General features: G+C 48.6%; 4 protein-coding genes and 1 long non-coding RNA gene across 9 annotated transcripts; 3 read left to right on the top strand and 2 right to left on the bottom strand.

Annotated features, from left to right (window-relative positions):
• Positions 1–35,459: 35,459 nt before the first annotated feature.
• Positions 35,460–65,303, top strand: Sp2 (Sp2 transcription factor). Of its 2 annotated transcripts, XM_042670982.1 has the most exons (8): positions 35,460–35,527; positions 37,517–37,692; positions 50,524–50,597; positions 51,487–52,464; positions 60,034–60,346; positions 62,149–62,323; positions 62,576–62,769; positions 64,075–65,303. In XM_042670982.1, the coding sequence occupies exons 2-8, from the start codon at positions 37,659–37,661 to the stop codon at positions 64,173–64,175; spliced, it is 1,869 nt and encodes a 622-aa protein (XP_042526916.1). In that variant the 5' UTR covers positions 35,460–35,527; positions 37,517–37,658; the 3' UTR covers positions 64,176–65,303. The 2 variants fall into 2 exon arrangements, with proteins under 2 accessions (XP_042526916.1, XP_042526926.1); XM_042670992.1 differs by lacking the exon at positions 37,517–37,692 and having other exon boundaries at positions 35,464–35,527.
• LOC122100691 lies at positions 48,908–70,282 on the bottom strand. 2 transcript variants are annotated; one of them, XR_006146232.1, is made up of 5 exons: positions 70,219–70,282; positions 62,095–62,302; positions 58,982–59,085; positions 54,351–54,443; positions 48,908–49,190 (listed from the first exon to the last, which is right to left on the bottom strand). It is a non-coding gene; the product is annotated as an uncharacterized LOC122100691 (long non-coding RNA). The 2 variants fall into 2 exon arrangements; XR_006146229.1 differs by lacking the exon at positions 58,982–59,085.
• A 177-nt stretch (positions 70,283–70,459) lies between these two features.
• On the top strand, positions 70,460–77,387 carry Pnpo (pyridoxamine 5'-phosphate oxidase). The gene is made up of 7 exons (XM_042671006.1): positions 70,460–70,694; positions 72,178–72,302; positions 74,524–74,623; positions 75,456–75,509; positions 75,766–75,894; positions 76,680–76,750; positions 76,922–77,387. Exons 1-7 carry the CDS (start codon positions 70,557–70,559, stop codon positions 77,088–77,090), a joined length of 786 nt encoding a protein of 261 aa, XP_042526940.1. The 5' UTR covers positions 70,460–70,556; the 3' UTR covers positions 77,091–77,387.
• A 3,945-nt stretch (positions 77,388–81,332) lies between these two features.
• On the bottom strand, positions 81,333–90,421 carry Prr15l (proline rich 15 like). Of its 3 annotated transcripts, none has more exons than XM_042671028.1 (2): positions 90,187–90,421; positions 81,333–82,509 (listed from the first exon to the last, which is right to left on the bottom strand). In XM_042671028.1, exon 2 carries the CDS (start codon positions 82,479–82,481, stop codon positions 82,179–82,181), a length of 303 nt encoding a protein of 100 aa, XP_042526962.1. In that variant the 5' UTR covers positions 82,482–82,509; positions 90,187–90,421; the 3' UTR covers positions 81,333–82,178. The 3 variants fall into 3 exon arrangements, with proteins under 3 accessions (XP_042526962.1, XP_042526952.1, XP_042526971.1); XM_042671018.1 differs by having other exon boundaries at positions 81,333–82,512; XM_042671037.1 differs by lacking the exon at positions 90,187–90,421 and adding an exon at positions 89,575–89,646 and having other exon boundaries at positions 81,333–82,512.
• A 15,322-nt stretch (positions 90,422–105,743) lies between these two features.
• On the top strand, positions 105,744–119,253 carry Cdk5rap3 (CDK5 regulatory subunit associated protein 3). The gene is made up of 14 exons (XM_042673954.1): positions 105,744–105,845; positions 106,043–106,088; positions 108,628–108,759; positions 109,035–109,135; positions 110,231–110,279; positions 110,778–110,956; positions 111,648–111,784; positions 112,476–112,620; positions 113,896–113,997; positions 114,386–114,464; positions 115,013–115,101; positions 118,097–118,302; positions 118,638–118,809; positions 118,920–119,253. The coding sequence occupies exons 1-14, from the start codon at positions 105,840–105,842 to the stop codon at positions 118,983–118,985; spliced, it is 1,509 nt and encodes a 502-aa protein (XP_042529888.1). The 5' UTR covers positions 105,744–105,839; the 3' UTR covers positions 118,986–119,253.
• Positions 119,254–120,623: the final 1,370 nt, after the last annotated feature.

The following is a 120,623-nucleotide window of genomic DNA, read 5'->3' on the forward strand; positions in this document are numbered from 1 at the left end:
GTGGTACAGCACTAACCTTGAGCTGAAGGCTGAGGGACAGTACCCAGGCCAAGTTCAGGCTCCACAAGCAACCAACCAACCAACCAACAAATAAATAAAAATAAAGAATCTCATAGACTTTCCTGCCGGGGCTTTGAACCGTGATCCTCAGATCTCAGCCTTTTGAGTAGCTAGGATTATGGATGCCTGGCTGAGACATATTTCTTCTTCTTACTTTAACTCCATCATCTCCCCCTGGGGATTGCTCAGGGCCACTGCTCACTTCTAGTCCTGGTTCCTGGACTAGAGACTGTAGGAAATACAATTTTCCTGTCTCCGGTGAGATTCTGATCGGGTTAGGGGGAAGCAGACTCCATCCTTGGGAACACCTGGCTTGACTAAGCACAAGACCCAAGTTACATGAGGAGAGACCCGGCAGGCTGTGAGAACCACTGGGGAAACGGGCAGAAAGATGTGGGGAGGTGTTTGCAGCGGAACAGTTCTTGGATATAATGGAGAAGATGAACCTCTTCATCCTCAGCATGGGTATGCCTAGGAAGAGGCTGGTAGCCAGGATCGGAAAGTCAAATCCCTGCCAGACACAAGGGAGAGAACTGGGAAAGTCAAATACAAACAGCCTTTGAGTGATGTGGAAACCCAGCTTCGAGCCAGGGTGAATGGAGAAATGTTGAAGACAAGCTGCTGGACCAGAGCAGCTAGCTATGTGCCATGAATGCAGGCTCAGGGTTGGCATCCGAGGGTGAGTGGCAGACGGGAGAAGTCACCTTTCCCACCTCTGAGTTCTTAGCACACTGTCCTGTTTCCCACCAATCCACTGAACAGCCCTCTGCAAAGTGGGTAGCCATTGGCGGTTTGGCAAGATGAAGGTAGAAGAGGCTGGAAGCAGTCACCACACTGAAAGTGGCTGGGAGGGAGGCAGGGAGGAGGAGGTAAGCAGAGGGCAGGGCCGAGAGAGGATCTGTCCGGGCGAAGACGCCTGTTCATCGGACACGCCACGCTGGGAATCAGAATCTGCGGTGGGAATGGGCCGGGCTGGCAGGAACAAAGGATGAAAGGGAGGTGTGTGGCCGCCTGGGCCACACCCACCCACCACTGACGTACTTCAGTGGCCTGTGACCTCAGTAGGGTCGTCAGACCCTGCCTCACTGCACTGTTCCAGTGGGGTCCCTAGGCACCCCGCCCCCAAACAGAGCCTGGCTTGTCAGGCAGTACCTAGGGAATGGCCTTTCCCAGAGATGGACAGGATCAACAGAGCCCCCTTGGGAGGAAAACATGATATCAGTGAACCCCAATCTGAGAGCTTTGAGTCCCCATGGTCCACTATGTACATCTGTCTAAGGATCTGACACTGGAGGAGGCAGGTTTCAATGGGAGTCTGAGGGGGGGAGGCCAGGGCCACCCCTCCCCATGCTGCTATATACCTAAGTGGCAGTCTAGCCTTGCATGGGAGGCATGATTCCGGACTTTCTGGACTGGTTGAGGGGTCTTTCACTCAGCCCACTAATAGTCCTGCTTCCCCCAAAGCAAAGTTCTTTGGGAGGTTAGAAATGATGGCTCACAGTGTAATCCCAGCACTCAGGAGGCTGAGCTGGGAGGATCCTGCGTTCATGGCCAGGCCTTGAACTACACAGTGAGCCTTAGGAGAACTTGTGTGAGTTACCTAGTAAAAATAAAACCCTGTCACAAAAATGCATAAATAAAAGGAGAAGGAGAAGGAGACAGAGACGGAGGAGGAGAAGGAGAAGGAGGAGGAGGGAAGAGGAAGAAGAAGAAGGAGGAGGGGGCTGGAAAGGTGGCTCAGTGGTAGAGCACTTGCCTTGCATGCATGAGGCCCTGGGTTCGATTCCTCAGCACCACATAAGCAAAAAGAAAAAAGCCGGAAGTGGCGCTGTGGCTCAAATGGTAGAGTGCTAGCCTTGAGCTGAAGAGCTGAGGGACAGCGCCCAGGCCCCTAGTTCAGGCCCCACAACTGGACCCCCCCAAAAAAAAAGAAGGCGGAGAAAGAGAGGAGGGAAGGAGGAGGAGGAGGAGAGGGAGGAGGAGCGGGGAAGAAAGAGGAAAGGGGGGAAAGAGGGAAGAAGAAGAAAGAGGAGGAGGAGGAGAGGAAGAGGGAAGAAGAAAAGGAGGTGAGGAGGAAGAGGAGGAGGGGGAAAGGGAAGAAAAGAAGGAGGAGGAGGAGAGGAGAGGAGGAGGAAGAAGGGGAGGAGGAGGAGGGAAGGAAGAGGAAGAGGGGGGAAGAGGGAGAAGAAGAAGAGGAGGAGGAGGAGGAGGAGGAGGAGGAGGAGGAGGAGGAGGAGGAGGAGGAGAAGAAGAAGAAGAAGAAGAAGAAGAAGAAGAAGAAGAAGAAGAAGAAGAAGAAGAAGAAGAAGAAGAAGAAGAAGAAAGAGAGGAAGAGGGAAGAAGAAGAAAAGAAGGAGGAGGAAGAAGAAAAGAAGGAGTTGGGGAGGAAGAGGAGGAGGAGGAAGGAGGAGAAAAGAAGGAGGAGGGGGGCGGGGAGAAGGAAGAAGCCACGGTAAAGGACTCTCTTTGTGTGTCCTCATTCTGTGTGCTCCAGGCTGAGCTTAGTCCTGCCTCCTCTCTTGTCAGATCCTGGCACAGATGAGATAGTTGACCCGGGGACTGTACATACCTTGTTTCCTTGGACCAGGAGAGGCGTGGATGACAGTGAGAGTAGGGCACAGCTACTTCCTACTTGCCCCACTTTGGGGAGCAGATGAGCTCTCTCAGCATTTTCTCTCCTAGCCTTGGAGCAAGGAGCATGGGAGGAAGAATTCCATCTGAGAACTCTACTTCCACACATCTTCCCACTACTAGAAACAAAGTCAGGGCCACAGACACAACCCCACTTGCCTGTATCTCAGGCATAGTCACTCACACTCCCAGACATCGATGACAGATGAAGCTCCTCCAGTTGAGCGTGGAACACATCTCACGTATGTAGATTCTCTGCATGCATACACCCTTCACCCAGCACACATGCTCAAGGGTCAGCACCCAAAGAGAGGCTCATCCAGACCCCAATGCCCACAGATTTTGTGATCATTCTTGGTTCCTCACATCCCCTAAAGTAATCACTAGAGTCCAGGCATACCCCTTCATTGGGCCATTTTAATAAACTCTCATGTTAGGCTAGGTGCTATTGGCATATACCTACTAGCTACTCAGGGGGCTGAGATCCAAGCCAGCCTGGGCATGAAAGTCTGTGAGACTCTTATCTACAATTAACCACTGAAAAGTCTGAAGTGGAGCTGTGGCTCAAGTGGTGGAGTTCCAGCCTTGAGTAAAGAAGCGAAGGGACAGCATCTAAGCCCTGAGTTCCAGCCAGGTGACAGTGGCTCAGGCCTGTAATCCTAGCTACTCAGGAGGCTAAGATCTGAGGATCACGATTCAAAGCCATCCTAGGCAGGAAAGTCTGTGAGACTCTTACCTTCAATTAACCACCAGAAAACTGGAAGTGGCACTAGCTCAAGTGGTAGAGTTCTAGCCTTGAGCTGAAGAGCTGAGGGACAGTGCCCAGGCCCAGAGTTCAAGCCCCACAACCAAAAAAAAAAAAGATGCTATTGATACTGCACCTGAGTATATCCAGGCACACACACACATATTGCCAAAGCCCCCTTCACTCATGGACCCTTGTCACACACCCTCCACTCCCACAGGGCAGTTGGTGTACTGAACTACAGTGTTCTGAACGCTGGCTGAAATTCAAGTACAAAGATAGGTGAACAAGGCACCCCTAGGAGATGTTGGCAAGATGATGGGAGACTGAAGCCCATGAGTAGATGGTTAGAAAGTAGCATATTAAACGGGGGACTGGTGGCTCACACCTGTTATCCTAGCTACTCAGAAGGCTGAGAACTGAGGATTGCGGTTCAAAGCCAGCCCAGGCAGGAAAGACTGTGAAACTCTTATCTCCAATAAACCACCAGAAAACCAGAATTGGCCTGTGGATCAAGTGCTAGAGCGCTAACCTTGAGCTGAAGAGCTCAAGGACAGTGCCTAGGTCTGGAGTTCAAGCCCTATGACTAGCACCACCAACAACAAAAAGAAAATAGTATGTTAAGAACTGGGACATCATTAAGGATCTAATGCTAAGGAGTCTGACCCAAGTGGGGATCCTGGATCTTCCCACATCCATCCATGAGTAGCCAGCTCCAGCTGCCTGAATCAAGGCCACTATATGTGGCCTCAATCATCAACTTGACTTCCACATTTGAGAGGTCCTTACCTGCTCATTGGTGCATTATCTTAGCTGTTCTATTGATGCTATCTTGACCCTCCAGCCCTGACCCTCATGCCCACTATCTAGCCTAGCCCACTGCTTTCTCATCATCATCATCATCATCATCATCATCATCTTCTTCTTCTTCTTCTTCTTCTCTCCCAAAAGACAAGGGAGACTGCTATCAGAGTTTTGGAACAAGTAGAGGAAGGGTTTCTGAGGCAGGGGGCTTGGGAGCTGGGCTAGGGGAAGGGGGGGGCTGGCTCCAGTGCCCTCTCCTCCGCTCTGCAGGTGTAATTAGCCCTGGCAGATGAAAGGGCGTCTTTGAAAGCAGGTGAGATCCTTGTCTGTCAGCAGGGCGCTCTGGGTGGCATAGGCAGCTTATCCTGAAACCACACACAAGGCACCAGAGCCGTGCTGTCTGGGTGCTGCCCGGGAGGTGGGGAGGCAGACCCCAGGGGTGCAAGCCCTTGACTTCCCACTCCCCCAATAGCTCAGCCCAGGGCTTCCTGCTCTTTGGACAGGAGCTTCTAAGAACCCAGAGTCCTCCAGAGCTTGGCAATGCTACTCCCAATTAGCTGATGTCCCATGCCTAGAGCCTAAAGGGACAGGGTGCTCCTTCCCCTCCTCCGCAAAGCTGGACAGGAGGCCAAGGACAATGGCCCTAGGCAGTCCTTTCATCCTGAGATCTCAAAGCAGCCATCTAATTAACCCCGCCCAGGTCGGGGACTCCCTCTGGAGTCCCTTTGGAGGGGTGTGGTCTGGGACCAGCAGTTCTCAGATTCCAACTTGGATAGGAGCCCCAGGAGCACAAGGTGTCCCAATGTTCATCCTGTTTGGGATCTTGGGTGTCTAGAGGGCCAGCAACATGGAGGGAGGGGAGAGGGGTGCTGACACCAAACTCTGCAAGGGGCCTCTGAGGAAAGCAGGCGTTTGAGATCTTAGGGTGTTATTCCCTGATGTTCCCACGCATCCAGTCACAGGCCAGGGTCAAACTCACGGAAAGAGTGAACCTCACAGACCTGCAGAGTGCAGAAGGCCAGAGAGGAGTGAACACGGTGCATGATTCCAGTTATAGAAAGATCAAAAGTAGGGGGAAAACCAGACCCTAATCTATAACTCTTTGAAGTCAGAATAGGGATTCCTTCTCCTTGGGGAGTTAGCAAGCAGAGGGGCCACCAAGGGTGCTGGAGGGCAGTGGTAATGCTGGGTTTTGTGAGTTGAGTGGTACTTAGCATCTGGGTGTGTCTATTTTGTGAAAATTCATCTAGAGTTTCCTTTTTTTTGGGAGGGGGGTGGCTGGGATGGAATCTAGGGCCTTGCTCATGCTAAACACATGCTCTACCATTGAACCATATACCTGTCCTAAAGTTTTATAATTAAGGATTTACTTATATCATAGACTTATGACACTTTTCCATATGCATACCCTAGGTCAATATATAGATGTTAAAATATTTTTACAGGTCAAACCAAGATTTTGTTTGATGATTCTTATTTATTTAGTTATTTTTGTGCCACTCCTGGGGCTTGAACTCAGGGCCTGGACACTGTCCTTGAGCTCCTTTTGCATAAGATTAGCACTCTACCACTTGAGTCACAGTTCTTTTTCCAGTTTTCTGGTGGTCAATTGTAGAAGAGTCTCACAGCCTTTCCTGCCTAGGCTGGCTTTGAACCTCCATCCTCAGCTCTCAGCCTCCTGAGTAGCTAGGATTAAAGGCATCAGCTACCGGCACCCAGCCTGCCTGCCTGCCTGCCTGCCTTCCTTCCTTCCTTCCTTCCTTCCTTCCTTCCTTCCTTTCTTCCTTCTTCCCTCCCTCCCCTCCCTTCCTCCCTCCCTCCCCTCCCTTCCTTCTTCCCTCCCCTCCCTCCCTCCCTCCTCCTTTCTCTCTTTCTCTTTCTTTCTTTTTTCCCTTTCTTTCTTTTCCAATCCTGGGACTTGAATCAGGGTCTGAGCACTGTCCCTGAGCTGTTTTTGCTCAAGGCTAGCACTCTACCACTTGAGCCACCACTTCAGGCTTTTTCTGCTCATGTAGTGCTGAGGAATCAAACCCAGAGTTTCATGCTTGCTGGGCAAGCACTCTACCACTAAGCCACATTCCTAGCCATGGGATTTTCTTTTTTGTGGTTTTTTCCCCTATATAGTGCTTGGGCTCAAACCCAGGGCCTTACACATCCTAAGCATGTGCTTTTCCATTGAGTTACATTCCAGCTTGAGAACTTCTTGACTATATAGGGGTAGGAGTAAGAACAGAGGGAATGAAATTGTACAGTCAATATAGGTACAAGAACCTGCATCTCATTTCCCACCTTCACCCCAGCATTCACACACTTACCTATCCTACTCTGCTGAATGCCAATGATGCTTTGACACCAAGGGAACCAATGAGATCACCAGGATTCCTGCTCCCATTGTCCTTCAAATCAGGGTCCCACCCTCTCTTTCTCCCTCTCCTCTGCTCTGTCCCTTTCATCTCCTTCCCCAGTGCCTGACTTAAAAGACACAGGTGAAGAGTAGGGGTGTTTGTGTAGGAGCCACCTTCTCTAATGACATCCTGCTTCTTTGTCCTTCCTCCACCCAAGAAGAGGAGCCAGGGCAGTGCTTGCCTCTGCTATACTAAGGAAGGTGGCTTTGAGATGATAGATAACAGGGGTGGTAAGAAGCCCTTAGGGAGACCGAGAAAAGAAAAGCCAAGGCTGAGCTGGGAAGGTGGCTCAGTGGTAGAGTGCCTGCCTAGCATGCATGAAGCCCTGGGCTTGATTTCTCAGTACCACATAAATAGAAAAAGCTGGAAGTGGTGCTGTGGCTCAAATGGAGGAAGGAAGGAAGGAAGGAAAGAAGGAAAGGCAGGCAAACTAAGATGCTGTGAAGACTAATGTGTCTGGAGACAGAGGGGGTCCTAAATGTGCTGGATTCACGTGACAAAGAATCCATCACCCAGCTGGGCATTGGTGGCTCACACCTGTAATCCTAGCTACTCAGGAGGCTGAGATCTGAGGATCATGGTTCAAAGCCAGCCCAGGCAAGAAAGTCTGTGAGAGCCTTATCTCCAATTAAGTACCAGAAAACCAGAAGTAGTGCTATGGCTCAAGTGGTAGAGCACTAGCCTTGAGCTGAAGAATTTAAAACAAAAATAAAGAACCCATCACCCAAATATAAATGCCCTGGAGGTATTTGTATACAGTTTGCTTCAGTATGGAGGTATTTGTATGCTTCAGACTCTGCATATCTTAAATATCTGTTTTTTTCTAGCTGGCATGCCAGAACTCATGATCATACCACGTTGAGTACTCTACCTGCTCTGTGTGACCTCAGAAAGGATCCCTTACCTCCCACTCCGACTTTAGCACAGGATCCTCAGGAGACTTGATCTCTACTAATTTGATAGGCTCCATAACCTGGAGTATAGAGCTTAATTTTCTGGCCAATTCCAGTCCCCCCAGAACTCATCCTGCCCTAGTAGCCCCCCCTAAACACACTGAGAAGAGGGATTTGTTCTCAGTGACTTTACTCTAGCAGGAGGAGTCCATAAACCTCACAAGTATACAAGTGTTCCAGAAGCCTTTGGTTCTTTTTTTTTTTTTTGTCAGTCCTGGGGCTTGAACTCTGGGCCTGGGCACTGTCCCTCAGCTCTTCAGCTCAAGGCTAGCACTCTACCACTTGAGCCACAGTGCCACTTCAGGTTTTCTGAATGGTTTATTGGAGGTAAGAGGCTCATAGACTTTTGTGCCTGGACTGGCTTTGAACCGTGATCCTCAGATCTCAGCCTCCTGAGTAGGATTACAGGCATGAGCCACTGGCACCCGGCTTGGTTCTTGTTCTTTAATTTTATAGTAAGCCAGAAGAGTGTCTGGCACATAGTAGGCACTCTATAAATGCTTTGTGGGTGAACAAATGGTTTCTTTGCTTGGAAAGATTCCTCCCACCACCACCTGCTTTCCAGAAGTCGATCCTACATCTGTATCACTGTCTTAAGTTTTCAATTGTTTTGGTCATCAGCTCCCAATCACCCATCACTTATTGAGTACCCACTGCATACAAACCATTGCAAAATTTTTCTTGTTCAGTCATGGGGCTTGAACTCTGGGCCTGGGCGAGTCCCTTAGCTCTTTGGATCAAGGCGAGTGCTATACCACTTGAGCTACAGTGCCACTTCCGGTATTCTGGTGGTTTATTGGCGATAGGAGTCTCACTGTCTTTCCTGCCCGGGCTGGTTTTGCCCTGCAATCCTCAAGATCTCAGCCTCCTGAGTAGCTAGGATTACAGGCATGAGCCACCAGCACCTAGCGTGATTTTTTTTTTTTTACCCTCACCATAATGTAAGAATCTTGGCTCATTCTAGTCCCTCTTGCTGTCCCCTCCCTCCTCCAATGTTCAGCTTTCATTCAGCTTCAATGCTCCCTTCTCCAAGAGGTATCCAGGAGTTGATAAAATGAGACAAGGACAAGAGCTTTGCTTTCTTTGGTTAGGACTCAAATCTGCTTTTGTGTCTGTTTCAACTTGAGAGAACTGATGGACGGGGAGAGGGGAGTCATGTTTCAGGTGGTAGAGTGACATTTTGAGTTCGAACCTCAGTGCACAGAGATAGATGAGTTAAAGTGAATTGGAGTGAAAAAATCTACTTCTCTCTCCATTTGTTTTTGTGCCTCTGTCTCTCCAGGTAGCCTGTGTCCTGTCTCTCTCTCTCTCTCTCTCTGTCTCCTCCTACCGCCGCCCCCCCCCCCCCCCCGCCCCGCCCCAGGGCTGGTCCTGGGGCTTGAACTCAGGGCCTGGACTAACACTCTACCACTAGAGCCAGTTCTATTTCTGGCATTTTGGCAGCTAATTAGATGTAAGAGTCTCACAGACTTTCCTGCCTGGGCTGGTTTCCAATTATGATCCTCAGATCTCAGCTTCCCGAATAGCTAGGATTACAGGTGTGTGAGCCACCAGCACCCAGCTTCCATGTCTTTTTCTCTCCTCTCTCTGCTTCCCCCACACACCTCTCTGCTAGTCCTAGGGCTTGAAGGCTTGAATTCAGGACCTGGGTACTGTCCCTGAACTTCACCATTGCTGGCTTTTTGATAGTATAACTGGAGATAAGAGTCTTACAGATTTTCCTTCCCATAGTTGGCTTTGAACCAAGATCCTTAGATCTTAGCCTCCTGAGTAGCTAGGTTTACTAACCCATGCGTTTTTCTCCCCTGAAGAAGTCTCTGTTTCTTTCTTTCCATTTCCTTCCTTCTTTCTCTTTCCTGGGTTGTCGATGTGTCTCAGCAACAATAGCATTCTCTGTTTTCTCCCTTCTCATTTCTTTCCCTCCCTGCTAACAGGTAAACAGGTGGTTGAGAAAAAGAAGCAAACAAAACAAAGAAACAAAAAGGGGAAGGGAAATAGAGTGGGATATATTCTCTCAAGTATCAGGGTCGCAGGTAGGCCCAACCCCAACTGGGAACAAGTCGAGACAGGTGCAACTGCTGTCCAGATGTTGTGCAATGGCCAGGCGCGTGTCCAGAACTCAATCTCCATCCCCACCCGGGCCCAGGACCGTGTGTGTGTGTGTGTGTGTGTGTGTAAACCCTGCTTCAGGCCCCTCTCCCCGAATCAGAGCAAGCTGGAGAGTGTGTGTTTGCCGGGAGAAGACAGCTGGGCTGGGCCGGGCCGGGCCGGGGAGGGAGCTCCTTGCGTCTGGGCCGAGGGGGAGCTGCCGGCCGGGCGGGGTGAGTAAGGCCCAGCGGACGCAGGAGGCTCAGTGGCGGCGGCGGCGGCCACGGGGAGGAGGGTAATTACGCAGGGAGGCTCTCGCCACAGCACGTCCCCACAAATGAGAGGCCCCGGGCCCCAGACACCACACAACAAAGCAGGAGGCAATTATTTGGCTCCAGTGGGAGGGGACAGCCCTTCGCCGGCCCACTGCAGCCGAACACCCCAGCCTGGCTGAGGGCGCAGAGGGTGGGGTGCAGGGTCCACTCTCACCACCCCCACCCCCACCCCCACGTCCTTCAGGGCAGGGGCAGGGCCCTGGGGGACTCCGTTGGGCTGTCCTTGGGGGGGGGGAGTTGAAGCTTGGGAAAGGCCGAGCCGTAGGAGGCCTAGGGGTGATTAGCCCCCAGCCAGCCTGGAGCCTCCCACAAGGCCTCGGGTGGCCTTCTCAGCTCCCCCGCAGGAGAGTGAGGAGGGCCGCTGACTCGGGCTGGAGAGGGCGGAAGGAGCTTTGTTGGGTCCTGGGGAAGCCCAGTGCCCAACTTTGGAACCCCCTTGGCCATCTGTGGCCACAGAAATGGTCATCTAGAGAGGCTCTCGAGGTAGGCAAGAAAGCCATTGTGGAGGAAGCTGGAGCCAGGGAGATTCCAGAGCTCTTGGCCTGGAATTCTCACAACTGATATGCAAATTACACATACATTTGTCCCTTAAAAAAAAAATTCCTACTCCCTCCCCCCCCCCCCCCATATCAGGCTTAATTGATGGAAGCCCAAGCCTGACCTGCGGGAAGACCCACCAGCCTTTGCTTTTTTCCTTCCCATGGACTTGACCATTCACTGATCCTTACAGGAAAACCAAGCAAATCCTGCCAACAACCGTGGACTCACTTGAGCTCTTCCTGGAAAGAACTTTCCCTTCTGTAGATGAAAGAGCCCAAAGTACAGATGGGGAAAAAGAGGCCTAGAAGAGATTAAGGTACTTTCCCCTACTCTAACAGCCCACCTGGAGGATGATAGGCTCCTGAAACCTTCTGACAACAGCCCTAGGTTATCAAAGCATGCCAGACCAGGGAGGGGTTAGAGCAGAACTTCCTGACTTCCTCTCCTTTCTGGTCTCAACTTTGCCTTTAACCTGCTAGGTGAGCTTGGGCAAGTCCCTTTTTTTTCTCTAAGCCTCAGTTTCACTGGGCATCTGGGTGTAGGGGGGGGAGGGGGAAGAATCTTCCAAATGTGAAGTCCTCTCTTTGAGTAAGGGCTACCTAGCATTGCTTGTTGTTGTTGTTAAATTTCATGGCCCCTCTCAGCCCCTCCCTGCACCAAAGATGAGCCCCCTCATCTGGTCTGTTTTCAAAATCTCACTCAAAATTCACCCCAGGAAGCCACCCAGCCTCACCTTGCTGACTGATTGCGCTTTTATGTTAGGGTCCTCTCCATGGAAGAAAGGCTTACTCCTCTTCTCTGCTTGCCCTTGCTGATCTTCTTCCTGGAACAGCTCCCAGGAAACTTTGAAAATGTGTACAACATCCATTGTGTCCCCACCTGCACCCATACCAGGGGCAAACTGGTCTTTTCCATTAGACTCAAGGTCTCCTGAGATGTGTCTTCTTCATTTTTTTTTTAAGTTATTGGATTCTTTGAGAGCAAAGAGTTCCCATCAACGTGGGAATGTCTCCATCATCAGATGAGGACTTTAGGACTTTCCTATGGCCTTAAAGACAGTGCCTTCTCCACCTGCCTCACCCTTGGATGTTCCAGGAGTCATTCTACAGAGGGACAGCTACCAGGTTTTCATTGACCCCTTTTTCAGCATCCTTCTCAACCCTTTTGCTGGGTCTCAACCACTGCTAGAGGAGGGAGTTTTTGCCACCTCTTTCTTCTGCCTCTTCCTTCCTTTGGAAACTCTGGTCTGATACCTGTCTTGTCCTCTTCCCAATCCTGCCTCTCTCATCCGCTCAGGCCTCAAGGTAAGCATTTGCAATCTACTAAGATGGTACACTCTTGGAGTTGGCTCCCAGGCTCCCTGATACCTGATGAGGCCTGAGAATCTTGTTCATCTTCCTACACCACCCCCAGAATACCTGGGTCCTTTGCTTCTCAGCCCCCGCCCTAGGCCTCCTGGGATCTGCATTGCTGTCTAACCTAAAGTCTTTGCTGCATTTCTTCTCTCTGGAGCCTGGAGGCATGTTCCAGCTATAGGGCTTCCCTAAGTGTTTCCCTCCTCCTCCTCCTCCTCCTCCTCCTCCTCCTCCTCCTCCTCCTCTTCCTCCTCCTCCTCCTCCTCCTTCTGCTGCTGCTGCTGCTCACCTCCTCAGTCTTTGCCTGAGGGAAAAATCCCTACCTTTAACCTGAGCAGCATTCATTTGCATGCTACTTTTGCTGGTCCAACCCAAGCAAATTAGTGCAAATGTAATGCAAACAGATGCAAAAAGAAGCAACACAGGAAGGTCTTCGTGCTGAACTCTACACCTGAAGAAACCTTTTTTCCCCCCTTCTCCAGAGATGTACAGGGAAACTAAAGCTTAGAGAGAGAGAAAAAAAAATGACCTACTTGTGCATTCCTGGCTGAAATGCCTGGTTCTTTGTAACATTTCAGAGGCCACTGACCCGAGTTGCGCAACAGCAATGCTGTCTCCTTGCCCTTTGGCCCTGTCCAACTCTGAATCTTCTTTCACACAGTTTCAATATCTTTTTCCTTCATGAAGATAGCCCCCTTCCCTGGCTCCTGTCACTGCTTGCCCTCCACACAGACCTGCACCCACCAACACTCCCTGAGGATGAGTCGAGGTAGTTCTTCCTGGAATCTAAGCAGAGCTGAGGAGCCCTGCTGGTCTCACTGAAGCTCCCCATTAGTTTGCCCTAGGACCCCAAGTTTCTGTGATTAGAGGGTCTCTGTGAGTTCCACATTCTGTTTGGAGACATGTGACCCTGGGGGGTGGGAGGGATAGTTGACACATTGTGTTATTAACATGCTAGCAGAAAATAAGAACTTGGAATCTTCTAGATTTGGGGTTGTTGGAGAGGGCACAGAGGAAGGCCCGAGGTAAGAGGAGAATGGACCCTGTGGAAAGTGCACTTCATTGCACTTTGCACTCAGGAGATCAAGAAAGGAGGATTTTAAGTTTGAGCCAACCTGGACCATTTAGTGAGACCCCATTAAAAAGAAAAAGAAAGCTGGGCACCAATGGCTCACGCCTGTAATCGTAACTACTGAGGAGGCTGAGCTCTGAGGATCTGGTTCAAAGCTAGCGTAGGCAGGAAAAAGTCATGAGACTCTTATATGCAAGTAACCACCAGAAAACAAGAAGTGGCACTGTGGCTCAAAGTGGTAAAAGGCTAGCCTCAAGTGTAAAAGCTCAGAGACAGCAGCCCCAGGCCCTGAGTTCAAGCCCCATGACCGAGAAAAAGAAAAAGAAAATATATATAAAGAAGGAAAAAGAAAAGGAAGGAAGGAAAGAAGGCATTTGATCAATGACAATTACTGAACACTGACTTGCTGTATATGTTTCTGACACTGCGCAGGACCAGATGGAGAACAAGAGTGTCTGCCCTCACTTAGCACAACTGGCCTTTCTCAAACTTGAGTGAGTCCAGTTGTCCCTGGGATGCTCTTTAAAACTCAAGTTCGTGCTGGGAATGTGGCTTATTGGTGGAGTTCTTGCCTAGCATGCACGAGGCCCTGGGTTTGATTCCTCAGCACCACATAAACAGAAAAGGCCAGAAGTGGAGCTGTGGCTCATTTGGTAGAACACTAACCTTGAGCTGAAGAGCTGAGGGACAGTGCCCAGGCCCAGAGTTCAGGCCTAGAGTTTCAGACCTAGAGAAGCAGAAAACTCAGTCCTGGAAGAGTCAGTGGGGATGAAGGGCTGGAGGTGGTATGCATACTTTTCTCCAGAGCCAGTCTTGTGCTGTCCTTCACCAGGAATGACCCTGGTCATTCCTGCTCTTCATCTCCCTCAGGAGGTCCCAGAGTACTTTCTCCTGAGTCCAGAAGTGAGAAGAGATGAAAGAGACCCCCCTCCAAGACCCTACAATCCTCCTGAGCCTCCTGTTCTGAGGGCCAGAAGCCTCCTGGAGCCAGTGTCTCCTCTACTAAGAGAAAGGCAGAGAGGAAAGGATTTGGGGAGGGGGAGCAGAAATGGAGGTGAAGCAATGGGAGGGAGGCTGGCCCTCCTCCCCTCCAGAGCCTGGCTTTTGATGCCTGGGCTGCTGAGACATCTCTCCCGGAAACTCAAGGCCAGACAGATAAACACAGATGGAGGGAGACTCGGCTGTTTTATTTATGGGCCCGGTGACAGGCCCTCTCCTGTCTCAGAGTCACTAATCTACCAGGCGGAAGAGACATCCCACCCCCTCGCCACCCTGTTCCCTCCTGACTAAAACTGGGGCTCAGCCAGACTCCTGGCCTTCCCCTCTAGGCCTTCAGAGCCAGCTCTTGTGGCTGGGGGAGTCTAGGGGCTGAGGAGACTCTTCCCGTCCTTTACACCGCTGCAGAGGAGGGAGCCAGGTCTACTCTTTGTTGCCTGGAGCTGCCAGGAAGCTCACTCCCTATGCATGTACCTGGAGACAGGAAGATGGCTTGGGTGCTACTTTGGGCTCCTTCAGACAGCAAAGTCAAATGATTCAGCTACCTTGCCTTGCCTTGAGATGGCCCTGAGAAGACCCTCTGGGCCACCTGGCTTGGGCTAGTCCCGAGTTAGAAGTTGACGAATCTGTCTGATGTCCCTGAAAGGTGGGACCCAGAGCTGAATATCCTGTCCCTGTGTGCAAATGTCTTACTTATACTCTTCTTAATACCCAATAAACTGCGTTTCTGGGGACCCATGTTAATTCTCTTTCTCTCTACCTCCACCTTCTCCCCCACCCATCCTTGGCAAATCTAAAGGACTGATTTCACAGTGGCTGTGGGAGGGGCCCCCGGTGGGGGCCCCAACTTCCCAGGGTCTTCCAGTCCCTTCTGCCCTGCCCTGTACCTGTCCACACAGGCCTTTTATTCTGTCACCTTTATCCAAGTTTTTCCTAAATCTTTGAGAGTGTGAAGGGGTCGGGGGAGAGGAGAAATAACTTAGCCTTAAGGAGAAAATGAGTCTGTCAGCCCCCAGGGTCAGAGGTGAGAAGATAGCAAAAGGGCCGGGAGGGGAGGAGGTCAAAGAAGGGGCAGATCTGTACCTGTCAGTGGCTTTGAGGCTGGACACTTGGAGCCTTCAAGAGATTGCCCAGAGATTCAGGGATTTGGCTCATGGGATCAGACTGCCGGGCTCCCTGACTCACTGTGGCCAGACCCAGACAGGGACCTGCTCAACTTGCCTCTGTCTCTTTTTTCCATTTAAGTGACTTTGGGTCATCTATGGGCCAGGGAGGAACTTCACCAATATGACACGCTTCCCCTCCCTGCTGTACCATCCCTCCCTTCCCTTATTATTGGCACCTTGTCCTAGCACAGGCAGCCCCAAGCCTGGGGAGGAGAGAGATTTAGAAGCCCGGCTTTGAAGTCTCAGGCTGTTGCTTCTTTGGGTCATAGACATAGTTTGGGGATCCGCGGTATTCAGGAGCCTCTCCCCTCAGAATCTATTTTGTATTCTCTAGGAAGCTCTTCCCCCAACAAACTCCTTAGCCCTCTGCCCCAGATTCTCTTTCCACTCCGCTGGCACTGTTCACGCATTCCATTCATCTGCTGTCTGGTCTCCACTTTCTGGTCTCCACTGATGAATCAGAGATGTGCTGTCCTCCCCCTCAGACTGAGAAACCTCTGTGGTCAAGAGCCACGCCTCCCCTAGGCTGCTAGCCTGCTTCCAGCAAGGGTCCTCACGCTGAGTGCAGGAATCTGTGTGCTGGCCTGGAAGTCAGCAGCAGGGAGAATGAGAAAGGAACAAACATTTCACCACTCAGGTGAGGGTTGTTTTTTTGTTTTTGTTTTTGTTTTTTTGGGGGGTGTTGTGTGCCAGTTCTTGGGCTTGAATTCAGGGCCTGGGTGCTGTCCCTTGCACCTTTTTGTGCTCAAGGCTAGTACTCTTAACATTTGAGCCACAGCTCCACTTCTGGCTTTTGGGGTGCTTAATTGGAGATAATAATATAATAGACTTTGCTACCAAGGCTGGCTTTTTGAACTGTGATCCTCCTCAGATCTCAGCCTCCTGAGTAGCTAGGATTACAGGGATGAGCTACCCTTGCCTGGGTCAGGTGAGATTTTTTTTTATTATAAAGATACTGTACAGAGGGATTACAGTAACATGAGTAAGGTAATGAGTACATTTCCTATCAAAGATTGTTACCCCCTCCTTTGTTTTTCCCCTACACTCCCTTCCCACCCCACATCCCAACTCCTCCCTTCTCCATCCCAAAGTTGTAAAGTTCATTTTCAACATAGTATCTTCTACATCTCATTGTTACAATGGGTCTCAGATGAGATTTTTTGGAGCACTGGGAGAGCTTTACAATCCTTCATTCCCTCCCTTCTTTCCTAATTCCCTCCCCCCTTCCCCTTGCTCCTTTTTTCTTTCTTAGATGACTTCTTCTTCTTCTTCTTCTCCTTATTATTATTATTTGCATCAGTACTGTGACTTGAACTCAGGGCCTCTTCCTCTTGCTTGGCTTAGTTGCTCAAGCCTGGCACTGTACCACTTGAGCCACACCTCCACTTCTGTCTTTCTGCTAGATAACTGCACATAAAAGTCTCACTAACTTTTCTGTCTGGGCTGGTTTTGAACTGCAATCCTCAGGTCCTCAACCTTCTGAGTACCTAGGACTGCAGTAAATTTCTTTCTTTCTTTTTTTAAATCAGTTGTGGGGCTTGAACTCTGGGCCTGGGCACTGTCCCTGAGCTCTTCAGCTCAAAGCTAGCACTCTACCATTTGAGCCACAGCATCACTTCTGGTTTTTCTGTTGGTTAATTGGAGATAAGAGTCTCAAAGGACTTTCCTGCCTAGGCTGGCTTTGAACTGCCAGCCTCAGACCTTAGCCTTCTGAGTTGCTAGGATTATATGCATGAGTCACTGGCACCCAGCTGCAGTGAATTTTTTTTTTTTTTTTTGCCAGTTCTGGGGCTTGAACTCAGGGCCTAAGCACTGAGCTCAGTCCCTGAGCTTCTTTTGCACAAGGCTAATGCTCTACCACTTGAGCCACTGCATTACTTCTGGCTTTTTCTGTTTATGTGGTACTGAGGAATTGAATTTAGGGCTTCATGCATGCTAGGCAAGCACTCTACCACTAAGCCACGTTCCAAGCCCAGTAAATTTCTTTGACAATTAAAATTTAGCCTGGTGCTAGTGGCTCACACCTATAATCCTAGCTACTGAAGAGGCTGAGATCTGATGATTACAGTTCCAAGCTAGCCCAGAAAAGTCCCCTTGAAACTCTTATCTCCAATTAACCACTCAGAAACTAGAAGTGGAGCTGTGGCTAAAAATAGTAGAGTCAGGGACAGCACCTAGGCCCTGAGTTCAAGCCCCAGGACTAGAAAAATAAGTATATGTAGCCATCAGTGCAGGAGGAGAAAGTAGTATAAGATTTTCCTGACAGCTTAGAGTTCTGCCTCCTGCTCCACCGTTCAATTCCCACTTGCTTCTTTCTTGGAGGCTCAAGATGATGATGGGGAGCCATCTGTCCCATGTGTGGGGTTTTTTTGGGGGGCTGGTCCTAGAGTTTGAACTCAGGACCTGGATGCAATCCATGAGGCTGTTTGTGCTCAAGGCTAGCACTCTACCACTTGAGCCACAGCACCACTTCCAGCTAAGTAGTTTATTGGAAATAAGAGTCTCCTGGACTTTTCTCCCCTGGCTGGCTTTGAACCATGATCTTCAGATCTCAGCCTCTTGACAGGCTTGAGCCACTGAAGCCTGTCCTGTCCCATCTTTTAAAGGAATGCATAGCTTCTGCCTCCTCCTCTCAATTGCCTCCTCTGCCTGCCTGAGAGGGCTGGCTCCATGCCCGCTGTCAACCTGCTCAGCTCCACCCAGGTCCTTACTCAGGGCTTATACCGGCTGGGCAGGCAGTGCCTCTTCTTCCTTACAGCAGTCACCCATCTTCCCTTAGCCACCTCTTCCCCTCCCAGAGGAGAGCCACTGGTAGTCAAAGCAATTTGTGGACCACTGTGAACCAGGGACAAGTCTCTACCTGTGATGTGGAAAGTGGGTGTGTTTCCTGCCTTGGGTGTGTTTTCACCTCCCTCTGTCCTCTCTTCTCCTTCAGGTGATTTTGGAATCCACAGTCTGGGAGAAGTCATGGCATTCACCTGCTTGCCTCTGTCCCAGCCCCCAACAAGCTGGATGAACATCGCTGTTGCTTTTGAGACCACCACCAGCCCCTCCTGCAAGAGGAAGCCTCCTGGGTGTACAGAAGCAATCATGCTATTCAATATACATTATGTGGAAAATGAACTATATGACTTGTGGGCAGCAACAGGAGGGGGAAAGGAAAGGAAAGGTCATGATTGTCCAAAAAAGAAATGTACTAGCTGGGCACTGATGGCTCATACCTATAATCCTAGCTACTCAGGAGGCTGAGATCTGAGGATCACAGTCCAGCCCGAGCAGCAAAGTCCATGAGCTTCTTTTGTTGTGGTGGTGGTGATGGTGGTCATGGGCTTGAACTCTGGGCCTGAGCGCTGTCCCTTAGCTCTTCAGCTGAAGGTGAGTGCTCTACCACTGAGCCACAGTGCCACTTCTGGTTTTCTGTTTTTTGGGAGATAAGAGTCTCACACTTTCTTGCCTGGGCTGGCTTTGAGCCCTGATCCTCAGCTCTCAGCCTCCTGAGTAGCTAGAATTACAAACGTGGGCCACTAGCACCTGGCTTTTTTTTTTTTTTTTTTTTTTTTGGTCACTCGTGGGGCTTGAACTCTGGGCCCAGGTGCTGTCTCCAAGTAATTCAGCTCAAGGCAAGTGCTCTACCACTTAAGCTACAGTCCCACTTCCAGTTTTCTTTTCTGGTGGTTAATTCTTAATTGGAGATAAGAGTCTCACAGACTTTCCTGTTGGGGCTGGCTTTGAACAGCGATCCTCAGATCTCAGCCTCTGAGTAGCTAGGATTGCAGGCATGAGCCACTGGCACCCAGCTCCATGAGACTCTTATCTCCAATTAACTACCAGAAAACTGGAAGTGGCTCTGTGGCTCAAAGTGGTAGAGCACTAGCCTTGTGTTGAAGAACTTAAGTGCCCAGGCCCTGAGTTCAAGCCCTACAACCAATGATAATAATAATAAAAGGATCCCTCTCTCCCCTCCCTACTAGCAGTACACAGTACTATACTTCCTGTGCCCCACTTTGCCTCTTCATTGGAGCTGAGTGAGGGTGTCTAGGTTGTTCACAGCTCTCTTTGTCATCTCCTGCAGATAATGGACTTGACCTATCCACAGTGCTGTCAGCCAGAGACCTGCAGAGAGCTGTCAGGCTGGCTTGTGCCTCTCCCACTCTGAAAGCAGCCCTTCTAAGCTGGGGCTGCTGCTGAGGGACAGAGAGTTGCTGCTCAGGTGGTCTACTTTCTGTTGCTAACTCCCCTGAAAGCTAGTAAGAGCTCACTGACTGAGCCCTTCCTGTGGACCAAACATATACACTTTCATGTACAATTTCATACTCGGTCTTCAGACTGGAGGTGGGGAGCTCCTATCACTGCATTTTACAGTGGGGGGATGGAAGCACCAACAAATGAGGGGTGCATTTCTTAACTTCCAAACCAGCATTCATAGACTGCAGGAATGAGCCATTGCATTATGGACAAAGCTCTGCCCTGTGTATCTAAAGGGGGAGCAAGGAACAAGAGAGAGATAGTCCTCTCTAGGGAAACTATCTTCCCAATGAGCTTTCAGTCTAATGGAAGAAGACAAGATCACCTTCCTATTGGATAGGTGACAAATGCCTATAATCCCAGCACTTGGGAGGTAGAGGCAGGAGAATCTCCAGTTTGAGGGAAAACTAGGCTATAGAATAATGAGTTCAATGGGCTAGAAATGTGGCTTGGTGCTAGAGTGCTTGCCTAGCATGTATGAAGCACTGGGTTCAATTCCTCAGTACACGTAAACAGAAAAAGCCAGAAGTGGCACTGTTCTCCAAGTGGTAGATTGCTAGCTTTGAGCAAAAGAAGCTCAGGGACAATGTCCAGGCCCTGAGTTCAAGCCCCAGGACTGGCAAAATAAAATAAAATTAATGAGTTCAAGACTAGCATGAGCTAAATAATGAGGTCTCTTCAGAAAACCAAGGGTGGGTGATGTAGTTCAATGGTTGTTTCCTAGAATGCTCAAGACCCCGGGGTTCCATTCCCAGCACTGAGGAAGAGCCAGCAGGGAGCTCTTTTGGGAGTCACTTAGTCTAAGAGAGGACTCAAATTACACTTGAAAATGAATTTCCTAATTCCCATGCCAGGATCTCAGTAGTAACAGAGACTTTCATGGCCCTATGAGCCTCACTACCACCAGTCCTGGGGTGGGAATGGACAGATGGTACAGCTTCCTGAGTTGCTACAGCAATGGGCTCTTGTTATATAAAGCAGATGCAGGATGGGGTGCTCTTGAAGGGAAGTTCTCTATGGATACAAGCATCTGGACTGCCCAGCCCCGAAACAGAGAAGTGGCTGGGGCATCCTCAGAAAGCATCTTGGAATTCCATCCTATTCCATTTCCTCTTGTCCGTCCCAGCCAAGCTCTGAGGATTATGACAGCGTGGGCAATAAAAAGTGCCTAATTGGTTGTTGTCCAGCCGAAGCTGCTCCCGTTTCCCTGGGCGGGGGTGGGAAACCGGCTGAGTCAGTTTCACTTTTGCTATTGCTCAGTTTCCCCCGTGGCTCCTGGGGGTTCCTGGCCACTAGCGGAAGCCCAGAGCCCTACAGGAGGCAGGCATTGGCCTCCATCCAACTCTGGGGGAGGGGGACTGTGCCATAGGGCAGAGAGCCCCAAGAATGCCAGGATATTAGGCCAAGCTGCTCCTGGCGATGAAAGAGAGCTGGCATGCTGCCAGGGCCACCAAAAGGCCAGGGCCACCCCCATTCAGAGAATCCATTTCCTGAGCTTGGGACCCAGGTGGTGCACCCTTTTGCTTCTGCAGTGGAGGCAGAAGTGATGAACACAGGCTCAGGATCCCAGCTGGCCACCGGTGGAAGAGCAAGAGATGACTTCTGGCTCTCTCAGAGACCCTAGGACACACAGTGTCCTTTCAAAATCCCTGCAAGGTCAGGCACTGGTAGCTCCCACCTGTAATCCTAGCTACTCAAGAGGCTGAGATCTCAAGATCCCAATTTGAAGCCAGCCTGGCCAGAAAAATCCCTGAGACTCTTACCTCAAAAGAAGCAGCAAAAAGTCAAAAATGGAGGTGTCACTCAAGCTTTGGGTGAAAAGTCTAAGCAAGAGCATAAGGCCCTGAGTTCAAGCCCCAGTACACACATGCACATACACACATATATGCATGCACACACAGAGGGAAAAAAAACCCCTATAAGCCAGGAAGGTCCATGAAACCCATGAGAGGGAGTTCTCTGCTCTGGGTGTTATGTCTCCCACTCAAGGCCCTTACTGTGGAACCCGCCTTCCATCACCTACCTAACCTCTCCCAGCCTTCAGCATGAAGGTCATCCTGTCCTCCTACTTCTGGTACCAGAAAGGGCAGAGCCAGACACTAGCTTCTTACCTTCCTCCTTCCTCCTCCCTCCCTCACCTAGGCTGCATCTTCTCCCCAGGAAGAACCTCTGGACAGACTGTTCTTTCTGTAGGAGACACCCTCCTTCAGCAGCCCTACCTTCCCCCCTCCCACCAAGACACTCAAGTGCATTCCCATCCCTCCCTTGCCTATCCCTTGCCTGCACCAGCCCTGAGACCCATCCCAACTCCTGCCATCTGATCTCCTCTCAATTGGTGCCTACATCCCAGATGAGAGTCCTGCCTCCCACATCGGACTGGGAAGTTAGGACCCGTGTTTCACCATCAAATCCATTGGACTGCAGGAGTCACTTGTGACCATCCAGGTCTCAGCCACTGCTACTCATATTTATACTCCTTGGGTTTCCCATCTGGATCTGGGGAAGTGGCACAGTCCCAGGGCTGCCTGCCACTTCCACTGCCCCTGGGAGCTTGGCAGACAGAAAGCCACCTGTCTTGGGTGGATGCTAGCAGGGAGAACCACCAGAAGCTCATCCAGCCCAGCCCTAAAAGCTGGAAACAGACCATTCAGAGTTCAAACCCAGTGAGGCAGTGCAATCTGCCAAAGGAACTGGGCATAGGGGACCTTAGGGAGCAAGTGACCCCATTGCTGCCCTTTCTCAGAGGTCTTTGGCCTCTTTTCTCTGCCAGTGTTCTACAGGTTCTTGGGAGAGATGCTTGAAGGTGGGAGGTGGAATGGGAGGAACTCTGCTTGGGCCCGGAGGGGGGCAGCACAGATTTATGGGACTGGATTTTTACAGGCTGTGGAGCTTGACAAAGGAGCAAATGCATAAAACCTCCCCAACATGAAAGTGGTAGCAGCAGCAGCACCCCCCACCCCCACCCCGCTCCCAGCCTGTGGAGAATGAGAGATTTACAGCTCTTGCACAAGGCCTGGAGGGGCCAGAACAGCTCCCCACCAAAGCCTTTACCTTTCTCCTCTAGGAAAAAAAAAATTACTCACTGATAGAACAGGTTGGAGCTGCCAGAATGATGGCTATCTCAGCTGGGACCCCGCCCCATCTGGAGACTAGGTGGCTCCCAACTTCCTCTCCTCTCTGAACTTTCCTCTCTGCCCCAGGTTAGGGAAAAGTGCCTAGGGCAAGGTGGGGAGTGGGGGCGGGGGAGGAAAGGAGGGAGAGTCAGCTTGGGAGGAGGGGTGTTCCTGCATCCAAATGGATGAGACACCTGTTTCCCTGCTCCAGCTTCTGTCATGTCTTAGTCCCTCACAAACCCCAAGTTGGGGGGCAGTGGAACAAAAGGGCTATAGAGGATCTTGGCCAATCCTGGAAGATTCATCTCAATACTTAGGAGATACTTTCAGAGTGTTTTTGTCAGGTAGGAGTCATACCAGAAGGGAGACAAGTCAGAAATGGCAAAATAAGAACATAGAAACAGAAGATTCCTTGCTTGGTGTCCATCTTTTTTCTTTTTTTGGTAAGGGGTGCCAATAATGGTCCTTGAACTGAAGGCCAAATGTACTCCTTTGCATTGTCTCTTAGCTTTCAGCTCAAGGCTGGCACTCTACTAATGAGTCATATTTCCATTTGTGGCTTTTTGCTGGTTAATTGGAGATAAGAATCTCTCAGACTTTCCTGCCTGGGCTGGCTTTGAACCTATATCCTCAGATCTCAGCCTTCTGAGTAGCTAGGATTACAGGTATGAACCACCACTGCTGGGCTTGGTGACCATCTCTTGTTTCAGCCAATGAGATGAAAGGCTGAGATGGGACTCTCCTGAATGGAAGGTGCCTGGCCTGGACTTTTTACCCTTAACGGCTAGATTTCTTTTGGTCCCAACCCCTTGGCCCTACCTGTAGAGAAGCAAGTAGCTGGTGTCTGCAGGGGACAGGACTCAATGCTTGAAGGGTGTGTTTTTGTTTCTCTCAGACTTTGGACTTCATCCCCCTGATCCTCACCTGCAGGAAATAGACGTGGTCCTCAGCTAGTTGGGGGGTGAGGGGTGGGCTGCATTGCTAACCACTTCAAAAGACTAGGTGAGCATCCAGGGATCAGAGCCTTTGAACCTGATAGGGTGGGGCCATTGCCAGAAGATGATGGAAATCCTAGAACAGGACCTACGGCTCCACACTGCACCACTGAGGAAAAGAGCACATAAAAGGAAAGGATTCTCTTTCTAGCCTTCCCTGCTCAGAGTCCAGTCTCTCAATGTTGTCCTGTTGGCATCGACATGGCCAACTGAGTAATGTCTTAGATGTCCAATCAGGTAGGCACAGACTTGCCTATTGCCAAGCCCCACCTTGAGAGGTCAGTAGCCACTCCCAAGGAATAGGCTAGAGAAAGTGGGAAGAGGACAGAGGCCCATCTGTAACTCAGCAGGGCAGATGGGAGTAAATCCAGACCTGGGAGTGGGACTCAAGGCAGCTATGTAACCCTTTCTCCTGCTGAAGGGCAGGGTGGGAAGGGAAGTAGGACCAAGGAAGTTTCTACTCTGGGATGGGGGAGGAAGTCAGAGCAAATATGGCTTTGCTTGCTTGAGTCTCACCCCCCCCCCCCCCCCCCAGCTCTGGCTACAGGCTCCCAGTGGGCTGGGCTGGTCAGGACCTGCCTCCAGCCTGCCTTCCTCCCCAGCAGGTTGGGGAAAATTACTCTCCTGCTACTGCTTTTTATTTTTTGAAGCTAGATCAAAGGTGGGACCCAGCTGGGAGCCCTAGTAAAATCTCAGCAATGTGGAGCCTTAGAGTTTCAGAGGTGAAACCAGGAGGCAGGGGAGGGCCTGTCCTAGGCCCAGGCTGCAAGCAGGGGTCAGAGGCCAGAGGGAGAATGGAAAGCAAGAGGCAGAGGTGGGGCTGGGGAGTGGGGGCCAGGTCATCAGCAGTGGCTTGAAGGTTCCAGGAAGTCTCTGGCCATTTTGGCAATTGCTGTTCTCTTAGCACAGGGACCCCCACCCCCATGAAGTTCTCCCTCAAGCCCAGGGCCCAAGCCAACTGGAAATGTGTGTTTCCAGATCAGTGTTTATATTAACCAAGTATCCCCCCCCCCCCCCGACTTTACCTCACTGCCCATTTCATCATCTGCTCTAATGTGTGATTTTATACAGCAGCAAGTTTTAGGTCCCCTATGCTGCAAGCCAATAATAGCATATTCCTGCTTCCCAGGCCTAGGCTCAGACTTTGAAAAAAAAAAAAAAAAATGCTTCCCTTCGTTTTTTTTACAGGGTCTCACCACATAGCCCAGGGTAGCCTCCAACCTAAATCCTCCTGCTTCAGCCTCCCCAGTGTTGAGATTACAAGTGTGCACTACTTTATAAAATAGATTTTAAACTTTCCTGATGAAGACTTGAAGCCAAAGTCAGGTCTGTATTCTATCCTGGCCTCCTGCCTTTTGGTCCCTTATTATGTCCTTGTGTAGGCCAGAAGATGGCTAATGTGTCCAAGAGACCTTCTTCTTGCCTCTACTGTCCCTTCTTCCTAGGGCTACAGTATTTCTTTTTTTTTTTTTTCTTTTAGCTAGCTGGTACTGGGGTTTAAACTAAAATCCTTCTGCTTGCCCAATCAGTAGGCACTACCACTTGAGGCATAACTCAAGCCCTGTCAGTCCTGGGGCTTGAACTCAGGGCCTGGGCACTGTCCCCGAGCTTCTTTTGCTCAAGGCTAGCACTCTACCACTTGAGCTACAGCACCACTTCTAGCTCTTCTGTTTATGTGGTACTGAGGAATCGAACCCAGGGCTTCATGCATGCTAGGCAAACACTCTACCACTAAACCACATGCCCAACCTGAGCCCTGCTTTTTGATGATTAATTGAAAGTGGAGTCTTTTTTGCCCAGGCTGGCTTCTAATCTCAATGCTCCATATTTCAGCCTTCTGAGTAGCTAGGGTTGCAGGTGTAAGACACTGGCATGAGCCATGTCTATTCTCATACTAGGAACTGCTTTTCCATGTCCAGTATTGTGGCCTGGAAGAACTTAATGGGGTTTACTGGGTGAAGAAGTTGGTGCTATTAAGGGTATATTCTTTTTTTTTGTCAGTCGTGGGGCTTGAACTCTGGGCCTGGGCGCTGTCCCTCAGCTCTTCAGCTGAAGGCGAGCGCTCTACCACTTGAGCTACAGCGCCACTTCTGGTTTTCTGGTGGTTTATTGGAGATAGGAGTCTCATGGTCTTTCCTGCCCAGGCTGGCTTTGAACCGCGATCCTCAGATCTCAGACTCCTGAGTAGCTAGGATTACAGGCGTGAGCCACCAGCGCCTGGCTTAAGGGTATATTCTTATCCCAAAGTAGGAGCATGCCTTGTGGGTCGTGAGACCCCATGTTTCTTTCCTCAGGAGTCCTGAAGTCTGGAGAGATTCCATCTTGACTGGGAGCTGGCCTGATATGAGGTCATTTCCATCAGAACTGAGAAAATCCACGAAGACTTTGGTTTCAACCAAGATCCTGAGTTGGTCTCAAAGATAACTGGGGCTTCTTTCCTCCATACTGCAAGGCATCAATCCTTTGTCCCAGTTCCAGATCCTCCTAGATAAGGTCCTGCAAGGCAAAGCCTGAATGGGATGCTGACTACGTGTGTGCATGTAGTAGTATGAGTATGTGAGTATGTGTGTGTGTATAGCCATATGAATATGTATGTATGCCACTGTACAGGTCTAAACATGGAGGAAAGGAGGGAGACAGTATTGCTCTGCAGAGTCTACTGTCACTAACACACTGTGTGACCTTAGTCAACTCCAGCACCCTCTCAGGGCCTCGGTTTCCCCTGGCCATAAAATATAGGGTAATTGTCCCTCCTAGGGAAGCTCAGAGAGTTAATTGGGCAAGGGCTCTGAAGAGAAGGAGATCTATAAATACAAGGGATCATTAGAGGGTATTTCACAGCCATTTTGTGGGCCCCAATGTTATTATTAATATGATTATTGTTATAGTTATCATCACCATCGCCCACTTCCTGAGTCTCTGCCAGCTGGGTCCTGCTTCCAGGTGAAGACTTCTACTTCTGAGCCACCATCTGAGCCTCTAGGACCCTCTAGTCTTGGGGGCCCCATCAGGCTAGTGAGAGGATTGAGGTATTGGAAGAAACAGGTCAGGATGCTGGGAAGGGAAAAGAAGAGAGGGAGATGGTCATGCCTTCCTGGAGACATCTCTAGTCTAGCAGGGGTAGCCTGGACAGCTACATGAGGCTGTGATCTGGGTCAGGAGAGGGCTTTGAGGGTTTGAGTGCAGCAGGACAGAGGTAGAAAGAGGATGATGCTCCTAGGGGTTCAAAGAAGGGCTGGTAGGTGGGAATCAGCTTTCTTAGGAGGAAAACCCACTCTTCTCAAGGAGTCTCCTATGCAAGAGACCAGAAGCAGAGCCCTGGCTTTTCCCGCAGGTTGAGTTAAACCCCAGCAGCAGCTTCTGGCAATGCCTCGGGTGCCCCCTGGTGTTGACTCTCGAGGTCTGCAGAAGATCTGCTTTAAAAGGTCTCCTCCCTTTCCTTCCAGAGGCTCTGCAGACCTCACCCCCAGGGAGCTTGGAGTAGGAAGAACCAGGCAGGGAAGGAGGAAGTTTGAGGGAGGGATGAGTGGAATGTCCTTGCTGGAGGATTCTGTGGCAGTTGGAGAGCAGCCATTGGCCTGGATAGGGGAGCCGAGGGCAGAGGGAGTTGGGAAGAGATGGGGAAGAAGGGTCAGGAAGCCGCGTCCTTGGAAGGACTGGAGGAAAGGTGGCTTTGATGTGTGTGCAATATGGTCTAGAGTAGGAGTAGGGGACAACTGCCAGAAGCTAAAGGGAGAGCAGCTCATTTCATTCCCATAGAAGACTGAGGTTACCTGGATACTGAAGTCAAGGATGGACCCAGGAGTTAAAAAAAAAAAAAGAGCCATGCTCATTTAAAGCAGGTGTTCCTCCCAGGGAATCAACTCCAGAGCCTGCACATATGAGTATCAGAGATTGTTTGCAAAGTCTTCCCTCATAGGTAGGGAAAGATGAAAATACAGAAAAACAGAGGCTACTAGAAAAAAAAAGCCTTTCAGCAAAACTTCCTTCTTCCTTTCTTTCTTTTCTTTTTCTTTTTTGTCAGTCGTGGGCCTTGAACTCTGGGCCTGAGCACTGTCCCTCAGCTCTTCAGCTCAAGGCAAGCGCTCTACCACTTGAGCTACAGTGCCACTTCCGGTTTTCTGGTGGTTTATTGGAGATAAGAGTTTCACGGACTTTCCTGCCCAGGCTGGCTTTGAACCGTGATCCTCAGATCTCAGCCTCCTGAGTAGCTAGGATTACAGGCGTGAGCCACTGGCGCCCGGCTTTCCTTCTTCCTTTCTTTCCTTCTTATTTGTGCTGGTGCTGGGGCTTGAACTCAGGATCTGGGCACTGTCCCTGAGCTTTCTGGCTCAAGGCTAGCATTCTACCACTTGAGCCATAGCTCCATTTCTGGCTTTTTGGCTGTTAATTGGAGATAAGAGTCTTACAGACTTTCCTACCTCTTGGGTTACAGGCATGGGACACCAGTGACTGGCTATTTTTGTGCCAGTACTGGGGCTTGAACTCAGGATCTAGGGTGCTGTCCCTGAGCTATTTTGCTCAAGGCTACCACTGTACTTGAGCCACAGCTCAATTTCTGGCTTTATTTTACACCCCTCCCCCCTTTTTTTGGGTCCAAGACCTGGAATTTCACTCATAGGCTGGAGCTCTTTCTGCCTGGCCTGGCTTTGTACCATGATCCTTAGATCTCAGCCTTTTAAGTAGAACACAGGTGTAAGCCACTAGAGCTCAGCTAAAATTAGCAATCTTTAGGCTACATGACTATAACTATTAGAAGACAAATAGCACGTAAGGCTTGAGCCATAGCTGTGAGTGCCGACCAACCCAGAGTGAAAGCACTATCCCAGGTGCTTCTAGTTTCTAGACTGACAGCACCTGCTGAGCCATGAAGTTCCCTGCATAGGAAGCTCCAGGATCTGCAGTTTCTGGAGAGTAGTCTGGGGTTCTGTATGAAACTCCAGCTTAATCAGGGATAGCCACAAGCAGAAGAGAAAGGCAAGGAGTGTCAAGAAGCAGGGAAAATGCAGGAAAACAAAGAGATAAGGGGATTAAGAGATAGAGAAGTGGAGTGGATGTAATTAGACTGTGCAAAGGATTCAGCCATTCATCCAGTCAGCAGTCATTCACTGTGCTGCCATCAAACTCGGAATGGGAGGTGCAGTGGTGGACAAATGCATGGCTGTTAGGGGTGAATGAGTGGCAAGTAGCTTAGCCCACGAGTGACAACCTGCAGTAGGAAATGGCTACCGTAGTGAGAGGTGAGGGAACACCTACTTCCAGGCACAACAGGAGAAGATGGAGCCCTTGCTCGATGTGAGAAGATACAGCAGAACCATCCAAAAGCCTTGGCTCTACTGACATCACATCAGGTAGGGTGGGGAAGAAGGAGGTATTCAGAAGGGGAAGAACAAGAGTGGGAGGGTAGGAATGGAGGTCTAGATGTTCCTGGTGATTGACTGGGGTGCCCCAGTGGAGGCTATTTGGGTGAGGGAGGGCTTCTGGTTGTTAGCTGCCAATTGGAATTATCTAAGACTCTTCCTCATATTGACACGTGGATTTTATCCCTTAGGGACTGACTTCCTAGGATGGGACTTAGATTTCAGAATCAGTGAAAATCTCTCTGAGCCTAAAGTGTGGCCAGGGAGACAGAAAGTACTTATAGGCCAGCTGCTTGGCCTTCTCCCTCTCTATTGAGCCCTGGAACCCATCTTGAAAAGAGACCCATGAGAAAGAGAATTTGTACAGTGATCTGAGGGGTTGTGATAAAGAACCAAGACTCTGGTATAGGGACTAGTGATGTGGTTCCGTTGGGAAATGCTTGTCTGTCACGTGTGAGGCCTTGGGTTCCATCCTGGGGGGAAAATGCCTAATTCCTTGACTAGGTCTCCTAGAAAAGGAGTAAGAAAATACCTGAGGGGTGCCATTGGGTCAAAACCTGTAATCCTAGCTACTCAGAAAGCTGAGATCTGAAGATCACAGTTCAAAGCCAGTCTAGGTAGGAAAAGTTTAAGAGACTTATCTCCAATTAACCAGCAAAAAAAAAAAAAAAAAAGTGAAGGTGTAGCTCAAGTGGTAGAGAACCAGCTTTGAGTAAAAAAGCCAAGAGATGGAACCCAGTCCCTGAGTTCAAGCCCCAGTACCTGCACACACCTGCACACACATACACACACAATACCTTAAAAATAAAAGGAACAAAGAAACAAGAAATGGCAACCTGTGCCATTTAGAATTTAAAATTACTGGTGAATTCTAAGTTTTCACACTGTCCCCCATCCACATGCACTATTTTTTCACTCCTGCTGTCTTTATGATAGAGCCTCTGGGTAGAAGCATAGCTACCTCTAGCTTTTATCCCAAAAGAGATTTGGCAGTGGTCCAACAGGATTGTCAACCGTACTTCCCCACCAAAACCCCTGAACTCCAATATAGCTGAGTCACCAAACCTGGGTGGAGTCCTCATCTTGACAGTGAAGCAATCTGAACTTGAAACTGGCCTGGGAACAGAATGATGTATATAAACAAGCCCTCATGTAGATCTAATTGCACACAAATATTCATTCTTTAACTGAGTATACATTTTCTGGCCACCCTGTGTACTGGCCTCAATCTACTGCAGTGCATGGTTTCTCAGGAGAGTCAGAAATACAAAAAGGGACTGAAGGTGTAGCTCAGTGGTAGGCCACATGCCAATCATGCCTGAGGTGCTAGGTTCAATCCCCAGCACTACCAAACACAAAGAAAAAAGAAAAGAAAAGAAAAGAAAATTTGAGCTGAGCCAGGAGCCAGTGGTTCACTCCTGTAGTCCTAGCTACTCAGGAGACTGAGATCTGAGGATCGCGGTTCAAAGCCAACCTGGGCAGGAAAGTCCTTGAGACTCTTTTTTTTTTTTTGTCGGTCATGGGGCCTGAACTCTGGGCCTGAGCACTATACCTCAGCTCTTCAGCTCAAGGCTAGCACCCTACCACTTGAGCCAAAGCGCCACTTCCAGCTTTTTCTGCTTATGTGGTGCTGAGGAATCGAACCCAGGGCCTCATGCATGCAAGGCAAGCACTCTACCACTGAGCCACCTTCCCAGCTCCTCTGTGAGACTCTTATCTCCAATAAACCACTAGAAAAACCAGAAGTGGCTCTGTGGCTCAAGCGGTAGAGTGCTTGCCTTGAGCTGAAGAGCTCAGAGACAGCACCCAAGCCTAGAGTTCAAGCCCCACAATCAACCAAAAAAAGAAAGAAAGAAAATTTGAGCTGAGCACTGGTGGCTTATGCCTGTAATACTAGCTACTCAGGAGGCTGAGATCTGAGGATCGCCATTCAGACAGCCTGGGCAGAAAAGTCTGTGAGACTCTTATCTCTAATTAACCACCAGAAAACTGGAAGTGGCGCTGTAGCTCAAGTGGTAGAGCGCTCACCTTGAGCCGAAGAGCTCAGGGACAGTGCCCAGGCCTAAGAATTCAAGCCTCATGACCAACAACAACAACAAAAATTGAAAAAGTACAGCATGTCAAAGGGAAGCCCCTTGCATGTGATAAGAACAGTCCAGGTTAACACATAGATCAGAACAAAGCTTGGTTGGATAGAAGTGAAGTGTGCAGACTTTGAGCAGGGTCTTCAAGGATGCACAGAAGTTCACCAGGAGAAAGGAAGAGTGAGGATGGAACTAGTAGAAAGATGCCAAAGTAGGGACTGAGTATTTAGACTTGGGAATTTTTGAGGAAAAAGGCCATGAAGGATCCCTAAGAGTGTGGAGGGTGATGTGTGGTAGCACATAACCGTAATCTCAGCACTTGCTCAGGAGGCAGTGTCAGGAGGATTTATGTTTGAGGCCAGCCTGGCCTATACAATGGGACATTGTCTGAATTAAATAACAATTTTTTTTTTTGGGGGGGGGGTCCAGTCGTGGGGCCTGAACTCTGGGCCTGGGCACTGTCCCTCAGCTCTTCAGCTCAAGGCTAGTGCTCTACCACTTGAGCCACAGCGCCATTTCTGGCTTTTTTCTTTTTGCTTATGTGGTGCTGAGGAATCGAACCCAGGGCCTCATGCATGCAAGGCAAGTGCTCTACCACTGAACCACCTTCCCAGCCCACAAATTTTTTTTTTTTTCGTCAGTTGTGGGACTTGAACTCTGGGCCTGGGTGCTGTCTCACAGCTCTTCAGCTCAAGGCTAGTGCTCTACCACTTGAGCCACAGCTCCACTTCTGGCTTTTCTGCTTATGTGGTGCTGAGGAATTGAACCCAAGGTCTCATGCATGCAAGGCAAGCACTCTACCACTAAGCCACTTTCCCAGCCCCTAAATAACAGTTTTGTTTTGTTTTTAAAGACTTTATTAGCCTAGAAAAGAGTTTGAGCTATATGAAGAAAGGCTTAGGGAAGGATTTTGTGTGTGTGTGTGTGTGGGTGGCAGTCCTGGGGCTTGAACTCAGGGCCTAGGCACTATCCTGAGCCTTTCTGTGCTCAAGGCTAATACTCTTATCACTTGAGTCACAGCCCCACTTCTCTTTATGTGGTACTGAGGAATTGAACCCAGGGCTTCATGCATGTTAGCCAAGCACTCTACCACTAAGCAACATTCTGAGTGATATAATCTAATGTCATTTTGCAAAAACTAACACTGAGAAAGGTAGACTGCTAATTAACAAGTACTGTGTAATAAACATTTTGCTCTATATTTCATATAATGTTAGCACATCAACTCTTCCTGGCAGTGTTTTTCAAACTGCCAGTCCTGATCAAGAAGAAAGAAAAGGGCAGGGGGCTGGGAAGGTGGCTCAGTGGTACAGCACTTGCTTTGCATGCTTGAGGCCCTGGGTTCGATTCCTCAGCACCACATAAGCAAAAAGAAAAAAGCCAAAAGTGGTGCTGTGGCTCAAGTGGTAGAGCACTAGCCTTGAGCTGAAGAGCTGAGGGACAGCGCCCAAGCCCAGAGTTCAGGCCCCATGACTGGACCTCCCCCAAATAAAAGAAAGAAAAGGGCTGGGAAGATAGCTCAGTAACAGAGTGCTTGCCTCGCATGCATGAGGCCCTGGGTTCGATTCCTCAGGACCACATAAACAGAAAAGGCCAGAAGTGGTGCTGTGCCTCAAGTAGTAGAGCGCTAGCCTTGAGCTGAAGAGCTGAGGGACAGCGCCCAGTCCCAGAGTTCAAGCCCTATGACCGACAAAAAGAAGGAGGAGGAGGAGAAGGAGAAGGAAGAGGAGGAGGAGGAGGAGGAGGAGGAGGAGGAGGAGGAGGAGGAAGAGGAGGAGGAGGAGGAGAAAAAGACAATTGGAGGTATGGCTTAGTGGTACAGCACCTGCCTACCATGTACAAAGCCTTGGGGGTACATCCCTAGCAGCACACAATCATATGAAAGTAAAATAATTTGCCCAAGTGCCAGTGGCTCACGCTTGTAATCCTAACTACTCAGGAGACTGGGATCTGACAATCAGGGTTGGAAGTCAGCCTAGGCAGGAAAGTCTATGAGACTCTTAACTGAAATTAATCACAGAAAAAGCCAGAAGTGGTGCTGTGGCTCAAGTGGTAGAGTGTTAGACTTGATAGTGCCCAGGCCCTGAGTTCAAGCCCCACGACTGGCAAAAAAATAAATAAAAAATAGGCTGGGAATGTGGCCTAGTGGTAGAGTGCTTGTCTTGAATGCATGAAGCCCTGGGTTCGATTCCTCAGTACCACATAAACAAAAAAGCCAGAAGTGGTGCAATGGCTCAAGTGGTAGAGTGCTATCATTGAGCAAAAGAAGCTCAGGAACAGTGCCCAGGCTTTGAATTCAAGCCCCAGGACTGGCAAAAAATAAAAAATAAAACAGCTGGGTGCCATATAATTTACACCTGTAATACTAGCTACTCAGGAGGCTGAGCTCTGAGAATCAAAAGTTTGAAGCCAGTCCAGGCAGTAAAGTCTGTGACACTCTTTTTTTTTTGGGGGGGGGGGGGGGTAAGGTGTAGTTGTGGGGCCTGAATTCTGGACCTGGGCGCTGTCCCTCAGCTCTAGGCTAGTAGCGCTCTACCACTTGAGCTACAGTGCCACTTCTGGCTTTTTTCTTTTTGCTTATGTGGTGCTGAGGAATCAAACCCAGGGCCTCATGCATGCAAAGCAAGCACCCTACCACTGAGCCACCTTCCCAGCCCTCTGTGACACTCTTGAGTTAACCAGCAAAAAAAAAAAAAAAAAAAAAAAGGAAGTGAAGTTGTGGTTCAAGTTGTAGAGTGCCAAGCCTTGGGAAAAAAAAAAAAAAAGGCTAAGGACAGACATGTAATGTCTGATTTCAAGCTCCAGTACCAGCACAAAATAACTAAAATAAAATGAAAATGGGGTTAGGAATGTAGCTTAGTACTGGAATGTTTGCCTGGCAGGCATGAAGTCCTGGGTTTGATTCCTCAGTACCACATAAAGAGAAAAAGCCAGTGCAAGCCTTAAGCAAAAAGAAGCTCAGGAAGAGTGCCCAGGTCCTGAGTTCAAGCCCCAGAACCGGCCAAAAATACAGAGTCCTAAATCCATCCCATTCCAGGTGGCAGGAATCAATGTATCTATAACCAGTGCATATCAAGTCCTAAAGGGAAGTATTTTATTTTTTTTAAGAAAACCTTTGTTATACATTCACGTAGTTTGAGCTTACTGGGTAAAGGTGAAAAACTTATTTCTCACTGTGGGTTATGGTTTTAAAAAGTGTGTGTGTGTGTGTGTGTGCTGGTTGTGAACTCACAGCCTGGGTGCCGTCCCAGAGCTTTTTGGCTTGAGGCTAGCACTCTATTATTTAAGCTACAGCCCCACTTCTGGCTTTTGGGGGGGGGGAGGGGAGCTGTTAATTGGAGATAAGAATCTCACAGACTTTCCAGCCAAGACTGGCTTTGAACCAGGATCCTCAGATCTCAGCCTCCTGAGTAGTCAGGATTCCAGGCATGAGCCAGCCCAAAGTGAATGTTTTGAAGTGTAGGTGTGAACAGCCCTGCTTTATAACCGAGAGCAGAGGGCACAGAGTTTCGGTGCCTAAGGTCCCAGCGGCAAGGTGCAGCCTGGAGGTTTCCAGCCCCGGCTGGTGTGAAGCCAAAGCGGATTGCCTGGCACGAGTGCCAAGGCAGCCTTCCTAGATTAGGCGTCTGTAGAAGCCAGGTTTACGTACGAGAAAGATAAGCCTACCTAGGGGTTGCCTACCGAGGGTTCTCGAACCCCATCCGGCCCACTCAAGGCGCTGATTCTAGGCACGCCCCAAAGAATCAATCTGATTAGGGGAGGCGCCCCGAGAATCTGCTCGTGTAGAGCTCCGGTTTGGGGGCTGTGGGCTTACGGGGGTCTCCGCAATAATGTGGGGGGGGGATGAAGAGGGGCCCAGACTGATAAAAACTAAACAAGTGTCACGTAACCCCCAACTCCCGTTACGGTGTGGGGCGCTAGTGTCTCACGGTAGAGAGTCACCTCTTCCAAGGCGATGTCGGGCGAGGAGCCGGGTATAAGCCCAAATTGGTGGCTTTCCACTCACCGGGGATGAGTGGAAGCTGACAGCGGCAGCACAGAAGAGGGAGTACCCGGACTCACCTGTGCCAACACTAAGCGTCAGGCGCAAGGTATATGCATTTTATAGGCCTCACCCTAAAGACTTCTGATTGGCTTGAGGGCAGATCTATCACCCATCTTCTGGGTTAGAGGTGGGTGGAAGGTCAACCACGACCAATACAGAAACACTCCTCAGTTGAGCCCACCCTATCTAGCTTCCTGTTGCTGTCTATCAACTACCTGGTGGGCGGGACTTTACCTCCAACCAATTGGCCGGCGAATACGTCGCTCATTTCTCAATATATTTCCGGTTGGTGGTCTCTACCGTCCATCAGTGACGCCTCACCGCCCTATTGGCCTAACCAATGTCGCTCTAGATGCCTCTCGTTGATTAGTTAGTAGTGCTGTCGGTCCCCAGTGTCCCGAACGCTTATTGGTAAACGCTGCCGTCGCTCGGGCAGTGGCGGGCTCCGGGATTGGCGGGTGCTAGGCGGGCGGTGTCAGGCTCTCGGTGGCGGCGGAGGCGTCGGAGGCCAGGGAGGAAGATGTCGTAATGAGCGGTGGGTCCCGGCCTCTGCCGGCGGGGTCTTCCTGGACCTCAAGGGTCGGGAAGACGGGCAGAGGCCGCGGGGAGGGGAGGCCGGGGCCGAGGGTTCCCCCCTGGGGCTGGGCCTGGCACCGGGGCCCGGCTACGGGAGGGGCGGGGGAGGGAGGATTCCCGCCTGGAGGAGGAGCGCGGCTGGTGAGCCGGGCGGAGGCACCCGGAAGGGGGCGTTCGACTCCCCGCCCCCTCGGAGCCCGCTGGGCGGGAGTGAGGCGCTTCCGGGGGCCGGCGTGAGGAGCGGGCACCGGGGCGAGCCTGGCACCCCTCAGGAGAGGTTGTCAGCCGGGTTGAGCGCCGCCCGGCCCGCGGACCTGTACCTGGGTCGGCCCTGAGGAATGGCGGACGCTCCTCAGGCTTCCCCTCTGGGGCGCCCGGACGCCTCACCTCTAGGTGCCCTCAGGCGTTCAGGCCTTCTGGCGTCTGAGAGGAGGGAGGGGATACCTGAAACCCGGACGGTGTCTGCCAGATGGGCCTAGACTTCAACGTGCTCCGCGATTTATCCCAATCCGGAGATGGTGTCTGGAGGCGAGGGAACTTTCTGGGCCTTAGACCTGGGGGTGGGGGGGGGGGGGAGTGGGCCCAAGCCGCTTTTTAATGCTTGCACTGGGGTCCCTAAGTCTCCAACGAGACAGCGACCGGCTCTTGGAATTTTGAGAAGTCTGAGAACTTGTAGAGGAGCTCCCGAGCTTGTTATCTGATGTCCCTGCGGGGGAGACCTCTGAAATCCCGCAGCCCAGGGGCAGGCCTGGCAGATCGCCTGATAAATAAAACCAAATAGGCACTTGGTCCCTTCCTCCATCCACCCCATAGCCATCCCCTCTGCTGATTTCATGGTTTTCAGCTGCCTATCCTTGCTTCCGTTTCTTCTCAGTGGCTTTCTGATCTTCGTTCGGAAGGAAATGTGCCTTCTATTTTGGGCAATGAGAAACCTGTCCTTACTACGTTCTTTGATTTTTATTCAAAAAATCCTGTCAGGTTCCATTGCTGCTGCTGCGTGTGTGTGTGTGTGTCTGTGTGTGTGCTGGGGCCTGAACTTAAGACTTGGGCATTGTCCCTTAGGTTTTTTGTTTTTTTTTTAATATAATTTTATTGTGGTGTAGTACAAAGGGGTTACCATTTCATAAGTCAGGTAATGAATACGTTGTTTTTGGTTTTTTTTGGACAATGTCAACCCTTCCTTTGTTTTCCCCTGGTTTCCCCAGCTCATCTCTGCCCACAAAAATTGCATAGGTTATTTTCCACATGTGTATACTGAATATCATGATTGCTTTTCTTCACCGGTCCTCCCTCCTGTCCCTTAGGTTTTTTTTTTTGCTCAAGGCTAGTACTCTGTCTCTTGAGCCACAGCCTCTCTTCTGGCCCTTTCCAGCTTTTTTTTGTTGATAATTGGAGATAAGAGTCTCAGTGACTTTTCTACACTGGCTAGGTTGGAACAATAATCCTCAGATTTCAGCCTCCTGAGTATCCAGGATTACAGTGTTTACCACAGCTTTGAGTGGTATTTTTTAGGTAAAATATTTAGGGTTAGAAAGTTTTGAGTGTTGGCTAGCAAAGGGAATGATTCAGGCAGAGCAGGACCACAGCAGTAATTTCAATTACTAACACAAATCTGTAGTAGTGAAAATATAACCGCAATAAGTGCACTGTCTTGTTCGGTTTTAAATTCCTGTGATGAAGGGGCGAATCTGTCAGAAAATAATATTAACAGGCAATAATACCTGTTGGAAATGGTTTCTCATCGGCTGGGCAGGGGTGAAGGGGAAGTTTCCTTATTGTAGTTCTTCTACTTGGTTGTACAGAGGCTTAACTTCTCTGGTTAAAAACAACAACAAAAAGCTATCATGACATAATTAGGAGCCCTGAGCTGAGCTGCTAAGGATACAGACTCTGCCAAAAAGACTCAACTAGAGTTGCTCATAATTGGATCCCTCTGATTGCCCTGCAGGGAGACTTGGATCCAGGAGGAAGAGTTTGGCATTCCTGTGGACAGCAAATAGACTAGCCACTACCCCTTTCCCCCAGATTCTAGTCAAAGTTAGGGCCTCTGGAGGCCCTTCAAAGAGGAGAGAGCTGTAAAATTTTGGAAGATGTCTGGGTCAGAACCTCATGGCATTCCAGCAGGTAGGGTAGTTCATTTTGATATCTTGGTCTTGAATTACTACTTTTTTTTTTTTGTACTATGGTTTGAACTCAGGGCTTCAGTATTGCTTGGCTCTGCTCTGCTGGCACTGTATCACTTGAGCCATGCCTCTGGCCTCATTCTTTTAACTTATAAGTTCTAGTAGTTAATAGCAGACTTTTGGAGAACTTGAAAAGTTTCTTGTATCAGAAAATGAACAGTCCTTTGCAATAGGTATGTGGCAATTCCTAATCTTACTTTAAGCAAGTATTGCACAAACAGCCCTTATGACTTATTTATTTATTTGTTGGTTGGTTGTGGGTCTTGAACTCTGGGCCAGGGTGCTATCCCTAAGCTCTTCAGCTCAAGGCTAGCACTCTACCACTGAGCCACAGCACCACTTCTGGTTTTCTGAGTGGCTTATTGGAGATAAAAGTCTAACAGACTTTCTTGCCCAGGCTGGCATTGAACCGTGATTGTCAGATCAGAGCCTCCTGAGTAGGTAGGATTACAGGCATGAGCCACCAGCGCCTGGCTTGTAACAGAACTTTTAGAGATGTAATGGTAGGAACAGAGCTCAGTTTTTAGGATAATTGGTTCATCTTGTAAAACTGGAGAATACATTTTCTCTCAAGTTGGTCTTTTGGGGGGTGAAGGAGGCAGTTTGATCAGGGCCTCTTGATCTTCCTTGGCTTTTTCACTCAAGACTGGCACTTGAGCCACACATCTACTTTTGTTTTTTTGCTAATTAATTGGAAATAAGAGGCTCATGGATTTTTCTGCCTGGGCCAGTTTTGAACTGTGATCCTCAGATCTCAGCCTTCTGGGTAGCTAGGATCACAGGCAGGAGCCACCAGTACTAGACCTTTTTTTTTTTTTTGTAATAAGTTCATTGGGTAGTATGTCTGAAGTGTTCCTTTGGGCAGCTTAATGGGTTTATGAATTTCTTCCCAGTATATTCTAAACCAGGAACACAGACAGGCATGGTGGTGAATGATATGGGAGAATATAGAGATTGAGATCTGCTTGGGCTACATAGTAGAACCCTGTCTCAAAAACAAACTAGGGGGGGCTGGGAAGGTGGCTCAGTGGTAGAGTGCTTGCCTTGCATGCCTGAGGCCCTGGGTTCGATTCCTCAGCACCACATAAGCAAAAAAGAAAAAAGCCGGAAGTGGCGCTGTGGCTCAAGTGGTAGAGCGCTAGCCCTGAGCTGAAGAGCTGAGGGACAGTGCCCAGGCCCAGAGTTCAGGCCCCATGACTGGACCCAAAAAAAAAAAAAAAAAAAAAACAACAAACTAGGAACATTACCTCTAGACTGGACCACAAAAGTATATTTCTGGGTTTGAGAAATGTATGTCATAGAGTGGATTTACTGTTTTTGTTTTGCTTTTGTTTTGAATACTCAGCAAATATTTGTGTGATTTTTTTTCCCCCTAAATTTGTTATAAGGGGAGGAATCTCTCTCTTCCCCCCGCCCCTCCTCCTCCCCCTTTCTCCCTCTCCCTCTCCCTCTTTTTCTCCCTCCCTTTTTTTTCCCTTCCTTCTCTTTTCATTAAAATGTTACTTCTCTTGTTACTGGTATATCTTTTGACCAACATCTTTCCTGTAGGACTTTAAGGTAGGGAGTCTCATTTTTCTGTTGGTAATCTTTGTAGCTGAGTGGAAAGATGAAAGAAGAAGGTAAAACTGGGACATTTCTAACCCAAGGGCATTGTCAGACTAGGAATGGAATTGGAGATTGCCCTTGAGGAGATGCTTCCAGGTGGTATGGGTGGATTTGTTCTAGTTAACAGATTGTGAAATGGAAAACTTTTTCTAGTCTTCATATGACACTGGAAAAGAGCCCCCAGGAGTAGGCTCAGGGCCAGCATTAGCAACATGGGTGAAGCTGGGCTTTCACTCCACCTAGGATGTGTTCTTGTTCGGTGCTTTGTGGCTACAACTGGCACAGGGATCACCATGCCTCTCATCAGAGTAGGCTTCAGGCTGGCACGCATTAGGTAGATAAACTTTGCCAAAAGCAAGAGGCTATAAATGGGCAGAACACTCCATCTTAGTGTATCTCAGTGTGTTGAAATGTCAAGACTGCTTACATCACAGGACAGGCATGCTTACAGGCCCAGCCATTGGAATCTTTTGTTGGGCATGTCATTCCCTTAGTTGCATGTTGTTTCAACATCAGAAATGTCTGCTGTGCCTACTGGAAGCTACCACATTACAATGCAGAAGTTTCGTTCTGGTGATTGATGCTAAGTGCTTTAGGATGCCATTTTACCCCTATGTGATGATTTAAGCTATTAACTGGCCTTTCATCTTGACTACAAGTTGAAAGTGGCTCAGAAGGAGCTAGCAGTCACTAGCTTTCACATCTCCAAATGTTGTCTTTCTTGAGCCTCTTCTCTGGGGTTGTCACCATTCTTGTGGGATTTGGTAAAGTCATAATGTGGCCTCTAAGATAGTGTGAATAAGGAACAAGAGACAGTAAGAAGGGCCAGGGAACTGGAAGTGAGCCATTTCTTCCCATAGTCAATATTTAGTTTTCTTAGACTTAATTTCAGATTAGTCTAAAAAAAATAGATCAGAGGGCTGGGAATGTGGCTTAGTGGTAGAATGCTTGCCTAGCAAGCATGGGTTCAATTCCTCAGTACCATATAAGCAGAAAAAAGCCAGAAGGGGCACTGTTGCTTAAGTGGTAGAGTGCTAGCCTTGAGCAAAAAGAAGCAAAGAAGCTCATGGACAGTGCCCAGGACCCGAGTTCAAGCCCCACGACTGGCAAAAATAAATAAAAAAAAAACAATATTTCCTTGTCTTCACAGAGAGTCAGTAATAAGCCAGCCCCCCCCCCCCCTTTTTTTTTTCCAGGGGAGATGAAGTCACTAATCATTTCAGTAGCTGGTCCCTAGGCTAGGGCAAATGAAAAAGCATCACATTTTAGGGAGAGGAACTCAGACTGGAGACAGACCAGGGGCGGGGGGTTTATATTCAGATAACTGACCTTATCCCATGCATGTTAATTGAAAGAAGATTTACAGCGTGTGTGTGTGTATGGATGAGGCATAGATATTGAAGTGTTTGTCTAGAAACAGCATTGGTCTGTGGTGGCCTGAGCTCAGGTCTAAGAAAATGGTTGGGTTTAGCGTTCCATCTGTTATGGGAACAGCTGTGCTAACCTGTGGAGTCACTCTACATCCAGTGCCAGAATACACAAATCTGCAGGCCTTTTCCTTGGGTTCTCCCCCTCTGCCTTCCTCTAGAATTGTTCATTCTTGCATGTCTTCAACATGTATATTAACCACCTGCCATGGCCAGGTCGTAGACGATACATCAGTAAGACAGAAGTCCTTTCCTTTAGGAAACTCACATTTTTAGTGAGGCAGTACATAAATAACCCTAGGTACTTACTAGAAAGAGAGCAGTACTAAGGATAAAAATAGAAGAGTAGGAAAAATGTGAGGGAGAGGGCAGATTGCATAGAACGATCTCAGTGAGAAGGCAACAAGCCTGAAAGACGAGGAGACTGAGCCATGTTCAATTTGGAAAGTGTGTGTAAGAACTCAAGCAGACAAAAGAGCAAGTAAAAAAGGTCCTGACAAGGATCCACACCTGATACATTCTAGAATAGCAGGGAAACCAGAAAGGCTAGGGCAGTAAGGGAGAATGACAGGTAAGCAGGTCAAAGGGGTGACGGAGCCAGCTCACCTAGAATCCTGCATCATGTTAGGGGCTATGACTGAATGGAATATGAAATGTTATTAGGGGACTCTGAGCAGAGGAGTAATATGATTTTATTCGAGCTTGGTACATATTGAGAATAGACTAATAGGGCCATGGTCAAATGCCCAGCCAGGCTGCTTTCTTATTTATCCATGTGAGAGATGATGGAGACATGAACCTGGATGATGAGAGGAGGTAGTGAAAGCAGTCATATTTGATATATATTTGGAATACAGGTGTTTAGTGTTAGACGTAGAGTATAAACAGAAGTCAAGGATAAGTCCTAAGGTTTTAGGGCTGAGTAGCTAGGATGGAATTAGCATCTGCTACAGGGAAAGAATGTTGAAAGAGACACAAAATTGGAGATACTAGGAGCACTGTTTAGGGCTTAAGTCAGTAATCCTAGCTATTTGGGAGGTTGAGATCAGGAGGATAACAGTTCTAGGTCAGCCCAAGCAGAAAAGACTACAAGACTCCTTCTCAAGAAAAATAAGCTAGCTGGGAAGGTGGCTCAGTGGTAGAGCGCTTGCCTTGCAAGTATGAGGCCCTGAGTTGGAGTCCTCAGCACCACATAAGCAAAAAGAAAAAAGAAGTCAGAAGTGGTGCTGTGGCTAAAGGGGTAGAGCGCTAGCCTTGAGCTGAAGAGCTGAGGGACAGCACCCAGGCCCAGAGTTCAGGCCCCACGACCGCACCCCTACCCCCACCCCCCCACCCCCCCCAAAAAAAAGCTAGAGCCGAGCGCTGGTGGTTCATACCTGTAATCCTAGCTAATCAGGAGGCTAAGATCTGAGCATTGCAGTTCAAAGCCAGCCAGGGCTGGAAAGTCAATGAGACTCTTATCTCTAATTAACCACCAGAAAACTGGAAGTGGCACTGTGGCTCAAGTGGTAGAGTACCAGCCTTGAGCTGAAGAGCTGAGGGCCAGGGCCCAGGCCCAGAGTTCAAGCCCACGAGTGACAAAAAAATAAATAAAATGTTGAACTATTATGAGACAAAAACTGCCTGTAAGATAGTAGAGTCATATCTGAAAAGGAGAAAAGTAACGGAGGGAATTTTAACTTGATGAAATAATGGACATGGGCTGAGTTACAGGGTCAGAATACAAGGGGGTGAGAATATGGGGTGGGGGGGGGGGGTAGTGGACAGAGATAGATCTTGGTTCCTACCTCTGGTCCTCAGCTCTACCAGACCTGAGCTTCTCCCTGCCCTAGAGTTCCAGCCATACAGCTGGCCTCTCCCTCTCTCCGCCCAGACCCACCTTGTAGGCACTTAGCTCACTTCTGCCCTCACTTCCTCCCTCCGACCTTCCTGCCACCTGGATAGGGGCAAATGCCATGTGTTCCCTCTCCTGGGGATATATGGCCCCTCTAATAAACCTTGTAGTAACCTTTCTCCTGTGCCTGCCTGCCGCCTGCCTCTGCATGGTCACCTGGGATGGTTGTGAGGGATTCTTCCAGGTCCTTTCCTATTCACTTTCCTCTTCCCACTTTGGCCTGTGGCAATGAAAGTTACTAAACTTATTTCCTGGGCCTTGTTTATAATAGCTACTGTGATTGTGGAGATTAGCTTTTCTAAAATGTTCAGCAGGGGGCTGGGAATGTGGCTCAGTGGTAGAGTGCTTGCCTTGTATACATGAGGCCCTGGGTTTGATTACTCAACACCACATAAGCAAAAAAAAAAAAAGCTGGAAGTGGCGCTGTGGCTCAAGCTGTAGACCACTAGCTTTGAGCTGAAGAGCTGAGGGACAGTACCCCGTTCCAGAGTTCAAGCCCCACAATGGAATAAAAAAAAAAATCTGTAGTTTAGTATGGTTTGGAGTTTTTCTCCACCCAGGTTGCAGCTCCCTCCTTGATCCAAGCTGATTCTCAGCCTCAAGGTCCATCTTTGTTCTCTAAAACCAGCTGTGGCTTCTTTCCTCTCAGAAGCCCTGAGTGCTTCCAGGCTAGGCAACTGGGAATGTCTGGGCTTAGAAACTGCTTTGTTGGCTTCTGGCCCAGCTGAGCTGACCAAAATAGCCAACAGAAGGCCTATTTGGAAAGAGTGAAATTCCTCCAGGGGAAATACCATAGCAGAGGGCCAAAGAAGCCTTAGCCAAGATAGTAGGAATGCAGGAGGCAAAACAAGCTGAGTACTCAAAGCTTGAGTGTGGAATTTGAGCCATGAGTAGAAAGCAGAAAGATTTCTCTTGAGGAGGTAAAATTATCATGATTGGTTTATCTCACATTAAGATCCTGCTCAGTTTTCTCTTGAAGATACCAGAAGAGAGACTACCTTTAATAAGATACTTGTAAGGCCTTTGGAGGGGTCCTGTGCTGGGAACTGAGTCTCTTTTCAGTAGTTCAGTACAGACATAGTCCAACTTGGGAAGCAGGCCCATTCACTCACATTAGGCCCATGATTATTGTAATGAGTAGTATTTTTTTTTTTTTTTTTGGGTCCGGTCGTGGGGCCTGAACTCTGGGTCTGGGCGCTGTCCTTCAGCTCAAGGCTAGTGCTCTACCACAGCACCACTTTCGGCTTTTTTCTTTTTGCTTATGTGGTACTGAGGAATCGAACCCAGGGCCTCGAGCATGCAAGGCAAGCGCTCTACCACTGAGCCACCTTCCCAGCCCATGAGTAGTATTTTACCAAAGGACTTCACCTCATCTCAAGATAGGACATCTCTATAACATCACTTAATAATTTTACTGGGGGAGGGCTGGGAAGGTGGCTCAGTGGTAGAGCGCTTGCCTTGCATGCCTGAGGCCCTGGGTTCGATTCCTCAGTACCACATATGCAAAAAGAAAAAAATCTGGAAGTGGCGCTGTGGCTCAAGTGGTAGAGCGCTAGCCTTGAGCTGAAGAGCTGAGGGACAGTGCCCGGGCCCAGAGTTCAGGCCCCACAACCGGACCCCCCCCCAAAAAAAAATAATTTTACTGGGGGGAAAAACACACTCACAAAACAGCCTGAAAGCTGGGCGGCAGTGGCTCATGCCTGTAACCCTAGCTACTCAGGAGGCTGAGATCTGAGGATCACAGTTCAAAGCCAGTACAGGTAAAAAAGTTTACGAGACTCTTATCTCCAATTAACCACCAGAAAACTAGAAGTAGCACTGTGGCTCAAGTGGTAGAGCACTAGCCTTGAGCTGAAGAGCTGAGGGACAGACCCCATGCCCAGAGTTCAAGCCCCACGACTAACAAAAAAAAAAAAAACAAACCTGAAAGATTGAAGGAAGACAAAATGTTCTAACAAGAGAAGGGCAGCAGCAGAGATAAGGGCTCCTTTAGGGTCTGGAAGGAGGCCTCAAGCTAGGGATGAGAAACTCTAGGAGGAAATGTTCAGGGTTGGGAGTGTCTGTGGCCAGTCCAAATAGAGTCCCACGGGGCTGGGTGTACTAGACTAGTATGCACTGGAGAGGCCTTAGAGCTTTCAGCCTATAGCAGGAACCTGATGCCATGGGAGTGGTGCCTACACTGACTGTGAGTGGATTGTTGGGTGAAGGGGAAAAAAAACACGCCACATTTTTAGGGGTGGCAAGGAAAAGAATCCATAGCCAGGTGCTGATGGCTTATGCCTGTAATCCTAGCTACTCAGGAGGCTGAGATTTGAGGAATTGCTGTTCAAAGTTGGCCCAGGCAGGAAAGTCTCACAGACTCTAATTAGCCACACACACAAAAAAACTGGAAATGGCACTGTGGCTTAAAGTCATAGAGTGCTAGCCTTGAGCAAAAGAGCTCGACGACAGTGCCCAGGTCCTGAGTTCAAGTTCCACAGCTGACAGAAAAAAAGGAGTCCACAAAGGGAAGAGGTGGGAGAAAATCCATAGGCGTTTCGGGGAGGAGACAACAATAGAGATCTGGTGTAGCAGTAAGGAGGTTGATGGGACCTGAGCAGGAGCAGCCAACAGAGTGTAGGGCAGAAGTAGGGAGGAGACTGTAGAGTCCATTTGGTAGCAATTTCACCACACCAAGTTTGGCCTAGGAGAGAGGGAAGAGGGGGGCTGTGCTAGAGAATAGGTGGTGGAGGTGGAGGATAAGAGCCAGGAGACTAGATGCTTTTCTGTCAGTCTTGAGGTTCAGTTGGTTTCCAATATGGGGGGAGGAAATTCCTAGTAAATGTCCCCACCCTGGTATCCTGACTACAACCATTGCTGCTTTCTTCTAAATCAGCAACAGTTAAAAATCCCCCTTTGGAAATGTCCCTTAAAACACACACAACCTGACTCTCCAGACATGGCCTGATATGCATAATACACTGGGACTATGATTTCTCTTGTTCTATGATTAAGTTTTTAGAAATACAGTCCCAAGATTGTAATAGCTTCTTTAGAGTAAGTATGGTCCTACTAGACACCTGGCACCTCTGTTCATGCTACGGCAAGTCTTGTTCTATATACCTTTAGTTTTTCTTGGGGCCTAAGAGATGTACTACTATTGTATAGAAAATCACTGTAAAAGCCGGGAGCCGGTGGCTCATGCCTGTAATGGTAGCTTCTGAGGAGGCTGAGATCTGAGGATCAAGGTTCAAAGCCAGCCTGGGCAGGAAAGTCCGTGAGACACTTATCTCCAATTAACCACCAGAAAACCGGAAGTGGTGCTGTAGCTCAAGCTGTGGAGCACTCGCCTTGGGCTGAAGACCACAGGGACAGCGCCCAAGCCCAGAGTTCAAGCCCCACGACCGACAAAAAAAAAAAAAAGGTGGGGGGGCTGGGAAGGTGGCTCAGTGGTAGAGTGTTTGCCTTGCATGCATGATTCCTCAGCACAACATAAGCAGAAAAAGCCGGAAGTGGGTGCTGTGGCTCAAGTGGAAGAGCGCTAGCCTTGAGCTGAAGAGCTGAGGGATAGCGCCCAGGCCCAGAATTCAGGTCCCATGATCGACCCCCCCCCCCAAAAAAAAATAATCACTGTAAAATTTCATCATCCTAGGGACTGTTGAGGAGGTTTTAGTCAACCTGAATTAATGAAAAGTCTGTAAATAATACAACTTTGAAAGAGATCAGTATTTTCTTTCAAGACTATCTGATAAATCTTATCAATGTTACTAAGTGTAGTTTTCTACAACTAGATGTTAATTGCTGTTAAAAGCAAATGATACTGTTAAAATGGTGGAAGTGGTATAAAACAATTACATAACTACGCCTGAGTCTATCTTCATATACTTAGCTGTGCTTTCAATAGTATAAAGGAAAAGTTAAGTATAATTTATATCACATTATACGTTTTAAATAAAAAGGTTCCAAATTAATGAGGATTCACGGTACCTTTGATCATAATCATGCAGTTACATATCTGGCTACCTCTCATCCACTTTCATTCCCCAAAACTAACTGGAAGTACTTCTTTTTTCCCTTCTCTTTTCTCAGTGGTTTTCCAGGACATAATTCTGCCATGGCAGGGACAGTAGTCTCTATTTTGACCATTCAAGTCTACAGCCCAGGGAATATAAAGCTTTGAGTGACACTAGGAGACATCCTTAGAGTGCTTTAATATCTAGAGGAGTATTTCAGAACCAGCCGGGGAGGAAAATGAAACCAAACTGAAATGTCGCAGCATGGAAGCCTGCAGTCTGCAGCTTGCCTCAGTAGATTCTACTTTAACTGAAGAAGCCCAGCACCCAGCGGGGTCTCTAAACGCTTTGAGTCCAGGGTAATTAATGACTGCCTTGTGGGAAGGGGGGATAATTAGAAAGTGCTGGGTCAGTTTTCATTTCATTTTCATTCTGTCTTGTTCTGTGTTCCTTGGTTTCATAACACAGGGTGGTGTCTGACTGAGGGAGAGTCACTGACCATGTTTAGCTGTGAACTTGAGAGCTCCAACATGTCTCCTAGGAGGTCTCATCTGCCTTCTCAGCCCTGTCAGCACCTATCTCCTGTTTTTATCAGCAACATGAAAAATGTAAAAATCTTACTTTTTTTTCTCTTTTTTCCTCGTGCTGGGCATCAGTTCCAGGGCCTTGCACATGTTAGGCTACTGCCATTCCACTGAGCTATATCCACCCAGTCCCCCAAAAGTATAGAAATCTTAAGAATTATTTGCTTTGATTTCCTATCCCATCTCCAACAGAAACATATATCCTTCATCTGGTTAACCAGTTCCAGAGAGAGAGAACATTACCCCCAAAGGCAATTGATCCCATCGCTTAAAAGTTCTCTTAAATTAAACTGAAATCTTTACAATGTCTGTTCTGATGTCTTGATTCAACCCTTTGAAACTGTATGAAACAAGTACCCCAGTGAATGTCCCTACCCACATACCCTGGCTACAACCATTGCTGCTTTCCTTTAAATCAGCTCCAGTTAAAAATCCCCCTTTGGAAATATCCCTCAAAGCACACACAACCTGACTCTCTAGACATGGCCTGATATGCATAATCCACTGGGACTATGATTTCTCTTGTTCTATGATTAAGTTTCTAGAAATGCAGTCCAAGATTGTAGTAGCTTCTTTGGCAATCATATGTAGATTCTACTGGTTCTCATTTAGCTTTGAGTCAAAAGCCACTAATTTTTGTTTTGTTTTGTTTTTACATGACAAGTACTGTTAAGCTCTGTCTTCTTGTTATTTATTTTTGCATGTTGGTCCTAAGCCTGGGCACTGTCCCTGAGCTTTTGTGCTCAAAGCTAGCGCTGTTCCACTTGAGCCACACTTCCACTTTCAGCTTTTTTTGGTGGTTAATTGGAGATAAAGAATCTAGCAGACTTTCCTGCCCAGGTTGGCTTTGATCTCAGCCTCTTGATTTTTTTTTTTTGGTCGGTCATGAGGCCTGAACTCTGGGCCTGGGCTCTGTCCCTCAGCTCTTTAGCTCAAGGCGAGTGCTCTACCACTTGAGCAACAGCGCCACTTCCAGCTTTTTCTGCTTTATGTGGTGCTGAGGAATCGACCCTAGGGCCCATGCATGCAAGGCAAGCACTCTACCACTGAGCCACCTTCCTAGCCCCATGATCTCAGCCTCTTGAGTAGCTAAGATTATAGGTGTGAGCCATTGGTGTCTGGCCTGTTCTTGTTTTTGGTGGTGGTGGTGGTGGTTATGGGGCTTGAACTCAGAGCCTGACCCTGAGTTCTTTTATTCAGTGCTAGCACTCTACCACTTTGAGCCACAGTGCCACTTTTGGTTTTCTGGTGGTTAACTGGAAATCAGTCTCCTCTGCCTGGGCTGGCTTTGAATCACAAGCCTCAGATCTCAGCCTCCTGGGTAGCTAGGATTACAGGCATGAGCCACCAGCACCTGGCCTGTTCTTGTTGTTTGACCTTAGTGCAGGATTTACTAAACTTTACAATGCCATATACACATGCCAGTCCCTGTGCTTGATGTTTTTGAGTAAGTAATTGGAGCCTCACAGAAACCCTGAAGATGGTGGTGCTGTAAATCTGAAAGGAGCACCTGACCACCACACTAGTGGATGGACCCACAGTCAGAAGTCTCACTTAGAATTCAATCTAAATTCTAAAGCCTGGTACTCTTAGTATTATGCCAACCTTTCACCCTAATACACCCATTGTTTGAAGTTCTATGATATCTGCCAATTTAACTTACTTTCTAGATCTTTTTACTTTTTCTCAAACTTTGGTAGTATATAGACCAAAGCTGTATTTTTCAGCCAGTTAAGTATAAAAGCAATTTAATGGGTCACAATCAGCACTTTTAATATAAAGCAGAAAAATGTCAAAATCACATGGTAGTAAGTACAAATTTTGTTTCAGGAAACTTCTGGTGGTACTGGGTTTGATTTCAGGGTGTCATGCTTGCTTGGTAGGCAGGTGCTGTACCATCTGAACCACTCTTTCAGTCTTATTTCAGCCAACTTTTCCTATATGAGCACAGGACAGGGATTTGTTGCATGAGTGTGTGTGTGTGCATAAGTGCATGCATGCATGCTAGGTTTTGAAGTAAGTTATTTTGATTACTGTGTGTGTGAGCATGTGTGTGTTGCTGGGATTGTGCATGCTAAACAAGTACTAATTATTAACCTATGTCCTGAGCCCCAAAATAAATTATTTTTATAACTGTGGCTCATGGTCTAACAGTTTGAACAACAGTGCTCTAAAGGAAAAGGTGTTTGGGGGTTGACTTACATTAGCTCACTAAAATGTTAATTTTACTTAATTTTATAAGAACCTCAAACTAAAGCGGGGGTAGTAGTCCCTATTTGTAATCCCAGCACTTGGGAGACTGAGACAGAAGGGTTTGAAGCCAGCCTTGGCTACAAAATGAGACCTCCATCTCAAAAGAAAAGCAAAAGCAAACTAACAAATAACTATAAAAAGCTAGTAAAACTAAAATCAACAACATTCTTAGAGGATATTTGGTGGAACCAGTTACTGGCTTCAGTCATGTATTGTACAGACTGGACTCGTTGGGCCCCCTGTACACCTTCCCTGCAGTGTACCTTTGCCAAGTGACACAGGCCTCCATTGCTTCTGAAAAAGATGTTACCTTTTCCTTTGCACAGGTGTATCATGGGTTGAATGTACAGAATGAAGCTCTCCTCATTAGCCCCTAAAACTATAGGACTGTGCTTATAAACACACACAGGCCCTACAATGTGTAGGATGTGGTTAAAGAACAGTCCCCAGTGATCTTTGGCACCTGTTCATTTTTAAAAGGAAATTACTAAAGCTAGGTGCCACCAACTCATGCTTGTAATTCTAGCTGCTCAGAAAGTTGAGAAATATGGCAGTTCATCGCCAGCCTGGGAAGAAAAAGTTCACTAACCCTCTCCCCCCCAATTTCCAAAATAACCAGAAAAAAATGGAAATATGATTCAAGTGGTAGCATACTTGCATAGCAAGCACAAGATCCTGAGTTCAAAACCCAGTACTACCACTACCTCCTCCAAAAAAGTACAAGAGAACAATTGCCCCATTTTGTCCATATATAGGCTTAGAGACTTCAGTGTGAGTAGAGGAGGTTTACTGACAAGTGCTGGACTGCCACCCTAAAGTGGAAACATGGGGAGAAGGCTGTTTAATCTCTCTCTCAGAGAAGCAGCAACAAGGGCTGGGGCATGGCCTAAGTAGTAGAGTATCTACCTAGCAAACCCAAGACCTTGAGTTCAAACCCCAGTACCATTAACAAACTGAGCCTTGGGATCTTTTCTGCTCTCTGTCTTTTGCATTACTCCGTATCTTTTCTTCCAACAGATCCACAGACGAGCATGGCTGCCACTGCTGCTGTCAGTCCCAGTGACTACCTGCAGCCAGCCGCCACCACCCAGGCAAGTGGGCAGTGGGCTTTGAGGGCAGGCTGCTTGGACGACATTCACCACACTCAGAAAACCCTTTCCAAGCCGGGCGCCGGTGGCTCACGCCTGTAATCCTAGCTACTCAGGAGGCTGAGATCTGAGGATTGCGGTTCAAAGCCAGCCCCGGCAAGGAAAGTCCGTGAGACTCTTACCTCCAATAAACCACTCAGAAAACCAGAAATGGCGCTGTGGCTTAAGTGGTAGATTGCTAGCCTTGAGCTGAAGACCACAGGGACAGCACCCAGGCCTAGAGTTCAAGCCCCACAACCAACCAAAAAAAAAGGAAAAGAAAATCCTTTCCATTCTCTTACAGTAAACATCCTAGGACATGAGTCTTGGGAAGGTTCTGTTATCCAAGAAGCAATAGTCATTTGCCTAAGGTACCAAAGTGGGTCAGGTGGAAAGACCAGAGTTAAGCTCAGCAGTCCTTCTGCTAGAACCTGTCCTGTCGCTGCTGCCTCCAGAACAGCCCTTCTCAGTCCAGGGAGCATAATTACCATCCCTAGAAAACATACTAAAGTGTCTGTCCTTCCTGTTTAACTCCTTCCCCCCAATTTTGTATGGTGGGCCCACAGAACCCAATTTGAGACCTGCAGGTGTAGCACTGTCCCTGCTATAATACAGGGTCAGCAGGAGGAATTGCTGGCTGACACTGTTAGTTCACCCTGGCCAGGGACTGCTTCTGGAGAGTTCCTTCCAGAGAAAGTCATTTCCCATGTTTTCTCCCTTAGCCTCATGGAGAAACCAACAGGAGCTAGAGTGTATGTGTGTGGGGGTGGGGTGGGGTGGGGGAATGTTGCGGTGAAGAGAGGTGGCTAGTCACAGACTTCAGTCTCACTCCTTCCTTTTGATGCTTTTTCAGGACTCTCAGCCATCCCCATTGGCTCTGCTTGCTGCAACATGTAGCAAAATTGGCCCACCAGCAGTTGAAGCTGCGGTGACACCTCCTGCTCCACCCCAGCCCACACCAAGGAAACTGGTCCCTATCAAACCTGCCCCTCTGCCTCTCAGTCCCAGCAAGAATAGCTTCGGCATCTTGTCCTCCAAAGGAAACATACTGCAGATTCAGGGCTCACAGCTAAGTACCTCCTATCCTGGAGGCCAGCTGGTTTTTGCTATCCAGAATCCCACCATGATCAACAAAGGGACTCGATCCAACACAAATATCCAGTACCAGACAGTCCCTCAGATTCAGGCAAGCAGTTCCCAAACCATCCAGGTGCAGCCCAATCTCACCAACCAGATTCAGATCATCCCTGGTACTAACCAAGCCATCATCACCCCCTCACCATCCAGCCACAACAAGCCTGTCCCCATCAAGCCAGCCCCTGTCCAGAAGTCTAGTACAACTACCACCCCAGTGCAGAGTGGGGCCAATGTGGTGAAGCTGACGGGAGGGGGTGGCAATGTGACGCTCACTCTACCTGTCAACAACCTGATGAATGCCAGCGATGCAGGGGCTGCCACTCAGCTCCTGACCGAAAGCCCTCCTGCGCCTCTGTCTAAGACTAATAAGAAAGTCAGGAAGAAGACCCTTCCTGTCTCCCAGCCGCCAGTGGCTGTAGCTGAGCAGGTGGAAACGGTGCTGATTGAGACCACAGCAGACAACATCATCCAGGCAGGAAACAACCTGCTCATTGTTCAAAGCCCAGGTGGGGGCCAGCCAGCTGTGGTCCAGCAGGTGCAAGTGGTGCCCCCCAAAGCTGAACAGCAGCAGGTGGTGCAGATTCCCCAGCAGGCACTGCGAGTGGTGCAGGCTGCATCTGCCACCCTCCCCACCGTCCCTCAGAAGCCCTCTCAGAGCTTTCAGATACAGACAACTGAGTCTACACCTACTCAGGTAACTCCTTCTCTGCCCTGCCTCCCTCTCTTCCTCTGGTTACTCTTCCTCTGGCTTGCTTTTGGAGGTGAGGGCAATCAGCTCACCGGGGTGTTGGGAGTCAGAAACATTCCAGGCAGGCAGAGAGTAGCAAGCAATTTCTACCTGACAAATGGGCTCTTTTCAGATCTTGGGCTAAGTACTGCTTATCAGATGTAGAAATCAGATGAAACTTAGTTTTTCTTTTTCTCCTGTCCTAGTACTGGGGCTTGAACTCAGTACCTTATGCTTTTACTTATTTTTTTCACTCTGTTTTATGCTTTCACTTACTTTTTTGGCACTCTATCATTTGAGCCACACCCCTAGTTTAGTGTTTTTGCGGGCTGATTGGAGATAGAATCTTACTTTTCTGCCCAGGCTGGCTTTGAACTTCAAATCTCAGATCTCAACTTTCTGAGAAGATAGATTACAGGTGTGAGCCACTGGCACCTGGCTTGTTCTTTTTCTTTATGGAATGTCTTAGGGGATTAATTAACAGCAGATTATATATTTTAGTAATAAAGTTCATTTTTTATTGTAGAATTACTCAGAACAATAGCAAGAATGAAGAAATCCCAGTAAGAACCATAGAATTTGATGTAAAGTAAGAAATGAGAAACATTCTGATCCTTGTTAATGACAAGAAAAACAATAGGTAGGAACAGCTTATATCAGGAATATTTAAACTAAAGTTACGTTATCTATATAAAGAAAGGAGTAAGTGACAGAGGTTTGCCCTTGACACAAAGCTGGGGACATAAGTCACACAGTAGGAAGTTAGAAGTCTACAGTAGAGTGCCACCACCCTGTGGCATATTGTGAGCTGATTTTTTTTGGGGGGGGGGGGGGGCTGGTACTAGAGCTTGAACTCAGGGGTTTTGTTCATGGCTGAGGCTCTACTACTTTAGTCAGCCTCCAACCCATTTTTTTGCTGGTTATTGAGATAACAGATTTGTCTGCCCAGTCTGGCTTCAGATTGTGATCCTTCAGACCTGTGGTCACAGATCTAAGCCTCCTGAGTAACTAGAATTAAAGGTGTGAGCCACCAGTGATCAGCTTTTGTTTTATTTTGTGATGCCAGTCCTGGGGCTTGAACCCTGGGCATGGGCATTATCCTTGAGCTCTTTTTTGTTGTTGTTGGTGGTAGTGATGGTGGGGCTTGAACGCTGTCCCTCAGCTCTTCAACTCAAGGCTAGAGCTCTACCACTTGAGTCACAGCACCACTTCTGGTTTTCTGGTGCTTTATGGAGATAAGAGTCTCATGAACTTTCCTGCTCAGACTGGCTTTGAACCGTGATTCTTAGATCTCAGGCTCCTGAGTAGCTAGGATTACAGGTGGGAGCTACCGACGCATGGCTCTCTCTCTTTTTTTTTGTCAGTCATGGAGCTTGAACTCTGAGCCTGGGCATTGTCCCTCTGCTCTTCAGCCCAAGGCTAGTGCTCTACCACTTGAGCCACAGCACCACTTCCTGTTTTCTGAGTGGTTATGGGAATCTCACTGGACTTTCCTGCCCAGGATGGCTTTGAACTGTGATCCTCAGATCTCAGTCCTGAGTAGCTCTTTTTGTTCAAGGCTAATTCTCTAACACCTGAGCCACAGCTCCACTTCTGACTTTTTGGTAGTTAATTGGAGATAAGAATCTGATGGACTTTCTTGCCCAAGCTGGCTTCAAACCTTGATCCTCAGATCTCAGCCTTCTGAGTAGCTAGTTACAGATATAGACCATTGGTGCCCAACTAGCTTTGATTTGTTTTACAAATCATTTATTTTATATATATATGATATATATATATATATATATATATATGTATATATATATATATATATATATATGAGGTCCCATTATCACTGAAATACTGAGTGATACCTGTTCAGGTGTGCAGATGGCAGCAGTGTTGCCTTCCTTTCTGTGAAGTCCCACATCTTGAGTTGATGGAGGCAAGACATAAGCCAGGTCTTCCTGAGGAAATAATAATACAGATGCATAAAGATTTAGCTATTGCCAAAAAAAAAAAATTTAGCTAAAACATTAAAAAATGATTACCTAATCTTTGTTCTAGTGTGTTGAAAGTTTGACAGTTATATAACTAATGCCTATTAACTATATCTAAACTATTTCCATTTTTGTAGTTAAATAAATTCCTAGGGCTGAAAATGTGGCTTATTGGTAGAGTGCTTGCCTAGCATTCATTAAGCCCTGGGTTTGATTCCTCAGTACCACATAAGCAGAAAAAGCCAGAAGTAGCACTGTGACTCAAGTGGTAGAGTGCTAGCCTTGAGAAAAATAAGTTCAGGGGGACTAGGGATGTGGCTTAGTGGTAGAGTGCTTGCCTAGCATTCATGAAGCCCTGGGTTCAATTCCTCAATACCACCTAAACAGAAAAAGCCGGAATTGGTGCTGTGGCTCAAGTGGTAGAATGCTAGCCTTGAGCAAAAAAAAGCAGAGAAGCTCGGAGACAGTACCCAGGCCCTGAGTTCAAGCTCCAGGACTGTCAAGGAAAATTTTTGGTAGACTTTAGCCTTCAGGTTACATCTGGTCCCTACTTTTTTTTTTTAAAGAAAGTTTCATTAGAATACTGACACAGTCATTTGTGCTATAATAGCAGAGTTAGTAGCCGAGTCAAAAACTATGGTCTACAAAGCCTAAAATATTTATTACCTAACCTTTAAAAAAAAGAAAAAAAGGTTTGTTAAGCAGAGTGTGCTGGCATACATCTATATTCCTAGCACTCCACAGACCAGGCGGAAAGATCAGGCGGAAAGATTAGGAGTTCAAGGCATACTATCTAGGGAAATCGTGTCTCAAAAACAATACCCCCCTCCATAGATATAAAAATAACAATATCCAGGCACTAGTAGCTCATGCCTGTAACCCTAGCTACTCAGGAGGCTGAGATCTGAGGATCACAGTTCAAAGCCAGCCTGGGCAGGAAAGTCTGTGAGACTCTTATCGCCAGTGAACCACTCAGAAAACTGGAAGTGGGGCTGTGGCTCAAGTGGTAGAGTGCCGGACTTGAGCTGAAGAGCTAAGAGACAGTGCCCAAGCCCAGAGTTCAAGCCCCACAACCAACAAAAAAAAAAAAAAAAAAAAGAAAAAAAAAAAGAAATAGTTAAGAGATTTTGGTATTTAAGGATGACAATGAGGTTTTTTGTTTGTTGTTGTTTTTCTGTGTGGGTCCTGGGACTTGAACTCAGTGCTTGGGCACTGTCCCTGAGATTCTTTTCCTCAGGGCTTGCACTCTGCCACTTGAGCCACGGTACCACTTCCAGCTTTTTCTCAGTAGTTTATTGGAGATAAGAGTCTCATGAACTTTCCTGCCCAGGCTGGTTTCAAACAGTAATCCTCAGATCTCAGCTTCCTGAGTAGCTAGGATTACAGATGTGAGCTGCTAGCACCCAGCTTGTTTGTTTGTTTTTAATTGAGAGACAGTCCTCAGTAACTCAGGAAATAAAAATAACCCCAAGAGGGCTGGGAATGTGGCTTAGTGGTAGAGTGCTTGCCTAGCAAGCATGAAGCCCTGGGTTCGATTCCTCAGTACCACATAAATAGAAAAGGCCAGAAGTAGTGCTGTGGCTCAAGTGGTAGAGTGCTAGGCTTGAGCAAAAGGAGCTCAAGGACAGTGCCCAGGCCTTGAGTTCAAGCCCCAGGCCTGGCAAAAAAAAAAATAACCCCAAGACTGGGGGCATAGCTGAAGTGGTAGAGTACAAAGTCCTGAGTTTAAACCTAGTACTACCACTAAATAAATAAATAACCCTAATTAAACTCATAGAAGAAGCCGGGTGCCAGTGGCTCACACCTGTAATCCTAGCTACTCAGGCTGAGATCTGAGGATCACAGTTCAAAGCCAGCCTGGGCAGGAAAGTCCGTGAGACTCTTATCTCCAATAAACCACTAGAAAACCAAAAGTGGCACTGTGGCTCAAGTGCTAGAGCACTGGTCTTGAGCTGAAGAGCTGAGGGACAGCGCCTAAACCCAGAGTTGAAGCCCCACAACTGACCAAAAATAAATAAAAAGTCATAGAAGAAAGTTCTTTACAAAGAACCTTTTCCCTGAATCATTCAAGCAAAGTTTGCTACTATGATTCCCCTTTCACCTCTGTATACTTCAGTCCCCTCTCCTCCGCCCTAAGTAAATTTTACCTCTATAGTATAAAGCAGTGTTTTAGACCCCAGGCCCAAACTCCAGGAGTTCCATGTAAGATCTACTTACCGCCATCAACTTCAAGCAGTCTTCAAGGAATAGAAATGAGTTTTAGGTTAAATATGGAGAATTTGGGGCAGGAGTGAGAAGGTATGCATAGTTACAACAGTCTTGGTCCAAGTAAGGCCTGGTTGACAGGTAATTCAGTCCCTATTTGGGAGGAGTTCCAAGAAGTTAACATCGCTGGGCTCGATAAAGAAGTCTTCCTTGCCAGGTAGTGGTTTGTTCTGTGAATGCTCCATTGTTTCTTTCTTTTTTTTTTTTTTTGGGTCCAGTCGTGGGGCCTGAACTCTGGGCCTGGGCGCTGTCCCTCAGCTCTTCAGCTCAAGGCTAGCGCTCTACCACTTGAGCCACAGCGCCACTTCCGGCTTTTTTCTTTCTGCTTATGTGGTGCTGAGGAATCGAACCCAGGGCTTCATGCATGCAAGGCAAGCGCTCTACCACTGAGCCACCTTCCCTCCATTGTTTCTTAGTGGTAGTTTCAGTCCCTTTTCATAAAAATGTTATCAGTCAGTCCTATCTTTCCTAGATTCCAGGTGATTATTAAGTGAAGTTAAAGTTAGAGGTTTTTGTAAAGAGTAGCAGAGGTTAGCTGGCTACTGGTTGCTCACTCCTGTAATCCTAGCTACTCAAGAGGCTGAGATCTGAGGATCGTGGTTCAAAGCCAGCAGGGGCAGCAAAGTCCATGAGATTCTTATCTCTAATAAACCACCAGAAAACTGGAAGTGGCACTGTGGCTCAAGTAGGAGAGTACTAGCCTTGAGCTGAAAAGCTAAGGAAGAGCCCCAAGGCCCAGAGTTCAAGCCTCACGATGGACAAAAAAAAAAAAAGAATAGCAGGGGCAAAAATGTCCCTCACACTCTTATCAGGAAAACAGAACACTCCTGGCAGTGTTAGCACTTATTACTGGGTAATTGTTTGCTAGGTGTCTTCATTGCAAGTCGAGATTTTTCCTGTTTTTCTCTATTTGGCAATAAAGCTAAGTCTTGCAACATGGGGACTGGGAGTGGGAATTAGGTTCTGTATCCTAGAAGAGGTTTGTTTGGGGGTTTTTTTGCCAGTCCTGGGGTTTGAAAAAGGGCCTGGGCACTGTCCCTGAGCTTCTTTCTGCTCAAGGCTAGCACTCTACCACTTGAGCCACACAGCCACTTCAAGCTTTTTCTGTTTATGTGGTACTTTGGGCTTCATGCATGCTAGGCAAGCACTCTACCACTAAACTACATTCCCAGCCCTAAAAGAGGTTTATCTACACATTTTATTTGGAATCCCTCTGAAGGAGAATTTGTCTCTTTTTCCTCATTAATATTTGTATGTACTAATGTATAATTGTTTCATACTTCAGGTTATAAGTCAATTTTGTTGCTCTAACTGTTCTGACTTTGGCCATTTGAAACTCCTTCAGGTTGGCTTATTCCCATTTGACATAAGCCTGTCCTTCCCCCGCCCCCTTTCTTCAGCTCAATCGAGGTATTTATTTGCCATAAAATTTGCCCTATTAAAGTGTACGTTTCAGTGATTTTGAGTTTCTTTACAGTACATTATTATGTAGTATGGTCGTGCCACACTGTCTAATTTACTCCTTTCTCTCCACTTTTCTCCCCTCAGCCACCGACTAGTCTATTTCTGCTTCTCTGTTGCCTAAATTGTGAACACTGTGTATAAATGTATTCATATGGTGGTTGGTCTTATTGTTTTTGGTAGTACTAGGTTTAAACTTAGGCCTCATGCTGGCTAGACAGGCAATCTACCACTTGAGTCACACCCTGTCCCTATAGGTGATCTTGTGACTAGTTTTTTTAGAATGTTCTAAAGGTTCATCCATGTTGAAGCATGTGTCAAAATTTCATAACTTGTATCTTCTCAACTGTGGCCTTAAACCAACCATTTCTCTTTGGAGTCCTGGTTGCTCTTATCGGAAGTTATAATAGGAGTTTTAAAATTCTGTCATGCTCTTTTTTAGTAGAGACTCATGGACTCCTATTTTATTCAAGAGATTGTGTGGGTTAATATAATTATTTTGGTGTACATATAAGCCCCTACAGCCAGTTTATGTTCTTTTTTTTTTTTTTTGGGGGGGGGGTCCGGTCGTGGGGCCTGAACTCTGGGCCTGGGCGCTGTCCCTCAGCTCTTCAGCGCAAGGCGAGTGCTCTACCGCTTGAGCCACAGCGCCACTTCCGGCTTTTTTCTTAGGTGGTGCTGAGGAATTGAACCCAGGGCCTCAGGCATGCAAGGCTAGTGCTCTACCACTGAGCCACCTTCCCAGCCCCCCAGTTTATGTTCTTTTTGCACAGTCTTACCATGCTGTATTTCCTTACTTCCCAATACAGCAGTTGTTCCAGGCTCTTCCGTCTTCCCTGCTCCAACCCTGAAAATCAGCTCTCTCCCCAAGGAGTCCTTGTTCCTATTAGTAGAGCATGGGATTTAGATGCTAAGGCCTTTTTGGTGGTTATAGCTAAGAAGTACAAATAGATACAGATCATATGCAGACATACAGGTACACATTTTTACTTATATTTCTGTTTATTAAACCCCTGAATTTCCACCAATGTTTCTAATTCTATCTGACACCACAGGGTTTCCTCTAGCTTTCTCTGTATTTGTAACTCCCTTCTCTCTGTCAGGAGACCTCACTCCCATTATTCTTCCTTGATTTTTCTGGATCAGTCTCCTCCAATATAACCAGTCCCATGGGCTCTTTAGCTTCCTCTGCCAGTTTGCTGCTGTCCTCCCCCCACAGAAACCCTCCTCACATTTCCAACTACTCATTAACAATGATACTTTTCCCTTTATGTCGTTGTAAATTGGAGAGAAATTGTTTCTATTAACCTATGGCTATTAAGGACTATTTTTATTTGATGATCATTCATAATATACTGCCATCTGGTTCTCCAGTTCTAGAAGAACATATTTTTTTTTTTTTGTTGGTCATGGGGCTTGAACTCTGGGCCTGGGCGCTGTCCTCAACTCTTCAGCTCAAGGCAAACACTCTACCACTTGAGCCACAGCACCATTTCCGGTTTTCTGGTGGTTAATTGGAGATAAAGGGTCTCACAGACTTTCCTGCCTGGGCTGGCTTTGAACCACAATCCTCAGATCTCAGCCTCCTGAGTAGTTAGGATTATAGGCATGAGCCACTGGAACCCAGCTAGAACATCTTTTTCTATGTTAAGTAAATAAAGGTTTCAGTTCCATAGCCAGCTTAGTACAGGGAGGCCATCAGCCCTTGGTGAAGATTGTGTATTAATGTAGATTTGGGCACGCTGTAGGAATTGGGGCCGACAGAGATGCCTAGTTCTCATTCAGGGGATAGATACTCTCTAGGACACTCACTTCTTTTTGGCCTTCTCAGGTCTATATCCGAACACCTTCTGGGGAGGTGCAGACTGTCCTCGTCCAGGACAGCCCCCCAGCAACAGCTGCAGCCACTTCAACCACGACCTGTAGCAGCCCTGCACCCAGAGCTCACCATCTGAGTGGGACCAGCAAAAAGCATTCTGCTGCAATTCTCCGAAAAGAGCGTCCCCTGCCAAAGATTGCACCTGCTGGAAGCATCATCAGCCTGAATGCTGCACAGCTGGCGGCAGCTGCCCAAGCCATGCAGACCATCAACATCAATGGTGTTCAAGTCCAGGGTGTGCCTGTCACCATCACCAACACGGGCGGTGAGAGAAGGCCTATGGCCAAGGTGGTGGCAGCAGAGCTGTGTGCCCAGAATGTGGGAACTAGGCAAGCCTGAGGCTTCCCAGTGGCAGCAGTGAGGATGCTACCCATTGTTTGCCTGGTTCCTCCGGCCTAAGAGTAGGCCCATGTATGTCTTCCCACATAGTCCTTACAGTAGTACTGTGGGATAGGGTAAGTCACATGCTGCCCCACCCCCATCTGACAACTTCAGACCTTGAATAGGATGGAGAAAACTAGACATGCCCAGGAAAACTTTCTAAGTAACACACTAATTATGCAAATTATTTTGGTCCAGACCAAAGACCTGAGAAACTCCAGGTAAAGGAAGTCAAGAGGGCTTCTTAGAAAGACTGGCGTTGAGCTTGGGAGGAAAGGAAGAGCCCTCAGCAGTGGGACAGCTATGCTGCATGTCAGTTCACTAGTGATATTTTACACTGTGAAAGCAGCCTGGGGGGGTGGGGGAGAGGGGGGCTGGGAAAGTGGCTCAGTGGTAGAGTGCTTGCCTTGCATGCATGAGGCCCAGGGTTTGATTCCTCAGCATCACATAAGCAGAAAAATACGGAAGTGGCGCTGTGGCTCAAGTGGCAGAGCGCTAGCCTTGAGCTGAAGAGCTGAAGGACAGGGCCCAGGCCCAGAGTTCAGGCTCCACGACCGACCCAAAAAAAAAAAGCATCCTGGGCAATAATCAAAGGATACATTGGAGTTTCCTAGGAAAAAAGTTCTTTGCTAGGTGCCAGTTTCCCGCCTATAATCCTAGCTACTCAGGAGGCTAAGATCTGAGGATTGCAGTTCAAAGCCAGCCTCGGCAGGAAAGTAAGTGAGACTATCTCTAGTAAACCTACTCAGAAAAAGCTAGAAGTGGTGCTGTGGCTCAAGTGTTAGAGCGCTAGCTTTGAGTACAAAGAGGCTCAAGAACAGAGCCCAGTCCCTGAGTTAAAGCCCTATGACTCAAAAAAAAAAAAAGAAAAGAAAAAGAATTCTTTGCAGTCTGCAGTTGGGTGAGGGGCAGTTTTCAAGGCAGTGGGGGCTTTCTGAAACTCTACTCTTTTTAGTCCTTAATTCTTAGCACTTTAGGCATTTGTTTTTTCCCATTGGGACTACAACAGGGAGAAGGAAAAACTGTTCAAGAGGACTTGATTTCTCAAAGTCATAGAACTTTTTCCTCACTCTTTTCTTTTTTCTTTTTTTGTTGTTGTTGTTGGTCATGGGGCTTGAGCTCGGCCTAGGCGCTGTCCCTCAACTCTTCAGCTCAAGACGAGCACTCTACCAGTTGAGCAGCAGTGCCATTTCTAGTTTTCTGGTAGTTTTTGGAGATAAGAGTCTCAAGACTTTGCTGCCAGGGCTGGCTTTAAACTGTGACCCTCAGCTCTCAGCTACCTGAGTAGCTAGGATTATAGGCGTGAACCACCAGCCCCCAGCTTTTTTGCTTTTTTTCTTACACAAACAGAAGTCCTTGAAAACTTCCTTGAAAACAGTTGATAGCTCACTAGAACACAGGCTGGACAGATTCAGGAAGAATGTTCCAAGACAAGATAAACTTCCCTACTGAAATCAAGTAAAACTGTCTTCAAATAAATGCTGCCAGTGGAGTGTAATGGTCTAGAGAATTGGCTGACTCTGAATCCATGTAACAATTATGAGTCTGTTTAAGGGATCTGATAGGCTGGCTCTAAAAAATATTACCTGCCCTGATGACCATCCTTATCATCTACAGAAGGAAGAGACTGACCTGAGGTTTCAGGCTTCCTGCCCTGAGTTGTGTCCTTCTCTGTCCTTCTCACAGGGCAGCAGCAGCTGACAGTGCAGAACGTTTCTGGAAACAACCTCACCATCAGTGGGCTGAGCCCCACCCAGATCCAGCTGCAGATGGAGCAGGCCTTGGCGGGAGAGGCCCAGCCTGGGGAGAAGCGGCGGCGCATGGCCTGCACGTGTCCCAACTGCAAAGATGGGGAAAAGAGGTAATTCAAGAGTTGGGATCAAACTAGCAGTCTGGTATGTACCCTGTTCCCTAACCCCACCCCCATCCCCACACCCGCCCATGGGACAGTTGCTCAGGACTTTGAGGTGGCCCAAATGCAGAGGGAACTGGTGGCTTCATGCCACTTGCCTCCTGCCTTTTCTGTGCTCTTCATCCTGACTCCCCACTTCCTGTTCTACCTCCTCCTTCCCCACTTCCTGTCTCTTCCACCCCACTCTCAACCGATTCTCAGGTCTGGAGAGCAGGGCAAGAAGAAGCATGTGTGCCACATCCCTGACTGCGGCAAGACCTTCCGGAAGACGTCTTTGCTGCGAGCCCATGTGCGCCTGCACACTGGCGAGCGGCCCTTCGTCTGCAATTGGTTCTTCTGTGGGAAGAGGTTCACAAGAAGCGACGAGCTCCAAAGGCATGCTCGTACTCACACAGGTCAGCTACCTGCTGCACCCTCACTGTTGCCCTCTGTGCCTCATCACTCCCAACACACTTAGCAAGACTACCAACTGTCCAGGCTACCTGGAGAGTTCTTTCAAGCCATGTCTGTATCACAGTGTCCTCAAAGCATGTCATTGTATCACATCATCTCTGCATTCCTCCAGAGCTGTTAATAAGCACAGATGTAATGTACAAGTACCCTGCTGTCCCATGCTGCTCTCTTGCTGTCATCTCCCTGTTGATTTTCCCTTAGTTGCTTTATCTTTTTTACTCATTTTTTGTTTGGGTTTTTTTTTTTTTGTCGGTCGTGGGGCTTGAACTCTGGGCCTGGGCGCTGTCCCTCAGCTCTTCAGCTCAAGGCGAGCACTCTACCACTTGAGCTACAGCGCCACTTCCGGTTTTCTGGTGGTTTATTGGAGATAGGAGTCTCACGGTCTCTCCTGCCCGGGCTGGCTTTGAACCCTGATCCTCAGATCTCAGCCTCCTGAGTAGCTAGGATTACAGGCGTGAGCCACCAGCGCCCGGCTGGGTTTTTTTTTTTAACTGTATTTTTTTGTCTTTTCTTTTTTGGTACTGGGGATTGAACCCAGGACGTTGCACTTGCTAGGCAAGCGCTTTGCCACTGAGCTACATCCCAGCCCTCTTTTTTTACTCATTTATATCCTAGGCAATACTGTTTTTGAGACCACGGGTTTGATATCATAGTTAAATGTTTTAGTACTGGGACAGAAAAATACAAAGCTATAGAAAAATATTTACCTGTCATCTGAAGTTTTCTTGAGCATGTCCAGGGATTTGTGTGTGGTGCTTTACAAACAGCTGTAGTGATTGCTCCTGTGAGTTAGACCCCTATCCCTGTAGCTCCTACTGAAGTGAAAAGTAAACATTGAACAGCAGCTGACCTAGTCTGGGTCAGGGTATGCATGCTCAGGATTGGCAAGACTAGAAGGCAGTGTGGGGTTTCCCTAAAAGGGAGAAGATGTTGATCCACGTGTAAAGTTCAAGGGGCACAGATCAGAACAAAGAAAGAGTGAACATCCTGATGTGTGAGGTGCAGGTGCTCCAGCACAGTGGGACAAGGACTAGAACAAAGCACACTGTTGGTGTGTGGGTCAGAGAAGTGAGAATTGGTCAAAGAGCTAGATCAACAGATCACGGGGCGGAATCCTATAAGCAGGAGGTGGACAGAGTGTGGAGACAAAACCAGTTGGCTTTACTAAGAGCCTGTCACGTGTGTTCCTCCTTTTTTTGGGGTGGCTCCACAGGGACTGTGTAGGTGACCAACATCTCCTCTTCCAGGGGACAAACGTTTCGAGTGTGCCCAGTGTCAGAAGCGCTTCATGAGGAGTGACCACCTTACCAAGCATTACAAGACCCACCTGGTCACGAAGAACTTATAAGAGTGACTGAAGTGGGAGACCTTGAAGATGCAATCCTTCGTCTGTGTGGCCTGGGCCCCGGCAGACAGGCCCCACAGCTGCCCTCAGCTCGTCCTGTTCTGCAACTGTGTCCCCACAGGAGGGGCTCTGCTCTCTTCCTTCTGAAGCCCTTGGCTCTGCCCTGGCCCTTCCCTTCTCACCAAGAGCTCCTGGCCTGCCCAGACCATGGACGCTGGCCATGCCCATTGAGACGTTCTGAACTAGGACGCATGGGAACCCTATTTCCAAAGGAAAAACATGCATTTCACTCCTTCAAGGAGCAAAGTGAGCCCCGCCCTGCCCCACCCCACTCCTGACACTCCCAGCACTGCCGGAGTCCCATCTTGCCATGCTCTCCTCCTGGGTGTGCCTCCCTGGCCCCTTCAGTCACTAGGGATGCCCTGGGACCTTGTACCCAGCCTCCCACTGGCACTCATCTCTGCAGAGGCTTGGGAGGCCACCTTCACTCCACTGCCCAGCCCTGCCATGGCGCTCCTCCAGACATTCCAACTTCCTCCTTCAAAGGTCAGATGTCCTCGGACTCTTCCCTGCTCCCCTTTTTCTATGGAGAACGTTGCCTTATACTCTGTACTTCAGATGATGAACACTGTGTATGTGTGTGCTTTAAAGAAGTTTTATTTAATTGCTCCCTTCTTCTTTTCCTTGGTATTCATCTCTCCCATGCCTTTTTTGATTTAGGATTTGGGGGGCAATGATGAACATAGGAATTTTTTTCTCCCTCTAGCAGTTTTCTTTTCTAAGTGACACAGCATTTCAACTCAGATCTGACTTGACATAAAAACATTTCCCATCCTAACCTTCTCCCTCCCCATCTTGCTGCCCCAGCTGCCCAAGCTCTACTGTGTACAGTGTATATTGTATAATAGACGATTGTGTCTACAACATGTTTTAAGAAAAACATATTGCTTGTTATTTTTGAGGCTTTTAAATTAAAATCCAACTTTATTTTTAGTTGTAACTGCTTGAGGTATGTTTTATGAATTAAGTGACAGATTTGTTATCCTTTATTAACGATGTACTTTGTTGGTCAGTGCTGGGCTGGCAAAATTTTTTCTTGCTAATAAATTTAGTTGCCTGAGGCAAAGTCTGCTCCTTGGCAGTTGGGCTTCCTTTGTCTTTTAACTCAGGGGGCTGGGAAAGGGGGGTCCCGACGAACCTAGGCCGTAGTCCAAAAGGGGCTGTGAGCACATGTGCCTCACCTTACAGCTCAGGCTCTCAGCACTTCCAGAGATGTCAGAGGCCAAGGCCAATCCAGACGTTTCTGCTTTTTGCATCCAGGAGCCACTGTGGGCTCTACCATAAAGCAGGTCTCATTGAGGCAGGGCACAGCAGGACTTCCTCTCGACTTCTGCACTCACTGCCCCTGCCCAGGAGAGCTTTGGCTTCATAACCCATTAGCAAGAAGCTTGGAAAGCAGGGAGGAGACGCCTTGGCCCAGCCACTTCCAGAAGGCCCAGGGTCCTTAGCAAATGCAGTTCCCTAAGGGCCAGAGAAGGCTACCTTCCTGAGGTGGAGATCCAAGCAGAGAGCCTAGCAACTAAAGGCTGGGGAGCCTAGATTCTGCTGGCCCCAGATTCTGCCTTCTGTCCCCTTTCCCACCATCCAGGACTGGTGCCTTTTGGTTTGAGTAAGGGCATGCAGAAGTGATAGCTTGTGGGAACTTTTTTGGGGGTGGGCTTTGAACTCGGGTCCTCTCATGTATTTCAGATATTCTACTACTGAAAGCATGCCTCTCAGCCCAGAATGTTTTTTGTTTGTTTTAATTACTGGGAAGTAAGGGTATGCCTCACCCAAGCTGAAGCAGAAGCAGAAGCAAGTTCACCTCAAGCAAGCAGAGAACTGCATTTAACTCACCCTCAGAAGGCCAGCCAGGATTGCAGCTCTGCTGAGGAGTACTGGAGCTCCTAAACTGTCCATTCCCCTTTTTTGGTTACCAGCACTTGCACCGCTGGCAAGTAGCTTTTCCTTAGAGCCAGCTGACCACCATAGCTGAAAAATAAAATGACATACATCTCAGATGGAGCCAGTTTCTCTGTACTTGATTTCTTCTTTGTTAGTACCATGGAGATCCTTTCCCTACATAATAAAGTCTGTGTGACAATAAGAGACCAACAGATAGATGGACCCTGGCATTAGACTAGTCAGTTGACTACCCTGCTTCACATAGGATGCCTGAGTTAGAGGGAGTTAAAGAATTTATGTAGCCAGGCACTAGTGACTCATGCATGTAATCCTAGCTACTCAGGAGGCTGAGATCTGAGGATCACGGTTCAAAGCTAGCCTGGGCAGGAAAGTCCAATAAAAACCACTCAGAAAACCGGAAGTGGCACTGTGGCTCAAGTGGTAGAGCGCTAGCTAGCCTTGAGCTGAAGAGTGAGGGAGAGCACCCAGACTCAAGAGTTCAAGCCCCACAACCCACAAAAAAGAAAAAAAAAAAAGAATTTATTGTAGGCTGGGAATGTGGCTTAGTGTAGTATAGTGCTTGACTAGCATGCATGAAGCTCTGGGATCAATTCCTCAGTACTATATACACAGAAAAGCTGGAAGTGGTGCTGCCGCTCAAATGGTAGAGTGCTAGCATTGAGCAAAAGAAGCTCAGAGACAGTGTCTAGGCTCTTGAGTTCAAGCCCCAGGACTGGCAAAACACACACACACACACAAAGTTTGAGGATGGTAGGGTTAAAAGAAATACTTATATCAGTTTAAAAAAAATTCATTTCTCCCACTCAGAGTTGCATCGGTAGCATGAGCAGCCTTCTTCCTTCCCTGTCCTCATGCTCTGCAGGGCTGCTTTGTGATCTGACACTAAATCCTATGAAGCAGAAAAGAACAACACAAGCCTACTCATTATCTTCAAAACAAAGGGAAAATATAGAAAAGGAGTCAGCTGCAAACTTCCTTGGCAATTATCAAGGGAGAGAAAGAAGCTATCTGAAATCTAGCACTTTTTTTCCTATCTAGATATCTATCTATCCACCTACCTACCTATATCTTTTTTTGTGCTCCACCACTGAGCTACATTCCTAGTCCTCCCCCAGTTTCTTTTTTTTTTTTCTTTTTTTGGGGGGGGGGGTTCCAGTCATGGGACCTGAACTCGGCCTGGGCGCTGTCCTTCAGCAATTCAGCTCAAGGCTAGCACTCTACCACTTGAGCCACAGCACCACTTCCAGCTTTTTTCTGCTTATGTGGTGCTGAGGGATCAAAGCCAGGGCCTCATGCATGTGGAGACAAGCACTCTACCACTGAGCCACTTCCCAGCCCTGGAGAGACTCATCTCCAATTAATCACCAAAAAACCGGAAGTGGCAATGTTGCTCAAGTGACAGAGCGCTCGCCTTGAGCTGAGGGACAGCGTCCAGGCCCAGAATTCAAGCCCCACAAGCGACATAAATAAATAAATATAATCGGGCTGGGAAGGTGGCTCAGTGGTAGAGTGCTTGCCTTGCATGCATGAGGCTCTGGGTTCAATTCCTCAGTACCACATAAGAAAAAGCTGGAAGTGGCACTGTGGCTCAAGTGGTAGAGCTCTAGCCTTGAGCTGAGGGACAGCACCCAGTCCCAGAGTTCAGGCCCATGACCGACAAAAAAAAAAAAAAAAAATCAGCCGGGTGCTGATTGCTCAGTCTGTAATCCTAGGAGGATTAGGAATCCTAGGAATACTTAGGAGGCTGAGATCTGAAGATTTGCAGGAAAGTCTGTGAGACTCTTTTTTTTTTTTTTGGGTACGGTCGTGGGGCCTGAACTCTGGGCCTGGGCGCTGTCCCTCAGCTCTTCAGCTCAAGGCGAGCGCTCTACCACTTGAGCCACAGCGTCACTTCCGGTTTTCTGGTGGTTTATTGGAGATAGGAGTCTCACAGTCTCTCCTGAGCGGGCTGGCTTTGAACCGCGATCCTCAGATCTCAGCCTCCTGAGTAGCTAGGATTACAGGCGTGAGCTACCAGCGCCTGGCTCCGGCTTTTTTCTTTTTGCTTATGTGGTGCTGAGGAATCGAACCCAGGGCCTCGAGCATGCAAGGCAAGCGCTCTACCACTGAGCCACCTTCCCAGCCCCGAGACTTTTGTCTCTAATAAATCACTGGAAAACTGAAGTGACACTGGCTCAAAGTGGTAGAGCTAGCCTTGAGCAAAAGAGCTCAGTGACAGCCCTCAGGCCCTGAGTTTCAGTTCCATAACCAGCAATAAATAAATAAATAAAAACAGAATCACTGCAAGGTACACACGTAATCTTAGCTAGTCAGGTGGCTGAGGTCTGAGGATCCTATTATAAAACCAGTCCAGGCAGACAAATCTAATCAAATCTTTTTTTTCTTTTTTGTTGTTTGTTATGGGGTTTGAAATCTGGGCCTGGAAACTGTCCCTCAACTCTTCAGCTCAAGGCAAGTGCTCTATCACTTGAGCTACAGTTCCACTTCCGTTTTCTGGTGGTTTATTGGAGATTAGAGTCTCTTGGATTTTCCTGCCCAGGCTGGCTTTGAACAGAGATTCTCAGATCTCAGCCTCTGAGTAGCCAGGATTACAGGCGTGAGTACTGGCACCCAGCTCTAAGTGAATCTTATCTCCAATTAACCACCAAAAAGCTGTAGGTGGAGGTGTAGCTCAAGTGGTAGAGTGCCAGCCCTGAGCAAAAAATCTAAAGAACAGTGTGCACAGGCCCTAAGTTCAAATCCCACTACCCTGTGCCAGTGTACAAACTGCTCTCCTGTGCCAGTGTACAAACTGCTCTCTTTATATGTAGGCTGTTTGCCCTTGTTTTTGTCACACACACACACACACTTTTGATACTAAGGACTGAACTCAGAGCCTCCTGAAAGTACTTAGTTCTATCACTGAGCTACTGTCATTCCCTTTCTTAATTTTTTGTTTTGAGATGGGGGGTGTCTTGCTAATTGTCTATGCTGGCCTTGAACTTTTGCCCCTCCTACCTCAGCCACCTAAGTAGCTGGAATTACAAGTATGCCAAATCTAGTTGTTCCCCTTTCCTTACATCTGTTAAGGAGCTACCCTCCTTTCTTTCTTCCTTCTTTCCTTTTTTTTTTTTTTTTTGGTCAGTCATGGGGCTTGAACTTTGGGTCTGGGCGCTGTCCCTCAGCTCTTCAGCTCAAGGTACTCTACCACTTGAGCCACAGTGCCACTTCCAGTTTTCTGGTGGTTAATTGGAGATAAGTGTTGCTGACTGTCCTGCCTCAGCTGGCTTTGAACATTGATCCTCAGATCTCAGCCTCCTGAGTAGCTAGCATTACAGGAGTGAGCCACCAGCGCCTGGCAGGAGCTACATTTCTTTGGCTCACAGATTTACTTCTCCTACAGATTATAAGCCTCTCTTGGGCAGGAACTTCATCTCAGAATTCTCATACTTTCAGACCACGTTGGTGCCTAGTCCAGATATCTCTGTGTGTGTGTGTGTGTGTGTGTGTGTGTGTGTGTGTGTTGGTACAGGGCTTGAACGCAGGGCTTGTAGCACACCCTTAGTTTTTTCCCCCAAGGATGGCAACTCTACCAGGTTAGTCACACTTCCACTTCTAGCTTTTTGCTATGTAATTGGCTTCTAATTATGATCCTCAGAGCTCAACCTCGAGTGGGCAGGATTAACAGCTTGAACCACCAGTGCCCAGCTTGGTCTGTGATATCTTAATTCCAAATTTCCCTCTTTCTCCTTCTCATTCAGCTCTCTACCTTCTCACCCTAGTCTCTTTCTCATCCTAGTCCCTAAAGGATCATCCCCTCATCCCCACCACACAATAATTTATGAATGGTACACAAATCACTTCAACCTCGCCCACTCTCAAGTCACAGTTTCTTTCCTTTCTCTGTGGTCCTTGCCACTTTCAGTCTGGCCCTGAATTCCATTTTGCCCTCCACAGCCCACCAATCTCCCCTCCCAAGAGGTACCACATGCCCTAATCCCTTCAATCCCAGAGGAGGTGCTAATACTGAGCGCTCTTCCAAAGCCCCCAGGGATTCCCGCCCCCACTCCCACCCCCATCTGGGGTGAAGCAATCCCTATACCTTTAACAAAACTCCACGTGCGTGTTTAACAGCGGTGACAGCATTTCCTTGTCTCTGCTCCCGCCCCCAAAGGCGCTGCCGATTGGACTTCGGCTTTCTCTACTAGAGCTCTAATTGGCTTTGCACCGGAAAATTCTAACCAATGATCTCTCTGTGTCTAGCTCCCTCCTCCGATCCTGGAAAACCCCATTGGCTGTTCCTGGACCCATTGGCTTCAAGGACTTAGAACTTGTTAGTTTGGTTGGGCCGCTAGCAAATCCTTCCCCGTGAGAAATTGGTTCCGAACGCCGTCGAACCCCAGCGCCTGGCGACTCCAGGTCACGTGGACAGCGGCCCCCATGACGTGCGGGCTTCGGGGCGTCACGGTGACGATCGGAAGACCTGCCAGGTGGCTGGGCTACCTCCGTCATCCGTGCTGTCGCGGCGCAGCCATGGACCTGGGGCCGATGCGCAAGAATTACCGCGGGGACCAAGAGGTGCGGCCACCGCCGCGGGGACTCCGGCCCGGGCGCGGGGAGGAGGTCCAGAGCCATCTGCGGAGGAAGGGGGTTAGAGACGCCCTCTCCAGGGGCCACCCGTGAGACCAGAGGGTTTAGGGGTCACCCCAGTGGGAGACGTGGGGGAGAGGGGTGCTGGCTCCTCCAGCCGGGAGGAGTTTAGAGGAGATGTGGTGAAGAGGCACACGAACTGTGGGTTGGAATCCAGCCATTTACTGAATGTACCTCCTTTGGAGTTGACTTATCCTTTGTGGGCCTCAGTTTCTCACTTATATAGTGATAGCAACAACCTCACAAGGCAGCTACGGGCATACGCATCTGTGAAATGGCTAGAACAGTTGGGGGGGGGGGGAACAGCTTATCATATGACAAGTAAGGATTAGGGGTGTGGTTTAAGCATGATGCCCTGAGTTCTAGCCCTAGCATTGGGAAAACAAAACAAAGACCAAAAAAAACCTTGGAGTCAGTTTACGGGCTTTTGCCTATAATTCCAGCTACTCGGGAGACTGATCTGAGGCTAGCCAGAGCCGAGAAAGCTAAGACTCCTCATCTCTAGGCAGCTAAAGCCTCCATTTCTGGCTTTTAGCTGGTTAATCAGAGATAAGAGTGGCCAAGCCGGCAGCTGCTCACGCCTGTAATATTAGCTACTTAGGAGACAGATCTGAGGATCACAGTATCTATCTCCAGTAAACCACTCAAAAACCATAAGTGGTTCTGTGGCTCAAGTGGTAAAGCACTGTCCTTGAGCCCAGAGGCCCAGAAACAGTGTCCAGGCCCTCAGTTTAAGCCTCACAACTGACCAAAAAAGTAGCAAAGTGCTAGCCTTGAGCAAAAAACACTAAGGAAGAGCACCAGGCCCCAAATTCAAGCCCCTATCCTGGCACAGGATAAAATTAATATAGACTTTCATTAAATCCCAGACCATCTACAGGAGAAATCATGGGATGGAGCTTTTATCACCAGCTCCTCAGGTCACTCCCCACAATTCATGCCTTACTAGCTCTGGGATCCAGGAAATTATTCAGTCCTTTTTTTGTGGGTCATGGGGCTTGAACTCTGGACTTGGGCACTGTTCCTCAGCTCTTCAGCTCAAGGTGAGCTCTCTACCACTTGAGTCACAACACCACTTCCAGTTTTCTAGTGATTTATTGGAGATAAGAGTCTCATGGACTTTCCTGCCCAGGCTGGCTTTGAGCCACAATCCTCAGATCTCAGCCTCCTGAGTAGCTAGGATTACAGGCGTGAGTCACCGGCTCCCGGCTAGTTATTGGTCTTTTTATACCTGTTTCTGGACCTCTAAGATGGCACAGAATCTAATTCCTAGGTACTGCTTTTTTTTTTTTTAAATCATGGAAACATTGTGTAATGAGGATTAAAGGAGCAAATATTTGGAAAGTGCTTTCTTTGATCAGTGCAAAAAAAATCTATGTGTTTATTAAATGGAATAAAATTCCTTTCTCAGGCATTTGAGGAGACTCATCTGACTTCTCTGGACCCCATGAAGCAGTTTGCTTCCTGGTTCGAAGAAGCTGTTCAGTGTCCTGACATAGGGGAAGCCAACGCCATGTGTCTGGCTACTTGTACCAGGTGGGCATGGCCATGGGCCCCATCTGTAGGTGGGTACCAATGAATTCTCAAACTTAGAAAGCTCTCAACTCACTGCATGTCAACTCCATGATTCCAGCTCTGTTATTAAAATGTATGGCCTTATGGGGCTGGGAAGATGGCTCAGTGGTAGAGCACTTGCCTTGCATGCATGAGGCCCTGGGTTCGATTCCTCATCCTCAGCACGACATAAGCAAAAAGAAAAAAGCCGGAAGTGGCGCTGTGGCTCAAGTGGTAGAGCGCTAGCCTTGAGCTGAAGAGCTGAAGGACAGCGCCCAGGCCCAGAGTTCAGGTCCCAGGACAGGACAAAAGAAAAAAAAACATTAAAATGTATGGCCTTGAGCAAGTCATTTCTCTGGACCTCAGTCAACCAATCCTCACTAGTAAACCAAACACCAGACCACTAACTCCCTTTCAATGGTAAAATGCACAGCTTTGCAGCTCTCTCCCTAGCAGACCCAATCACAATCCTTTGTCTCCATGTCACCATCTGCCCTTCAAGAGCTGCATTTTGACTGGGCACTGGTGGCTCACACCTGTAATCCTAGCTACTCAGGAGGCTGAGGTATGAGGATTGTGGTTTGAAGCCAGCCCATACAGGAAAATCCATGAGATTCTTATCTCTAATTAACCACCAAAAAAGCCAGAAATAGAGATGTGGTTCAAGAGCCCTAGCTTTGAGCTTAAAAAAATGAAAGAGTTGGGCTGGGAATGTGGTTCAGTGGTAGAGTGCTTGCCTAGCATGCATGAAGCCCTGGGTTTGATTCCTCAGAACCACATAAACAAAAAAAGCCAGAAGTGGTGCTGTGGCTCAAGTGGTAAAGTGCTAGCCTGGAACAAAAGAAGCTCAGGGACAGTACCCTGGCCCTGAAAGCCCAAGACTGGTACACACACACAAAAAAGTTACATTTCCTGGGGACCACTCTGTGAAGCTTGATCCTTTTGAACAGAGCCTAGTACTTTATCATTTATTTGACAATCACAGAGCCTTTGAAACAGTTCTTTTTTTGGGGGGGTGGAGGGGTGGTCTGGTCATGGGGCCTGAACTCTGGGCCTGGGCGCTGCCCCTCAGCTCTTCAGCTCAAGGCTAGCGCTCTACCACTTGAGCCACAGCACCACTTCCGGCTTTTTTCTTTTTGCTTATGTGGTGCTGAGAAATTGAACTCAGGGCCTCAGGCATGCAAGGCAAGCGCTCTACCACTGAGCCACCTTCCTAGCCCCGAAACAGTTCTTATACTAACCTTTTATTCAGCTCTTCTTGTCTCCCCTCATTAGAGTACAAGGCTTGAAGGCAGGGCTCTTGTATAAGTCCCCACAGTATCTCCCAGAATTCTGGGAAGAAGACCTGCTATAGCAGTCCTTTTTTGTGATCCTTAGCATTGGCTGATTACTTCATTGTTGATCTTACTCTCAGGACCTTGTTTGTTAGACTACCATAGCAAAGTCCTATAATACAGACTGAGTGGCTTAAGTTTATTCTGCACAGCTCTGAGGGCTGGAAGTCCAAGATCAATGTTCTGTCAGGGATGGTGTTTGGTGAGGCCTCTTTAGACAAACCGTGGTTTTATTTTGCTGTGCCCTTGCCTGGCCTTTCTTCTTTTTGTAGAGATAGAGAGTCAGCATTCTATGGTGGCTCTTTTTTCTTAGAAGGACACCAGTCCTATTGTATTAGAACTCCTTCCCTCTGACCTCATTTAGCTTTAATTACTCCCTTTCGAAAGGCCCTATCTGGGGCTGGGAAGGTGGCTCAGTGGTAGAGTGCTTGCCTTGTATGCATGAGGCCCTGGGTTCAATTCCTCAGCACCACATAAGCAGAAAAAGCCAGAAGTGGCACTGTGGCTTAAGTGGTAGGGCACTAGCTTTGAGCTGAAGAGCTGAGGGACAGTGCCCAGGCCCAGAGTTCAGCCCCCCCCAGGACAAAAGACAAAAACAAAAAGGCCCTATCTGCAGATCCAGTCACATGGGGGAGAGGGAAGTTAACCAGCATATGAATTTTAGGGGGACACAGTTCAGTCCATAGCAGGGTCTCAGGCAAATATGTCCTACTGCACCTCTAGGACAAGTCCTTAGAGTCCGTGGGAGTGTCAGCCTGAGAGCCGGCTAAGGGGCACGGCTGGAGGGCTTGCTCAGACATCTTATGGGGAGGGAGACAAGTAAGGACATTGAAATGGGCTGATTCCGGTGCTCTTCTGTATGTCCCTAGAGATGGAAAACCCTCTGCCCGCATGTTGCTGTTGAAGGGCTTTGGCAAGGATGGCTTTCGTTTCTTCACTAACTATGAGAGTCGGAAGGGAAAGGAGTTGGTGAGAGTTCAGCGTAAATCTTCCACACGTGGGCTGGGCCCAGCCTCCACCCTTGCCTGCATGACCTTCTCATGTCTCCTTCCTAGTCTCCTTCCTATCCACTTTCCTCTCTGCTCCGCTCCCCCTGCCTCTGGGCCTTTGCACTTGCCATTGATTTCTTTGCCTTAGTGAATGAACCATCCCCACTCCTATAATCTGATAGATTCCTGATTAACTCTTGTCTCCTCAGCAAAGCCTTCCGGGACTGAGCCTCCCCTTAGTGCTGTTTGCTGTCATTTCAACTTGCAACTTTTCCATCTGCCTTTTTAGTCCCCCAGCTTATGACTGCATTTGTTGTACAGGGATTATGTGATTGATATTTGTCTCTTCTGCTATATAGTAAGCTTTGAAGGAGTAGAGACTATCTTTTTCACTTACTTTATCCTTAGTACCTTTCCTAATATTAGATAGAGAGGGAATTTATATGCATTCTATGAATGGATTCAAAATGAGTAGCCCTCCCTTAATCCATGCCAGCCACATGTACATTTCTCAAAAATCTATGGGTGAGCTGGGCACTGGTTGCTCATGCCTATAATCCTAGCTACTAAGGAGCCTGAGATCTGAAGATACCGATTTGAAGCCAGCCTGGGCAGAAAATTCTGAGAGATTTCTCTCCAGTTATTCTACAGAAAGCTGGAAGGCGAGGTGTAGCTCAAGTGGTAAACAATATATCACAGTGAATATATCTGCTGAGGGCCTGAGCCTTGCAGATCTCCTGCCTGCCTTGTGTGGACCAGACACATCCTCTTCCAGCCCTGATTGCTGCCTACAGATTCTCTTTCATTTCCAGGACTCTAATCCCTTTGCCTCTCTTGTCTTCTACTGGGAGCCCCTGAACCGGCAGGTGAGCGATTATTCCCAGGACACCTTGGGGTGGGCTGGGTTGGCAGGGGTGAGTTTATGGGTCAGGCTTGGGAAGGTGTCCATACTGGGTATGCATCCTGTCCAGGCCTCAGTACTCCACCTGCCATATAACTCTCAGTTGGGCTAATTGGAGCTGGGATTGGTGGGGCAGCCAACAGAACAGAGAGCAGGCCTGTGCTGATGGCAAGGGCTGGTGACAGCATTGGGCGTCACTCAGCTGGATCATCCCTGGGCAGGTTCGTGTGGAGGGGCCTGTGAAGAAGCTGCCTGAGGATGAGGCCAAGGGCTACTTCCATTCCCGCCCCAAAAGCAGCCAGATCGGGGCTGTGGTCAGCCACCAGAGTTCTGTGATCCCTGATCGGGAGGTGAGTGGGCTTTGGTGTAGTCCTCTAGGTGGTAAGGACCTAGACTCATCCCCAGAGGCTGTCTGCAGGAATGCTAGGGCCTTCATGCTCTGGCAAAGAGAAGAGAATGATGATCTCCCTGGGGGAGGATAGGAAGTGGGGGAAAAGACCTCCTTTGTCTGGTCCTCCTGTTGACTGTGTTCCAGTCTACTTGGCCCAGTACACGGCCCAGAGCACATATGTGTGTGTGTGTGTGTGTTTGTGGGTGTGGGTGTGTGTTTGTGGGTGTTGTGCTTATACTTGGGCTTGAACTCAGGGCCTGGGGTACTGTCCCTTAGCTTTTTCACTCAAAGTTGGCACTCTATCATCCGCCTTTTTGATGGTTAATTAGAGCTAAGAGTCTCTTGGCACTGGTGGCTCACATCTGTAATCCTAGCTACTCAGGTGGCTGAGATCTGAGGATCACAATTCAAAGCCAGCCTCAGGCAGGAAAAGTCCACCAGACTCTTACCTCCAATTAACTACTAGAAAACCAGAAGTAGTGCTGTAGCTCAAGTGGTTGAGCACTAGCCTTGAGCAAAAGAGCTCAGGGATAGCCTTGAGTTTAAGCTCCACAAGGGGGAGAAGGGGATCTCATGGACTTTGCTGCCTTGTCTGTCTTTGAACCTGGATCCTCAGATTTCAGCCTCCTGAGTCACTAGGATTACAGCCACTGGTGCTCGGCTTGTAAGAACATGTAATACATGGTTAAGCCCTTAAATGAATCATTACCTATGTCTAGTCTTCCCTTCTCTCCTCCTTAACAGTATCTGAGAAAGAAAAATGAAGAGCTGAAGCAGCTTTACCAGGAACAAGAGGTACCTAAGCCAAAATATTGGTGAGTGATGTCTGGTTCTCATTCTGAAAGGGACGTCAGGACTCTAAGTGTGGGATTACAAATCCCCTCTGGGCAGGCCTCCCCAGATGCACCCCAGTAGCTTCCTTCACAAACCTGGGAGGAGGGATTAAAGAATGGAGGGAGACAGTATATCTCTACTTCTCCTTGTAGGGGTGGCTATATCCTATACCCTCAGGTGATAGAATTCTGGCAAGGCCAAACGAACCGCCTGCATGACCGAATTGTCTTCCGGCGTGGCCTCCCGGCTAGAGATTCCTCTTTGGGACCCATGACTCACCGTGGTGAAGAAGACTGGCTCTATGAAAGACTTGCACCTTGATTCTGGAGAGGCAGGGTGTTAAGAGAGTGCGTGGGACTGTAGGACATTGAAGAGATTTCAAACGAGATCCTCTTAGAACTGCCTAAGAGCAAAGGAGCTGTTCAATCTCAGCTAATCAGGAATTTTGCAGATGAGGCGCACATCATGGCTGCTATCTATAAGCCAGGAAGATTTTAATCCAACTACTGTTTGTGTTCTTAGTGGAAATTTTATGTGTGAGTGTACATACAAATACATGTATTTTATCATTCAAATATAAAATGAAATCATAAGCCAGGCTGGTGGTCATGCCTGTAATGCTAGCTAATCAGGAGGCTGAGATCTCACAGGCAAGAAAGCCTATGAGACTCTTACTTCAAATAACTACCAAAAAACTGGAGCATGAAAAGCTCAGGGATAGTGCACAAGCCTGGAGTTCAAACCCCAAGACCAGCACCAAAAAATAATTAAATTAAATTAAAGAAATTGGTAGTTCAGACCAAGAGATTTCCTGATGTAGATCATTAGACTTCACACACTGGAATTACCAATGACTAGTTGACCTGAGTGCGGCTTTAGTATTCAGAACTTAAAAGACACCCCTGCCCAGGAAATCTGTGCAACCAAGATCAAGACTTTCTGATCTGGAATCTTTGCTACTTGTCTTTGGCCTAGCTGGTGTTACTTGGGGAGTCTGTTAAAGATGCAGATCCATGCAGGTGTAGGTGGCTCACGCCTATAATCCTAGCTACTCAGAAGGCTGAGATCTGAGGGTCACAGTTTCATTTGAAGCCATTCCAGGTTGACAAGTCCAGAGAGAGAACTCCCAAGAGACTCTGATCTCCAAATAATCATCTAAAAGCCAGAAGTAAAAGTGTGACTCAAGTGGTAGAGCATCAACCCTAGGGAAAAAGCTGAGCAAGTGAGAGGCCTAAAGTTCAGGCCCCCTCTACTGGCGTGTACACACACACACACACGCGCACACACACACACACACACACACACACACACACACACACACACACACGCACGCACGCGCACACGCACATCTTTGGGACTACCCCAAACTACTGAATCCATGTCTGCATTTTTATTTGACCCCTCAAGACTAGACTCTCTTCAACTTCTAAATCAACCCCACCTCCTACTCTCAGCATGTAACCCTTTGAGTCTAAGTCTGTGCTGGATTGCACTGGCTTTCTCCCTACACAGTCCTGATCAGAGATGGGGTCAGCTGACTGCTGGTTGCAGATGAACAAGTAGCCTACTGACCGTGGAACAGAGCCAGGCTGGACAATATTTGCTGTGACTCAGCCAGGAACTGAGAACTATTTGTACTGGTTGGCCTTGAACTTGTAACAGATACACTGTACTTTTGATTGTATGTGGGTGTGGGTGCCTTCGTCTTTTATTGCCAGGGGTCCTCTGAGGTCCACTCTCTCTCTGTAGACCCCCAGTTAAGCCTGAGTGGAAAGGAAAGACATCTGGCCTGTGACCCTTACCTTCCTTGCCTCTTTTCTGTTGTCGGCTATCTGGGATTGTGACAGGAGTCCATGGTGGTGGGTATGGAGACGCACTGTACCCCCTGACCCGTGTCATGGTGACTGTGTGTCCTCCTCTAGCTTGGAGCCTGGTCTCAGCTGTTCCTTTGCAGTTCTCTGTCCCTCATTCACCATTCCAAGTGTGTAATAAAAACCTGTCATCCATGTGTGATATTAATGTCTGACATGGTCTGGTTTTCCTGCCCCACCTGAGGAGGGAGGGGAACTCAGAATGTCTGGGACTTTTTTCCTCACTGCTCACCATGCAGACAGGGTGTCCAGCAGGGGGAGCTCGCCGCCCAGGGTCAGCCTTTTCTGGGCAGTATAGGCCAGTTCCAGCTGGCCTCCCCTGCCTCCCCCTTCCTCCTCTTGGGTTGTGGCCCAGTGAAACTGTGGTTGATAACCCATAGCCTCTCGTGGCTCCTGCACATATTTACGCTCTTGGTGGTTCCTCCTCCTCCTCTTCCTCCTCCTTCTCCCGTCTCCTCCTCCTTCCTCCTCCCTCCTCCTCCTCCTCTCCTGTAAACTTGCTGTAAACTAGCTGCCTTGCTCTGAACTCCCTGAGCTGCCAGATTGTGCCCCAGCCTGCCTGCCCGCCCTCCAGCTTACAGGTGTATGTGCAGTTTCCTTGGAGAAAGGTTTAAAACAAAACAAAACAGGAATTGCTTTGGGGCTGTGGTGCACAGGACTGCCCTGTGAAGGGCAGAGGAGCCCTTGGACTCAGAGGAGGTGGCAAGGCAGTGCCAGTATTAGGTAGACTACGGGGTGGTGTCCAGGCCAACTTTCACCCTCTGGCGTGGGAGGTCTCTGCTGTGTACACCTAGGGATCACAGCCTCGAGGCTAGTTGACTTTCTGCCCTTGTCTCTGAGCTGTAGAAACCCCCTTGGGGTGAGGCTCATTTCCCAGGAATCAGGCCCAGATAGGACCTTCTTATCTCTACTCCCCTTGTCCAGGTGACCGACCCATTCCCTTCTTTCTGAGCCTCAACTTCCCACACTTCCAGCAAGTGTGATTAGAGGGGGAGGTTTGGGGGGGCCTGAAATGGGAGGGTCACATGCACAGACCAGCTCCAACTTTAACCCAGCTCTGTTACTGCCAGCACCTGATCTAAAGTGTCTGGTGCAACCTCCCTCCGCCTCAGCTAACATGTCTGGAAATTGAGGAGAATGGCAACACCTGACTTACGAGAGGATTAAATGAGAAACCTTGTGGCAGACTTGCGCTCAGCCCTTTGTAGACACTGTTTAATGGAGTTAATAGTGGGCGGGGCTTCAAATTTGGGGACGGAGTGATAAAGATCTCCACGTGAGGCTTTACTGATGGAATCATTAGTGAGACCCTAGAAAGTTCTGTGTAATAGAGGATAAAGAGGCTTGGCGGAAGGCAGATCCCTCAGCTTTTGGTCCCTCCAACCTCTGGTCTGTTTCTGTGCTACACAGAGTTCGCCCTGGCCTAGACAAGTCAACCAACAAAGGCCCCCTTGTACAGATGTTTATTTTGGCAATGGACTTCACCAGGAACAGCTAGCTCCCCAGGGTGGGGTGGCCCAGCAGCCTGCAGGACCACATTGTTTCGGGACTACCTTGGTTTCTCCCCTGAACTCCAGAGATTTTGCCAATTAATTTTTTTTCAGACCTTCTTGTGGTTTGAGGATGAGCCAGGGAGGGAGTTCTCACCTTGTTAGTATACTGAAGCTGTGGCTATGGTGGCATTCCATAATAAATGAAAACCGATTTTTAATTGAGCACTGGCTATGGGAAGAACTTATGGCACATTACATATAGACCACTTCCTGCAAGATAGATCTTACGACAGCCTCTTTCCTGGGAAGGGGGAACTGAGGGTTGGAGGACTCTTCTTCCTAGCCTATCTCTATCCCCTCTCTCCTCTCCATTTCTTTCTTTGGAGACAAGGTTTCCAGGATCTCACCATCCTTTAGCCTCATCCTTCCCAGGACTGGGATTGCAAGCATGCACCACCATGCCCCGCTTCAGAGTAGTCATAATATTTTTTATTATCTTATTTTTGTTTATTTTATTTATTTATTTTGGTCAGTCATGGGGCTTAAACTTGGGGCCTAGGCATTGTCCCTGAGCTCTTTTGCTCAAGGCTAGCACTCTATTACTTTGAGCCACAGTACCACTTCTGGATTTCTGATAGTTCATTGGATGTGAGTCTCACAGACTTTCCTATCCAGGCTGGCTTTGAACTTGATCCTCAGATCTCAGCCTCCTGAGTAGGATTACAGACAGGCATGAGCCTCCAGTGCCCTGCCAGAGTAGTCTTTTTTTTTTTCTTTTAATTTGTTGTGGTACTGGGGTTTGAACTCAGGACTTCGTGCTTTGCTGGACAGGAAATCTACCACTAGTTTCAGGCTAGTCTTAAAAATATGTCCCCAAGGCTGTCTAGCTTCTAAAGGATGAAACCAGGATTTGCAGCCTAATCCCAAACCAAATCACTGAGACTTTATCGTCAGTTGCCTCTTGGATTCCCTGATGGATTCTATTGTCCTGAAGGAACTGGCCACTAAGCTGTAACTGGCTCTTCTGTCCCTCGTCATACCAAGCCCAGGTTGATGGTGGAGTCAGCAACCCAGCTCCAACATGGTCCCACTGGAACCCTTCCTGAACTTTGAAGGAAGAGTATGAACACAAAGACCCACTTCACTACTCCGAGACACAGACACAGCCATCAGTGCAAGATGAGAGTGTAGATAGGGCCTCGGCTTTTACAAGCATCGTTTATTATAAAGAAAAACCTACAGTTACTTTTTGAACAAAAGTTCAAGGCTCCAGGATTCACTCTGGGGCTGATCTGTCTTAAATACTACAGGGAGAAGGAAGAGGGCAAAACTGGCTGTTTACTTCTTGCCAGAGTCCCCGCCCCCCCCTTGTCCCTCCTGGGGGGGGGGGGGGGATAGGACATCTTAGGGAACCTGGGGGAATTTCTGGTCAGGCCTGCAGCAGCCCCAGGATGAGTCCCGAGTCCTCTGCCCCTCCATACCTGGGGCAAAGTTCCAGGAAGTTTACCCCTTCTGTGAAGAGGTGAACTCAAGTTCAACGTCTCTGCCTCTGGCACCAAGGAAACCGCCCTCATCACGTGGCTTCTAGAAAATGTGCTCCTCTAGGATTGGTCCAGGGAGCAGTCACAGGTAGAGAAAGTGAAGTATCTAAGCAGCAATTCAAACTCACCCTTGACCCTGTCCCCAGGGAGAAGGTGGAGTCCTTCTTGGCACCCTCTCACTCCACTTCCCGCCAGGCCCCCTTCCTGCCCAGGCCCTGCCTTTCTCTCTCTTTCTCTTGGATGGTAGCTTCCATCCTGAACTGGAGAGGGGTTTGTATTGTGGTCAGGGGAAAGGGGGAGGAACCTGGGATTGCCCAGGCCTTAACACAAAGCAGAGGCACATAAATACAAACCTAAGAACAAGACATTTCCTGGCCAGCAGGCAACAACAACCTTCCCATGACTTTATCTAGGACCAAAGCGGGGGCCAGTGTGGTGAGCTTCTGTCTCAGGCCCGGCTGGTGGCAGGAGGGTGGGAGGTGCGAGCATCCTCCTGGGCCCCCTTCACTCTCCTTTACCCTCTCGATCGTCGAAGAGGCTGGGGTTCTCTGCCAGCATTGCGCGGACTTTTTTCTTCTCCTTGAAGCGGCCTGAATTAGAGACTTTCACATGCTTGCCTTTTGTGTTCTTGTCCACAATCTTCTCCAAGCGGGTGTTAAAGTCGCTGGTGGGGCTTCCGGCCTCAGGCCGTGGGGCCTCTGCGCCTCCCTCTGTTTGGGCATAGGTGTCAGGGATCTCGTAGAGCACCTTGGGAGTGGATTTCTTTTTCCGGAGGAAGGTCAACTTCCACCACCCAACTTCAGTCATGCTGTTTCCTGAGCTGAGGCTGGGCTTCCTGCTGCGGGGAGACAGGTCAGTGGGCAAAGCTGGTGAGCACCTTGGACCAGCCCTCTTGAGGCTCATTCATAATCACAGGCTAAGCTAGGCGATGGTGACTCACGCCTGTAATCCTAGCTACTCAGGAGGCTGAGATCTGAGGATCACATTTCAAAGCCAGCCTGGGCAAGAAAGCTGGTGAAACTCTTGTCTCCAATAAACCACCAGAAAACCGGCAGTGGTGCTATGGCTCAAGTGATAGAGTGCTAGCCTTGAGTGAGAAAAAGCTAAAGGACAGCACCTAGGCCTTGAGTTCAAGCCCTACTACAGGCAGATTTGAAGGAAGGGCAGAATAAACCTTATGTTCAGGATTCAGGTGAGGCGTGTGATACAGTGCTTTCAGAGGCTCTGGGAAAGGGCTATCAAAGTGAATATCAACAGAGAAGCTGCTGAGTCAGGCAGAGGGACCGTGTGATAAGCATATCCCATTCCCCTGCAGAGCTATAGGGAGCCTTGGGATGATCCCAAGACCCTTTGAGATATTCTATATCTTACCAGGTCACCTAGCAACCAGGGCTTTGATAAGCCCCTCCCACTGCTATCTGGGATGGGCAAACTGTTGACTGTTCATACAGACAGAAACACCTACTGCCATTTTGCATATTTACAAAATTAAACAGAGCCTGGACTGGTGGCCCAGAGCATTGGGGAGCCTGAAGCAGGAGGATCGCAAGTGTGAGGCCAGAAAAAGTTAAAGACAACTTGTGATATTCCAAGCTATTTGGAATTTCCAGCAATGATCCACAGGACTGAGTGGTGTGGAGCATTTGCTTAGAGGGAGAGCTGGGAAGTCCTGGGTCTTGTCTACCTCCTGATGCTCATTTTCCTTATCCATCCCATCTAACCTTGACATTGAGCTCTACCACTGGTACCTACTCATAGAGGATGACATGTTTCGCAAAGTAAAATTTAAAATAATGGTAATAATTATTAAGTAAGTAATGACTCCCTTTCCCCACCAAGCTGCCACAAGGATAAGAGTCTGAAGAGGAACTAATGGTCTGGAAGGCAGGTGGAGCCCGGATGCATAGTTGAGGTGAGCATCACAGGTAGCCCTTCCATGACATGGGCACACAATGCAGTGGTACCCTGACACGCGCTGCTTCACCTCCATAAGAAGGTGCTCCCTGTCCAACAGGCCTCCCCTTTCGCTCATTTTCACAAAGATGTTTATGAGCAAATAGGAGTTCTGAGAGGCGGGTCGTTGGCATCTGAGTATATATGAGCTAGGCAGGGGACAGCAAACTAGAGAATTAAGATTGTTAAGGGAGCAGAGTGACAATAAGTAAAAGTATTTCTGGCTGGGCACTGGTGGTTCACACCTATAATCCTAGCTACTCAGGAGGCTGAGATCTGAGGATCACAGTTCAAAGCCAGCCTGGGCAGGAAAGTCTGTGAAACTCTTATCTCCAGTAAACCACCAGAAGACTGGAAGTGGAGCTGTGGCTCATGTGGTAGAGCACTAGCCTTGAGCTGCAGAGCTGAGGGACAGGCCCAGAGTTCAAGCCCCACAACTGATAAAAAAAAGTATTTCTGGGGGCTGGGAAGGTGGCTTAGTGGAAGAGTGCTTGCCTAGCATGCTGTCTAGCTACAGCTTTCTGGTGTCTGCTGGCTTCTGCACCCTCATCTAGATATGTCACAGCTTGTACCTAGGAGGAGTCTAGAAACACTGGGGTTTGCCAGTCCTGGGGCTTGAACTCAGGACCTGGGCACTTCCCTGAGCTTCTTTTGCTCAAGGCTAGTGCTCTACCACTTGAGCCACAGTGCCACTTCTGGCCTTTTCTGTTTATGTGGTGCTGAGGAATCAAACCCAGGGCTTCAGGCATGCTAGGCAAGCACTCTTCCACTAAGCCACCTTCCCAGCCCCCAGAAATACTTTTTTTTTTTTTTTAATCAGTTGTGGGGCTTGAACTGTGGGCCTGTCCCTCAGCTCTGCAGCTCAAGGCTAGTGCTCTACCACATGAGCCACAGCTCCACTTCCAGTCTTCTGGTGGTTTACTGGAGATAAAGTTACTCATGTAACTTTATCATCAATTTTTAAAACCTTGTAAGTTGGGTGTTGTAGCTCACTCCTGTAAACCTGGTTAGTTTAGACTCAGAGATTAGGTGCTTTATGATTTGAGGTCAGCACAAGTAAAAGCTGAGTGTGGGGCTGGGAAGGTGGCTCAGTGGTAGAGCGCTTGCCTCGCATGCATGAGGCCCTGGGTTCAATTCCTCAGCACCACATAAGCAGAAAAAATAAAAAAGCCGGAAGTGGCGCTGTGGCTCAAGTGATAGAGTGCTAGCCTTGAGCTGAAGAGCTGAGGGACAGCGCCCAGGCCCAGAGTTCAGGCACCACAACCGGACCCCAAAAAAAAGCTGATTACAGGCTCACGCCTGTAATCCTAGCTACTCAGGAGGCTGAGATCTGAGGATTGAGTTCAAAGCCAGCCCGGGTAGGAAAGTCTATGAGACTCTTATCTCCAATTAACCACCAGAAAACCAGAAGTAGTACTGTGGCTCAAGTGGTAGCGCACGGGCTGGGAAGGTGGCTCAGTGGTAGAGTGCTTGCCTTATATGCATGAGGCCCTGCGTTCAATTCCTCAGTACCACATAAGCTGAAAAAACCAGAAGTGGCGCTATGGCCCAACTGGTAGAGTGTTAGCCTTGAGCTGAAGAGCTGAGGGACAGCACTGAGGCCCAGAATTCAGGCCTGGTACAGTAGAGTAGTAGAGCACTTGCCTTGATCTGAAATGCTGAGAAACAGCACCCAGGCCCAGAGTTCAAGCCCCATATCTGACAAAAAAAAAAAGAAGTACAAATAGGAGGATCACAGTCCATGCTAAATTGGGCATATTCATAAAATAACAAGCAAAAATGGCTGAAGGAATGGTTCAAGTGATAGCGCACCTGCCTAGCCAGCACAAGTTCCGATGCTGAAACTTCACTACTGCCAAGAAGAGGAAACAAACTGATGCTGAGTACTGTACTTCCTGTAAGCCATAATGTGAGTAGCTTCACCATTCCCTTTGCCACGAAGGACTGAGCCTTCTAAAACTCATGAAGACTGAAAATTTATTTCTGGAATACAAATGCCCAAACTTATCCTCAAAAGCCAAAAACTAGCCGGGTGCTGGTGGCTCACATCTTTAATCCTAGCTACTCAGGAGGCTGAGGTCTGAGGATAGTGGTTCAAAGCCAGCCAGAATAGGAAATCCCACGAGATTCATATCTCCAATTAACCACCAAAAAAATAAAATCAAAAAACCAGAAGTAGCCGGGCGCTGGTGGCTCACGCCTGTAAATCCTAGCTACTCAGGAGGCTGAGATCTGAGGATCGCAGTTCAAAGCCAGCCCGGGCAGGAGAGACCGTGAGACTCCTATCTCCAATAAACCACCAGAAAACCGGAAGTGGCGCTGTAGCTCAAGTGGTAGAGCGCTCTCCTTGAGCTGAAGAGTTGAGGGACAGCACCCAGGCCGAGTTCAAGCCCCACGACCGACAAAAAAAAAAAAAAAACAAAACCAGAAGTAGAGCTGTGGCTCAAAGTGGTAGAACAGTAGCCTTGAGCAGAAAAGTTCACGAACAGTACCCAAGCCCAGAGTTCAAGCCTCAAGGACTTAAAAAAAAAAAGCCAAAAACTATTGTGAAGGTTTCATAGCTCCAAGGCTTATACTGTGCTTATACTCCAAGGCTTATACTTTAAGTCCTTGGAGAAAGCTTAAGTTGCCAGCCAGTGACACTTCACCCTCAGTAACAGAGAGAACCACATGGCAACAGGAGGCATTGCTCTGTGTTCTTCCCTATGAATTTTGTTTTGAATGAGTATAACATACCTTTAGTTTTATTGTCTTTTCCACATACTGTAGTTCTTTGGGGTTTTGGTTTGTTTGTGTGTTTTACCATTCCTGAACTCAGGGCCTGGGCACTGTCCCTGAGCTTCTTTTAATCAAGGCTAGCACTCTACCACTTTGAGCCACAGTACCACTTCCAGCCTTTTCTATGATTAATTGGAGAAAAGAATCTCATGGACTTTCTTGCCTGGGCCGGCTTCCAGCCACAATCCTCAGATCTCAGCCTCCTGAGTAGCTACGATTACAGGCATGAGCCACTAGTGGCCTGCTATAGTTAAGACTTTTATGACACTGTTTTAAATCTTTAAATAGTTATGCTTCTGCTTCATGAATTTTCTCAAGCTGTTATTATAGTAATTCTAAATAGTAACACACACACACACTGAATCTCACTTTTCATCCCTTAATAAAAGGAACAAAATCATTAGATGATAAACATGGCTAGATCTTGTTTGGAGAATTTTGACAGAAGCATGTATCAATTAGAGTATGTTTTCCTCTGCATTGAAAATGTAAACTGCTTCCTCTTTTCCCTCCAATTGGCTATTGATCTTTCAGCTCTTAGACAAGCTAAAGAATTCTTATGATTTGCTTAAGTTCTACTACATTCCCTTATTCAATAAAAGTAATTTTTGGGTTCTTAAAAAAAATGGTACCATTGGCTCATGACTGTAATCCTAGCAACTCAGAAGGCTAAGACCTAAGGATCATGGTTCAAAGCCAGCCTAGGCAGAAAAGTCCCTGAGAGACTCTTATCTCCAATTAACCACTCAAAAACTGGTAGTGGAGCTGTGGCTCAAAGAGGAAGAGTGCTAGCCTTGAGGAAAAGAGCTCAAGGACAGTGCCCAGGCCCTGAGTTCAAGCCCCACACCAACAAAATTTTTTTTAAAAATAAGTAAAAGCTAATTTGGTACTGTGGGCATAGCTCAGAATAGAACATTTGCTTAACATGTGCAAGGCCCTGAAGGCCCTGTGTTCAATTTTTTTTTTTTTTTTTTTTTTTGTCTGCAGTAGGGCCTGGGTGCTATCCCTCAGCTCTTCAGCTCAAGGCTAGTGCTCTACCACTTGAGCCATAGTACCACTTCTGGTTTTCTGGAAGTTTATTGCAGACAAAAGTTCACAGACTTTCCTGCCCAGGCTGGCTTTGAACTGTGATCCTCAGATCTCAGCCTCCTGAGTAGCTAGGATTACAGGTGTCACTGGTGCCTTGCTCATCACTGTTTTGTGAAAAGACCAGAAAGAAATATTCTAAGTGGTGTGTGTGTGTGTGTGTGTGTGTGTGTGTGTGTGTGTGTGTTGGTCGTGGGGCCTGAACTCTGGGCCTGGGCACTGTCCCTCAGCTCTTCAGCTCAAGGCTAGCGCTCTACCACTTGAGCCACAGTGCCACTTCCGGCTTTTTTCTTTTTGCTTATGTGGTGCTGAGGAATCGAACCCAGGGCCTCATGCATGCAAGGCAAGCACTCTTCCACTGAGCCATCTTCCCAGCCCTCCAAGTCCTTATTAATGGGTAGCTTTTGTTAAAGGAATAAAGAATGCTGTTTTCTCCCCTCTGGTTTTCTGATTTCCAGACTTTCCATAATAAGTATGGATATTTTGGGAGGGGGGCAGGAGAGGGGAGATGGGAAGGGATGGGGAGGGGAAACAAAGGAGGAGGCAACAACGCCTGATAAGAAATGTACTCATTACCTTGCTCATGTAATTGTAACCCCTTTGTACGGTATTTTCACAATAAAAAAAGTAAGAATGGATATTTTTAGGAGGCCAATTGCATTTTAGGAGTATATCAAATTCAGGAGAAATGAAAGCATGATTCTGATCTAGTCTTGGAGTGTGTCACATTATCCTGGGCTGCCCCTCGCTGCTGCATCTCTGGTCCTCCATATTCAGACCTTTTTTCCTAGAACACTCAAGGAGAGGACTCCTTCCTGCTTTGTGGTCCAGGAAACAGACCCCATGTTGCCTGCTCTGTACCTCCAACTAGACTCCAGTAACAGCAAAAGCCAAGGGGAGACCTTGTAGAGCTGGCACTTGGAGTGTGGAGGAGAGGGGGAGAGAAATACTTGCAGGCCTCTGGAGAGGTGAGCACACAGAGGGACAGCCTGAGAAGTTTGCTTTGGCAGCATGCCCTGCCTGGGCTTAGCACCTCCTTGCACAGAACTTGATGTTCCAAATGGGTTTCTGGAAGTTGTTGGAGGAGGGTAGGAAAGAAAGGACAGGGTACTCCCTTAGTCTGTGGGTTCTCTAGCCGCTGCTTTGACAATGTGTCATTCCTCCCCACCCCTCAGTGCCCATCTGGAGCTACCAGATCATTGGACTAGATTGGGAAGATCCAGCTCCTGAACCCAGTCTAATCACTCCATTTCTAGCCTTATGCAAGAAAGTAGCTTCTGCCTTTGCCCGTTAAAATACACCCGGTTTAATGGCTGCTATATTTCAAGTTAGCTTCTGCAGGGCCTAACTGTCCTAGGAGTAAACTGTCCTAACAAGGTCACAAGGAACTTGTTAGGAAACCATAGCAACAGAAGTAGCCTTGTATCCAGCCTTGGGGCCCTTCACCAAGACAGGAAGGCAATGGTGCCCTTATGTTCTGGATCTGGGTTCTCTAGGATGCTCCCTTCTGGGTCTTTCTGTCCCTCTGTCCTGGAGGACAGCTGAGCTCCAAAGCAGGTGTTTGCCCCTTGTGGCAAGCCTAACATATGGAAATCTGAATTTGCAAACCATCTATATTAGCAGATTCCTCTGTGTTGTGTACAGTAACCCAGCTACAGGAATCTAAATAATGAGTATAAAAGCCAGTGTAAAATCTGTTCTTTTTGAAAGGGTGATATTGTTATCAAAGTTCCCAGATCTCCAAAGTGTAAAAAAAAAAATCAAGATGTCTCCTGCCATGCGTCCATGTTCAATCATAGAAGGCCAGAGGAGACTTGGAAGGGCATGGTGGGAGGTAGGGGTGGGGAGGGGGTACAAGGGGAGGGCTTGAGGTTTCACACAGATTCTGCCTTTTTTGACCTGTGGTAGGACCTACAGTCCGTTTATGCCAGGCCCTGAGTGACCATGCTGAAGGCTGAAGGCTGGGGGCTGAGGACTTTCTCTAAAGCCATGCACTTCTGGGGTGATAGAAATCAGATCCTGAGGGTGCCAGTTTCATATCTGCTGTTTGTATAGCTTTGGGGCCCATAAAAGTCCCTACCCATGGGGCAGCCAACCGCTACACTGTATGACCAGCACAATGGCAGGCTTTGGGTGCTCCAGGACAGACCCCCTCCTCCCCCCACCACCCGAAGTACATTCTGTGAGCTGTTCTAAAGGACTCTAACCAGACAGGGCCAGGCCCCTTCTGAGCAGGGAAGTTAACCATTGACTTGAGGACTGAGGCGGGGGTGGTGGTGTAGGTAAGGAATCAAGTTAACTTCTGGGTCATGAGACTAAACCTGGAACCCCCTTCCTCTTCTTCTGCAGAGCCCCCTAAGGGTCCCTTGTCCACCCTGGATAAGACTGAGGTACCCTGGGTAGGAATGGGGAGATGCTTCTATCAGAAAGAAGATAAATGCTCCAGCCTGGTTTTGGGGGGGGGGTAGAGGGAGGAGGTCAAGGGGAATGAACTTGAGCTCAGTAAAAGTTAATAGTAAAACTTTCTCTGCAGAAGCTCTGTGAGAGACTGGTATGGCCTCTAGTCCAGAGAGGGGATGGAGATAGTGCCTGGGGTCCCCCAGCCCACTGGGCTGGTCAGCCCTGGAGGCAGAACTGCAAACCCTGATTGAGAACCATGCTTTGGTTTTCCCACCCATCAGCCCTCTGCTTGTACCTGTAAATCCTGACTGCTCCGGGCTGGAGGCGAGACCTTCCCTAGAGAAGGAGTTGGATGTAGAAGCTGCCCTGGGAGGGTGAGACTGGGGGAGGAGAACGTGCCTCCAAGAGTGCCACGCAGGCCAGGCTCAGCCAGGAGAGGTGCGGAGAGCAGCTGCACGTCAGGTGCAGGAGAAACAGGTGCAAGAGCGGGATACCTGCTCTCTGCGGCTCCGGAGTCAAGGTGAACCTGAAACCCAGCCCCTCCCGGCTAAGTAAACAGAAGCAGAGGCCGCCTCAGCCTCATGAATATTCATCACCTCAGAAATCCAATCCCAGCGCCCTCAGTGTCCACCAGAAGCTAAGGTCCTCCTGGGACGGCCAGGCTAGAGGACCAAATCCCAAGGGAAGTCTGGGGGGCGGGGAGGGGGGGGGGTGTTCAAGAACACTAAAGCTTCTCTGAGTTTCCCCGTTCTCTAGTATCTGGTTGCACGCCCCCAGCCGCCATCAGCTTCCCTCTCCAATATGGACCACCCTCTGGATATTGCCCCAGGGCGCAACAGGGAAAGGGTTAAGGGGTGCTGCTCCTGTAGCTGCTCCTGTGGCAGGCTGAGCATCTCCGCTCCCTTTGAACTCCCTGAATCGAAACCAATCCCTAGTTAGACTGGTTGGCAGACCGGTTCCCAGGCTGTCCCTTGCTTCAAGTCCCAGTGCTACAACTGCAGGCACTGAGCAAAAGACCTAGTCTCCCTTCCTGGCCTGAGGAGCCCTACCCTCAAGATCTCCTGCAGGAACTAGGAACGCTAACCCCTCCTGGCCTTCCCCCATCTCCAGGCCACCACAACACAAATGCCCTCATTCCCCTCTTCTTGCTCAGAGGTAGGCTTCAGGCCTATGCAGAATTCCACATGTGGGCAGAGGAGCATTGTATTTCTTTCTGCCTAGAGTTGTATTTTTCTCGAACTTAGTCTCCTCACACCAAAATATCATCTGTCTCAATGTCTCCCCCAAACTTTCAGTAGTTCAATGAGAGGGATTTACTGGGTATGGTAAAATTGGCAGAGCCTGGGACAAACTCTCCATAAAGAGGGAGAAATGATGCCTGACCCTTGTGGCTCACATTTGAAATTCAGGAGGCTGAGATCTGAGGATCGTGTTCAAAACCAGCCCTGGCAGGAAAATCCGTGAGACTCCAATCTCCAGTTAACTACCAGAAAAGCTGAAAGCGGTACTGTGGCTCTAAGTGGTAGAGTGCTAGCCTTGAGCACAAGAGCTCAGGGGATATATTTTGACTCTTTAAAATTTTGTTGTTGTTGTTGTCAGTTATAGGGTTTGAACTCAGGGCCTGCACACTGTCCCTGGGCCTCTTGGTGCTCAAGGCTAGCACTCTACCACTTGAGCCACAGTGCCACTTTCAGTTTATGAGTGGTTAATTGGAGAAAGAGTCTCACTGTTTTCTGCTCAGACTGGTTTCGAACTGCCATCCCCATATCTCAGCCTCCTGAGTAGCTAGAATTACAGGTGTGAACCACCGACACCTGGCTTAAAAGTATTTTAATTGTTATTTTAAAGGTGATGTACAGAGGGGTTACAGTTATATGTCACCCTTTCACTATATTTTGACTCTTTTTTTTTTTGCCAGTCCTGGGACTTGATCTCAGGGCCTGGGTACTGTCCCTGAGCTGCTTTTGCTTAAGGCTAGCACTCTACCACTTGAGCCACAGTGCAACTTCTGGCTTTTTCTGTTTATGTGTTACTGAGGAATTGAACCCAGGGCTTCATGCATGTTAGGAAGAACTCCACCACTAAACCACATTCCCAGCCCTATATTTTGACTCTTAACTAGTTAACTCTCTCAAGACTCCCTCTCCCCATCTACTTGTGCTGGGTCCAGCACAAGTATAGCCTTAGAATCCTATCTGTCTCCATCCCTGACTCTAGATATTCCTTGGGTGGACAAGGCCTCCAAAGGCTGCCCACAGCCCGTAGTGGAATCCCTTGGCCTGGCCCTCCTAGATGGGGCTTCTGTATCACTCCAACCTCCTTTCCTCCCCCATCCAACTCTCCCTAGACACCAGGCCCTTCTTTGCTTATCTTCTTGAGCACAGAGGCTGTTTAGGATCGTGAGATTAGGAGTGCTTACTGTGCTCTGGGCTAGGACTGGCCTCCCTACCCATTGTAACCCAAGACAAACTCCTATTCATCCCTTAAAACTGAACTCATTATTTTACCTCTCATTCCATCAAGAATTTTCTTGTTCTCCTTACAGCTTGCTTATATATGTTTAATTAATATGATATGTACATGATTCATTATGCACATATATATATATACATATAATAATATATAACGGCCTCTTCTTCATGTGTTTGCTTCCCTTAAGAATTTTAGCTCTTAGGGGAGGCCAGGGAGAAAAATAAAAGAATTTTAGCTCTTGGGGCTGGGAAGGTAGCTTAATGGTAGAGCGCTTGCCTTGCATGCCTGAGGCCCTGAGTTCGATTCCTCAGCACCACACAAGCAAAAACAAAAAAGCCAGAAGTGGTGCTGTGACTCAAGTGGTAGAGCGCTAGCCTTGAGCTGAAGAGCTGAGGAACAGTGCCCAGGCCCAGAGTTCAGGCCCCACGACCAGACCAGTCCCCTCCCCTCCCCCCCCCCCCCCCCCCCCCGCCAAAAAAAGAATTTTAGCTCCTTAAGCCCAAAACTATGCATCACTGACACAGACCCCAGGAGTTTTTGTTGTTGTTTGTTTTTGTTTTGTGCCAGTACTGGGGCTTGAATTTAGGGCCTGACTGCTGTCCCTTAGGTTTTTCTGCTCAAGGCTGGCACTCTACCATTTGAGCCACAATTCTACTTCTGGCTTTTTTTGTTGTTGTTGTTGGTCATGGGGCTTGAATTCTGGACCTGGGTGCTGTCCCTCAGCTCTTCAGCTCAAGGCAAGCACTCCACCACTTGAGCCACAGCTCCATTCCCAGTTTTCTGGTGGTTTATTGGAGATAAGAGTTTCACAGACTTTCCTTCTCAGGCTGGCTTTGAACCACAATCCTCAGATCTCAGCCTCCTGAGTAGCTAGGATTACAGGTGTGAGCCACCAGCACCTGGCTACTTCTGGCTTTTTGGTGGTTAGTTGGAGGTAAGAGTAAAATGGACTTTCTTGCCCAGGCTGGCTTCAAACCATAATCCTCAGACCTCAGTTGTTTTTTGTTTGTTGTTGTTTTGTATGTGGGTATATGTGTGTGTGAATCCTGTTTCCTTTTTAAAAATTCATTTTATTTTATTTTTTGTCAGTCCTGAGGCTTGAATTCAGGGCCTATGTGCCATCCCTGAGCTTTTGTACTTAAAGCTAGCACTCTACCATTTTAAGCCAGAGCACCATTTCCTGTTTTCTGTTGGTTCATTGGAGATTACAGGTGGGGAGCTAGTGGCTCACACCTATAATCCTAGCTACTCAGGAAGCTGGGCAGCCTCCTGGCCAGCCTGGGCAGAAAAGTCCATCTGTAAGACTCTTATCTTCAATAAACCACTAGAAAACAGGAAGTGGCCCTGTGGCTTCAGCTGTAGAGCGCTCACCTTGAGCTGAAGAGCTGAGGGACAGCGCCCAGGCCCAGAGTTCAAGCCCCATGACCGACAAAAAAAAAAAAAGGTTTCCAGTACTTCCAGGTTGGCTTCAGACCATCATCCTCAGATCTCAACCTCCTGTAGTGTTAGCCACCAGCACCTGGCTTAATTTTTTTTTTTTTTTTTGTCAGTCGTGGGGCCTAAACTCTAGGCCTGGGCACAGTCCCTGAGCTCTTCAGCTCAAGGCTAGCGCTCTACCACTTGAGCCACAGCCCCACTTCCAGCTTTTTCTGCTTATGTGGTGCTGAGGAATCAAATCCAGGCCCTCATGCATACAAGGCAAGCACTCTACCACTGAGCCACCTTCCCAGCCCCTGGCTTAATTTTTTAATGGCTATTATAAAGGTGACATTCAGAGGGATTATCATTATGCAAGTCAGATCATGACTTGTACATTTCTTTTTGGACATTGTCACTCCTTCCCTTGCTCTCTCCCAGTTTTTCCCTTTTGTCCCCACCCACAAGTTGGATAGTTTATTTTCAACATAGTGTCTAGTAAGTATTGCTGCTGCATTCATTCATCCTTTGCCCTCCATTTCTGTGTCCAACCTTACCCTCCAAAGACAGATAAACAAACAAACAAGACAAAAAGAAAGAGCAAAAGCAACAAAGAAAGAAACCTAGTGGTTTCCATTTCCTGAAGTTCATTTCAATAAACATTATTGTACATGATCAGAGGCACAAAGGCACAGAGCCAACCTCCATTTTTTTGCCTCCAAAACTGAGCTTAGGGAGGCAGCACTGTTTTCCCAGCCCCACAGAAAGAGCCCCAGTGAGAATTGTAATGTGAGGCCTACCTGTGGCCCATCCTTCCTGAGGGCCACCACAATAGAGGTGGTGCTCAGGATAGAGGTGGGCTCTGGACCAGTGGGAGGGGAGGAGTACTTCCGTCAGAGAGAGACCTGCCCAGCCCTGGCTTTCAGGGGATTTCTTCTGGGAGTAGCAATAAAAGAAGCCGACTTTGTGATAAGATTGTGAGCTATGAATATAATGCCCTCCACACAGCTACTTTATTGCTTGATAAAAAGGAGCACCTTTAAGCACCCCTAAAGCTAGGTTTAAAGTATAATTACATCATATACCAGATGTGTCTTTGTTGCATAAAGAAAATGAAGTTTACTTAAACCATCTTTGAGGACCTCAGGCACAGCCACGAAGCCCATTGGGTTATAGTTCAAACTGGCTCCACATTTCCTTCCATGTACTCAGTTCTGCCCAGGGAGCAGTAGTAGGTTTTGCTAGGTTTCCCCTAACAGGAAATGCATTGTCCTCAGCAATCACTCTTCTCTGCAAAGCCAAGAGACTGGAGATCCTGCAGGTGCCCAGCCTGGAATAGGTGAAGAACAGAACAAGGTCAAAGATCAGTGGCTCACACTGGCACCGGAGGCTCACACCTGTAATCCTAGCTACTCAGGAGCCTGAAATCTGAGGGTCATGGTTCAAAGCCAGCCTGGCCAGGAAAGTCTGTGAGACACTTACCTCTAATTAACCACCAGAAAACAGGAAGTGGTGCTATGGCTCAAAGTGGTAGAGCACTACTAGCCTTAAGCAAAGAACTCAGGGACAGCACCCAGATCCCCTTGACCTACAAAAACAAACAGTCTCATGTGGCTACCCAAAGTACAGCTGAGTGGATGGCAGGGGGGCAGCAGCTGCCTTCTGACGTAAGGTAGGCAAATGGGGTAACCATTGTAGGGGAAACACTCATCTTTTGCAGGAGTGAGGTCTGAGCAGCAAATGCAAATGGAAACCAAGTTCTAGGTACTCTGACAAATGCCCTGTCCACATACAGATCCACCTAGAATCCCTTCCCTTCAGAACCCAGGGGGGCTGATCTAATGCACCCCTGCTGGCAATTTGCCTTTTACATTTGGTAGTTGTTTTCTGGGGCTACCATAACAAACTTAGCCCAGATTTTTTTTTGATGTGTTTGTATATGTGTGTATATGTGTGTGTGTGTGTGTGTGTGTGTGTGTGTGTGTGTGTGTGCATGCGCATGTGTATGCATGAGCATGTGTGTGTGCCATTATTGGGGCTTGAACTCAGGGTCTTGTGTTCTTGCTTGATTTTTTTTTTTTTTCATTCAAGGCTGGTGTTCAGCCGCCACCTGAGCTACACATCCACTTGTGGCATTTTGCTGATTAATTGGCGGTTCATCGTCTCATGGATTTTTTTCTGCCTACTCTGGCTTTGAACAGTGATTCTCAGATTTCAGCCTCCTAACTAGCTAGGATTATAGGCCTGAGCCATCAGCACTTGGCTAAATCACCCCAAACTTGCTAATTACAAAAAAAAACCACCCAAAAAGCCAACATAACTGGATTCTCTCCTAGTTCTGCAGATCTAAAGTCCAAAAATGAGTTCCACTGGGCCAAGACCAAGATGTGGCAGGTCACCACCTGTCAAGAGGCACCAGGAAGTTTCTCGTCATCTTTTAGCTGCTGTGACTGTCAGCATGGTGGCCTGTGGCCACATCATTGCTCCCTTTGCCTCCTGTCTTCATGTCACCTTTGTCTCTCTTATGATCTGGCTCAGCTCCTCTGCCTCTCTCTTATGAGGACACATAGGACCCACCCAGATGGTCCCTCTCAAGACCCTCACTGTAATCCTACCTACTAAGACACGTTTTTCTAAATAAGGTCACCTCTAAGGATAAATGGATCTCTCTTGCTATACTCTTCTTTCTGCCAGCTAACTCTCTTCATTGTCCAATTGTGGCAGACAAGTGTGCAGCTAGGTTCTCCCTCAAAGAAGGCCTGAATGTCCAGTTTGGGTACCAACTGCTGACTCCTTCAGGGTCTGCCTCAGTCAGAAGCACTGAGTGCTCACGTCTGTAATATTAACTACTCAGGAGACTGAGATCAAGAGGAATGTGGCGGTTGGGAATGTGGCTTAGTGGTAGAATGCTTACCTAGCATGCATGAAGCCCTGGGTTCAATTCCTAAATACCACATAAACAGAAAAAGACGGAAGTGGCATTGTGGCTGAGGTGGTAGAGCAAAAGAAGCTCAGGGACAGTGGCCACGTCCTAAGTTCAAGCCCAGGACTGGCAAAAAAAAAAAAAGAATGTAGTTTGAAGCCAGCCTGGCAAAAACTTTGCAAGACTCCACCTTAACTAATAGCTGGGCACAGTGGAATGAGCCTTTCATCCCAGCTTTGGTGGGAGGAATAAATAGGAGGGTCATAGTCCACGCAGACCATAAACATAAAGTAAGATCCTGTTTTAAAAATAATCAGAGTAGCCGGGCATCGATGGCTCATGCCTGTAATCCTAGCTACTCAGGAGGCTGAGATCTGAGGGTCGCAGTTCAAAGCCAGTCCAGGTAGGAAAGTCTGCGAGACTCTTATCTCCAATAAACCACCAGAAAACCAGAAATGATGCTGTGGTTCAAGTGGCAGAGCACTAGCCTTGAGCTGAAGAGCTCAGGGACAATGCCCATGACCAAAAAAAAAAAAAAAAAAATCAGCAGTAGCTGGACTTTGGTGGCTCACACCTGTAATCCTAGCTACTGAGGAGGCTGAGAGCTGAGGATTGTGGTGCAAAGCCAGGCCAGGCAGAAAAGTCCCCATGAGACATTTTTATCTCCAATCAACTACTCAAAAACCAGAAGTAGAGCTGTGGCTCAAAGCAATAGAGCTCCAGCCTTGAGTAAAAGAGCTCAGGGACAGTGCCTAGGCCCTAAGTTCAAGCCAACCCCTGTGATCAACCAAAAGGAGAAGAAGAAGGAGGAGGAGGAAGAGGAGGAGGAAGCAGGAGCAGCAGAAGAAGAAGCAGAAGAGGAGGAGGAGGGACTGGGAATGTGGCTTAGTGATAGAGTGCTTGCTTCACATGCATGAAGCCCTGGGTTTGATTCCTCACATAACCAGAAAAGCCAGAAGTGGTACTGTGGTGCAAGTGGTAGAGAGCTAGCCTTGAGCAAAAGAAGCTCAAGGACAGTGCCCAGGCCCTGAGTTCAAGCCCCAGGACCGGCAGGGAAAAAAAAAAAAGAGCAAAAGAGGGAATGGCTCAAATGGTTAGGGCTGCCTAGTAAAGGCAGGAAGCACCTGACTGAAGCCAGGCCTTTCTGGAACAGCTCACTTTCAGAGAAAATAATCCAATGACTGTTTCTGCCTCAGGAAGGTCATTGAGGGACAATATTCACCCCTGAGTATCCATCCTCCTGCTCACCCCATCTACCAGGCTTCCGGCCTGTAGTACCCTTGGATTTCTCCCTCTGGCCAGCCCTAAAAATCCTCTTGCCTAGCCAATGCTCCTACTTACTGTGGATCACAACCTGTGATGCAGACATTTCCACATTTTCCAGTGTAATCGAAGTGGTCTTTGTCAGAACTGGGAATTCAACTTGGAGCCTTAAGTTTGCTAGGCTGGTGCTCTACCACTTGAGCCATGTCCCCAGCCTGGCTTTTTATTGCCAGTCCAGGGGACTGAACTCAGGGCCTAGACATTGTCTCTGAGCTTCTTATGCTCAAGGCTAGCACTCTATCACTTGAGCTACAGCACCACTTCCAGCTTTTTCTGTTTATGTGGTACTGAGGAATCAAACCCAAGGCTTCATGCATGTTAGGCAAGCACTCTACCACTAAGCCAGCTTGGCCTTTTACTGGTTAGTTTGAAAACCAGCAACCGTTTCTGCTGGGGCTGCCCTTAAACCATGGTCATCCAGAGATTGAAGTAACACAATCACAAGCCAAGGAATACCAGGTACAGCCAGCTACTGCCAGGATACAGAAGAGGCACAGAACAGAGACATGCTGACACTTTGATTTCAGACCTCTTGTGTGTGTGTGTGTGTGCGTGCGTGCGTGCGCGCTTCCATGCACATGTCTGTCAGTCGTGGGGCTTGAACTCTGGGCCTGAACATGCGAGGCAAACTACCACTGAGCCACTTGCCCAGCCCTTGATTTCAGACTTCTGGCCTCCAAACTGTGAGAGAATCCATTTTTACTATGTCTTCTCATTAAGGTTCTCACTGCCTTAGCAATAGTGCTTGGCAAATGTTGAACTGGTTTCATAATAGACTTGCTTTTCCCCCTCTTGGTAGATTGAATTCCCTCTCCTGATAAGGCAACAGAAATAAGAAACAGAATGGGGGTCCCAGCATGGAAAAGCATAATCCCACATACATAAAGTAGTCCCAAAGGCCTAGGCAGGTGGTCTGAGATTGGCCCCTGGCAAAACGCAAGACCCTACCAGAAAAACAAACAAACCAAAAAAGAACTACAGGCATGGCTCAGTGGTACAGCCCCTGAGTTCAAATTTCAGTGAAAGAGAGAGAGAGAGAGGGAATGTATTCTTAGCTGACACATTGGACCTAGTTAATAAAATCACCCAGTGAGCTGTTTCTACCCAGATACTAACAAAGGTGAACGAGGGATAAGGAGGGCATGGCCGGCCACGGTTAAAAGTGCAATCAGCCAGGTGCAGTAGTGCACACCCATAATCCCAGAGGCAGGAGGATCTTGAATTCAAGGCCATCCTGGGCAAAGTTATCCAGATTCTATCCCCAAAACTAAAAACAACAACAACAACAAAAACAATAGGACCGAGCACTTGTCTGCCCTGGGTTGAATTCCTAGTATAAATAGGGGGCAGGGGTGGGGGGGGGAAGGTACAATCATCAGCCTTAAGCAGACCCAACTGACTGGCTCTGCTGCATGGCCTTCATCTGTGCTTCACTTGGATAGCCAACCATCCCTAATTTCTTTGTCTGGATTTCTTTACTTCATGACCCCCAAGATACTCAAGAGGGTTGATTCCATGTCCTAAGCTGTAAAAGGAGGGCTGGAGAAGGGAGTCAAAGCCCTTTCCCCAAGATCCAACTATCATCTCCCCACTCCTTATGATCACCTCCAATGTTACATGTCTTCCTGCAAATAGCTACGCCTCCTCTCATTTCTTCCTGCACAAACATCCATGAAGTGCTTCACAGAATCCATGGCAGGTGTTGTGCCAAGTGCTGGGTTACAGAGATGGCCTAATCTGTCCTCAAGCCTAGCAGGGAGATAGAGTAAACACACACACACACACACACACACACACACACACACACACATCAAAAGACAAGGCTGCTATGTTCCTAGGAGTCCCCGGCCAGCAGGCAGCTAGATCACACCTGCACACCTCACCAATAGCATGACTGTGGGCAAAACAATCGGGCCATAAAGTAATACATGAATAGAAGATTATTTGGATGTCAAGGGTGAGGCTTCTTTTTATGGCCAGGCAGGAGGATAAAAAATGGGCGCTGGTCCAGAATAAGGTGTGGTGAGAAAGAACTTTGGAAAAGGGCAGGGACTGCAGGAATGCTGTACTCTGGGTTTGACACAAGTGGGGGAGAAAGCAGGAATCAGGGGAAAGCCAAGGAAGAAGAGTTGGGGTATCCTGTGACCAAACTGGCCCAGCAGGCAGGGGTGTAAATGAGGTACAGGTGTCTCACCTAGAGAACAACAATGTAGGCTGAGGAGTCTGACAGACTCACCTGAATCCCACCTCCAACTCAATGCCAGCCAGACGAGTTAACTAAGCTTTGTCTCCTTTGTCTTTAAAACCTGACTAATAATAGTACCCACATCAAGTAAAGAAGGATCCAATTAGATAAGACTTGTAAACCAGTTAGAGCGCCACTGGCACGTGGCACCTGGTTATCATTTAATAAGCAAACAAACAACAAAACAACGGTTGGCCAGGCAACATACAAGGCACCCAGGGGCTGTGTGATTTCCTTTTGCAAGGCTGGCATCCCAGTTCTGGCCGGGTCTTTCCTCCACTTCCTAAGTATGCTGCCTCCCAGCCCTCCCCCACCCCCACCCCCTGCATCCCACCCACTCCATTAGCAGAGGCTTGAGAGAGTTGAGAGTCATGGTTAAAAGTCTGCACCTGCCGGGTGCCGGTTCATGCTTGTAATCCTAGTTGCTCAGGAGGCTGGCTGAGATCTGAGGATCATGGTTCAAAGCCATCCGGGGCAAGAAAGTCTATGAGACGCTTATCTCCAATAAACCACTAGAAAACTGGAAGTGGCGCTGTGGCTCAAGCAGTAGAGTGCTCGCCTTGAGCTGAAGAGCGCAGGGATAGCGCCCAAGCCCAGAGTTCAAGCCCCACAGACTGACCAAAAAAAAAGTCTGCACCCTTTCCTTGCCAGGAAGCTCAACCAGCTCCCTACCCCCCAGCCTTCCTGCAGACCAGAGTCAATGACCTGGATACGTGTCTAGGTACAGGCCTCAAGTTCCTGGTGACTTCGGAAGAGGGCAGAAGGCTGCCAGAGGCTTAGGCATTTATGTCCTTTTGGGCAGTCTCCCAGGGGATGGGAATCAGCAACTGGGCAGAAATGGTTCTCAAGCAGACTTGTATTCCATGTGAGTCACCCTGAGCGCAGTGGGTGGGGTGAGGTGCTGGTGGTCTGGGCCTCAGTAACTCATCAGGGCTGGGCCTTCCAGTCCTGCTGGGCCCTGCCTATTGATTCAAGGAGGAGAGATATCCCTGAGGGCGGGGTCGTGCTAGACTTCTTGGGGTAGCCCAGGGAGCCCACAGCACATAGTTGGAGCCCAGTGAGTGTTTGTTTAATTGTGGGGGAGCCCCAGCAATTCCTACTGCCTGAGTCAGAAACTCTGAGTCAGGAACTCTGAGATGGGAGCCAAATTCCCTTGAGAGAGCCCTAAAAAGGCCCTTCGTTGCTTTGGCCCTGCAGGCTGCTTCCAAGGATATCTTTCAATAATGATTGTATAACATTTTATATGCATGTATTTTACAAAGCATAAAAGTACATATCTAGGGCTGGGACAATGGTTCAGTGATGGAGTGCTTACCTTGCATGCATGAGGCCCTGGGTTCAATTCCTCAGCACCACATAAGCAGAAAAAGCCGGAAGTGGCACTGTGGCTCAAATGGTAGAGTGCTAGCCTTGAGCTGGAGAGCTGAGGGACAGCACCCAGACCCAGAGTTAAAGCCCATGACCAGGGGCTGGGAAGGTGGCTCAGTGGTAGAGCGCTTGCCTTGCATGCCTGAGGCCTTGGGTTCGATTCCTCAGCACCACATAAGCAAAAAAGAAAAAACCGGAAGTGGTGCTGTGGCTGAAGTGTTAGAGTGCTAGCCTTGAGCTGAAGAGTTGAGGGACAGCGCCCAGACCCAGAGTTCAGGCCCCACGACCGGACCAAAAAAAAAAAAGCCCATGACCAACAACAACAACAAAAGAAAATCTAAAGTACATTGTAGCTGGGCACCAGTAGCTCACACCTGTAATCCTAACTACTCTGGAGGCTGAGATCTGATGATTGCAATTTGAAACTAGCCCATGAGACTCTCCAATTAACCACAAATGAGCAGAAGAGCTGTGGTTCCAGTGGCAGAGAGCTAGCCTTGTGCACAAAAGTGCAGGGGCAACATCCAGGCCCTGAGTTCAAGCCCCAGGACGAGCAAAATATAAATAAAGTAAGATAGGGGCTGGGACTGTGGCTTAGTGGTAGAGTGCTTTCCCTAGCATGCATAAAGCCCTGGATTCCATTCCTCAGTACCACATAAATAGAAAAAGTCAGAAGTGGTGCTGTGGCTCAATTGGTAGAATGCTAGCCCTGAGCAAAAGAAGCTCAGGGAAGCTGGTCACCGGTGGCTCACACCAGTAATCCTAGCTACTCAGGAGGCTGAGATCTGAGGATCACGGTTCAAAGCCAACCCGGGCAGTAAAGTCCGAGAGACTCTTATCTCTAATAAACCACTAGAAAACCGGAAGTGGAGCTGTGGCTCAAGCAATAGAGCTCTCGCTTGAGCTGAAGAGTGCAGGGACAGCATTCAGGCCGAGTTCAAGCCGAAGAAGAAGAAGAAGAAGGAGAAGGAGAAGGAGAAGGAGAAGGAGAAGGAGAAGGAGAAGGAGAAGGAGAAGGAGAAGAAGAAGAAGGAGAAGGAGAAGGAGAAGGAGAAGGAGAAGGAGAAGGAGAAGGAGAAGGAGAAGAAGGAGAAGGAGAAGCAGCAGCAGCAGCAGCTCAGGGACAGTGCTTAGGCCCTGAGTTCAAGCTCCAAGACTACAAAAAATAAAAATAATGAAAGAAAGTAAGATATAAACAGTAAATAGTCCAGATGCCTGTGGCTCACACCTATAATCCTAGCTATTCAGGAGGCTGAGATATGAAGATTGTAGTTCAAATCCATCTTGGGCAGAAAAGTCCCCATGAGACTCTTACCTCCAATTAACCTCTCAAAAACCAGAAACGGAGCTCAAAGTGGTAGAGTGTTAGCCTTGAGCAAAGAAAGAGCTCAAGAAGGGCACCCAGCCCTGAGTTCAAGCCCTATGACTGACAAAAAGTTGGGGGAAAGGTAAATAAACACCTAGGATGTTTATTTATTTAAGCCTTTTATCAGAAATACCTTGAGATAGAATAGGTGTTATCTCCAAGTTGAGGAAACTGTAGTTATTTGAGAGCTGTGGAACTTGTCCAGGATCTCACAGGACAGAATCTAGGTCTGCCCACTAGTGAATCACACTAGACAGTTCAATGGAAAATCGACTAAGCCCCAGGCATTGAGTTGCCATAGGCAGGGGGCAGGAGGGGAAGAGAGCATTCAGAAATGACATACCCCACTCTGTAAAATCCCTGGATATCTGCCCTCATCTTCTCCTCACTCTCTTTCCTTGGCTGATCTCAAGCCCTGTCTTAACTCCAGCCACTACTGGATCACAGATGTGCTGATTTGTGGCTGGCTCTACACTGTCCAGTCTTTATGACTCCCCTGAACTTCAGAGTTATAGACCCAAGTGCCCTCTGCACACTCTAACTGAGGGGCTCTCAGCCTTGCTAACTCCACAAGTTCAAATCTGAGGTCCTCTCCTCCCTCATTCCTGCTCAGCATCCGACATCCTTGTGTAAAATGGTGTCCTGCTCACTCAACACCTGCATGTCATTCTTGCTGTCTGTCTCCCACCCACACAGCCAATCTCTTGCCAAGTCCTATCCATTTTCCTCCTGAATGTCTCTCAAATCCTGCCTTTCCTCTCCTTTTCACACCTTCAATCTCAGGTCAGACCCTAACCTCTGGATAGCAGCCTCCTTCCAGTCTTTCTGTCTCCAGTCTTATCTCTCACTAATCCATCCTTCTTGCAGCCAATCTGTACATGTCCTTCCCTGCCTCAAACCCTTAAAACCCCAGGAGGTTCCTCTCTGTCTGAAAGGATAAAGTCCAAGTTCCTTAAAGAGGCTCCCTTTGATATGAGCCTTCCATAGCAAAGCCTCTGGCTATTGCTTGTCTCAATCTCTTTTCTTTTTCTTAACTACAGAGGCTGGTGTGTTCAATAGATCATTAAAATTGTTCATATATTTTTTATAACAAGGGATCCTTTGTGTGTGTGTGTGTGTGTGTGTGTGTGTGTGTGTGTGTGTGTGTGTGTGTGATTCCTTGGGCTTGTATTCATGGCCTGGGTGCTGTCCTGTAGTTTTTGTGCTCAAGGCTGGTGCTTTACCACTTGAGCCACAGCTCCACTTTCAGGGCTTTGGTGCTCAATTGGAGATTAAGAGTTCACAGACTTTCCTGCCTAGACTGGCTTTGCATTGTGTTCCTTAGATCTCAGCCTCCTGAGTAGCTAGGATTACACATGTGAGCCTCTGGACACCTGGCTAAACAAAGCACCCTTTATTTTCACACTGCAATGAACTCCACAATTATATTGCCACTCCTGCCTGCCAGCACTCCTCTGTATTCCATTTGTACTGTGTGGTCCGCAAAGCTTCCTGCTGTCTCTTGAGCTCTTCCTTTAAGAGTCAGTATGTTGGGCTGGGAAGGTGGCTCAGTGGTAGAGCGCTTGCCTTGCATGCCTGAGGCCCTGGGTTCAATTCCTCAGCACCACATAAGCAAAAAGAAAAAAGCCAGAAGTGGCGTTGTGGCTCAAGAGGTAGAGCGCTAGCCTTGAGCTGAAGAGCTGAGGGACAGCGCCCAGGCCCAGAGTTCAGGCCCCACGACCAGACCCCCCCCCCCAAAAAAAAAAAAAAAAGTCAGTATGTTGGGCTGGAAAGGTGGCTTAGTGTTGGAGTGCTTGCCTAGCATGAGTGAAGCCCTGGGTTCGATTTCTCAGTACCACATGAGCAGAAAAAGCCAGAAGTGGTGCTATGGCTCAAGTGGTAGTGTGCTAGCCTTGAGCAAAAGAAGCTCAGGGACAGTGCCCTGGCCCTAGTTCAAGCCCCAGGATTGGGAAAAAAAAAAAAACAACCCCAAAACATGAGTCAGTATGTTATGTTTGGGATGCTTCCTGGCTGGGCCTTTCCTCCTTTTACTTTCCTACCCCAATTGCCCAATACCAAACAAGTGTTCAACTCCTGTCTATCAAATAAACAGAAGGGGAAAGACAAAGTGTGCCAATGCTACCAAGCATCTGTAAGCCTTGCATTCAGCAAGACATGGTGAGAAGAAAGTGCTTCCAGCTGTGCATTGGGGCTCACACCTGCAATCCTAGCTACTCCTCAGGAGGCTGAGATCTGAAGATCACAGTTCAAAGCCAGTTTAGACAGGAAAGTTTGTGAGACTCTTAACCTCCAATTAATCACCAAAAAGCCGGAAGTGGAGCTATGGCTCAAAGTGGTAGAGCACAAGCCTTGAGCACAAAAGCTCAGGGACAGCGTCCAGGCCCTGAGTTCAAGACCCAAGACAGACAAAAAAAGAAAAAAGAAATTACTTTCAACTGCTTTGGAATATGCTGTCCAGATCACGCCTTCCGCCTGCAGAAGGTTTCGCGCCCCCTGGAGTGGTAGAGCGGTACCTGCAGGGACTGGCTCTTGTGCGCCCCTATCGGGACAGTGCCACCACTGCAGCCTTTTCCAGGAACCCCCGCCCCTCTTCGGACCTGAGCCCGCCTCGAGTCTCCGGTTGGCTGTCTCCTGATCTCCCGCCCCTCCCGGGCTCAGCCATTCGAGCCTCGAGGTGGGCGGGGCTTAAGGCCTGATTGGCTCGGCGGAAGGCGGCGACGTGGCTGAAGGAGGCCTGTTGGTATCAGAACTGAAGGTTAGCGTGGATTGGTGGCGGGACGGGACGAACCGGGTTCTTCTGCCGGAAGCGGAAGTGAGAGTAGAAGTGGAGGAAAGATGCAGGTGTGGAGACGGGGCCTGGGGTTGTGGGCGCTTCTCCCGGGACCCCAGCCCTTGCCTCCCCGGCCTTCCTCCCGCACGCGGCGTCTGCCCACCGCCTGGGGCTGCGGCCCCGCCCGGTGGCGGTTGGGGCAGCGCAGTGAGCGCTTGCGTGGCGCCTCCTCTGCTCACGCCCCCCTCTCCGCGGTGTTTCCCTCCAGGACCATCAGCACGTGCCCATCGACATCCAGACCAGCAAGCTGCTCGGTAGGAGGGGCGCCTCGCGCCGCCGCCCGTCGGGGGAGGCCTGTGCTTTGCCCCCTGTCGCCGGCAGCTGGGAGTGTTGGAAACCTGGAAATCTAGGTGGAGGTCCTGATCACCAGCCGTATTCGGTGGCCAGGCCCAAGAGCAGCAGGAAGAAACCCTATAGGAAGTCGGCACTTGACCCCTGCTTTCTCCCTTCACGTTTGTTAACGTGTGTGATCACATCATATCATTCAGGGGCAGGAGACCCGGCTTAGGTTTAAAGAAGCTTAGTTACTAAGTGGCAGATCTGAACAGGAACTTAAACCCGTCTGGCTCAATCTTCATGCTTCATCCATTATATACCAGGAAATAAGGCACCTTTTTTATTTAAAAAGCTCTTGTCATCGTTGTATATTAGGGAGAAGAGGGACTTAAGACTCAGTTGGACATAGAGACCTTGTTAGAGTTCATTAGACTTGGTCAGAAAACCACACAAACATCCAGGTACAAAGAAAAACAACAACAAAAAGGTTTATTACCAGGAAGGGGACCAGCAAGACCCCTTCTCATAAGAGAGAAGTGCCAGCTATTGGCTGAGGTGACCTATATAACCCAGGAGGTTTAGGAGGCAGAGACCTTGGTGTGGAAGTGAGGGCCAGGGGCTTCATCAGGACAGACTAGGTAGATAATGGGTCTTGCAGCTGCCCAGACCTGAAGGTCACTGTAGGGGATCTTTTTTTTTTTTTTTTTTGTCGGTCGTGGGGCTTGAACTCTGGGCCTGGGCGCTGTCCCTCAGCTCTTCAGCTCAAGGCGAGCGCTCTACCACTTGAGCTACAGCGCCACTTCCAGTTTTCTGGTGGTTTATTGGAGATAGGAGTCTCACAGTCTCTCCTGCCCGGGCTGGCTTTGAACCGTGATCCTCAGATCTCAGCCTCCTGAGTAGCTAGGATTACAGGCGTGAGCCACCAGCGCCCGGCTTACTGTAGGGGATCTTGCTGCCTTATATGGTGGTGGCTGTCCCAGAGAAGTTCCATCTCAAGGAAAAGTGGGGTTGGAGGCTGATTATTTACTGCCTTTACTAAATGGGCTTAGTATTGCCTAGGAAAGGAGCATGCTAAGCTATGGGAAAGGGAGCTCATTGGGCTAACAGACCTTTTAGTGGCCAGGCCATGGTTGTATCTGGTTTACATGTCTCTTCCCCAGCTCAGAGCCGGGGAAAGGTCTTTTCATTCTGACCACATCAGGGCGTATGCACAGCAGGCATTTAAAGATATTCACTGGATTTATCAGTCTTAATGTCATTCTTGTACTTAAGATGATGTTTGACTGTTTCGGCCTTTCGCTCCTAATTCTGACATTTATAATTTTATTTTCCCCCTGAACATTTTCAGCAGAGAGAATATTTATTATTTAGTAATTATTTGATTGTGTGTATCAGTACTGGAGCTTGAACTCGGCTCAGGCACCATCCGTTCGCTTTTTTGCTCAAGGCTGGCTATTGCTCTACCACTTGTGCCACATCTCCACTTTCAGCTTTGTGCTGGTTAATTAGAAATACTAGTCTTACATACTTTCCTGCCCAGGCTGTCTTTGAACCTTGATCCTCAGATCTCAGTCTCCTGAGAAGCTAGGAATACAGGAGTGAAGCCTGAGCACTCAGCTGTTTTATGTACTTGATATTATACAAATATAATACAGGCTAGGGGTATGCCTCCAGCTATAGAGCATTTGCATAGCAAATGTGAGCCCCTGAAATCAAACCCCCAGTACTACCAAAATAAAAATGAAGATCATTAATATTTGTTCAGTTCTGTGTGAGTTTTCCCACCTAGAAAATGAGGGAAAATGCTGACCCTCCTGCCTGAGAGTCATGGAGAAGCGATAGAATTGCTCCAGAAACTTGATAATTAGAATCTAGGACCATCCTACCACGAAGCCCGACTCTTAGTTCCTTCTACTGAGGAATGAGCATGACTCTTAGGCTTAAACACTGAGTTGGGCTCAGCTCCTTGAAGTCAGACCCATTGAGAGTCACGTGTGCATGGTAGCACTTCACAATTAAGGGCAGACTAATGGTATCTAGTCCTTGGGGCGCTGTAGGTATTAGGGGCTTTGCAGTTGCTCATTCATCCGGTACTTGGCATAACCGTTTTATGTTTTCCATTGTTCTAGTTAATCCCAGCCCCGAGGAAATGGAAGTTGAACTGCATCCTTTGTCAACCAGAAAGTTGTAATTAGCCCTGGAAGCAAAATATTATGGAGAATCTAGGATGGTCAAAAGTGGCACTTTCATGTCAGGACCAATTTAAAAGTTTGTCATTATCTTTGTGTTGAGGCAGCTGCTCTAGAAAAATTGTGAATAAAGTCAGGCTGATGGAATCTGTTTAGCCCAAGCATCTCTTTAGGCCTGTTTTCCTTTGCATCTTCCCATGATTACTACCCCCCCGCCCCCCACATACCTTAACCAATAACTGTGGCAACTTTTAGCCATTACCCAGTGCATTAGTAATAGGGTTTTGGAGGTGTGGAGAAATGCCATAACTGGGTGTTCCTGATACAGACTGGCTGGTGGACAGGAGGCATTGCAGCCTGAAATGGCAGAGTCTGGTGCTGATGATCCGGGAGAAGATCAATGCTGCCATCCAAGACATGCCAGAGACCGAAGAGATTGCTCAGCTGCTCTCTGGGTCCTGTGAGTGCTTTGGGGGGGTCTTGTCATTGATATCCTCCCTTTCCTGGCACAGTTTGTATCTATGCAGTTACCTCCTTGTTTAGCCATAAACAAGACTGTCCCCAGAGAGAGACAGAGAGAGAGAGAGGGAGATATGCTGGTTTCAGAACCATGAAGGGGAGAGCTACCTGCCAAGATTGTTTTCGGTACAGTACATGTGAGTCAGACACAGACAGTGGCTATAGGAGGTAAAGACAATGTCATTCTCCAAATCTCCACCCTTCCTTACGTTCCAGACATTCACTACTTCCACTGCCTAAGAATTGTGGACCTTCTCAAAGGCACTGAGGCCTCCACAAAAAATATTTTTGGCCAGTACTCTTCACAGCGGATGAAGGCAAGTATTTCAGAGGGTTGGTCATGTGCAGCTGGGGACATCCAGTCCTCAGCCCCTCTGGTCTCTCTGAGCCGTCTCTCTTCCCTGTAGCTTATGCCAAATGTAGATCTTTTCTCTGGGCTTACAGTTTCTCACCTGCTGCTTTGAGGTGTGCTTGTTGGTGCCACACTGGTGTTTGGTCTGTCTAGCATGAAGAACTGGAGGAGTGAGTGGCTCATATCACTGGTAGTTCTCGCCTGTAATCCTAGCTACATTCCAGGCTGAGATCTGAGGATTGAGGCTTGAAGCCAGCCTGGGTAGATAGAAAGTCTGAGGCTGGGCTGGGAAGGTGGCTCAGTGGTAGAGCGCTTGCTTTGCATGCCTGAGGCCTTGGGTTCGATTCCTCAGCACCATATAAGGAAAAAGAAAAAAGCTGGAAGTGGTGCTGTGGCTCAAGTGGTAGAGCGCTAGCCTTGAACTGAAGAGCTGAGGGACAGCACCCAGGCCCAGAGTTCAGGCCCCACAACCGGACCCAAAAAAAAAAAAAAAAGTCTGAGACTCTTATTTCCAGTTGGGTAGCAAAAATTGGATGTCCAAGCCGGGCACTGGTGGCTCACGCCTGTAATCCTAGCTACTCAGGAGGCTGAGATCTGAGGATCGCGGTTCGAAGCCAGCCCGGGCAGGAGAGACCGTGAGACTCCTATCTCCAATAAACCACCAGAAAACCGGAAGTGGCGCTGTAGCTCAAGTGGTAGAGTGCTCGCCTTGAGCTGAAGAGCTGAGGGACAGCGCCCAGGCCCAGAGTTCAAGCCCCACGACCGACCAAAAAAAAAAAAAATTGGATGTCCATCTATGGCTCAAATGTTAGAGCAGCAGCCTTGAGCAAAAAAGCCAAGTGACAATGCAAGGCTCCTGAGTTCAAGTTCCAGTATTGATGCATGTGTATGTGTGCACATGCATGCACACACATGCACACACCCAGGAGGAAGAGGAAGGCTAGGAGTTTGTGTTTGGTGTGATGGAAAGCCTGCGGGAAGTGTCCTCTGTTTAGAGATTGATCTGTGAGGTTGTTGCTGGGTGTTCTCCCTGGCTGACTTCCCTTTCTGTTCTACTCAGGATTGGCAAGAGATTGTAGCCCTGTATGAGAAGGACAACACTTACCTAGGTAAAGTGACGCCAGTGTGCATGGGGAAGCCCGCCCAGAGTTCAGAGATGCCATGCTTACAGGAGGCCTGGCCTATTGTGGGAGGAGAGTAGAATGTAGATGATGACTGATTGTGAGAAAAATGATTCTGAGAGGGGGGTGGAGGAGGGTCAAATGTGTTCCTAACTGAGCTGGTACTTGACCTGTCCCTCTCTGACGGGGTGGAGCGTGTATTGCCCCTACCATCCTTCCACCCCCATTCTGTACTAGGCAGAAGAGGTATGGGTTGGTGTTTTATGTAGATCCACCCGGTCAGTATTAATATTCCTTGTTTTTTGCACCTGAGGGTTGGGGTTCTGGCTTTGTAACTTGTCTCAGGTTCTTCAGCCAGGAAGGGGAGGGACTGGAGCACAAACCCCACTCTTTACCACCACTCTAGGGCATTTTGGGGTGCATCCTCGGGCATCTTGCCTTAGGGTGTGTGGCTATCGTGGGGTGAATTTCCTGGGTCCTCCTTAGTGGAACTCTCTAGCCTCTTGGTTCGGAATGTCAACTACGAGATCCCCTCACTAAAGAAGCAGATCGCCAAGTGCCAGCAGCTCCAGCAAGAATACAGCCGCAAGGAGGAGGAGGGCCAGGCTGGGGCCGCTGAGATGCGGGAGCAGTTCTACCACTCGTGCAAGCAGTATGGCATCACGGTGTGCAGATAAAGGGAGTGGTACCTTGTTCCTCTGTTGCAGTGGGAGGGCACCTGGGCTTGCGGCTGTCTTTTTTTTTTTGGGTCTGGTTGTAGGGCCTGAACTCTGGGCCTGGGTGCTGTCCCTCAGCTCTTCAGCTCAAGGCTAGCGCTCTACCACTTGAGCCACAGCGCCACTTCTGGTTTTTTTCCTTTTTGTTTATGTGGTGCTGAGGAATCAAACCCAGGGCCTCAGGCATGCAAGGCAAGCGCTCTACCACCGAGCCACCTTCCCAGCCCCTTGGGGCTGACTTCCTGGGCCAGGCTCTTCTGTTACTGGCAAAGACTTCACTATCAGCCCTCTGACTTCTCTGCCAGGTTGTATCCCTCTTGGGCCAGTGTCTCCCCTTTGTTTATATTTATTTATCTACTTACTTATTTTTGCCAGTCCTGGGGCTTGAAATTGGCCTGAGCACTATCCCTGAGCTGCTTTTTGCTCAAGGCTAGCATTCTACCAGCTGAGTCACAGAGCCACTTCCGGCTTTTTCTGTGTATGAGGAATCAAACCCAGGGCTTCGTGCATGCTAGGCAAGCACTCAATCACACTAAGCCACATTCCCAAGCCCAGTGGTTTCCCTTGGGTAATTCCTTTGACTTTTTGGACTCCACCTCTTGCCAGGTCTGCCCTAGCCCCTCCCTTCTCCCTTTTCTAGGGAGACAATGTCCGAAGAGAACTTCTGGCCCTGGTGAAGGACCTGCCTAGTCAGCTGGCTGAGGTTGGTGCAGGGGCTCAGTCCCTGGGCGAAGCCATTGAACTGTACCAGGCCTGTGTAGGATTTGTGTGTGAAAGGTAAAAGGATCACAACTTCTCTCTAGCAGGGGGTGGCTTACTTGTGTTCCCTGGCTCTTCCCCACTGCCATTTTCCCCACATAGCACATGAACTGGAGAGAAAGAGAGAGAGAGAGAGAGAGAGAGAGTGTGTGTGTGTGTGTGTGTGTGTGTGTGTTGGTCCTGGGACTTGAACTCAGGACCTTGCACTCTCACTTAGCTAATTGAGCCATTCCTCCACTTCTGGCTTTGTGCTAGTTAATTGGATGCAGGAGTCTCATAGACTTGCCTGCTTGGGCTGGCTTTGATCCATGATCTGCAGATCCTCAGATCCTCAGTCTTTTTTTTTTTTTTTTTTGCCAGTCCTGGGGCTTGAACTCAGGGCCTGGTCACTGTCCCTGAGCTGCTTTTGCTTGAAGCCAGCATTCTACCATTTGAGCCACAACACCACTTCTTGCTTTTTCTGCTTATGTGGTACTGGAGAATCGAACCCAGGGCTTCATGCATGCTAGGCAAACTACCACTAAACCACATTCCCAGACCCCTCAGCCTCTTGAGTAGCTAGGATTACAGGTGTGGGCTACCAATATCCAGCCAGGTGAGCTGCATTTCATACACTTGAGCTGGTGAGAGTCTTACACCTTGGACCATATGGCCCACGTATTGGTTTCCTAAGAGGTCAGTAAGAGGCTCAGTTGTGTCTTCTGTTAAGCCCCGCGGAGCAGGTGTTGCCCATGCTGCAGTATGTGCAGAAGCGGGGAAACTCGACTGTGTACGAATGGAGGACGGGGAAAGAGCCCTCTGTGGTGGAGCGGCCACACCTTGAGGAGCCTCCCGAGCAAGTGGAAGAAGATGAGGTAAAACAGGCCTGCTTAGAAGCCATTTGCCCCATCAACACCCAGCTCAAACCCTGACCTCCATTCAGAGTCCTAGAGGGGAGGGTAGAAGTCATAGGAGCACGACTTTGGCAGGAGAGCGTGGCCTCCTTGAGACCAGAGTATAGAAAATGATGGAGAGCTCAGAAAGTTGATTCATGTAAACCAGAAGCCACTCAGTCACCTGTGCCTTCTGAATGTGGGCTTTCTTTTGGGAGCATACAGGCCATTGCATTTGAATGTGTGTTTCCCTATAGAACTACCTGAGGCCTTTGGGAAAGCAAGCACCTCTCCACCCAGCTTTTCTTTCTTTCTTTCTTTCTTTTTTTCCCCCTGGTCTTGGGGTTTGAATTCTGGGCTGGAGCTTTTTCACTCAAGGCTAGTGCTCTGCCACTCCAGCCACTTGAGCCACAGCTCCACTTCTGACTTTTTGTGGTTAATTATAGATAAGAGTCTCATGGACTTTTCTTCCCCAGGCTAGCTTCAAACTGAGATCCTCAGATCTCAGCCTCCTGAGTAGCTAGGTTACAGGCAGGAGCCACTGGTGTACACCTCCCCCTCCTCCCTCTCTGCCTCCCCCCCCTCCCACCCAAGTCCTCTTGACAAGTTCTTACTGTGTAGCATATATTACTATTTTTACTATAGAGTCCTGAGTCCTGTAATACCTACAACACTTGATTTTACAGCCTTGGCTTCCCCAAGAGCTGGGATTACCACACCCAGCTCTTATTTTTTGTGTGTGTGCCAGTCCTGGGACTTGAACTCAGGGGTCTGGGTGCTATCCCTGTGCTTTTGTACTCAAGGATACAGTTCCACTTCCAGCTTTTTTGAATAGTTAATTAGATCTCAGTCAGAGTCTCATGGAGTTTCCTGCCGAAGCTGACTTCAAACCATGATCCTTAGCTCTCAGCCTCCTGAGTAACTAGGATTATAGGCATGAGCCACTGGCATCTGGCCTTTTCTTTTTTTTTTTTTTTTTTTGGGTCCGGTCGTGGGCCTGAACTCTGGGCCTGGGCGCTGTCCCTCAGCTCTTCAGCTCAAGGCTAGCGCTCTACCACTTGAGCCACAGCGCCACTTCCGGCTTTTTTCTTTTTGCTTATGTGGTGCTGAGGAATCGAACCCAGGGCCTCAGGCATGCAAGGCAAGCGCTCTACCACTGAGCTACCTTCCCAGCCCCTGGCCTTTTCTTTTTTCTTCCTTTCATTTCTTTTTCTTTTTCTCCCACCTTATTTGGCTGACATTCTTTCTGTTTTCTAGATTGACTGGGGTGACTTTGGGGCAGAGGCAGCTTCCAGCCCCAACATCTCTACTGAGGCTACTGGAATCGACTGGGGCATCTCCCTGGAGTCAGAGTCAAAGGTTAGGATGCCCACTTGGTTCATCTCTCAGAGGACTTTGCTGTGATCCTGCTTCAGCCGTAGTCTGTGCCTGTAAAGGCATTCCTCCAAGTTCACTTCTCCAAAGATGAGTGCATTCCAAAGGAGGCAGTTTCAAAAGTGATGTGTCCAGAGTTTATATATCTCCTCTTGCTGGGGTTTGGGGCAAGGTATAGAAGTACTTTACAAAGCAAGGCTGGGGATGGCATTATAATAGCCCACAATGCCATCCTTGTCCCGTGCATCAGGTCTGTCGACCTTAATCCAGCTGTAATGTGCAGGCCCTGGTCTTTCTTAAGGTTTTGGTCCATTCTGGCTCCCTGTGCTGGGGACTTCTCACCAGGCTCTCTGGTTCTTTGCTCCCCACCCAGGACCTTGGGAGTGATGGGATAGACTGGGGAGATGATGCCACTGGTTTGCAGATCACAGTGCTGGAGGCAGGAACTGAAGGTAAGTGCTCAAGGACCCCCCAAGTCTAGACACAAAAGTATACTATTGTGATGAGGCTTCTCACACATTTAAATTTTTCTCTAAGTCTTGCTGAGGATGTGTGGGGAGAGAGGCAGAAGAGAAGTTCTGTAGGAAGATTCAGCTTTTTAGAGACTGACTATAGGCTAGCCATTTTAGTGGGATTACCTAAAGGATGTTGGCTAGACCCCAAAGTTTGGCCTGATTCCTCCTCACCAGCAGAGAGGGTGTAGCAGTAATCTGAGCCACTAGAGGGCAGTACAGGATGACACTTTACTTCCTACTGCCACCAGCTCAGAGCTAGCCTTCCCTGAACCCAGCTCTGTGGTTCTGGCAGGCTAGAGTTGGCAGGAAGCCTGAGAAAAGCTAGGGCAATTGGGAAAGGATAACCCTCTCCCTTGGCTTGGGCTGGGAAGTAGCTTTAGTGCAATGAGTCTGTCCATAGTCGTCCCCTGGGCTTCTCAAATTTGTGGGGTTTTCCTTCCTTAGTTCTAGATCCCTTCTCACTTGTCTGCCTCTCTTTTTGGCAGCTCCAGAAGGTGTTGCTAGAGGCACAGATGCTCTGACACTTCTTGAATATCCTGAGACCCGGAATCAGTTCATTGATGAGCTCATGGAGGTACTGTTGTCCGGGGGCAGCCTGCCTCAGCACAGGTGATGTCAGTTCTGTCCCCTGGCCTGACCACTCCTGTAGTGCAAAGGGCACTAAGTCCTTCCTTTGTCTTGGAGTAGGAGTCTTACCTGGTAGGATGCTCCCCACCCCATGTATCAGCTCATCTTTATTGTGAGTCTCCAAAGTGCCTGGCACACTCTTGGGTACTGGGTATAGAGCAGTGAACCAGACATTCAAAGGCCTCAATTTCACGGAGCTTCTACTCTGGTGGGAAAGGCAGATGAGAACCTAGACAAATGCTGCATGTGTAAGATGGTGCTAAATGCTACGGAGAAAAAGAAAGCAGGGGAGGGAGACAAGCTGCTGAGAAGGGTTGAAAGATTATTAAACTTGCCAGAAAACCACGCAGACATCCAGGTACAGAGAACAAAGAAAGGTTTATTGTTAGGAAAGGGGCCGACAAGACCCCTTCTCACAAGGGAGAAGTAAGAAGAAGCACCAGCTATTGTCTGAGGTGACCTATATAACCTAGGAGGCTTAGGAGGAGCTAGAAGGGGCTAGGAGGCAGAGACCCCAGTATGCACGTGTGGGCCAAGGGCTTCATCATGGTGGAAGAAGATTTATGGCTACCATCCAAATAGTAGGTAAGGGGTCCTGCAGCTTCACTGAGCTGAAGGTCACTCTAAGGGGCTCTTGTTGCCTTATATGGTGGTAGCTGCCCCAGAGAAGTGCCATCCCAAGGTAAAGGGGGGCTGGAAGTTGATCATTTACTGCCTTTACTGCATGGGCCTAGTGCTGCCTAGGAAGGAAGCATGCTAAGCTGTGGGGAAGGGAAGGAGTAGACTAAGCTTTGGGAAGGGAGCTCATTTCTCTAACAAGGGTTGTGGTTCTATGTCTGGGAGTAAGAGAAGGCTTCATTAAGAAGGTGACTTTAAGCTGAGACTGCAAGTACTCCATACAAAGCAGTGGTGAATTGTCCAGCAAAAAGTCTTCCTGGCCGGGGCCAGTGGCTCATGCCTGTAATCCTAGCTACTCAGGAGGCTGAAATTTGAGGATCACGGTTCAAAGCCAGCCCGGACAGGTAAGTCTGTAAGGCTCTTATCTCCAATTAACCACCAGAAAACCAGAAGGGGCGCTGTGGCTTAAATGGTAGATCACTAGCCTTGAGCTGAAGAGCTCAGTGACAGCGCCCAGGCCCAAAGTTCAAGCCCCATGACCAACAAAAAGAAAAAGCAGGGAGGAGGGCTGGGAATGTGTCTTAGTGGTAGAGTGCTTGCCTAGCATGCACGAAGCCCTGGGTTCTATTCCTCAGTACAATATAAACAGAAAAGGCTGGAGGTGGCGCTGTGGCTCAAGTGGCAGAGTGCTAGACGAGCAAAAGTAGCTCATGGACAGTGCCCAGGCCCTGAGTTCAAGTCCCAGGACTGGCAAAAACAAAAAACAAAACTTCCCAGGCAGAAAGAACCCCAAAAAGGTCTTAAGGGGGGACCTTTGACTGACAGGAAGGAGGCTGCGTGGCTCCTTGTTACAGGAGCTGGGAGGGGGGAGCAGAAGAGGAGCTCAGAGACAGTCTGAATTTTGAGTTGACTTGGTAAACCATGAAGTTGTTGGAGTTTTTGTTTTTTAACAAGATAGGAGCCTCACAATCATTTGTGTTGAAACATGATTGCCATAACTAAGGTATAAAGAGCCAGTGTTCTTTTCTCTTTTTTGGGGGGGGGAGGGTCCGGTCGTGGGGACTGAACTCTGGGCCTGGGTGCTGTCCTCTAGCTCTTCAACTCAAGGCTAGTGCTCAACCACTTGAGCCACAGCGCCACTTCTGGCTTTTTTCTTTTTGCTTATGGGATGCTGAGGAATCGAACCCAGGGCCTCATGTATGCAAGGCAAGCGCTCTACCACTGAGCCACCATCCCAGCCCCAGAGCCAGTGTTCTTGGACTGGGAAAATGGGTCCTGTTTTGGAGTCTCTTCCCTTCTCAGTGGCTTATGGTTGAGAACCTCTAGAAAGTTCTGTCCCCATCCAGTTCTGTCTTCTTTCTGTCCAAAGAGACCCCTTTCTAGCCTCAAAGGAAGAAGAGGACAAAAATTATCTAATTTCCATGACAAAATAAGATAGACTGGAGATATGTCTCTTCCTTAATTTCTTCCTGGCCTTTTATTTTGTTTATTTATTTATTTTTGTCAGTCATGGGGCTTGAACTCTGGGGTTTGGGTGCTGGTCCTGAGCTCTTCAGCTCAACACGAGCACTCTACTACTTGAGCCACAGCACCACTTCTAGTTTTCTGGTGATTCATTGGAGATAAGAGTCTCACAGACTTGGGCTGGGAAGGTGGCTCAGTGGTAGAGCGCTTGCCTTGCATGCCTGAGGCCCTGCGTTCAATTCCTCAGCACCACATAAGCAAAAAGAAAAAAGCCAGAAGTGGTGCTGTGGCTCAAGTGGTAGAGCGCTAGCCTTGAGCTGAAGAGCTGAGGGACAGCGCCCAGGCCCAGAGTTCAGGCCCTCTGACTGGACCCCAAAAAAAAAGTCTCACAGACTTTCCTGCCCAGGCTGGCTTTGAACTGCAATCCTCAGATCTCAGCCTCCTGAGTAGCTAGGATTGTAGGTGTGAGCCACGGGTGCCTGACCCTGGCCTTTTCTTAACCCACAGCTCTTCACCCATGCATTCCTAGTCCCCAAACCCCATTCCTCCCATGGAGCAAAAAGAAATACCTCCAGTGGGGCAGAGAGACCCTTGGAGTCTGTCTTCTTGGTTATCTGACCCACAGGCTAGGGAAGAAAGAAGGTTCAGAACTGTGTAGGCCTGAGACAGAATGGTGGGATGAGGAGTGGCGGAGGGGGCCGTGCTAGACCCACTGCAGCTGTGGGATTTCTAACAGTGAGAGTGGTAGACTCTCCCCTAGAGTCTAGCCCTTACCACACATTCTCACATGCTGAGCAGTCTGGGGGCCTAGCCTTCTGAGCTCTTTTCTTCCTGTAATCTAGCTCCTCTTTCACCCTTAGCTCGAGATCTTCTTGTCTCAGAGAGCAGTAGAGATGAGTGAGGAGGCCGACATCCTGTCTGTGAGCCAGTTTCAGCTGGCTCCTGCCATCCTGCAGGGCCAAACCAAAGAGAAGATGGTTAATATGGTGTCCACGCTACAGGATCTCATTGGCCGGCTCACCAGTCTTCGAATGCAACACCTGTTTATGATTCTGGCCTCACCAAGGTCTGGCTATCCTGATTCTGGGTTCTGCCATTTTGATCAGCTCTGGGTCCTTGTCCTCCTCCTCTGTCTGTGACCTCCTTAGTTCTCATCCATGCCTTCTATGCCATCGCCTTCTCCTTGGACTGTCTTTAGGGCAGATGGTAGAGGTAGGGGCTCGGGGGTGGGTGGCATTGATTTATGCAGAATCTGCTTCCCAGGTATAACAGGAAACTGGAGAGGCGTTTTTAATGGAGAAGGACTCGCAGATGTGGGGATAGGAGGCCAATCAGGGAATGGCTTCCTGAGGAGTGGGGTGGGGTACAGCCTCCCCGCTCACCTGAGTGCCCTCTGCATAGGTATGTGGACCGCGTGACAGAGTTCCTCCAGCAAAAGCTGAAGCAGTCGCAGCTGTTGGCTTTGAAGAAAGAGCTGATGGTACAGAAGCAGCAGGGTGCCCTTGAGGAGCAGGCGGCTCTGGAGCCCAAGCTGGACCTGCTGCTGGAGAAGACCAAGGAGCTACAGAAGCTGGTAAGACAGGATGGGGTGATCTCGCCATGTGGGAGGACCCCCAGATGTCTGCTGAATGAAGCCCTGCACCTGCTTGTTTGATCCCTATCTACCCAGCAACTGTCTTCCAGATCGAAGCTGACATCTCTAAGAGGTACGGCGGGCGCCCCGTGAACCTGATGGGGACTTTTCTGTGACGTACTCTCTCGGTGTTTCACCTGCCCCTCTTCCCAGCATTGAAATGGCAGCAGAGCCAGGGCTGATTGTGGTGGATCCTTCCCAGCAAGAAACCAGACTGACTGGAAGATTGAGAGCTCTGGGAAGGAACTACCATCGGATGGTGGCCTCAACACTCTCTTGGCTCACTGCAAACAGCAGTCTTGACTGGCCTCGTGGCTTACCAGCCTGGAACCACAGCTGCTTCTAGCTAGTTGAACTGGACTTAATAAAAGGGAAAGACTCTTGGCTATGCTGCTAACAGTTACTCACACAGCTCCCCAGAGCTCGCGGTTGAGGCTGGGTACCTGTTTTCATAGATTCTTGGTCCAGGCAACCTTCCTGACCATTAGCTGCCACTGTGGAGTCCCAGATTAGGGACTTAGGTCTTTGCTTGTAGTGATGAGGAAGGCCCTGTTAGGATCTACACAGATGGCTCAGCAAGGGGTTCTGAGATAGCCAAGGCAGCTAGGCCTTGCTTGCTCTATCACCGGGCCCAAGCTACCCTGCTCCAGCCAGAGGCCCAAGGGGAGCAGTCAAGCAGTGGTCTGTTGGAGTCAGCAAAGCCATATTTTCCTCTTAATCACAGCTTACCTTCCAGGCAGAGGGGAAACATGGTTTAGGGAGGAAGGGTCTGATAAACAAGGTAGAGACAGGAGTTGTCACCTTCACTGGCTGCCTGTCCACTTCCTGCCCATAACAGGCTGCTCTGGGATTGGATAGAACCCGCCCCAAGATAGCACCCCTCACCCAAGCCACCTCCCCATCCCCATTTCCCAGGAAGGGTAGGGGCTGAGGGTGGCCAGCAATTCGATTTTAATTTCATAGCAGAGCAGTTGATTCATGGCTCTTTGTCGCTGGCGTTGACTCCCGTAATGACTTTCCATCAAAATGAAAAGTGGAGTGACACCACTCATTATTCCTGCTGCTTGTTATCTCAGTTCTGGGGAGGGCCCCCCCCCCCCCCACTGCCTTTCAGCCGTCCCGGACAGTGAGTGATGGCCCCTATTAATCACCGACCCCGTGGACTCCGGCGGACACACGCTATCCAAAGGAGAGAGAGATAAGGCCGCATGAACTGCTTGGAGCCGCTTCCATCGATTAATGTCAGCCTGCTGCTTCCCCCCAATCTTTGCCTGGTCACCTCCTTTTGGGGGAATCGGGCTGAAATAAGTCCAGGAGCTGAGAAAGGAGAAATTGGTATCAGGAAGCTGTCCTTAGAATGGGATGGCTTACAGGAGCTTGAGTGGACTGCACTCAGCACGTAGCCACATGCAGAGTGGAAACCCTTGCCCCGAGCTGCTGGCCATGCTTGGCCCTTTCTGTCTCAGAGTATGACTGCCCTTACTGCCCTACCTGGTCAGTCTCCTGCTCCATGGGCTGTCTGTCTAGCCTCACTCTGCAGCCAGCCTTGCATTGAGTCATACACCCTTGCCCACTCTGGTGTTCCTTTCCAGCTGCCAGATGTTACACAGACTCCATTGCTTACAGGGACGAGTGTAGAGGATCACATGACCATGGCAAGCTGGGCTTGAGCCTCCAAAGCTCTTGTTTCTGCTGTGCAGATGCGTACCCTGCCTGCCTTCCCTGCCTGGCCTTGGATCTGCAAGGGCAATGTC

The sequence above is a fragment of the Dipodomys spectabilis genome, unplaced genomic scaffold (genome assembly GCF_019054845.1).
Source record: "Dipodomys spectabilis isolate Male_0828 unplaced genomic scaffold, ASM1905484v1 ptg000018l, whole genome shotgun sequence".
Classification (NCBI taxonomy): Eukaryota; Metazoa; Chordata; class Mammalia; order Rodentia; family Heteromyidae; genus Dipodomys; species Dipodomys spectabilis.

Bases quoted from the DNA above. Each gene is read 5' to 3' on its own strand.
- Sp2 (XM_042670982.1), top strand. From the start codon at position 37,659: ATGTCTGGGTCAGAACCTCATGGCATTCCAGCAG. The intron at 52,465-60,033 runs GTAACTCCTTCT...TGGCCTTCTCAG, and splicing joins CTGAGTCTACACCTACTCAG to GTCTATATCCGAACACCTTC. The intron at 62,324-62,575 runs GTAATTCAAGAG...ACCGATTCTCAG, and splicing joins TGCAAAGATGGGGAAAAGAG to GTCTGGAGAGCAGGGCAAGA.
- Pnpo (XM_042671006.1), top strand. From the start codon at position 70,557: ATGACGTGCGGGCTTCGGGGCGTCACGGTGACGATCGGAAGACCTGCC. The intron at 72,303-74,523 runs GTGGGCATGGCC...GTATGTCCCTAG, and splicing joins TGTCTGGCTACTTGTACCAG to AGATGGAAAACCCTCTGCCC. The intron at 74,624-75,455 runs GTGAGAGTTCAG...TTTCATTTCCAG, and splicing joins GTCGGAAGGGAAAGGAGTTG to GACTCTAATCCCTTTGCCTC.
- Prr15l (XM_042671028.1), bottom strand. From the start codon at position 82,481: ATGACTGAAGTTGGGTGGTGGAAGTTGACCTTCCTCCGGAAAAAGAAA.
- Cdk5rap3 (XM_042673954.1), top strand. The intron at 112,621-113,895 runs GTAAAACAGGCC...TCTGTTTTCTAG, and splicing joins AGCAAGTGGAAGAAGATGAG to ATTGACTGGGGTGACTTTGG. The intron at 115,102-118,096 runs GTACTGTTGTCC...TTTCACCCTTAG, and splicing joins TCATTGATGAGCTCATGGAG to CTCGAGATCTTCTTGTCTCA.